This window comes from Musa acuminata, chromosome BXJ1-7, assembly GCF_036884655.1.
Source record: "Musa acuminata AAA Group cultivar baxijiao chromosome BXJ1-7, Cavendish_Baxijiao_AAA, whole genome shotgun sequence".
Taxonomy (NCBI): domain Eukaryota; kingdom Viridiplantae; phylum Streptophyta; class Magnoliopsida; order Zingiberales; family Musaceae; genus Musa; species Musa acuminata.
In genome coordinates this window covers 27616095-27760273 of record NC_088333.1, presented here as the reverse complement: position 1 = coordinate 27760273, position 144179 = coordinate 27616095, and the positions used below count along the sequence as shown (strand labels likewise).

Sequence of the window (144179 nt, the reverse complement as noted above, 5' to 3'; positions counted from 1 at the left end):
TGTTTATCATGCAATATTATCATTTTTGAAATTATCAGCATGATCATAATTTTTGTATTTTTATTTTTAAACATGTAATTTTCAAAAAAATTAATTCTAAACTAAAAAAGAAAATATATCATGAAAGCATCAAGTAATTTTAAAATAAACCAAAGGCATTTTAATTACCTCAATGTCGTAGGCTGGTAAGGCGTAGTTTGCCGCCTCGCTTTTGTTGACTTTCTCGTCTTCAGAAGAGCTCGATTCATCCCAATTTTTGCTCTTCTTCTTGCGTTTAAAGCAAGTATTTCCATTCTTTTTGCTTTTTAATTTTCGTTTCATTTGTAGTTTAAGTTCACCATCACTTGAGCTTATGCTCGAGTGGTCTTCAAATGTTCTATGTCCCAAATCCTTCCTGTTCTTTGGAAGGTTGGTTTGTTCATCATTGTCCTCATCACTTGAGTCATCGCTCAAGTGGCATTCATTTGTCCAGAGTTCCAAATCCTTCCTGTTCTTTGGAAGGTGATTGTGTTTAACATGTTCATCATGTGTATTGTGCACCATTTCATATGTCATCAATGAACCAATTAGTTCTTCAAGTGGTAAGTTGTTTAGGTTTTTCGATTCTTGAATAGCAGTTACTTTTGAATCCCAAGTTTTAGAAAGTGAGCGCAAAACTTTGTTAACGAGTTCAAAATCCGAAAAGCTTTTACCAAGTGATTTTAAACCATTGACGACATCCGTAAAATGGGTGTACATGTCAACAACGGTTTCGCTTGGTTTCATATGAAAAAGCTCGAAATCATGCAGTAAAATATTAACTTTCGAGTCTTTGACTCTACTAGTTCCCTCGTGCGTGATTTCAAGAGTGCGCCAAATATCGAAAGCCGTTTCGCACAAAGAAACCCGATTGAACTCATTTTTGTCCAAAGCGCAAAATAAGGCATTCATAGCCTTTGCGTTTAAAGAAAAATACTTCTTCTCTAAATCCGACCATTCGTTCATCGGTTTAGAGGGAAGTTGAAAACTGTTTTCAACGATATTCCATAAATCCAGATTTAGAGAAATTAAGAAAACTCTCATTCGAGTTTTCCAATAAGTGTAGTCCAATCCGTTAAAGAACGGTGGACGAAAGATCGAAAAGCCCTCTTGAAGAGTCATTTCTCTCGGGTGTAAATCCGAAATGAGAAATACCCCGCTCTGATACCAAGTTGTCCGGCATGTCATTGGTCCCTCGACGCTTCGTCCGATTCTTCGGCGCATCGTCCTCTCCTGCAGCCTATTGCCCAATCGGCCAGTTGACTCTGCAACTCCGATATCCTTGGCACAATACCCGCTCTTCTTGGCCCGATGCCCGAGTTCACGGCCCGAAGCCTTCTGTCGATACGTCGACCGATCCACCGGCCCGACGTCCAATCTTCTGACATGTTCCTTCGGCACAACATGATTTTCCTGCTTTAATTGTCTCATCCTGATCGAAGCATCCTGCGTCACTCAAAACACAGATTAAATCATAAACATATATCAAGTAGTTTCATCATCAAAATACGAGATTCAACAATATGATTAGCTCCTTAGGATGAGCATCTACATACTTCTATTCCTTAGGTAAGGATATTTCAGAAGAAGATATATCCAAGTTGCTAGTTAGAGGAAAGGGTTTATTTAAATTCAAAGCATCAAAATTAAGATCATCATCAAACTCATTTTTCTTAAATTCAAAAATTTCATTGAAGATAACATGAATAGACTCTTCTATAATCAAAGTTCTTTTGTTAAAGATGTGAAAGGCTTTAAAAATGGAAGAGTAGACAAAAAAAATCCCTTCATCAAATTTTGCATCAAACTTTCCTAAGGCATCTTTTTTATTCAAGATAAAATATTTACAACCGAAAACTTTAAAATATGAAACATTGGGTTTTTTGTTATTCCATAATTCATAAGGAGTTTTGGAAAGTAATGATCTTACTAGAACCCTATTCATAATATAGCATGCCATATTAATAGCTTTGGCCCAAAAATATTTGGGTAGGCTATGTTCGTTCAACATGGTTTTTTCATTTCTTGTAAATTTTTATTTTTCTTTCTACTACCCCATTTTGTTTAGTATTTTTTAGAGTAGAGAAATTATGGTTGTATCCATTAGATTCACAAAATTTTTAGAAATCATGGTTTTAAAATATGTCATCGTGATCACTCCAAATTGATGAAATCATAAAGCCTTTTTTATTTTGAACAAGTTTACAAAACTTAGAAAAATGCCAAAAGCAATCACTTTTATGTGCCAAAAAGTAAGTCCAAGTGTATCTACTATAATCATCGATGATGACAAAGGCGTATTTGCTATCTCTAAAGCTTGATGTAACAATTAGTCCGAACAAGTCCATATGGATCAATTGTAATGGTCTAGAAGTGCTTATTTGGTTCTTTGGTTTGAAACTACATTTTATTTGTTTTCCTAGTTGACATGCATCACACATATTATCTTTAATAAACTTAATGTGAGGAATTCCTCTTACAAGTTCTTTAGATAAGATTTGAGAGATTAGTTTGATGCTAGCATGACCTAGTCTCCTATGCCAAAGCCAAGCATCATCATTTAAAATCGAAAAACACATTTAATTACAAAGATCATCAATGTTGATAGTGTATACATTATTTTGTTTTAGGGCAATCATAGATATGTTTTTGTATGGTTTTTCAATAATACAAGCATTGGATTCAAATCTAATGACATATCCTTTATCACACAATTGACTAATACATCTTCAATAAAGAAGTTAGATTTATTACCTATGGTTCCTTTGCCATTGATTTTACCCTTGTTGTTGTCTCCGAATGTGACATAACCTTCATCTAGGCTAGTGAGCTTAGAGAATTAAGATGGATCTCCGGTCATGTGCCTTGAGTATCTACTATCAAGGTACCATCTCTTGCTCCTAGCTTATGATGGTAAATATTTCTACAAAAAAGGATGATTTTTAGGTACCTAATTTCATCTCTTCTATGAACATGATTCTTACTTGCAAGAATCATGTTTAAGGATTTGTTACATATTTCAAATTTTTCTAAGGTTTCATATAGTTGCAAATTCTCCTTTTTAAGCATTTATAATTTATCACATTTTGTGCAAGGAGCTAAACTATCATCATGCTCAATTTTTAATCTATCAAAATCACTAACAAGAGAAGCATGCTCTTTTTTCAATAATTTATATTTTTTACTAACTAATTTATATTTATCAAATAAATCATAAAAAACACTTAGTAATTCATCAAAAGATAAATTTGGATCTAATGAATTGCTTACCTCATCTCCAATAGCCATTAATAGGTAATGAGCAACTTGCTCTATGTTGGTTGGCTCTTCTTCTTCGGATGTACTTGAGTCGTCCCAAATTGCTTTAAGAGTCTTCTTCTTCTTTGGTTATTCTTCTTTGCTTGGGAACATTCGCTTTTGAAATGTCTCGACTTCTTGCATTCGTTGCATATAACTTTTTCTTTCTTGAATTCAATTTTATTTTTAGTATCATTTTTAAATTTATTCTTTTTTATAAATTTTTTAAACTTTTTTGTCAAGGGTGCCAAGTCATCATTATAGTTCTTATCACTTGAATTTTCTTTCAAGTGGTCTTCATGAGTTCTTAGTATCATATCCTTTCTGTTCTTTGAAAGGTTATTCTCAAGCTTTTCATGAGCGTTGCAAGTCATCTCATAGGTCATTAGTGACCCGATAAGTTCTTTGATAGGAAAGTTATTCAAATCCTTGGCCTCTTAAATGGTCGTTACTTTAGGGTCCCAACTCTTTGGAAGGGATCTCAAGATTTTATTAACAAGTTCAAAGTTTGAAAAATATTTGCCAAGAGCTTTTAAACTATTGACGACATTCGTAAAACGGGTGTACATATTAACAATAGTTTCGCTTAGCTTCATCTGAAACAATTCATAAGTATGAACTAAAAGATTTATCTTCGACTCCTGTACCCTACTAGTGCCATCGTGAGTGATTTCGAGTATGTGCTAAATATCAAAAGTCGTTTCACAAATAGGCACTCGATTGAACTCGTTTTTATCTAAAACACAAAACAAGACATTTATAGCCTTGGTATTTAAAGCGAAAGTCTTCTTCTACAACTCATTCCAATCGTTCATTAGAAGATAAGACTATTGAAAGTCATTTTCCACAAGGTTTCATAACTCAAAATCCATTGAAATTAAAAAGATCCTTATTCTAGTCTTCCAATTTGTATAATCCGTCCCATTGAACATGGGTAGACGTGTAATTGAATGATCCTCTTGATTGCCGAAAAAAGTCATATCTCTTGGGTTTTAAACCAAATCGAGAGTAACCGAGCTCTGATACCAATTGTTAGGATCAAGTCGACACTAAGAGAGGGGGGTGAATTAGTGCAGTGGATAAAAGCATCGATTTAAAAAAATTCATATGTTAAAATAAAAACAGATATAGAAAAATAGCTTGAAAGTGTGTTTATTCGTAAGGGTAGTAGCCAAGTAATGAGGAAGTGAAGCAATTGTAGAGTAAGTAAATGATAATAATAGAAATGTAAACCAGAATTTATATTGATTCGATCATTGTGACATACATCCACTTCCGATTCCTCCTCTATTGATGTCATAAGTTATCACACCCCCCGAATTATCGTATTCAGGAGGTGTGACCTTGTCTAAAATTAAAAATATCATAATTTCTCGTCAATTCAATCTAAGATCTAATCTAACAATTTGAGGATACTGTTAGAACCCTTGCAGATTCTAAACTTGGGGTTGATCTCTTTAGGGGATCGGCCTCCTTGGAACTCTATAGGGGTTCCTCCCTCCAAGTTGCTGCTCAAAGGCTGCAGAAAAGATTCATCTATTGCTTGTAAAAAGAGAAGGAATACATGGCTCTTTATAGGGTTTCTAAACCCTAACTCCTAATAGGACTCCTACTTAAGACTCTTACTTCTAACCAACTCCTAATAGGACTCCTACTCAAGACTCCTATTCCCTTACAACTCCTAATTCTTTTCTAAGAAAAAACCTCCTACATGAATGCTCCTCTCAATTAGGACTCTCCTAGCTAGAGTCGTAACAGAATGTCCCTCTCAATTAAGATTCTCCTAGCTAGAGTCCTAACATTTTTACATGAATATCCCTCTCAATTAGGACTCTCCAGGCTAGAGTCCTAACAGACCCGCCCTCTTCAAATCAGCCTTGTCCTCGAGGCTGATGATTCGTGAATTCTGGGAATTTGATCTTCAAGTCGTCATAGTTCTCCCAAGTGGCATCTTCTATTGGTAGGTTCGCCCACTGTATTAGCACTTCATTAGTGGGTCGTCGTCGTCGAGTCACGATCCGTTGATCAATAATGGCACTTGGCTGGGTCTGGAGTTCTCTTTGGGTAGTCATATTTGGTAGGTGGCTTTGGGCTGTCTCCAAGCACCTATTTAAAACTTCCGGTTGGCTGTTGGTTTGTGGGTGATATGTCGTACTCCTTTTCAATTTAGTACCCTGCATATGGAATAACTTTGTCCAAAATCTGCTCTTGAAGATGCAAGTAGAATTTGTCACAAGCACAATACGTCCCTTATAGCATAATTCTTTTGAGTCCCGATTGTAATGAGCAACGGAGCTTGGTGCTTCCTCTAATTTTTTTTGTATCTTACTGGTCTCCGAATCTTCCTACCATTCCATCTTAATATCCTCAAGGAAGTCGCTGGTTGGAAGTAAAACGACCGAAAATTCAGCTTGCTCAAGTAGTTGCGAAAGCGCATCTGCAACAACATTCTCTTTCCACCTGTTGTAAGTTATTTCATAATCAAATCCAAGAAGTTTTGTTACCCATTTTTGCTGCTCGGGGGAAGATATCTTCTGCTCCAAGAGATATTTTAGGCTTTTATGGTCGGTCTTGATTTGAAAGTATTGCCTGATCAAGTATGATCTCCACCTCGTTGCTGCGTGCACAATGGTGAGCATCTCCTTATCATATGTTTGTTGAATCTCGTATTTTGATGATGAAACTACTTGATATATGTTTATGATTTAATCTGCGTTTTGAGTGACGCAGGATGCTTCGATCAGGATGAGATAATTAAAGCAGGAAAATCATGTTGTGCCGAAGGAACATGTCAGAAGATTGGACGTCGGGCCGGTGGATCGGTCGGCGTATCGACAGAAGGCTTCGGGCCGTGGACTCGGGCATTCGGCCAAGAAGAGCAGGTATTGTGCCAAGGATATCGGAGTTGCGGAGTCAACTGGCCGATTGGGCAATAGGCTGCAGGAGAGGACGATGCGCCGAAGAATCGGACGAAGCGTCGAGAGACCAATGACATGTCGGACAACTTGGTTAATTGCTTAGGATTAATTGTCTCGATCGAAGTTTTGTTTTTGTTGTGCAGGATTAACTACGATAAGAGTAAGACAAGCAGCAGGTGTTGCGTCGGAGTCAAGATCAGGATCACGTTGGGAGTTCGAGAGTTCGACGGAAGTTCGGACGGTCGTCGGAGGTTCAGAGAGAACAGATCCGAGAAGTCCAGAAGCTTGCCAAGCGAAGCTCGTTGGAACTCGCCAAGTGGATCGTCGCAAAGTCCAGGAGTATGCCGGATGTCCGCAGAAGGATCACCGAGGGTTATCGGTTGATCGACGGAAGTTGGCCGGAAACTCGCCGGAAGAAGCGATTGACGCATCAGAGCAAAGCTGCAGAAGTTGTCTTAGAGTTAATCGTAGTTAGCATGATGATTAAGCATGAAAATGGGAGGTGATCCCATTAGCTTAATCTTGGGGCAATTGGGCCCCTGAAAAGATTCAAAGTGGGCCGAATGGAGTGAACCATTCGGACCCTGATTGCACCAGGAGGTGCAACCGCCCCAGCCAGGAGGTGCAACCGCCTGGGCTGTGGGGTTGGGAGGTGCAACCGCCCCAGCCAGGAGGTGCAACCGCCTGGGCTGTGGGGTTGGGAGGTGCAACCGCCCCAGCCAAGAGGTTGCACCGCCAGAGCTCAAGTTCCGAGCTCTGCCAGGCGATGCAACCACCGAGCTCAGTCTTCGAGCTCTGGCAGAGAGGTGCATCAGCCTGAGCTAAGTCTCGAGCTCTGCCAGGTGATGGATTCACCAAGCTCAGTCTTCGAGCTCTGGCAGAGAGGTGCATCAGCCTGAGCTCATTTTCGAGCTCTCCAAGGTGATGCAACCACCGAGCTCAGATTTCGAGCTCTGCCAGGTGATGCATCCACCAAGCTCAGTCTTCGAGCTCTGCCAGGTGATGCAACCATCGAGCTCAGTCTTCGAGCTCTGGCAGAGAAGAGCAATCGGCTGAGCTCAGTCTTCGAGCTCTGCCAGGCGGTGCCACCTCTCCAGTTGAGAGGTGCAACCGCCTGATCCCAGAATTCTGGGATTTGATCGATTTGATCGTTTTGAGCTCGAATTTTGAATTGGGTTGGGGCCTATAAATACCCCACCCATTCAGCACTGAAAAGATACAGACCAATACCGAAATCTTGATCTTTTCTGTGATTCTAAGAGCTCAAAAGTGTTGTAAAGCCTTTAAGTCTCCTCCTTCTGTTCTTCAAGTTTTCAATTGTAAAGTGAGGAGAGAAAGGTCTGTAAAGGTTGTCTCCTAAGCCTGTCAAAAGGAGAGAAATTGTAAGAGGGAAGTTTGGCCTTCGCCCATTGAAGGAAGGCACCTAGTTGACGTCGGCAACCTCATCGGTGGAGGAAGCCAAAAGTGGAGTAGGTCAAGGCTGACCGAACCACTCTAAATCTCTGGTTTGCGTTTATTTTCGAGCACTTTATCATTACTGCAAACCTCCCTCATCACTACTGCTCTCTGCGCTTTCACGAACAAATTCTAAGTGCTGTTCTTCCAAATCTGCATTCAGACGTAAACTCGTATTTTCATACAGTACAGTTTACGTTTACGTTTGATTCTGCAGAACTGTTTTTCGTGCTTTTACGAACGAGCCTTTTTTGCAGTTTACGCTTACATTTTAATCCTATTAATAACTGCAATCTGTCCTCTGTGATTTTACGAACGAGTTTCAACATTTAGACGCAAAACTGCATTCAGACGTAAATCGGCTTTCCTCGTTCAATCGTCAGATTTCAGTTCACGTTTACATCTTGATTTCAACTGCATACTGCCTTCTGCGAGTATACAAACGAGTTTCAAAGTTTAGACGTAAATCTGCGTTTAGACGTAAATCTGCGTTTAGACGTAAAACTACGTTTAGACGTAAATCTGCGTTTAGACGTAAAACTGCGTTTAGACGTAAAACTGCGTTTAGACGTAAATCTACGTTTAGACGTAAATCTGCGTTTAGACGTAAATCTGCATTTAGACGTAAATCTGAGTTTAGACGCAAAACTGCGCTTAGACGCAAAACTGCGCTTAAACGCAATCTGCGCTTAGACGCAAACTGCACCTAGATACAAACTGCGAATTTGCTTTTGCATCATAATAGTTTTTGAACGAACGCAGCTTTTGGTTTTTAAATTAATATAAGATTTCCGCTGCACTAATTCACCCCCCCCCTCTTAGTGCTCTCGATCCTAACAATTGGTATCAGAGCAGGGTATTTCTCATTTCGGATTTACACCCGAGAGAAATGGCTCTTCAAGAGGGCTTTTCGGTCTTTCGTCCACCGTTGTTTAACGGATTGGACTACACTTATTGGAAAACTCGAATGAGAGTTTTCTTGATTTCTACGAATTTAGACTTATGGAGTATCATTGAAAACGGTTTTCAACTTCCCTCCAAACCGATGAACGAATGGTCGGTTTTGGAGAAGAAGAATTTTTCTTTAAACGCAAAGGCTATGAATGCCTTATTTTGCGCATTGGACAAAAATGAGTTCAATCGGATTTCTACGTGTGAAACGGCTTTTGACATTTGGCGAATTCTTGAAATCACGCACGAGGGAACTAGTAGAGTCAAACACTCGAAAGTTAACTTTTTATTGCATGATTTTGAGTTTTTTCAAATGCAACCAAGCGAGACTATAGGCGACATGTACACCCGTTTCACGGATGTCGTCAATAGTTTAAGAGCTCTTGGAAAATGTTTTTCGGATTTTGAACTCGTAAACAAGATTTTGCGTTCTCTTTCTAAAAGGTGGGATTCAAAAGTAACTGCAATACAAGAAGCTAAAAATCTAAACAACTTACCACTTGAAGAACTAATTGGTTCATTGATCACATATGAAATGACGTGCAATGCACGTGAAGAACTTGAGAACCACCTTCCAAAGAACAGGAAGGATTTGGAACTCTGGACAAATGAATGCCACTTGAGCGATGACTCAAGTAATGAGGACAATGATGAACAAACCAACCTTCCAAAGAACAGGAAGGATTTGGGACATAGAACATTTGAAGACCACTCGAGCCTAAGCTCAAGTGATGGTGAACTTAAACTACAAATGAAACGAAAATTAAAAAGCAATCGAACTACTTGCTTTAAACGCAAGAAGAAGAACAAAAATTGGGATGAATCGAGCTCCTCCGAAGAAGAGAAAGTCAACATAAGCAAGGCGGCAAACTACGCCTTAACAGCCTACAATGATGAGGTAATCGAAATCCCCCTAATTTACTTCGAAATTACATGATGCTTTTCATGATGCATTTTTCTTTCTCTTTAAATTTTCTTGAAAATTATATTTTTAATAATGAAAATGCAAAAATATGATCATGCTTGTAATCTTGAAAATGATAATGAAAATTGCATGTCTTATGTAAATGCAAGATAGAAATCTAATGATCTTACACCTAGTGAGATTAATCTTATTTATGTGCTTGAGAAGCCAGAATGTATATTTTGATGATTTTCATGTTGCTTTTCAATGACGATACATGGCTTTTGTCTGGAAGGCTTGATATTTTTCATTGTCTTTGTTTATTAAAGATAATGTATGGTTTTGACATAAAAATAAAAATTTGAGCATGCTATTATAAAGTCAATCATAAATTAAAACTAAAGAAGTTTTAGGCATTTATAAGAATCATTCAAAATTATGTTCAATGAAACCTTGCTTAATGTTGCAATGAAAATATTAAAGTTATACTTGATGATTTCAGATTTGACAAATGCTACACTTTAAATATGAATCATTCTTCAATCAGATTAAATGCTTCAATCATTTTCTATCTCTAAGAGTTCTCGATTTTGGTGAAATACAAGTGATAAATTCATTTATGATATCTTGTAAATCACTTGAATTATGAATGAGTTTTTCTTTTTTATGATGTGTTAAAAGAATCACTTAAAAAGAAAATGTTTTTCCCATTTTATCGAGATTAATGATTTCATGATATTATGTGAATCTCGAAACTGATTTTGATGAAATAGTAATAACGTTATTCATGTTATGAATCTTAAAAATGATAATATGCTTCATGTGATAATATGGATACATGAAACACTTATGATATTCTGTGTATTCATAAAATATTTATCTCATCATTCAATAACTCTTCTTGATATTCCTTATGAGATGAAATGAAATAATGCATGAAATACAAATGAGGAGTTAATGATCATGCATAATAGGATGTAATGAATTCTAGATACCATCGTTTGAATATCTATGATCATGCTGCCAAAATGATATATCATGGATGCTTGAATATCATGTTTGATATGCTCATGATGATGATTGATTTTTCGGTATCATGCATAAATTTTTTGAAATGTAATGTTAATGAATTTGTGCATTGAAACTATAATGATGCACAAATAAGAATGATTACTTACCTTTGTCATGATTTAGAAATTGATGTAAAGGGTTTTTCCCTTGTTGACAATGACAAAGGGGGAGATAGCTAGCTTGTACAAAAGATGAAAAAAAAAAAAAAACTTGATTGCTAGCTTGCCTATTTCAAGAGGCAAAATGCTAACTTGCACATCTAGCAAAACTTGACAAATTTGCATATATCAAGAAGCAAGAGTTGCTTTCTTGAACATCTCAAAATTGCTAGCTTGCGGGCCTTAAAATGTACAAATTTTTTTTTGCCAGCTTGTATTTGGTAAACCTGCTATCATACTATCATGATGATGAGTATGTCTTATCTTTATGATTGTATTTGAAAAACTATGGCAAAAACACGTCCTAATGATTGAACGTGTTAAAATTATTTTTCGAACCTTCTTGATTGAATGATCGAATCACTTGATTGGCATAATGATTTTACACAATTACTTGTTGAAAATTATGTGCTTGAATACAAAACTTCCATGATAACAAGCATGCTTTACCTTCATGATTGTAATTGAATATCTATAGCAAAACCTTGTCCGAATGGAAGAAAGAGTCAAATTTCATTTTCGGATTCTCTTGAATCTAACATATCAAGTTCACTCTCTTCCAAACTTAACAAGCATATGTCATATCAAGTTTAGTTCATTGATTTTTGACATATGTAATTAACTAGCAAATACATCTCTCATACACACATCATGTGAAAAATATTTTTTGAGAAATGGATTTGATGAATATGGATGAAAGTGTTTTTACTTGCAAGGATTTATTTCACATACATATCTTGGTCCTTGTAAAAATGAAGCATGATTTAATCTCTCATCGATTCTAACTTCACTCGAAGTAAACTCACAAATAGCATGTATCACAAATAGTCTTCCTCCTTCATGCAAAAAGATAATAATAAAAAAAAGGAAGAAGTTTTCAAAGCTATCTCCATGTCATGTTTTCCTTGAGATGTTTGTATAATTGATATCCTATCACTCACTGTTGGAAAATGACATGAACCTAGTTATGACATGAATAATTACAAGCACTTATGCTTAAAATTTGCTTATATCGTTCTCCGTTTTGTTGATAACAAAGGGTGAGAAATATATGAATTGATGCTATGATTGCCAAACTTGCATTATGCCATGTTTGCATCATGCGTTAAGATATCAAGAGCTTGTATCGTAATTTTACGCGTTGATATCTTACCATGTGATGAAATGCTACAATTGATAAACACTTGAAATGTTTGCGTTATGATATCAAAAGCTTACATCGTAATTTTTCATGTTGATATTAGCAAACTTGCATGATGATAAAACTTGATATTATGTTTTTCATGCAATGAGTTGAACCAATATCACAAACACTTGATTGTGATACTTCTCCTTTTTGTTGATGACAAAGGGGGAGAAGTATGTTGATGAAAGTATGTTGATGACATGACATGTGATGCATAAGTTTATGCATAAGTTCATGTTGACGTGTTGCAAGTATTCATGATGAATATTGCAATGACTTGAATTCAGTTTGAATTCAAGGTTCTATCAATATGGCATATTGATAGGGGGAGTTTGTTTAAACTCCGGGAGTTAAGTTTAACTCCGTCATCAAGTGGTTGTCATCATCAAAAAGGGGGAGATTGTTGAATCTCGTATTTTGATGATGAAACTACTTGATATATGTTTATGATTTAATCTGCGTTTTGAGTGACGCAGGATGCTTCGATCAGGATGAGACAATTAAAGCAGGAAAATCATGTTGTGCCGAAGGAACATGTCAGAAGATTGGACGTCGGGCCGGTGGATCGGTCGGCGTATCGACAGAAGGCTTCGGGCCGTGGACTCGGGCATTCGGCCAAGAAGAGTAGGTATTGTGCCAAGGATATCGGAGTTGCGGAGTCAACTGGCCGATTGGGCAATAGGCTGCAGGAGAGGACGATGCGCCGAAGAATCGGACGAAGCGTCGAGAGACCAATGACATGTCGGACAACTTGGTTAATTGCTTCGGATTAATTGTCTCGATCGAAGTTTTGTTTTTGTTGTGCAGGATTAACTACGATAAGAGTAAGACAAGCAGCAGGTGTTGCGCCGGAGTCAAGATCAGGATCACGTTGGGAGTTCGAGAGTTCGACGGAAGTTCGGACGGTCGTCGGAGGTTCAGAGAGAACAGATCCGAGAAGTCCAGAAGCTTGCCAAGCGAAGCTCGTTGGAACTCGCCAAGTGGATCGTCACAAAGTCCAGGAGTATGCCGGATGTCCGCAGAAGGATCACCGAGGGTTATCGGTTGATCGACGGAAGTTGGCCGAAAACTCGCCGGAAGAAGCGATTGACGCATCAGAGCAAAGCTGCAGAAGTTGTCTTAGAGTTAATCGTAGTTAGCATGATGATTAAGCATGAAAATGGGAGGTGATCCCATTAGCTTAATCTTGGGGCAATTGGGCCCCTGAAAAGATTCAAAGTGGGCCGAATGGAGTGAACCATTCGGACCCTGATTGCACCAGGAGGTGCAACCGCCCCAGCCAGGAGGTGCAACCGCCTGGGCTGTGGGGTTGGGAGGTGCAACCGCCCCAGCCAGGAGGTGCAACCGCCTGGGCTGTGGGGTTGGGAGGTGCAACCGCCCCAGCCAAGAGGTTGCACCGCCAGAGCTCAAGTTCCGAGCTTTGCCAGGCGATGCAACCACCGAGCTCAGTCTTCGAGCTCTGGCAGAGAGGTGCATCAGCCTGAGCTAAGTCTCGAGCTCTGCCAGGTGATGGATTCACCAAGCTCAGTCTTCGAGCTCTGGCAGAGAGGTGCATCAGCCTGAGCTCAGTTTCGAGCTCTCCAAGGTGATGCAACCACCGAGCTCAGATTTCGAGCTCTGCCAGGTGATGCATCCACCAAGCTCAGTCTTCGAGCTCTGCCAGGTGATGCAACCATCGAGCTCAGTCTTCGAGCTCTGGCAGAGAAGAGCAATCGGCTGAGCTCAGTCTTCGAGCTCTGCCAGGCGGTGCCACCTCTCCAGTTGAGAGGTGCAACCGCCTGATCCCAGAATTCTGGGATTTGATCGATTTGATCGTTTTGAGCTCGAATTTTGAATTGGGTTGGGGCCTATAAATACCCCACCCATTCAGCACTGAAAAGATACAGACCAATACCGAAATCTTGATCTTTTTTGTGATTCTAAGAGCTCAAAAGTGTTGTAAAGCCTTTAAGTCTCCTCCTTCTGTTCTTCAAGTTTTCAATTGTAAAGTGAGGAGAGAAAGGTCTGTAAAGGTTGTCTCCTAAGCCTGTCAAAAGGAGAGAAATTGTAAGAGGGAAGTTTGGCCTTCGCCCATTGAAGGAAGGCACCTAGTTGACGTCGGCAACCTCATCGGTGGAGGAAGCCAAAAGTGGAGTAGGTCAAGGCTGACCGAACCACTCTAAATCTCTGGTTTGCGTTTATTTTCGAGCACTTTATCATTACTGCAAACCTCCCTCATCACTACTGCTCTCTGCGCTTTCACGAACAAATTCTAAGTGCTGTTCTTCCAAATCTGCATTCAGACGTAAACTCGTATTTTCATACAGTACAGTTTACGTTTACGTTTGATTCTGCAGAACTGTTTTTCGTGCTTTTACGAACGAGCCTTTTTTGCAGTTTACGCTTACATTTTAATCCTATTAATAACTGCAATCTGTCCTCTGTGATTTTACGAACGAGTTTCAACATTTAGACGCAAAACTGCATTCAGACGTAAATCGGCTTTCCTCGTTCAATCGTCAGATTTCAGTTCACGTTTACATCTTGATTTCAACTGCATACTGCCTTCTGCGAGTATACAAACGAGTTTCAAAGTTTAGACGTAAATCTGCGTTTAGACGTAAATCTGCGTTTAGACGTAAAACTACGTTTAGACGTAAATCTGCGTTTAGACGTAAAATTGCGTTTAGACGTAAAACTGCGTTTAGACGTAAAACTGCGTTTAGACGTAAATCTACGTTTAGACGTAAATCTGCGTTTAGACGTAAATCTGCATTTAGACGTAAATCTGAGTTTAGACGCAAAACTGCGCTTAGACGCAAAACTGCGCTTAAACGCAATCTGCGCTTAGACGCAAACTGCACCTAGATACAAACTGCGAATTTGCTTTTGCATCATAATAGTTTTTGAACGAACGCAGCTTTTGGTTTTTAAATTAATATAAGATTTCCGCTGCACTAATTCACCCCCCCCCCTCTTAGTGCTCTCGATCCTAACAATGTTAACATGTTTTGATAGGGGGGAGACAATGTATTGCTAATGTATGTGAGTGGTCGACCATCTTGCATGAGAACGTCTCCCATTCTGTCTCCAGATGCATCAGCCTTAATGATGAAGGGTCGGTTGAAATCTGGTAGCGCTAGCACCGGCGTCGTCGTTATGGTTGCCTTAAGTTTGTCGAAGGCAGTGGAGGCTCTGTCCGACCATTGGAAGACATCTTTTTCCAATAAGGAAGTAAGTAGTGCACTAAACTTTCCATAATTTTTCACGAACTTACGGTAGTAGCCTGTTAAACCCAAAAAGCCATGTAGCAATTTTATGTTCCTCGGGGTAGGCCAGTTTTGCATTGCTTCAATTTTGAAGGGGTCCACCGTCACACCTTCCTCTGATATGATATGCCCAAGATATTTCACCTTTTGTTGAAGAAAGTAAAAGTTCGTAGTGGCCGTTGTGTTTTCGAAAGGCGATTTTCGGTATAACTTCTTCATACACTCGTATTTGATAATACCCGGATCGAAGGTCCGGCTTTGTGAAGATTTGTGCTCCCTTTCATCTTGCAATTCATCTGCTATTAGAATAAGGTATTTGTTCTTGATGGTTATGCCATTGAGAGCTCGGTAATCAACGCATATTCGCCATGTTCCGTCCTTCTTGTGTACAAGTAGCACCGGTGAAAAGTAGAGGTTGCAACTTGGCCGAATAACTCCTGTTTCAAGCATCTCTTTTAAAATCCTTTCTATTTCATCATTCTGGAGATGTGGATACCAATATGGCTGAGTATTTGCTGGAGATTTGACTGAAAAAATCATTATACAATGATCATGCCGACGACTAAGAGGTAGGTTGTGCGGCTCGTCAAATATATCTGAAAATTCAGCAAGCAAAGGAAATAGGTTTGAAACTTCAAATTCTATTGGCTCTCCTTTAATTTGCTGCTCAAGTTGTACTAAAAAGCCCCTTCATGCTTTATGCAAAACCTTCTCCATTTGTTGTGTGCAAATCATCGTTACGTCGCCCTCACGTTTCCCATGCAGTATCACCTGTTTCTCCTTACTGTAAAATTTTATAAATAGTTGCATAAAATTCCAAGAAATATCACCTAATGTCATCAACCATTTAATTTTGAGTATGGCCTCATGATCATCAAGAGGGAGGAGGAAGAAATATGCAATTATCTCTTGGTCCTACAGCAATAGTTTCACCTGTGGGCACCTATGATCACACATCAAAATCCGTCATGACACGGACTTAGCTGGATTTGCCTAAGTCGTGCAGCACCCTTGCGCGTCCGTCCGCAAAGGTCAGCCTCCCCGAAGCCTCCCATTGTCCCTTAGGACCAACAAAAGAGAGAACGGGTTAAAGAGAACGCCTCAATCGGGATCCACAAGCAAACATGTCCAAAAAACACTTCATAAATAATGCAAATTACAAACATACTTTACAAGCTCTGAACAGTGGCACAACAAAGGGTAAAATGGTCCATTACAGACCGAAAAGCTCTCGCACGTGTCCACATAACACAACCTTTATTTACAAGCCTAAAGAGGCCACCAACCCAACTAAAATGGGACTATTATGCCTTCGGCCGCCCCTCTACATGTTGTACAAGGCATGAACATGCCAAAAGACACGGACATACATAAGCATTACGTCAAACACCCTGTTTCGAAGTTTGTCCGTGACATTCTCCCCCACTTATTCCTTCGAAGTCCTCGTCGAAGCCTTTGTGAACACTGCAACTCTTCGCCTTTGCTGAGTCTTCAATCTTCTGCTCCAGCTGCAATGCGCCTCCTGGCTCCCAGCTGCTCTCCGCTATTGTTTTTGAGTAGTTGAACCTTTGATCCGCCATGCTGCTTCAACTCGCCAATGACTCTGACTCTGGTGTGGGGTTGGCTGAGTTGTGTTGATCCTCGTTGATTCCTGCGGATCCACCAAATGAAGGAAAAGACCATCCTTACTGCACCAGTCTCTCAAAATTTCCACATGCTGCTTGAACTGGGTGGATGCTTGTTGGAGCTTTAACGAGCATCGCCTCACAAACTTATGAAGTTTTGGGTCATTCCTCCACAAAATCTACTCATTGACTCTTCTTTCAGTTAGTTGTCACATCCAAATAGGTTCGCATCACTTCCGCTTTCGATTGGCATTTCGTTGGGAAATGAAGCGGACAATCTACTCTCAGTAGCACTTATCACCGTTGGTGAGGATTTGACAACTATTGTCTTCCATTATCCTCGAAGGGTCTTTGAACTTGTGCAGAGCTCCTCTGCTGGATAAATAAGAGAACTGGGGTACTCGGTTTCGCCCATTCTCTTAAGAGTTGAGAAGGTAAAGGTTACTTGACTTCGCCCGCCTCCTCGAGGTTGTACTTCATGCATCGAGCTGGTTACTGGCCTTCGCTTGCTCTTTGCTCACACTTCTGAAGTACTTGAAGTGTTTGCACTCCTTGCGTTGAGTTAGCTACTGTGATTCACCTTCTCAATGCCATTGAACTTCTGGAATGCAGGAAGTTTTCACCCCAACTTGGAGTAATTCTCTGATAGATGAGGTCGTCTCTGGGATTGTACCGTCTTCTCCATCAACCCTGCCGCCTACTCCACTGAGTAGCAAAGGTACAACACCGCGTACTGCCTGCTTCGTTCCTTGGTCGTGCACTCTTGCATGACCCGAAGTCCTTCACTTATGGCTATCTTGATGAGAAACTTGTTGACACCGGTCTTACGAAGTTTCTTGGCCTCTGCCCTTCAGCCTTGTCTCGGTACTTGGAGATTGCCTCTGCATGCTCCACCTCCTCGGCCCCTTTCACGACCAAGCGCTCTCCCTCCGTGAGAGTAAGGGATCAATGACTTTCACAGAAGTCCCGCCTCTGCGGTACCATGGCGCTGCCATGCCCATGGCACTACTATCCGTCGCCTCGCCTCTGAATCCCTTTTCTTCACAATCAGTAGATATGTCTCCGTGGCACTCCTCTGAGTCCACCTCCATTCTGACTGATGCTTGATTTTGGGTAGCTAAGTCCCTCTGGACTCGTCATCGCTTCCTCGCCCCTTTCGACCTCCTGCTTCAACACTTCTGTGTTCTCCAAGCAGTCTGTTTGGTCGATGGAAAGACAGACTGCAACTCCCATGCATGGCCTCTGCCATCACATTGTAGGGTTTGCACCGATTCTGTTCTCCTTAGCTTCCTTGGTAGCAACGTTCGCTTACTCGGCCTTGTCCTCTGACTTGCCGGGCTTCCTTAAGCGAATATGAACTCTAGAGCAGTCCAACTCTCCAACTGCTTTGATCATACCTCTGCATGATCAAGTTCCTCCCATGGAACTCACTGGTACTTACATTCGAACTTTTCCCTTGGTGGAACCCAGCCCCCATATGCTGATGACCAAGGTTTTCATCCGAAGCAAAATTCGATGCACGCACGGAAGACCCACCTCTGCGGTACCATGGCCTTCACTCCTTGAATCCATAGCCCTTCTCGCCGTCATGTTGTTCACCAAAGTGAAGCTCCCAGTAGCTCCCGATCATACCTCCATATGATCTAGTCCCTCCCGGGACTATGTCGTGTGTGTCGCATTGCCATGAACTGTTCCACCACGATCCGCTGCACCATGTCGCCTCCTGGTGACATCTCCATTGCATTCTGATCCTCATGGAATAAACTTGAATTGTGAACCCTCCATGTGTGGCCTCTACCAATACATCGCAGGGTCTCCTCCACCTTCGATTTTGTTCGCTCCTTTGGCAATCGACCTTCATCCACCCACTCTTGGGTCACACCTAGATGAAGCACCGCTCTAGGACAGTCCGTCGCCTAGTAGCTCCTGAAGTCCACCGACTTCACTGTAATTTGTGCACCATTGTCTGGATCCTGGGCCTCTGCCCCTACCAGCACAATCTCCGCTGCGCACCGCTTCCTTCATAGCAACTCGAATGGCAACACTGTGGCATATTCTTCAAGAGTACCCGCCTCTGTGTCCTCTTGCCCCGTGCTAAGGCCTTCTAAACCCAACTTCGCCTCCGCAAATTGAGTCGCCTTAGTTCCTCCATCAAATGCTTCTCCGAGATAAGGTGTATGTGCCCCGAAGCTCCCTTCGTCTATGGCACCATGCAAGATGAGTCCACTTCGTCAGAATGAAGGACCCATGGAACAACATGATCCTACTGTTGCCTATGCAAGAGTTCATGTCCTTGACCTCTGTCTAAGGAAAGCACTGTGCCTCTGCTCCACGTTCCAACTTCTATGCTGGCTCCCTTCATGCAGCTTGGGTACTTCGCCAAGTTACGCCTAAGTTGCTCCGCTCCTCGTTTTTGCATTGAGTCGATGGTGGCCCTCGTGCCCACCATTCCACGGGTCAGCCCTCCCTTGAGTCCGATCTCCACATCGACTCCAAGTGTGCCTTCATTTAAGTTGCTTTAGGTCGCTCCCCCACTTGATCTCGCAATGCATCCACCAATGCATTCTCTCGAGCGAGATCATGCGACAACTCCTCGCCGCTTGCTCAGTCCATCGAGCTTCGTGGAGTTGTTGTTTGTTGAGGTACTCCTCCTCAACATGTGAGGTCCGTCTCACATGATTCTCCCTCTGGAGAGTCGGGACTTATCCCACCTGGATAACTATCCCGTTGGAGCAACATCTCTCTTCGTTTCGGAGACCACCATCCTCTTGGACTACTCCGATCTGCTGAACAAACTGTGCACTGTTCTGCCTCCTGCAAACGCACTTGCTAGATTGCGACTCCATGTCAATACAGCCCCCGCTGCACCCCTCAAGGCTATGCTGAACTCGTTGCACACTTTAGCCTCCGACGGACGTATCCTTCACATGCCGAAGAGAAAGTTTCAATGCTCCATGGCGCCGAGTTTCGGTCGCCTTGGGATGGCCACGAACATTCCGTCGTCCGCATATAAGCCCATGCATGAGTACCAAATTCTTCGAGTTAGCAATTCCCCTCACCTCTGTGAGCTTTGCATAACTCTTTTGGCTGTTGAGCAACTCATTCCACCTTGCATGGTCTCTTTCTTGCCAAGCACCTCGCTTGCCTAGAGCACCATCAAGTATAGTTGCCAACGTTGAGCCGTAGCTCAAACTCAGCCATCCCAACCTTTGTGCGCTCCAAATTCTTCCAAGCTTGCCTGTTCTCGTGGTGCCTCTTGCGCGAAGGGTTGGCCATTCCACTGAATGCAAATCTCATATGCCCGCTCCTCTGAGCGACTCTTTTCCCTATATCTCCATGCCAGTTTTCCCTCAAACGGTCACGCGTGTGCTGACTGCCCTCAACGTAGCCCCGCTAGGTCCCCCACGTTTGTATGTCAAGTGTTTCTATGAGTGCTTGTCCCGCTCTGATACCATATGACACGGACTTAGCTGGATTTGCCTAAGTCGTGCGGTACCCTCGCGCGTCCGTCCGCAAAGGTCAGCCTCCCCGAAGCCTCCCATTGTCCCTTAGGACCAACAAAAGAGAGAACGGGTTAAAGATAACGTCTCAATCGGGATCCACAAGCAAACATGTCCGAAAAACACTTCATAGACAATGCAAATTACAAACAGACATTACAAGCTCTGAATAGTGGCACAACAAAGGGTAAAATGGTCCATTACAGATCGAAAAGCTCTCGCACGTGTCCACATGACACAACCTTTATTTACAAGCCTAAAGAGGCCACTAACCCAACTAAAATGTAACTATTATGCCTTTGGCCGCCCCTCTACATGTTGTACAAGGCATGAACATACCAAAAGACACGGACATACATAAGCATTACGTCAAACACCCTATTTCGAAGTTTGTCCGTGACAGTCCGTTGGCGACCTTAACGACAAACCTGCTGCAATTTTCAATAGGTAAGTTCATATGGATAGGAACCTTACTGTTTAGGAAGTTATTAGTGCTGCTCGTGTTGATAAGAACAGTGATCGGTTGTTGTTTGAGAAAGCCTCCAACTTTCATCGTTTGTGGGTTTGAGTAGCCAGCTAGTGTATGTACCGTAACTTCAGTCGGTTATGGCTCTTCTTCTGCATCTTTTTCTTCATGTTCAATGCTCTCTTCTAAATGTTCAATGACCTCTTCTTCTATCGGTTCAATCATAAGAAGTCCTCCTTTACTACAGCGATGCTCACGACTCCACGGCTCGTCACAATGCCAACATAACCCCTTCGCATATCGCTCCCGAAGCTCTTCACTTGTTAACATCTTTGGTGTAGGGACTTGGTCAATAGTAGGGGGGGCCGAGGGCTTCAATATTACTGGTTGAGGAGCGACGCTAGTCCTCCGAGCTTCATGGTTCAATTGCTCCTCTTGATGTCGTGCGAAAGAGATGGCTGCCATAAGCGTATATGGTTGTCGCGCTTTAACTTCTCCTCGGATCTCCGGCTTCAAGCCCTCAATGAAGGTCCTCAATAGCTGTTTTTGAGACCAATCATGAGTTTGATTATATAACCTTTCAAACCTGGTTTGGTACTCCTGAATGGTGGAAGTTTGTCGGATCTTTGCTAGTTGTCCATCAATATTCTTATAATCGGTTGGTCTAAAGTGGATCAGCAGTCCTTCTTTGAATTGTTGTCATGAAAGGACTCCATAAGTATGTTCAAACCAGTCAAACCACTGTATAGCATCCCCTTCAAGATGTATAGCTGCAATTTTCACCATAGATGCATCCGCGGTTTTGTGGTATTGAAAATATCGCTCCGCGCGCGAGATCCAACCAATCGGGTCTCCTTCTTCCCATCTAGGGAAGTCCACTCTCATGCATGGATAGTTGGGTTCAGTCATAGAGCCTCCCCTCCCTTGGAACTCATCTCTTCGAGCCTGGTGCGATTGGGCAAAGCTCTCTCCGTGATATGATTTTTTTGGTCTTAGTGGTCGGCCCAATCTGAGTTCGGTAAAGAGCGTCCGAATCTTATCCTCCATTCGCGCCTCCAAGGCTTCGAATTTAGCATTGATTGCCTCCTTAGATGCCATAGTATATGCCTCCAAATCTATGATGTTAAGATCTCTCTTTTGTTGTCAGGTATAGTTGAGAGAAGTGATGGTCGAAAGGATTGGTGGATCGATGGATGTAAGCTACGATTTAGGCTTGTTTTGTGGCTATTTTGGGTGCAGTTTGAGGGTGTGGTTTAGTGGAGTTTTAGGGCTATGGATGAATATTTTGGATCTGTGGTAGATGGTAGCAAAGGTTTGATAGAAATCAGTGGAAGTTGCAGCAAGTATGTGCTGTCTTGTAAGAGTAGAATTGTCGTCGAAGAAACAACGGTTTCTCGATGTAATTTCCACCAAAAACTTGAGAGAATTGAGGAGGGAATTGATAAAAAAATCACAGTTTATATGACAGCAAGGATATCTAATTTAATCAAGAAAATTTTGGCAGTATAACAGCAAGGAAATTGGTGCAAGTTGCGATTGCAGAATTCTCGTCGAAAAATTTCAACGGGTTATGACGAAAATTTACAGTAACATAAAATCATTTTTAGAGATGAATTTCTTAATAGATCAATGTTAAATGGAAGCCAAGATGATCTATGAAGTGTATAAGAAATTTCATTAAAAAAATATTGCAAATAGATGGGTTAAGGCAACAATATGCGGCTGAAATTTTCTACAGCACAGATTTTTAGGTATAGCAGATTGGACGTAAAAGATCAGTGGTTTATATTGAGAATTTTTTCATGAAACCAAAGGGAAATATACTGTTAGGAAGTGTCAAAGCTATCATAAAAATTTCGTAGAGATTTGGATAGAAACAATGTAGTATCAAGATCAAACAAATAGTGCTATGCGGCTGAAATTTTACAGTGCAGATTTTCAAGTATAGCAGATTTGACGTAAAAGATCAATGGTTTATATTGACAATTTTTTGAAAAAACCATAGGAAAATCTGTTGTTAGGAAGTGTCAAAGATGTCATAAAAATTTCATAGAAATTTGGATAGAAAAAGCATAGTAGCAAGATCAAACAGATGGTACTATGCGGCTGGAATTCTGCAATGTATCTTTCGTCGTAGAGATGAAAACTTTGTGACGAAAGGTTTATGCAGCAATATAGGAACAGTTTTTTTTTTTTGGATTTTCGAATAAGGATAACTAAATTGCAGCAGCAGTAAGGTAGGAAACCAGAACCTATTGCAATTCACGGGGAGATCAAAGGATGATCTGCGGTGGTGAAGATTATGGCGGAATTCGGCGATGATTTTTTAAGCAATTGTGGGAATTGCTTTGGACAGTTGTGGAGGGCTGATGGATGGCAGTGGAAGGGTAGCGAGATGCCAAGAACGCTACTCTGATACCAGGTGTTAGAACCCTTGCAGATTCTAAACTTGGGGTTGATCTCTTTAGGGGATCAGCCTCCTTGGAACTCTATAGGGGTTCCTCCCTCCAAGTTGCTGCTCAAATGCTGCAGAAAAGATTCATCTATTGATTATAAAAAGAGAAGGAATACATGGCTCTTTATAGGGCTTCTAAACCCTAACTCCTAATAGGACTCCTACTTAAGACTCTTACTTCTAACCAACTCCTAATAGGACTCCTACTCAAGACTCCTATTCCCTTACAACTCCTAATTCTTTTCTAAGAAAAAACCTTCTACATGAATGCTCCTCTCAATTAGGACTCTCCTAGCTAGAGTCCTAACAGAATGTCCCTCTCAATTAGGACTCTCCTAGCTAGAGTCCTAACATTTTTACATGAATGTCCCTCTCAATTAGGACTCTCCAAGCTAGAGTCCTAACAGATACTAAGAACCATTCAAATCAATATTCACAATTCATAAACCTGTACGTTACATAAATCATACTCCACTTCACTCAGAGATTCATAAAATCCAAAGGCAACTCAACTAAACATTAACCACAACACAAATCCATAATCGTAGAAATATATACAATCACAAAAAGATAATTATTTACTATCGGTTCTTATCCTTATACAACTTAAACTTATCATTCCATAAACATGTGCAGTCCTTTAAACTTTTACAACACATAAGTATCAATATATCCTTAACATTACATTAGAAGTAAAGTATACTATACAACAAAAACCTATCAACCAACAAAGATTAGCCCAAAAGTCTTCAACCCAATTTTAGCTTTTCAGTGCATGACAAGCTACCATGAAAAATTTATATAGCAATGGGATGAGCATATAGAGCTCAGCAAGTGACTAATGTATCCATGGCGATAGGAGAAGTTCAAGCAGGCTTAGTATCAAGATAACAAAAGCAGAAATACCAATGTTCATTTGAAATCATCTCATTTGATATAAAAATCACAAAGGGTTATCTCATTCGAAAATAGGCATTAGACATAACAATAGGAGAAAGGAAATTAGAGCATTTCATTAGCAAAAGAAGCATTTAGGCATGTATCAAATGGCACATGAAGCATTTATATACATATCAAAGGCGTAAGAGTGTTTGGGAGCATAACAATGACATATGAAATACTTCAAAGTATAACAAGTGAATCGAATAATAAACATAAGCTTGTTTGTCATTTTTGATGTAGCATGCATTTTATTTTTATCCAAAGCATAAATATAAACTCATAAGCAAAGCTTTGGATATCATATCAAAAACATAGAGGGCATTATGGGACCGCATACATAATGTGATTCATCCATTTCAAGATGACCACCAAGCATAAGTCTCTCACGTCTAGGAGCTCCATCCACCCACGTCTGAGTGAAGTCAATGGGGGCCGACACAACATCGCGGGCTCTATGCATAACTCCATTTACCATTTCTAGCAAAGGTTCATAATATCCCACAAGATACCATAGTACAAAAGGATAGTATGAACAATAATATTGGCACATATCGGAAGTATATATGAAACAACGGAGATATGCGTGTGCCTTTATCAAACCAGGAAATACAAACAAAGCATTACATAATAAATTTCAGACATACAACAATTTTATGATGAACAATACAAGAATTTCAAAAGACTAATATAAAACTCAATTGAAGAAGAATTTAGTAGAAATCAAATTTCCAATAGAATGAAACTTGAATTGGCAAAACTCAACAAAGTTTTTAATTCTGGCAGAATTCAAATGGTACATTTCCTGATTTGTTTGAGTGACCAAACATACTCCAATTCACTAAAAATAGGTGTCATTAGAAAGCTGTATCAATCTATTTTCAGATGAACTCAGATTTGTAATTTTTTTTTTTTGAGTTCCTAATAAGAAGTTACAGTGAATAGAGTAACGGAAGGTCAGAATTGATCATCTCTATTTTGTAGAATTGATAGAATCAATTTAAACAGATGTTTCAAAAGGCAAAAATACTTTAAAATTTCTAAATTAGGTGTCAAAAGAAAGATATACGAATCTAATTTTCAAAGAACTAAGTTTTGCATAATTTAAAATTTTTACTAGAGAGTTATGAGCAATTTAGTAATAGAAGGTCAGAATTGGTCATCTCTGTTTTGTAGAATTGATAGAATCAATTTAAATAGATGTTTCATAAGGTAAACATACTTCAAAATTTCCAAATTAGGCGTCAAAAGAAAGATATGTAAATCTAGTTTCCAAAAAACTAAGCTTTGCATAATTCAGAATTTTCACTAGAGTGTTATGAGTAATTTAGTAATAAAAGGTCAGAAGCTGTAGTATTTGTTTTACCGAATACATGAGGTCTTTTCATTCATATGTTTGGATAGGTAAATTTACTCCAAATATTTCAATTTTTTTATATCAAATGAAAGCTCTATAAGTCTCTTTTCATATGAAAGAGGTTTTCCTCAATCCGAATTTGGTGCAAAATGTTATGGCCATACGAGTACTGAAATGTCAAAATCTGAAAAATTTCAGATTCAACATTTCATGTATAAACGACATAGATATCTTACATGCAACCACAATCTTTCAATTTTCTCAAAATCAAAGTGAAAACAAGGATCAAAATTTATCTCTAGGATGGGTTAGAACACTTGTGTTAAAAAGTTTTGATTTTCAAATGTGGGGGAATTGATGCAAAGCCTTAAGCCAAGATAAAACTTATTCTTCTTCGATTCTTTCTCTTTCTCTTCTCCTTCAATTCCTTCTCCTTTTCTCCTTTTCTAAAGTTTCCCTTAATTGTGCCTTAAATTACTTAGGTTTGGCTTATGCTAAAATAGTGAGATGGTAAGCATGCATGGAGGTTTAGGTGTCATCTTTAGAATAAATACAAGTGGCTCATTCTTGCTAATGCCACAAGTCCTCCATTTTATTTTATTTTATTTTATTTTATTTTATTTTTTTAGTGTGAATCTTTCATAAATCACCTCCAATTAATGAGATTCACATTTTGGTCCCTCACAATACTTTCAATATATATAAAAAATATATATAGTGCTAAAGAATTATTAAAAAAACCTCATATTTATAAATAAGTCCTTATAAATTTTTAAAAAAATGAGAGATGTTACACTCTCCCCTCCTTAAAAAAATAATTAGTCCTCTAAATTTGTCATACCTCTTTCGGCGAAAAGATGATGATAAGCTTTCTTCATTTCTTCCTCTAGCTCCCAAGTCGTTTTATTTGTTGGATGATGCTTCCAAATTACTTTAACCAGAGTAATTATTCTATTTCTTAAGATCTTCTCCTTTTAATCAATAATCCGAATGGGCTCTTCCTTGTAAAACAAGTCTTTTTTAATCACAATCGGCTCATACTCAATGACATGAGAGGGATCAGGTATATACTTTCTGAGTATTGACACATGAAATATATCATGGATATGACACATCGATGGTGGCAAGGCAATCTTGTAAGCGACAGAGCCAATTCTTTCAAGGATCTCAAAAGGTCCAATGAACTTTGGGTTTAACTTTCCTTTCTTTCTAAATCTTACAACGCCTTTGGAAGGGGAGACCTTTAGGAATACAAAATCCCCTACTTGGAACTCGATATCTCGTCTTTTGTTATCAGCATAGCTCTTTTACCAACTCTGAGCAGCCTTTAGCCTTTTTATGATAACCTGAATCTTTTTAGAGTCTCTTATACTTTATCTGGTGCTAACAATTTTCTATCACCAATTTCTTCCCAACATATAGGCGTTCTGCACTTTCGCCCATACAATGCTTCATAAGGAGCCATTTGAATACTCGAATGGTAACTATTATTATAAGTGAACTCAATAAGAGAAATATCTTTATCCCATTCACCTCTCCAATCCATAACATAGGCTCTAAGCAAATCCTCAAGTACTTGAATTATTCTTTCAGATTAACCATCAATCTGAGGGTGATAGGCAGTGCTAAACTTTACTTTGGTGCCCATAGAATCTTGTAATCTCCTCCACAATCTAGAAAGAAATCTGGAGTCTCTATCCGAGATGATCTCCTTTGAGACACCATGAAGTCTTACTATTTCATCAACATACAAATCTGCAAGCCTATCAAGAGACTAAGTCATATTGATTGGTAAGAAATGTGCAGATTTGGTTAACCTATCAACAATAATCCAAATAGCATAATGCTTTCTAGAGGTTCTGGGTAGTCCTGAAATAAAGTCTATAGTAATGCATTCCCATTTCCATTCAGGAATATCTAAGGGCTGTAAAAAACCTCCAGGTCTCTTGTGTTCTGCTTTGATTTGCTGACATGTCAAACACCTTGAAACATATATTGCAATCTCCTTCTTCATGCCTTTCCACCAATAATGACTTTGGAGATCTCTATACATTTTCATGCTACTAAGATGCATGGTGTACTTTGAATTGTGAGCTTCATTTAAGATTTGGTTCTTGATATTTGTGTCATTTGGAACACACATTCTATCCCAAATCTCAAGAGGCCATCACCTAAATTTGAAAATTCAACTTCAATCCATTTTCAACTTCATTCCTCAAGTATATTAAATGTGGATCTCGTAGTTGTCCTTCTTTAATTTGTTGAATGAGATCAGTTTGCACCTGGATAGAGGTCATCAACATTATTGAGTCTTGCCCTTTCCTCATTACATTCGAATCATAATTTCTTTCTAATCGCTTCCATTGTTTCACAGTCAGACTAGCCATAAAACTTGTAGATTTTCTACCAAGTGCATCAGCTACAACATTTGCTTTACCTAGGTGATAACGGATGGTACAATCATAATCCTTTAGAAGTTCTATCCATCTTCGATGCCTCATATTTAACTCCTTCTGTGTAAAATAATGTACTTTAGACTCTTGTGATCAGTAAAGATATCAAATGTCCGCCCATACAAGTAATGTCTCCAAATCTTTAGAGCAAAGATGATTGCTGCAAATTCTAAATCATGAGTCGGATAATTCAATTCATAATTCTTTAGCTACCTTGAAGCATAAGCAATTACTTTTCCTTCTTGCATCAAAACACATCCAAGGCCCTTTCTTGAAGCATCAGTATAAACTACAAATCCTTTATTACCACTCGGAATAGTGAGAATAGGGGCACTAGTCAATCTTCTTTTTAATTCTTGAAAACTTTGCTCACAATCACCACTCCATTTAAAGTTCATATTCTTTTGAGTTAGTTTGATGAGGGGATGAGCAATTTGAGAAAATCCCTCCACAAATCTCCTGTAATAACCTGTCATGCCCAAGAAACTTCTAACTTATGTTACATTTGTTGGCACTTCCCAATTAACTACTGCTTCCGCCTTCTTTGGATCAAGAGATATGTCCTTTTCTAAAATCACATGGCCTAAGAAAGTAATTTCCTTCAACCAAAATTCACATTTGCTGAACTTTGCATATAGCTTCTTTTCTCTTAGTATAGATAATACATCTCTCAAGTGTTTATCATGCTCTTGATTACTCCTTGAATATACTAATATGTCATTAATGAATACAATTACACAATCATTTAAGAGTGGCTAAAATATTCTATTTATCAGTTCCATAAAAGCTGCAGGAGCATTAGTCAAGCCAAAAGGCATTACTAAAAATTCGTAATGACCATATCGAGTTCTAAAGGTTGTTTTTGAAATATCCTCCTTCTTGACCTTTAACTGATAGTAACTTGATCTTAGGTCAATCTTGGAGAATACTTGTGCACCCTGTAATTGATCAAACAAGTCATCAATCCTGGGTAGAGGATACTTGTTTTTTATAGTCACCTGATTCAACTGTCTATAATCAATACAAAGCCTCAACGTCCCATCCTTCTTCTTAACTAATAGCACTGGAGCACCCCACGGTGAGATGCTGGGTCGAATGAAACCCTTATATAATAACTCTTGTATTTGCTTCTTCAATTCCTCGAGCTCGAGTAGTGCTATTCTTTAGGGAGGCTTAGATATTGGGGCTGTCCCAGGGATTAAATCGATAACAAATTCACCTTCCTTGTCTGGAGGTAGTCTAAGCAAATCCTCTGAGAATACATCAGGGAACTCTTTAGCCACGAAAATTTCATTTAGGTGAGTTTCTTGTTCTGAATGTTCCTTTACACATATAATATAACAAAAACATCCCTTCTGCATAAGGCATTGAGTTTGAAGTACCGATATTAAGCAAAGAGACAAATCATGCCTAATACCCTTAAAGTAGAAGATAGGTTGATTTGGTATGCAGAAAGTAATTATTTTTGTATAGCAATCAACACTAGCATAATAGGAAGATAACCAATCCATGTCCAGTATAATATCAAAACCTTGGATTTCTAAGAGTATCAAATCGGCAAGGAGTTCATGTTCTCCGATAGAAATCAAACAAGGTGGATAAACTATATTTGTAGTCAAGGAATCCCCAACAACAGTAGTTACGTGTAGCAAATAATTCAGTGGTTTAGGTTGAATGCCTAAGTGACAAGCAAAATATTGTGAAACAAAAGATAAGTTGGAACCAGGATCAAACAAAACTTTTGCATTTCTATTAGAAACATGTATAATACCTTCGACCACTGATTTAGAGGCTCTGAAATCTTATTCTGTGATAGCATATACTCTAGCATGGGCTATTGGCTTAGGGGGTAGTGGCTTTTTCTTCTTGTTTAGTGGGCAGTCTTTGACTTTATGATCTAATTTTTCATAGGCAAAACAGGCTCCAATTACTTGTTTCATGATTATGTCCACATTTTGGACACAATAGAGTTCTTTGCGATAGAGTTCCTTTCTCAAATTTAGGTACCTTTACCCTCTTGTTACTTCTTTCTGCTTCATTTCCTCTCTTACTTTTACCAACAAACTTATCCTTGTTATTCTTGTCCCTAATTTCTTGGATCTCCTCCAAGTCATTTTCAAGTATGAAAGCTCTTTCTACTACATCAGTGTATACCTGAAGTTTTAAAGTCGATATCTGGCTTCTTATTATGGGCATTAGTCCTTTTTCAAATCTTCTTGCTTTCCTATATTCATCATCAATCATATGCGTGGCAAATCTAGAGAGCTCAGTAAATTTAGACTCATATTTGGCTACTGTCAAATTTCCCTGGATGAGATTCAGGAACTCCAATTCTTTTTGCTCTCTGATATAATCTGGAAAATATTTATCATTGAACTTTTCTGTAAATATCTTCTAAGTGATTGGCTCCTATCGAGTTTCAGAAATCCTCTTCATGGTTTGCCACCAGTGCTCAGCCTTTCCTTTTAGCATGAAGGTAGCAAGAGAAACCTTCTTATTATCTAGACAATTTAAAACATCAAATATTTTCTCTATCTGCATCATCCATTATTCTGCTATCATTGGATCAGGCTCACCACTAAAATTAGGAGGACTAAGCTTCTTAAACTATTCAATTCCCAACCCAGTCTGGTTTGAATTTCCCGTTTCATCATTTCTTCCTTGTCGGACTTGTTGTTGCATTACTTGTGTCATAGCCTCTAGAGTTTTCATAATTCCACTCAATTGTTCAGAAGTATATGCAATAGGAGAACCAAATGACCTCGTCATCCTTGCTTCCTAAAAATAGCAAAAGAAAAGTTTTGACCAGTCTCTAAATAGAAATCACTAAACCTCAAAATTTATTACACATCTAGCATATCAAAATTCTTAGAAATCCTCAAATCACGCTTTGATACCAACTCTTGTCACGCCCCCCGAATTATCGCATTCAGGAGGTGTGACCCTATCTAAAATCAATAATATCATAATTCATCGTCAATTCAATCCAGATCCAATCTAACAATTTGAGGATACTAAGAACCATTCAAATTAATATTCACAATTCATAAACCTATACGTTACATAAATCATACTCCACTTCACTTAGAGATTCAAAAAATCCAAAGGCAACTCAACTAAACATCAACCACAACACAAATCCATAATCGTAGAAATATATACAATCACAAAAAGATAATTATTTACCATGAGTTCTTATCCTTATACAACTTAAACTTATCATTTCATAAATATGAGCGGTCCTTTAAACTTTTACAACATATAAATATCAACATATCCTTAACATTACATCAGAAGTAAAGTATACTATACAACAAAAACCTATCAACCAACAAAGGTTAGCCCAAAAGTCTTCTAGCCTTTCACTGCTTCAACCCAATTCTAGCTTTTCAGTGCGTGACAAGCTACCCTAAAAAATTTATATAGCAACGGGGTAAGCATAAAGAGCCCCGCAAGCGACTAACATATCCATGGCGATAGGAGAAGTTCAAGCAGGCTTAGTATCAAGATAACAAAAGCAGAAATACTAGTGTTCATTTGAAATCATCTCATTTGATATAAAAATCACAAAGGTTACCTCATTCGAAAATAGGCATTAGACATAACAATAGGAGAAAGGAAATTGAAGTATTTCATTGGTAAAAGAAGCATTTAGGTATGTATCAAATGATACATGAAGCATTTAGGTGCATATCAAAGGTGTAAGAATATTTAGGAGAATATTTAGGAGCATAACAATGACATACGAAACGCTTCAAAATATAACAAGTGAACCGAATAATAAACATAAGCTTGTATGTCATTTTTGATGTAGCATGCATTTCATTTTTATCCAAAGCATAAATATAAACTCATAAGCAAAGCTTTGGATATCATATTAAAAATATAGAGGGCGCCGTGGGACCATATACATAATGTGATTCATCAATTTCAAGATGACCACCAAGTATAAGTCTCCCACATTTGGGAGCTCCATCCACCCACGTCTAAGTGAAGTCAATGGGGGCCGGCAGAGTATTGCGGGCTCTATGCATAACTCCCTTTACCATTTCTAGTAAAGGTTCACAATATCCCATAAAATACTAGATTACAAAAGGATAGTATGAACAATAACATTGACACATATCAGAAGCACATGCGGAACAATGGAGATATGTGTGTGCCTTTATCAAATAAGAAAATACAAACAAAGCATTACATAATAAATTTCAAACATATAACAATTTTAGGATGAACAATACAAGAATTTCAAAGGACTAATATAAAGCTCAATTGAAGAAGAATTTAGCAGAAATCAAATTTCTAATAGAATGAAACTTGAATAGGCAAAACTCAACAAAGTTTTTAATTCTGGTAGAATTCAAATGGTATATTTCCTGATTTGTTTGAGTGACCAAGCATGCTCCAATTGACTAAAAATAGGTGTCATTGGAAAGCTGTATTAATCTATTTTCAAATGAACTTGGATTTGTAATTTTTTTTTTAGTTCCTAACAGAAAGTTACAGTGAATAGAGTAACGGAAGGTCAGAATTGATCATCTCTGTTTTATAGAATTGATAGAATCAATTTAAATAGATGTTTCAGAAGGCAAACATTCTTCAAAATTTTTAAATTAGATGTCAAAAGAAAGATATGCGAATCTAGTTTCTAAAGAACTAAGTTTTGCATAATTCAAAATTTTCACTAGAGAGTTATGAGCAATTTAGTAATAGAAGATTAGAATTGATCATCTCTGTTTTGCAGAATTGATAGAATCAATTTAAATAGATGTTTCAGAAGGCAAACATATTTGAAAATTTTCAAATTAGGTGTCAAAAGAAAGATATGCAAATCTAGTTTCCAAAAGAACTAAGTTTTGTATAATTTAGAATTTTTACTAGAGAGTTATGAGCAATTTAGTAATAGAAGGTTAGAAGCTATAGTATTTGTTTTACCGAATACATGAGTCTTTTCATTCATATCTTTGGATAGGTAAATTTACTCCAAATCTTTCAATTTTTTATATCAAATGAAAGCTCTATAAGTTTATACGAAGAGGTTTTTCCTCAATCCGAATTTGGTGCAAAAAGTTATGATGACACGAGTACTAAAAGGTCAAAATCTGAAAAATTTCAAATTCAACATTTGATGTATAAACGACATAGATATCTTACATGTAGCCACAATCTTCTAATTTTCTCAAAATCAAGGTGAAAACAAGGATCAAAATTTATCTCTAGAATGGGTTAGAATACTTGCCTTAAAAAGTTTTGATTTCCAAATGTGGGGGAATTGATGCAAAGCCTTAAGCCAAGATAAAACTTCTTCTTCAATTCTTTCTCTTTCTCTTCTCCTTCAATTCCTTCTCCTCTTCTCAAAGTTACGTTGGCCGCAAAGTTTCCCTTAATTATGCTTTAAATTACTTAGGTTTGGCTCATGCTAAAATAGTGAGGTGACTAGCATGCATGGAGATTTAGATGTAGAATAAATACAAGTGGCTCATCCTTGCTAATGCTACAAGTCCTCCGTTTTATTTTATTTTATTTTATTTTTTTAGTGTGAATCTTTCATAAATCACCTCCAATTAATGAGATTCACATTTTGGTCCCTCACAATACTTTCAATATATATATATATATATATATATATATATATATATATAATATTTAGTACTAAAAAAATATTTAAAAAATCCTTATATTTACAAATAAGTCCTTATAAATTTCAAAAAATGAGGGATGTTACACCAGCGTCCACTAATGGTCTTCCTTCAATAGGCGAAGACCAACCACCTCTTTATAATACTTTCTCATTTTCATAGGTTTAGGAGATAACCTTTACAAGTCTCACACCTCTCTTAAATGATTACAAATATAAGGATAGGGAGGAGGAGAACTCTTCTCACTTTTATAATACTTTTAACACCCCAACACTTAGAATTTTTCAACACTTTGATTGCACTTTTGTTGCCCTTTCATGTAGAAAAGGGTGAGATATTTATAGGCTCCAATGACTTCATAATTTGAGCCAAAAAATGTCACATCCTCATATTTCGGGGTATTGGTGGTACTACCACTATTATTGGGTGGTACCATCGCCTGACACTCTAACACTATGTAACGGACAAACTTGTAAACAAGATGTTGGATGTAATGCTTATGTCTGTCCATTGTCTTTTGGCATGTTCATGCCTTGTACAGTAGGTAGAGGGGTGGCCGAAGGCTAAATAGTCCCATGTTAGTTGGGTTGGTGGCCTCTTTAGGCTTGTAAATAAAGGTTGTGTCATGTGGACACGTGCGAGAGCTTTTCGGTCTGTAATGGACCATTTTACCCTTTGTTGTGCAACTATTCAGAGCTTGTAAAGTCTGTTTGTAATTTGCATTGTCTATGAAGTGTTTTTCGGACATGTTTGCTTGTGGATCCCGATTGATGCGTTCTCTTTAACCCGTTCTCTCTTTTGTTGGTCCTAAGGGACAATGGGAGGCTTCGGGGAGGCTGACCTTTGCGGATGGACGCGCGAGGGTGCCGCACGCCTTAGGCAAAACCAGCTAAGGTCGTGACATTATGGTATCAGAGCGGGACAAGCACTCATAGAAACACTTGACATGCAAACGTGGGGGACCTAGTGGGGCTGCGTTGAGGGCAATCAGCACGCACGACCGTTTGAGGGAAAACGGGCATGGAGATGTAGGGAAAAGAGTCGCTCAGAGGAGAGGGCATCTAACATTGGCATTCGGAGGAATGGCCAACCCTTCGTGCAAAAGGCACCACGAGAACAGGCAAGCTTGGAAGAATACGGAGCGCACAAAGGTTGGGATGGCTGAGTTTGAGCTACGGCTCAACGTTGGCAACTTGATTTGATGGTGCTCAAGGCAAGCAAGGCGCTTGGCAAAGGATGAGACCATGCAAAGTGGAATGAGTTGCTCAGCGACCGAAAGAGTTGTGCAAAGCTCACAGAGGTGAGGGGAATTGCTAACTCGAAGAATTTGGTACTCATGCATGGGCTTGTATGCGGACGATGGAATGTTCGTGGCCATCCTAAGGCGGCTGAGACTCGGCGCCATGGAGCATTGAAACTTTCTCTTCGGCATGCAAAGGATACGTCCGGAAGAGGCTAAAGTGTGCAACGAGTTCAGCATGTTGCTAGGCCTTGAGGGGTACAGCGGTGGCTGTATTGACATGGAGGCGCAATCTAGCAAGTGCGTTTGCAGGAGGCAAGACATTGCACAGTTTGTTCAGCAGATCGGAGTAGTCCAAGGGGACGGTGGTCTCCGAAACGAAGAGAGATGTTGCTCCAACGGGACAGTTATCCAGGAGGGATAAGTCTCGGCACTCCAGAGGGAGAATCATGTAAAACGGACTTCACATGTTGAGGAGGAGTACCTCACAAACAACAACTCCACGAAGCTCAATGGAACGAGCAAGCGGCGAGGAGTTGTCGCATGATCTCGCTCGAGAGAATGCATTGGTGGATGCATTGCGAGATCAAGTGGGGGAGCGACCTGAAGCAACTTAAATGAAGGCACACTTAGAGTCGATATGGAGATCGGACTCAAGGGAGGGCTGGCCCGTGGAATGGTGGGCGCGAGGGCCACCATCGACTCAATGCAAGAACGAGGAGCGGAGCAACTTGGGTGTAACTTGGCGAAGTACCCAAGCCGCATGAAGGGAGCCAGCAGTGAAGTTGGAACATGGAGCAGAAGCACAGTGCTTTCCTTAGACAGAGGTCAAAGACATGAACTCTTGCAGAGGCAAGGGTAGGATCCTGTTGTTCCATGGGTCCTTCATTCTGACGGAGCGGACTCATCTTGCATGGTGCCAAAGACGAAGGGAGCTTCTGGGCACATGCACCTTAACTCGGAGAAGCATTTGATGGAGGAACTAAGGCGACTCAATTTGCGGAGGCGAAGTTGGGTTCAGAAGGGCCTTAGTACGGGGCAAGAGGACGCAGAGGCGGGTACTCTTGAAGAATATGCCACAGTGTTGCCATTTGAGTTGCTATGAAGGAAGTAGTGTGCAGCGGAGATTGTGCTGGTAGGGGCAGAGGCCCAGGATCCAGACAATGGTGCACAGATTACAGTGAAGTCGGTGGACTTCGAGAGCTACTAGGCGACGGACTGTCCTAGAGCGGTGCTTCATCTAGGTGTGACCCAGGAGTGGGTGGATGAAGGTCGATTGCCAGAGGAGCGAACAAAATCGAAGGTGGAAGGGACCCTGCGATGTATTGGCAGAGGCCACACTTGAAGGGTTCACAATTCGAGTTTATTCCACAAGGATCAGAATGCAATGGAGATGTCACCAGGAGGCGACATGGTGCAGCGGATCGTGGTGGAATAGTTCGTGGCAATGCGATACACACAATCGGTCCCGTGAGGGATGAGATCATATGGAGGTATGATCGGGAGCTACTGGGAGCTCCGCTTTGGTGAACAACACGACGACAAGAAGGGCTATGGATTCAAGGAGTGAAGGCCATGGTATCGCAGAGGCGGGTCTTTCGGGCATGCACCGAATTTTGCATCGGATGAAAACCTTGGTCATCAGCATATGGGGGCTGGGTTCCACCAAGGGAAAAGTTCGAATGCAAGTACCAATGAGTTCCATGGGAGGGACTTGATCATGCAGAGGTATGATCGAAGTAGCTGGAGAGTTGGACTTCTCCAGAGCTCATATTCGCTTAAGGGAGCCCGACAAGTCAGGGGACAAGGTCGAGTAAGCGAACGTTGCTACCAAGGAAGCTAAGGAGAACATAATCGATGCAAACTCTACAACATGATGGCAGAGGCCATGCATGGGAGTTGCAGTCTGTCTTTCCATCGACAAAACGAACTGCTTGGAGAACACAGAGGTGTTGAAGCAGGGGGTCGAAAGGGGCGAGGAAGCGACGACGAGTCCAGAGGGACTTAGCTACCCAAAATCAAGCATCAGTTAGAATGGAGGTGGACTCAGAGGAGTGCCACGGAGACATCTCTACTGATTGTGAAGAAAAGGGATACAGAGGCGATGCGACGGATAGTAGGGCCATGGGCATGGCAGCGCCATGGTACCGCAGAGGCGGGACTTCCATGCAAGTCATTGATCCCTTGCTCTCACGGAGGGAGAGCACTTGGTCGTGAAAGGGGCCGAGGAGGTGGAGCATGCAGAGGCAATCTCCAAGTACCGAGACAAGGCTGAAGGGCAGAGGCCAAGAAACTTCGTAAGATCGGTGTCAACAAGTTTCTCATCAAGATAGCCGTAAGTGAAGGACTTCGGGTCATGCAAGAGTGCACGACCAAGGAACGAAGCAGGTAGTACGCGGTGCTGTACCTTTGCTACTCAGTGGAGTAGGCGGCAGGGTTGATGGAGAAGACGGTACAATCCCAGAGGCGACCTCATCTATCAGAGAATTACTCCAAGTTGGGGTGAAAACTTCCCGCATTCTAGAAGTTCGATGGCATTGAGAAGGTGAATCACAGTAGCTAACTCAACGCAAGGAGTGCAAACACTTCAAGTGCTTCAGAAGTGTGAGCAAAGAGCAGGCGAAGACCAGTAACCAGCTCGATGCATGAAGTACAACCTCGAGGAGGCGGGCGAAGTCAAAGTAACCTTTGCCTTCTCAACTCTTAAGAGAATGGGCGAAACCGAGTACCCCAGTTCTCTTATCTATCCAGTAGAGGAGCTCTGCACAAGTTCAAAGACCCTTCGAAGATAATAGAAGACAATAGTTGTCAAATCCTCACCAACGGTGATCAGTGCTACTGAGAGTAGATCGTCCGCTTCATTTCCCAATGAAATGCCAATCGAAAGCGGAAGTGATGCGAACCTACTTGGATATGACAACTAACTGAAAGAAGAGTCAATGAGCAGATTTTGTGGAGGAAGGACCCAAAACTTCAGAAGTTTGCGAGGCGATGCTCGTTAAAGCTCCAACAAGCATCCACCCAATTCAAGCAGCATGTGGAAATTTTGAGAGACTGGCGCAGTAAAGATGGTCTCTTCCTTCATTTGGTGGATCCGCAAGAATCGACAAGGATCAACACAACTCAGCTAACCCCACACCAAAGTCAGAGTCATTGGCGAGTTGAAGCAGCATGGCGGATCAAAGGTTCGACTACTCAGAAACAGCAGCGGAGAGCAGCTGGGAGCCAGGAGGCGCATTGCAGCTAGAGCAGAAGATTGAAGACTCAGCAAAGGCGAAGAGTTGCAGTGTTCACAAAGGCTTCGACGAGGACGTCGAAGGGATATGTGGGGGAGAATGTAACGGACAAACTTGTAAACAAGATGTTGGATGTAATGCTTATGTCTGTCCGTTGTCTTTTGGCATGTTCATGCCTTGTACAACAGGTAGAGGGGCGGCCGAAGGCTAAATAGTTCCATGTTAGTTGGGTTGGTGGCCTCTTTAGGCTTGTAAATAAAGGTTGTGTCATGTGGACACGTGCGAGAGCTTTTCGGTCTGTAATGGACCATTTTACCCTTTGTTGTGCAACTATTCAGAGCTTGTAAAGTCTGTTTGTAATTTGCATTGTCTATGAAGTGTTTTTCGGACATGTTTGCTTGTGGATCCCGATTGAGGCGTTCTCTTTAACCCGTTCTCTCTTTTGTTGGTCCTAAGGGACAATGGGAGGCTTCGGGGAGGCTGACCTTTGCGGATGGACGCGCGAGGGTGCCGCACGCCTTAGGCAAAACCAGCTAAGGTCGTGACAACTAGGCGGTACCATTGCCTAGTCTAGGCGATACGATCGCATGACAGAGCTCGGAGATCGAGCTCTGGCGGTACCACCGCCTGATAGCATTAACTGTCGACGGTACCACCGCCCAGACCACTTGGGAGACTGAGTCACTAGGCCATGCCACCACCAATCGTGACTTCAGGTGCTAAATGGGCTGTTCAACTAACTCAATTCAGCCCTGTTAAGGGCCTAGTTGGCCCCTAACTGAGTTAGTGGGATTGCCTCTCAATCCTATCTCAACTTAAAGTCTAACTACAATAATTTAAGACATTAACTAAGTAATCTTAGTCTGGTATGTCAATTGTTCTTTCGACGAGCTTCCAGCGATCTTCCGGCGAACTTCCGACAATCTCTCGACATGTTACAATGATCTCCTAGCAAGCTCCTGGACTTTATGACGATATTCTCAGTGAGTTCCGATGAGCTTATTTGGAAAGCTTTTGGACTTCTTGGTCAATTCCGGCAAAACTTCCGATGAACGTCCGGACTTCCGACGAACTCTCGATCTTGACTCAAGCCCAATATCTGCTTTATGCCTTACTGCTATTGTAGTTAACCCTATACACTTTTCTCGGCATATGGATTAGATCAAACAATTTACCAATTGATTTCATCATTAAAATTTGAGATTCAAAAATATAAACTAGTTAATAAATGATTATAGATATTTTTTTTTTTTTTCCTAAATTCATTGCTCGTAATAGTCGGATAGAAAGAAAGGAGAAGATGAGTTTAATTCTTCGTGTACATCGGTTTTACTATAGCCTTTTAAGTCTGATAATGGTGTGCCCATAGATCAGATAAAAGCTTTATGAATGATATCAAAAGATATGTATCGTAAATGTGATATATTATTATTTGATTCTAAATTTTAGTATTATTATTTTCTATAATAAAAATATAAGGATGATTTTTATGCTGATTACTAATAAAGTTTGATAAAAACAAATTTAAATATTTCGAGTTCACCTAACGTCACTTTTCTTAATTGGTTATTATATATATACATAACTATTATTGATAATGTGACAACATAATATCTTTTAAATCAATTTCCTATTGTCCACTGGCAAGTGGTCAATGAGGATACTACTTAACTACTAACTAGTAATTAAATGGAACTCTTTGCCTCCACAGTTGAGGATACTACTTAACTAACTAGTAATTAAATAGAACTCTTTCCCTCCATAGTTACTTGTCTTGTCCCCATATACGTGACTAAAGAAATAAATTTTAAAAAATAGGTTGAAATGAGAGTTATTTATAGATTATCTTTGGTAGTTAGTTATCTTTGATATTTTGATTTCTATACTTTCAATCCTTATATATTTATGAAAATAAAATATTTAATCTGATTACTCTAATAAATTTTTTTTCTCTCTTGATTTTTAACCATATAAAATTATTTTTTTAATCCGATATAAAAATCTAATGTTTCACTTTCAACAACAGTTGTAAGAGTGCATCACAATTCTTGCTTCACTATGTTTTTTATGTTATTATGAAAACATGCGTGCATTAACCCCTCTTTGCTAGTCAAATATGCACAGAAAAGGGAAAATATTGGCTCATTGTTCTTGTTATTGATTACAGGTTTAACCATAATTATTAGGTATTTTAAGTTCTTGATCATATATTTACTCTATATTTTTAAGCACGGTAAAAACATTTGTGGCTAAAATTGTCTTTAAATAATACAAAGTTTCAGGTGTGCTGCATTTTAGTCGTTCTCCTAATAGGTGTCAGCTGTAGGAAAATAATATTGTAAGTTAGTATATTTTTTTTTTTTAGGTTAAGGAATGACATTTTGAGCATTGGACTTACTAGTTGATACTCAAGCACCGACATATGGAGAGGAAGAAGAATAAGGAGAAGAGAAAGAGGTGATGGAGTAATTGGAGAAAGAAAAAGGAAGAAGGAAAGAAGAAAAGAGGAGGTGGCAGAGGAAGAGGAGAAGGAAGAGAAAGAAGAGAGGAGGCAGTGAGGAAAGAAAGGAGGAGGAGGAGGAGGAAAGCAAAACGGGTGACGAGAACCCAAGGATGATGTTAGCACCTCGTGTTTCTCATGATAATTATATTGCCAAAATGGTTTTACATATCATCCGTTTTTCTTCCCTTTTCTTTCAAAGGGAAAATAGAATATTTGTTTTTTGTATTTTCAGTTGATTTTAGCAGCGACCTACTTTGTCTTTGAATTCTATAATATCTTTCCACTTGTTGAATGGAGTTGATTGTGTTGAATGTGAGCATTTATTTTTAAACTTAAGCATTTATTGGATTGAAAAGACTACAACCTAACAAATGCATCTCCTTGTTTATCTTAATTTCTGAAATTTCTGATGAAAATAAATTGTTCCTCGTTCTGGATTTGTAACTAATTTGATAGATACTGAAACACTAGAATCCACAAGATGTATCTCATTTAGTACACATAAAATGGGTTCACTACCACACAAATAGTGGCAGATGATTAAAATTTTATGTTATGACCAATTATTCAGACATTTTATATATTCTTTACTACAGTTAATTTCATTCTTAATCATATCACGCTAGTCCCATTTGTATATATATATGTATATGTATATATATATATACATATACATATATATGTATACATATATGTGTATATATGTATATGTATACATATATACATATATATGTATACATATATATATAAATATATATGTGTATAAATATATATATATATATATATATATATATATATATATATATATGTATATGTATATTTGTATATATACATATATATTAGTTGGTTTGTTATATGTTAGTTAAAAAAATGAATTATCAAATTCTTTATCGATTAAGCTAATTAACACCTTTAGTATTCAACATATTTAAAACTATCAATCCTTTAATTGATAATAATTATAATGAACAAGCAAAAAATGGTTATTTATATTGAATCTTTGGTAAACTACTTTGGATATTGTTCTCCTGTAGTGTTAGTATTAACAATTCATATTAAGGAATAAAATGAACTTTTTTTATTTCACGTAGGCTATTTTATGAATACCGAATCATTGCTGATTATTAAAGATGATTCTATGGGAATAAGTCATTTATGTCCCAAGCATTATATGCAAAACTAGTATTCGAGATATGCATGATGAAACTACTTAGAATGCTAAGTTCATGAAAAGCTCAACACGAGAATAAAAAAATATTTTCAAATTGAGATTATCTTATTCATGAGGTTGTAAGGGAATATCCTTGGAATGAAAAATATTTCCAAAAATGTTATCATCTTTTATAGCATAAAGTGTGTATCAGTTATAAACTCTTCATGCAGTGTAGATGACTTTCAATTTTAACAATATCTACCTTCAATATTAGCCATATCAACTAGTTATAACTCATTGCCTCCGCAACTACTTGTCTTGCCCACATATACGTAAAGTAAAAATAAATGCAAAATGGATGCTGAAATGATGAAAAACTGAGATTATAATGCTTCAACGTTACTGAGACATAGTTTTAGATGCAATGAATATGATCATTTACTTATATATATATCGACAATCTGTATCTTACCAGAACTAACTTTTTCTTATAATTTAATTTTATATATATATATATATATATATATATATGTGCATATATATGTGTATATATATATGCATATATGTATATATATATGTGTATATATATATATAAATTAATATATATTTACATATAAATTAGAAGAAGGTATGAAAAAGAGTTCAAATTTTTACCCAATTTAAATGACTTAGTTAATATTTTAACTGTAATTGACATTTAATTGCGTAGACGACTTTTAACAAGTATCATATCACCACCATATATACACGTTGGGAAAATAAGATTGCTCCTCCCTAGAATTAGAAATAAACTTTATAATATTTTAATAATGTTATTTGGTTTTAAAATGAAAAATAAAATTAGATATAAACCTTCTCTATTTGTGTCCTTTATTCTGGTTCAGTAATTGCTTGATTTTGTCCCAACTCGATGGGAATTACTAAATTAGTCGATTCCGCGCTGTCTCCGTCCCGATTCCTCGCCGTGCGGCCATGCTGCGACCGCTGCCCCTGCTCCTGCTGCTGCTTCTCGCGGTCTTATTTCTCTCCTCGACGATCCGGCTTGGCGGCGCCCACGAGCACGACGAGGAGGAGGACGAGTCGAGCTGCGAACAGAGCTCCGACGTCCGAGTCGACGCCGAATTCCGGCCCGGAATCGTTACCGTCGACGGACGCGCCGAAGACTGGGCCGATGTTGCTGGGCCACAGCTCGCCCTCCTCCCCGCCCTCGATTTCGATGAGGATAAGGCCTATGGTGGCGGCCCGATGACCGTCAAGGTGAGGCTTTCGTTTTTCTCACTATAAGGTTACAATTGTTTTCCTAATTTTTCGCTCTTTTTCGTGGATCAACGTGTGTAACTCTTAACTGACTTCGGTAAGCTGCAGATTGAAGTTGTAGATGCATTTTGGCTGCTGTAATCTTTTAGCCAACGAGATCTTGGACCAATGCCTGCTTGATCTACGACCATGATGAATTCATTACAGGAAATGGGAATTATGAAAGTATTATAAGCAAAATCTAAATTAGAAGTTATACGAAGCATGTGTAGCATGTCATGGATATGTGTGTCAGAGCCATACGAAGGATACCGAAAATAAATGTCGATAAACCACTGTTGCCTGATGTCTTCAACGTGTGAGAAGTTATTGTATACTAGGATTTGCTACTGTTTGTGATTGACTTGGTAACCTTTTTGAGCCTTCGCATTGGTATGCTAAAGGATGTCCATGTGGGGATATGGGAGTTCAGTTATCTTTATAAATGTATCTTGAATTCAAAGAAGTGGTAGACCTGCTAGTTAGAAATATGAACCTAGAAGGATCTGTTAATGCATATTATTTGAGCTAACTTAAAGAAGAGGAGAATGAGGACTGGATTCTATCATCTTAGAGATGAACCAGGAGCTTTGCATGAATCCCTGAAGTTTCTATTGTCGTGTATCTTTTCATCAATTTGTGAAAAATATCACCATGCCTAGCCCATCCAGTTTGTTATCCTTCTATCTGCTCAAGTTTAGTCTGAAACTCAAGCAAGAAAAATGCCCTTTTAGTCTAAAAGGTGACAAGTTTTCCATTGCAATGAAAGTTTGACTCCCTCTCCTGTATGTCAGGATGTGTATGCGAGGTTGTCCACGACATTAGTTATAATACGGATAGAGTTAGCAGTAATTATCTGTAGCAACTGGTTGAGGGACTGTACCTCTGAAAATGTTGTTTAGTTTTGCAAAATTTATTTGCATCAACACTTCCTTTCGGATGAACTTGATTTTGATTGTCAAGTTATCAAAAAGCAAAAAAAAAAAAAATGCAAATAAGCTGATTTTTTCCTTTTTGGCACAGCTTGGATTCATTAACTGTGAAAAGACGAGACTTGTTGAATGCTCCTCTCTGCAGTTTTTTAAAACAAAGGATCTTTTGTAGAATTGTTTCCACCAGAAAGTTCTCTTTGAGAAAATAGTCTCTTATTTTAGCCTATTATGGAAGAAACCTGAAAAACCTAGTGAACAGCTATACACTTGAGACTATTCTGTATTCTATACAAGACTATAATTTTTTCAGCATTCTATAAAAATCTTAGTATGTCTTCTCCTATATCGATATTGGCGCAAGTCTTGTACATTAGTCCATCCCTTTTTGTACAGGCATTAATAAGTTTGGTGAAAAAGTAATGTTGTACTAATCTTTTTCTTGATGTGTTCATAGTTTTGTTTTCTCGTGTTTAGATCTACCGAGTTGAACATGTTAGATTTCCTTTTTTTTCTTAGAGAAGAAAATTTTACAAGTACCAAAGCTCATGAAAGATTGATGCCCAAAATGTAGGTGAAATCCCAAGGAAAGATCAGGATGCGTATAAGTAAAACCATGAGCCATTGTTGATTCGCTAATCGGACATTGTCAGCTTCCTCAAAATATGCACATTTTAAATTTCAAATTTTGCTTTAGAAATATTCATAATAAACAATAGTAGTTTCAATGCGTCGAGGAGGATATCATTGATGATTGAGGATGTTGTTTGATGAGTCATCCTTGACTCACAATGTAGTATGTTAGGACTCTAGCTAGGAGAGCCCTAATTGAATTTTAATGAAAGGGGCATTCATGTAAAACCTACCTAGCTGACCCCTATTAAAGAGGTGAAGAGGCCGGCTAGGGTTAGGGTTAGTTGGGAGGTTGCTTCTTAAAGAAGGAGTCTTATTAGGAATCTTGAGTAGGAGTCCTATGAGGAGTTAGGGTTTAGAAGTCCTATAAATAGTCATGTATTCATCCTCTTTTGACAAGCAACATATGAATCTTTTTAGCAGCCTTTGAGCAGCAACTTGAAGGAAGGAACCCCTATAGAGTTCCAAGGAGGCCGATCCCCTAAAGAGATCAACCCCAAGCATAGAATCCGCTAGGGTTCTAACACTTAGTATTAGAGCAGTGTTCTTGGCGTCTCGCTGCCCTTCCACAGCCATCCATCAGCCCTCCACAGTCGCCCAAAGCAATTCCCACAATTGCTTAAAAGGTCGTCGCCGTCATCTCCACCACCGCGGATCATCCTTTGATCTCCTCGTGAATTACAACAGGTTCTGGTTTCCTACCTTACTGCTGTTGTAATTTAGTTATCCTTATTCAAAAATCCAGCCATCCATTAGCCTTCCACAGTCGCCCAAAGCAATTCCCACAATTGCTTAAAAGATCGTCGCCGAATTCCACCATGATCTCTATTACCGTGGATCATTCTTTGATCTCCTCGTGAATTGCAATAGGTTCTGGTTTCCTACCTTATTATTGCTGCAACTTGGTTATCCTTATTCAAAAATCCAGCCATCCATCAGCCCTCTACAGTCGCCCAAAGCAATTCCCATAATTACTTAAAAGATCGTTGTCGAATTCCGTCATCATCTCCACCATCGCGGATCATCCTTTGATCTCCCCGTGAATTGCAATAGGTTCTGGTTTTCTACTTTACTGCTACTGCAATTTAGTTATCCTTGTTCAAAAATCCAAAAAAATCGTTCCTATATTGCTGCATAAACTTTTCATCGTAAAGTTTTTATCTCTATGACGAAAGATGCACTGCAGAATTCCAATCGCATAGCACATTTTGTTTGATCTTGCTACTGTGTTTTTTCTGTCCAAATCTCTACGAAATTTTTATGACAGCTTTGACACTTCCTAACAGTGGATTTCCCTTTGGTTTCGTTAACAAATTTTCAATATAAACCACTGATCTTTTACGTCCAAACTGCTAGATGCATTGCAGAATTCCAGTCGCATAACACAGTTTGTTTGATCTTGCTACTGCGTTTTTTCTATCCAAATCTTTACGAAATTTTTATGACAGCTTTGACACTTCCTAACAATGGATTTCCCTTTGGTTTCGTCAAAAAATTCCTAATATAAACCACTGATCTTTTGTGTCCAAACTGCTAGATGAACTGCAGAATTCCAACCGTATAGTATAGTTTGTTTGATCTTGCTACTGCGTTTTTTCTGTCTAAATCTCTATGAAATTTTTACAACAGCTTTGACACTTCATAACAGCGGATTTCCCTTTGGTTTCGTCAAAAAATTCTCAATATAAACCACTGACCTTTTACGTCCAAACTGCTATACTTTAGACGTAAAAATCTGTTACAGTACCTTTCCGTTATCCTCAATTTTTCCGAACCTTCTACCACCCCATGCCATTAACCCGTCAACAGAAAAAAAGATAGGGACATCTCTGATCTACAAGCATATGCTATGGCTTCTCAAGATCCAATTGATGCCAAATTTGAAGCATTGGAATCTCGGATTGAATCGTGGTTTGAATCGCGCTTGGAGGATAAATTGCGCGCTTTGTTTGCAGAATTCAGAATTGGACAACCGCCGAGTCCAACCAAATTTCAGCAAGAAGAGAGTTCAGAGAGGCCTCCAGAGAAGGAGGGATAGCCCTTGGACATGCTTCAGCCACGCATGAGGGTGGACTTCCTACGATGGGAAGAGGGAGACCCGCGCGGGGTGGATTTCGCGTGCCGAACGTTACTTTCGCTACTACCGAACGTCGGATGATGCTATGGTGGAAATTACTATCATCCACCTTGAAGGAGATGCTATTCAATGGTACAATTGGCTGGAATACAATCATGGGGCTCCGATGTGGAATCAATTTAAGAACGCACTACTGAATCGTTTCGGACCTACGGAATATGAAAATATCGATGGCCAACTCGTAAAGATTTGACAAACCTCTACGATTCAAAAGTACCACACCAGGTTTGAGAAGCTATCCTACCTTGCTCGTGATTGGATTGATCGTCAATTATTAGGAATATTCATCGAAGGACTCAAGCTAGAGATAAAAGGGGAGATTAAGGCGTGATAGCCTCGTACCATGACAACTGCGATTTCTTTCGCCTGAATACAAGAAGAACGGCTCAACCAAGATGCTCGGAGGATGAGAACCTCTCCTAGGCCCACAGCATATAAACCTCCTTCTGCTCCCAACCATCCTTCGCTGCCAAAAAAATTGACAAGAGAAGAACTATGTGACCGATTAGTAAAGGGTCTTTGTTGGCATTGTGACGAGCCGTGGAACCGCGATCATCGTTGCAAAAGGGGCCGCCTCCTACTAATTGAACCTCTTGAAGACATGGAGGAGGAGGTCTAGGAGCATGAGGAAGAGGTCGCGGATGAAGAACAACAGCCGGTCAATATTACGATGCATGCCCTTGCCGGTTACGCGAACCCACAAACGATGAAAGTGGGAGGACTTCTGAAGCAACAATCTATCACCGTTCTTATTGACACCGTGTCACGGCCTTAGCTGGAATTGTGTAAGGCGTGAGGCACCCTTGCGGCCAAGACGCGAACTTAGCTTGCGTTGCCTAAGTCGCGCTTCGCCCTTGCGATATTGCTCCGCAAAGATCAGCCCACTTGCAACCTCTCGCAGGTCCCGAAGGACCTGTAAAAGAGAAAGTTGATTATTTCGAAAGAACGAGTGACGGACAAGTCCCGAAGTCTCGCGAAAAGGGGAAGCTTTATAAGCAATTCAGCGAGCACCTTGCGTGCACAAGAGAAAAGAGAGAGAGGAGGAAAACAAGGGCTTTAGAAGGTTGAACGAACAGCTGCAAGCCCACAAACAGCTGCTTACTGAGTCTCGGGCGCGACAATAAGTTCCCGTCAAGGCAACGTGCGAACTTGCGAAGGAGTGTTCAACGCCCGGTACTATACCGAAGCCCCATCCAGCCCTGTGCCACCCGGGGGGTTCCAAGGGGCTGAGATGGCTGACGTTTTGGTGAGCGGAGGCGGATTCCAGAAATCAGCCCGCGACACACGAAAACGGAGCTGTTTTGGGGTTGTTTTGCTCGGTTCGGTGAGCGGTCGCTTTGTAACGCTGCAGCTTGTTCGAACTTACATTTTTACAAGGAAAATGACCAAAAACCAAGACAAAACATGCTGTCAAGCAGTTGTACATGTAGGTGTGAGCGACGAACGGTTTGTTGAACAGAGTTGTTGCGAGTGCACGACGACCATTCGTGACATTCTCCCCCACTTAAACTGTCGACGCCCTCGTTGACGCTTGTTGGTAGTTGTTGATGATTCCTTCTTCATGTCGTAGGGCGTCTTCAGGCTCCCAACTGGCTTCAGTTCGGGGAAGCTTTCGCCACTTCACCAAGTACTCTATCTGCTCAACTCCATTGGGTAGCTTTACCTTATGGTCCGCCAGAATGGTTTCAACTCGCTTCTCGTAGGAGGCAGTGGTGGGAGGTAGTCGAGTTGGAACACTTCGGGAAGCATCTTGCGGATCCGAGTGGTAGGCTTTTAGGTTGCTGGCGTGAAGAATGTTGTGAATTTTGAACCACGTCGGCAGCTGCAACTTGTAGGAGACGTTGCCTACCCTACTGATAATTGGGAAGGGCCCTTCATACTTGTGCACCAATCCTTTGTGGATTTTGTTCCTGAAGAATTGGAGTGATGCTGGTTGGAGCTTTACCAACACCAAATCGCCGACCTTGAACTCTTGCGGTCGCCTTCCCAAGTCTGCCCACTTCTTCATTCTCCTTGCGGCCTTCTCCAAGTAAGCCCGCGCAATATTTGCATTTTGGTGCCACTCCTTTGCGAAGTGGTAAGCTGACGGACTACTCCCAGTATACCCAGTTGCCATGGTGTGAGGAGTTGACGGTTGTTGTCCTATAATAATCTCGAAGGGGCTCTTGTTGGACATAGAGCTCCGCTGTAAGTTGTAGGAGAATTGGGCAACGTCCAACAACTTCACCCAATCTCGTTGGTTGGCACTCACGTAGTGCCGAAGATATTGCTCCAAGAGTGAGTTTATCCTTTCAGTCTGGCCATCCGTCTGGGGGTGGAGGCTTGTGGAGAAGTATAACTTTGACCCCAACAATTTGAATAGCTCGGTCCATAATCGTCCCAGGAACCGAGCGTCTCGATCACTGATGATATTGTACGGGACTCCCCAATACTTCACCACATCCTTCATCATCAGCTTGGCCGCCTCTTCTGCTGAACAGTGTAGGGGAGCAGCAATGAAAGTTGCATACTTTGAAAACCGATCGACCACCACGAGTATCGATCCGAGTCTCCCTACAAGTGGCAAGCTTGATATGAAGTCCAAGGAAATACTCTCCCACGGTCTTTCTGGTACGAGCAACGACTCCAAAAGTCCCACTGGCTTCCGTTGTTCCGCCTTGTCTTGTTGGCAAGTGAGGCACGTTCAAACATATTCCTCCACATCAATTCCCATCTTCGGCCAGTAGAAGGCCCTCTCCACGAGAGCCAACGTTCGGTGAATACCTGGGTGTCCAGCTCAAAGGGAATCGTGACACTCTTTTAGGAGTTCACGCCTCAAATTGTCCACCCGAGGAACATGAACCCTATTCCCTTTTGTGTACACGCTCTGATACCACAATGTCACGGCCTTAGCTGGAATTGCCTAAGGCGTGAGGCACCCTTGCGGCCAAGACGCGAACTTAGCTTGTGTTGCCTAAGTCGCGCTTCGCCCTTGCGATATTGCTCCGCAAAGATCAACCCACTTGCAACCTCTCACAGGTCCTGAAGGACTTGTAAAAAGGGGAAGCTTTATAAGCAATTCAGCGAGCACCTTGCGTGCACAAGAGAAGAGAGAGAGAGGGGGAAACAAGGGCTTTAGAAGGTTGAACGAACAGCTGCAAGCCCACAAACAGCTGCTCACCGAGTCCCGGGCGCGACAACAAGTTCCCGTCAAGGCAACGTGCGAACTTGCGAAGGAGCGTTCAACGCCCGGTACTATACGGAAGCCCCATCCAGCCCTGTGCCATCCGGGTGGTTCCAAGGGGCTGAGATGGCTGACGTTTTGGTGAGCGGAGGCGGATTCCAGAAATCAGCCCGCGGCACACGAAAACAGAGCTGTTTTGGGTTGTTTTGGGGCTATTTTGCTCGGTTCGGTGAGCGGTCGCTTTGTAACGCTGCAGCTTGTTCGAACTTATATCTTTACAAGCAAAATGACCCAAAACCAAGACAAAACATGCTGTCAAGCAACTGTACATGTAGGTGTGAGCGACGAACGGTTTGTTGAACGGAGTTGTTGCGAGTGCGCGACGACCGTTCGTGACAACCGGGAGCATTAATAATTTTATGAACAGCAAGGTTGCTGTCCGGATGGCCTTACCTATCGAGAATTACAGCAAGTTTGACGTTAAGGTCGTCGATAGACGAATTTTAAAGTGTGATCATAGGTGCTCGCGGGTGAAACTGTTGCTGTAGGCTTAAGAGATAATTGCAGATTTCTTCCTCCTCGCTCTTGATGATTATGAGGCCATGCTCGACATCGAATGGCTGACAACATTAGGTGATGTTTCCTGAAATTTTATGAAACTAATTATGAAATTTTACAGTAAGGGGAAACAGGTGATACTGCACGGGAAACGTGGGGGCGACGTAACGACGATTTGCACACAACGAGTGGAGAAGGTTTTGCACAAAGTATGCAGCGGATTTTTGGTACAACTTGAGCAGCAAACTAAGAGAGAGCCAACATAATTTGAAGATCCAAACCTACTTCCTTTGCTTGATGAATTTTTAGATATATTTGACGAACCGCGCAACCTACCTCCTACCTATCGGCATGATCATTGTATACCGATTCTTCTGGGTAAACCTCTAGCAAATACTCGGCCATATCGGTATCCACATCTCCAGAAGGATGAAATAGAAAGGATTGTAAAAGAGATGCTCGAAACAGGAGTTATTCGACCAAGTTACAGCCTCTACTCTTCACCTGTGCTCCTCGTACGAAAGAAGGACGGAACATGACAAATGTGCGTTGATTACCGAGCTCTCAACGGCATAACCGTCAAGGACAAATATCCTATTCCAGTAGTAGATGAATTGCTTGATGAATTAAAGGGAGCACGAGTCTTCACAAAGCTGGACCTTCGATTTAGGTATCATCAAATATGAGTGTGCGAAGAAGGCATACCGAAAATCGCCTTTCGAACACACAACGACCACTACGAATTTTTGGTAATGCCCTTTGGTCTCACCAATGTTCCCTCCACCTTCCAGAGCCTTATGAATGATATTTTCAGAAATTATCTTCGTAAGTTTGTGCTGGTTTTTTTCGACGATATCCTTATTTATAGCCCTTCTCTTAAAAGTCATTTTCAGCACTTACGATTTGTTTTGGCGATTTTACGAGGACATGTTCTTTTTGTTAAAAAATCGAAGTGCAACTTTCTTCAACAGAAGGTGGAATATCTTGGGCATATCATATCAAAAGAAGGTGTGGCGGTGGACCCCTCCAAAATTGAAGCAATGTAGAACTGGCCGACCCCTAGGAACATAAAATCGCTACGTGGCTTTCTCGGTTTAATAGGCTACTACCGCAAGTTCATGAAAAACTATGAAAAGATCAGTGCACCCCTTACTTCCTTGCTAAAAAAAGATGCTTTCCAATAGTCGGACAAAACCACCACCGCCTTCGATGAACTTAAAGCCGCAATGACAACAACGCCCGTACTAGCACTACCCGACTTCGACGAGACTTTTGTTATTGAAGTCGATGCCTCCGGAGTTGGAATTGGTGCTGTACTAATGCAAGATGGTCGCCCCCTCGCTTATACCAGTAAGATCATAAAAAAATTGGAGGAAGCACAAAGCTCCGTGGCTCATTACAGTTAGGACTCAAAAGAATTACGCTATAAGGGACGCATTGTGCTTGTGCTAAATTCTACTTGCATAAAGACCATCCTTCAAGAGATGCATTCCACACCTGCGGCCGGGCACTCTGGGTTCCTTAGAACCTATAAGAGAATTAAGCAAAATTTTTATTGGGTAGGGATGAAAAATATTATTGCTAAATTTGTGGCACAATGTGATGTATATCAACGACATAAAGGCGAGACAATGGCAAGCCCCAAAAAACTGCAACCTCTACCCGTCACAGACTCAATATGGACTGATATATCAATGGACTTCATCGAAGGGCTTCCCTTATCATAAGGAAAAAGTATAATTCTTGTCGTGGTTGATCGCCTTACAAAGTATGCTCACTTTTGCGTTGTTCGTAATCCCTACACTGCTTTTAGTATTACTCGAATCTTTATGGAGAATATTGTAAAATTGCATAGGATGCCGAGATCTACTGTAAGTGATCGTGATAGGGTCTTCACAAGCAGATTTTGGACAGAGTTATTTCAGATGCAGGGCACTAAATTGAAAATGAGTACGACATATCACCCACAAACCGATAGCCAGACTGAAGTGGTGAACAGGTGCTTGGAGACATACCTCAGATGCTTCACCAGTGATCGACCGAAAGAGTGGACAAAGTGGCTTCCCTGGGCCGAGTGGTGGTATAATACAACTTATCATTCATCCACATAATGTACTCCCTATGAGGCTATGTATGGTCGACCTCCCCCTATGATCCTAAAATATATATTGAGTACCTCTAAAGTAGAACAAGTAGATAGAGAACTATAGGACAAAGACAAAATGTTAAAGTTACTAAAAGATAATCTCACTACAGCCCATGCAAGGATAAAACAACAATATGATCAACACAAAGGCGAAAGAGAATTTTCAGTAGGAGATTGAGTCTTCCTACGGCTCCAGCCATATAAGCAAACATCAATCCAGACCAGAGCATCTATGAAGCTTTCACCTCGGTTCTATGGACCCTACCAAATTTTAGAGCGCATCGGAGCGGTAGTATACAGATTGGACTTACCCGCTAGCTCCCGAATCTATCCAGTCTTCCATGTGTCATGTTTAAAGCTCAAGCTGGGACAAAACGAGACAACCCAAAGCCATCTACCAAATATGACTACCCAAGGAGAACTCAGACCTAGTCGATTACCAATATTGATCGACGGATCGTGACTCGACGACGATGACCCACTACTGAAGTGCTAATACAGTGGGCGAACCTACCAGCAGAAGATGCCACTTGGGAGAGTTATGACGACTTGAAGATTAAATTCCCAGAATTCATGGATCGTCAGCCTCGAGGACAAGGCTGATTTGAAGAGAGCGGGTTTGTTAGGACTCTAGCTAGGAGAGTCCTAATTGAATTTTATTGAAAGGGGCATTCATGTAAAACCTACCTAGCCGACCCCTATTAAAGAGGTGAAGAGGCCGGCTAGGGTTAGGGTTAGTTGGGAGGTTGCTTCATAGAGTACGAGTCTTATTAGGAATTGGTTAGAAGTAGGAATCTTGAGTAGGAGTCCTATTAGGAGTTAGGGTTTAGAAGCCCTATAAATAGTCATGTATTCATCCTCTTTTGATAAGCAATAGATGAATCTTTTTAGCAGCCTTTGAGCAGCAATTTGGAGGAAGGAACCCCTATAGAGTTCCAAGGAGGCCGATCCTCTAAAGAGATCAACCCCAAGCTTAGAATCCGCTAGGGTTCTAACATAGTATTTGCTTGTTAGTAGCTGGTACAATCTAGTTTTTAACACCATGCCTTTTACCTTTAGAATAATGTCACAACTACAAAAGAATAAAATCTTGAGAAGAGAGAGGTCCTATTAGAATAGTAAACAATAATTTCAATTCCCAATAGCCTAATTTCTAGGCCTGAACCATTAGAACTTAATATCAGTTGTAAAGGAAAATATCCATCATGCTTGTCAGGTCATTGGTTCTTTATATGCTGTTAGATTAGATGGGGAAAATAGTTAGCCAAGGTTGTTACTCATGTGATAATTCATGACTACTAAATTTTTTTTCTTTAATGTGAATTTTTTTCATTATAAAGATGATATGTGATTAAATAAATTGTTTTTAGGGTATTTGGTGAAAATAAAAGGATGAACTTCACTTATTATATTCTTGTTTTTTTTTCTGTAATCTTGTATCTAAATTAGTAAAAATCATTATGGTGGATTTCATTTTATGTCTTGAATAGGGATTCTTGTATCTATAATTTATTTTGTGCTAATTTACAAGATTTTTTATGTTGTGCCAGTAATATACGATGTAATATTGTATCTATAATTTATTTTTATAAATTATTTAATAAACATTCCATGTAGGACTTAGCTTTAATGATAAATAATCGTGGTAGATTTAAATTTAATATCCATAGATTTGTTTGTAATACTAGAACTAGTGAAGTAAAAGATGTATTAAAAAAGATGAAAATAACTAAGAGTATGAGACTTGATGGTTATTCTTTTGAAGCCTGGAATAGTTTATGGGACAAGAAAATAATTTAGTTAACTTGTTTATTTAACAAAATTATGATATTCATAAAGATGCCTGATAAATGGAGAAAAAAATTTTTAGTGTCAATTTACAAGAATAAGGGCAACACTCAAAACTGTTCTAATTATAGAAGAATTAAAATCATAAGTCATACTATAAAACTTAGGAAAAAAGTCATCAAAAGAAGGATAGGACTTAAACCAAATATATCCAAAAATCAATTTGGTTTTATGCTTAGAAGATCAACTATAGAAACTATTTATTTATTAAGACAATTAATAAAAAAATATAGAGAGAAAAAGAAAGATTTGTATATGGTTTTTATTGATATAGAGAATACTTATGATATAGTTCCTAGAGATTTATTATGGTGGATTTTAGAAAAGAAAAGTGTATCTTCTAATTATATTGATGTTATTAAAGATATGTATGATAATGTAGGTACTGGTGTTAGAACCAAGGTTTGCCGTACCGGACTGTACCGCCCGGTATGGGCGGTACGTACCGGTCCGACAGGCCAGCGGTACGTGGACCACTCCGTACCGTACCGACACTGTAGCAGTGTACAGTAACACTGTAGCAGTGTACAGTAACACTGTAGCAGTGCACAGTGCTCGGTACACGTGAGTGTACCGCTCGGTACACCTGGGTGTACCGAGCGGTATACCGTACCGTACCGGTACCGAGCCTGGGTCGAAACGCCGGTACGGTACGGTACGGAGAACCTTGGTTAGAACTATAAGGAGTGTGTAAAGTTACTTCCCTATTAGTATAAGATCACATTAAGGATCTGCATTAAGTACCTTCCCTTTCACATTGATAACGAATCAACTTACTAATCATTTACAAGATAAACCTTTCTGATGTATGTTATTTGTTGATGATATTATTTTAATTCGTGGGAGTCTAAGTGAAATTAATTATAAACTTGAATTATGGAGGAAATTTTTAGAAACTAAAAGTTTTAAATTAAGTAAGACCAAAACTAAATATATGAGATGCAATTTTTGTAATACGAGGAATAAATAGGAGAATATAGTTTTAGTTAGATGGACAATAAGTTCCTTTAAGTGAAAATTTTAGGTATTTAGGATTGATTAATCAACGAGATGAAGAGATTGATGCAGATATTTTTCATATTGTAAAAATATGATGGTTAAAATGACGAGGGATATTGGAATTTTTATGTAATCATCGGATACTTTTAAGATTTAAAAAAAATTATAAGACAACCGTGAGATCGGCAATGCTTTATGGTTTTTAATGTTAGATAGTTAAAAAACAATATACACAAAAATTTTATGTTATTGAGATGAGAATATTAAGATGAATGTGTAGAATTAGTTGGAAAGATAAGAAAAAAATATTTTTATTCATGAACAATTAGGCGTGATTTCGTTAGAGGATAAAATGAGAAAATAATATTTAAGATGATTTTGGCATGTGCTTAGGAGACTTATGAATGCGATAGTTAGAAGAAGTGAAATGATTGATGTTAGTGATAAGAGGAGAGATAAAGGAAGACTTAAAAAGACCTTAGTAGAAACTATAAATAAATATTTAAATATATTAAGTTTAACTAAACATATGATTTTTTACGTATCTTAATCGTGATACCATGTAGCTGACGTCAAATAGTTGAGATTTGCGGTTTTGTTATTGTTGATGTCATTTTATGTCTTGAAGAAGTGGCTATGTCTTGGTTGTTTTCTTTAAATAGGAATTCTGGATTTCAGGTTTATGGTTTAGTTATTGAAATTTTATAACATGTAATTGTTGTGACATAGACCTAGATGAATCATTATGGGGCTTCTATAAAAGGAACTTGGTATATGTTAGAAAATGAGTAATTAATTTTAAGCACTTAAAACATATTGCTATTGAAGATAAGAGAACCTTTTCTTAATTTTGTTTATAGCGGTTGATTCTTCATGTCTATGCTGTAATCTAACAATATCATATCAGCATTGCTTTTATACTTTTGTTTTTTTATTTTATTTGATGTACCTGTGAATCAATCTATAGGCTTTGCATGATGGGCGAAACATTTTCTTCATGCTACAAGTTGAAGGAGAGTATGCATATTCTACAGGGTAAGTGAATTTTGGTGCACATAACTTACCAATAGCTCTCAATGTACTTAATACTTATTGTAGCTTGGTTGATATATATGGTCTGCTTATTATTTATTTTTCTTCTGTTTATTACCTTTTTCTTGTGATTCATTATTTCACTAAAAATAATATTTTTTTCTTACAGTATTTTATTTTGCATATAATTCTTGCTATCTAAAGCCATGACCACCAAACATACGCATGTCTTCTCTTCTGATAGGGAATGGAAGTGTAATGGGAGATTAAGGAAAAATGTACAAGAATAAACAACCATATCCAAGTAGCCTTAATAAAACTCTTTAACTTTATTCATCACCTCCACAACATATATCCAAAACTCAAATAATGATTCTTATTTATAATAATAGGTCCGTTAACACTTAAGCTAACAATTGAAAAAAAAGAAATACCTATCTAATGAAATCCTAATACAACCGAAAACAAGTGAGAGAAAGTTTGGCATCTTAGTCTAAAAAAAATAAACTTATGACCTCTAGAGAAAGGAATCTTCAACAACAATAATGCAAGCCATAATATTCTAATTATTTGGGCTTAACTACACAACTTACCAATAGCTCTCAATGTACTTAATAGTTACTAGTTACTGTGTCTTGGTTGATATATATGGTCTGTTTATTGTTTGATTTTCTTCTTTTATTACTTTTTTTCTTGTGATTTGTCATTTCACTAAGTAACAAAAAAGTTTTTTTCTTACAAAATTTTATTTTGTTTATAATTCTTACTATCTAAAGTAAGGTTCGTCATTTCGTACTGTATCGACGTTTCGAGGTTTGCTCAATACGGTACGATATGGGTGAATCGAACGGTATGCTAGGGTGTACTGGTCGGTACATATATATATATATACATATATATATATATATATATATATATATATATATATATTATATAAAAAATGTAAAAATCAACATATAAAGATATAAAAATAATATAAAAAATAAAAAGGAGGCATATGTTGCCTCAACAATGTCGCCTCCTTTTCTTCTCCTCAACTCGTCAAACAAGGAGAAGATTGCTCATTTGCGGTGTTCGGTGAAGGCGTCGAAGGTTGTAGACGTCTCAGGCCTTCGACGAATAACGTGATGAGGGCCGTAGGCATCTCCGGCCTTCGACGAAGAACGCAGCCAATAAGAAGCCGAGCCGTCACCTCTCCGTTATCTCCTGGATTGAGATCGTCGAGGGAGGGTGGCGCTGGATTGGGAAGCATCGAGGTTCTCCCAATTCTCCCTCTTCTTCGAGCGCCTTCTCCCTCTTCTCCCTCGACGCTTCTTTTCCCTTACCACAGCCAGGCTGATACTACCCAGTAGCGAGTGGCAACGGTCGAAATCGACTATTGCCGACCTGCTTCGGGCGGTAACGTTCAAAATATCGACTGTTACCGCTCGATATAACCCCGTATCGTCCGATACGGGGCTAGATCAACGGTACCGCCTGCTACCGGGCGGTATCATTCGGTGTTGGAATCCTTGATCTAAAGCCATGACAACCAAACATACTTATGTATTCTCTCCGGATAGGGAATGGAAGTGTAATGGGAGATTAAGGAAAAAAGTACAAGAATAAACAACCATATCCAAATAGTCTTAATAAAACTCCTAGCTTATTTATCACCTCCATAACATATATCCAAAACTCAATAATGATTCTTATTTATAATAATAGGCCTGTTAACTCAGGAAAAAAAAGAAAAGAAATACCTATCTAATAAAATCATAGTCCAAACGAAAACAAGTGAGAGAAAGATAAGCATCTTAGTCTAACTAAAATAGACTTACAACCTCTGCAGGAAGGAATCCTCAACAACAATAATACAAGCCATAATATTGTAGTTTTTTGGGTTTGACTATGTGGATTTTTTTCCCTTCCGTTGAACTCTAGTTAGGGCAATATGACTGGTCAAAACGTACTTGTGCCTGCTTACTGTTAGCTTTTTTTTTATAATTTACTATTGGTCCTAAGCATGGAACAAGAAGGGTTGCATGAGGAAGTTAACAGTCAACTTAGAACTTTCTCAGATCATATAAGCATAAATCTATAGATTGAGAAGTCTTAGAAAATAATAACTTTGAGAAGTCTTAAAAAATAATAACTTCCCCAAATGGAAATCTATTCTTATGTAAAAAAGAATAGGTTATAGATACAATCATACAATGAATCTAGACATTTATTACAATTACAAAATAGGACGAAAATCCACCAGAAGATACTGGAATAATAGAAATCTTAATCTTGTCTTGGTATCACACAGGACTTAAAGAAGACTCAATCTGGTCTAGTGAGATCCAAATACCATTTACCCAAGACTGGTGTCCCATGTGCACTAAAGTGACATGGCTCCTGTGTAAAAGTATCAGTGTCATGTAGTGTTTATCTTCTTATATTCTCTGTTCTTTCTTGTACTCATAGTTTTCTATATTAAATTATGTGCTGATGTCACAACCAATCAATCATATTGTTTTGGTTCTTTTCTACAAAATTGGATTAATTTGGTGTGTTATTTCCTGAGGAGAGTCCTTACATGTTTTTTGTGGTCATAAATAATGTCAGAAATAGCAGACTTGACCGCATTACAAGCCTTCTATTTGGTCCTGCATAAAAAAATCTTCACAGTAGGACTTTTTCTTTAACAAAAATATTTCCAAATACATTGAATCTGGATATAGTTCGTGGATCTTGACTCAACGTGACGCAATCCTAGGCTTATGCAGATATCAACTCGACCTAACAAAGCTAAACAATAAACTTATATTTGACTATTAATTTTGTGTCACCTGCTCTGATTTTGAACATAGTTTTGGTAGTTCTACTGCTGCTGCAACTAATGTTTGGTATTGTGCTTTGGAACTAATAATCATTGGTTTACCTTGCTTTGTCAACTACATAACTGCTTGAACTCGTTAGCCATTTCTTAAGTTAACTTCCTGCTGAGCTGTAGTATATGATTGCTATTCTTCATGGAATATGTGATAGTTCAATTTTATAGTTGAATAACTCTTTTTTTGTTTCTTCTTTTCTTTTGAAAACCAGTGATGATTATAAGTGTCCTTCTGTTGCTCTTATGTTTCAAGTTGGGGAAAATGCTACATATCAAAATGTAAGGTCTTCTAGTGCTCCTCACTCCGATTACTTGTATTTCATATGAGACAAGAAACATTCATTGATATCTATCCATTTTGGGCTTATATTAGTGCATAACTTGTATTCTGACCTTTCGTTAATATTGCACATTTGTCAGATATTTACATTGCTAGGTACCTCTAGCTATCCTTGTTTGATCTTGTTTTTGTCCGTTTCTTGTAAAATGGAGAAATCACTTTGTTTCTTTAGATGGGAGGATGTTCGAACTTACCTGGTACATGCACTGAAAAAAGCTGCCGTGGTCATGAAGTAGACATTATGCATTTTTCAATTGGAAATGCTATTCCTGGACGATTATATGGTGGCAATGTTGTAGACAACAGGAAAGGAAATGGAAATGATAGGTAAATTGAGATCCTTGTCTTTCTGCTGCAAGGTAGTTTGTCAAAGTAGTATATACTAAAAACTTGCATCCTATTGCTAATTTTATGACAGTTTTGGGCACCTGGTTGATGTGTATGCTTGGAATCCACACTGCCGTTACCTTGACGGGATAGGACCTTCCGGTAATCTTACATTGCTTATCTTAAATTAAAGCATGATCTTTTTTATTTGTAAATGTTTCTTCTGTCTGGACCTCTCTTAAAGCAACGGCCTCAATTGCCATTTGATATATGCTGAGGCATGCTTTGAGCACAAAATTTGCTAGCAGTCACCATTTTACAGTATTTATTCTTTTTACTCCCTTCTTTGTGCTTGTTCACTGCACAAACTATGTCCCTCTGCTCCATATAGTCATTTATCTGTTAAGAGAGCCCTATGGTTTTCCAAAATTTGAATTGTTCAGATTTCAAGTATGAAATTCTCCAAATCTCACATATTGGTCAAATTTTTTTGTCGTTAGGAGAGTTATATGTTGGGATTGGCAAATTGTACCTCTGAAATTCAGTTCTAGGATGTAGAGGATGGAACTTAGATGGTGTGATTTAGGAAGTGATTTCTTTAAAATCTTGTGTACTTCTCTTGCCAAATGACTTTCAGAGTATGGAATTTGAAGGGTGGGATTTGGATACTGACTAATTATAGGATTTGCAGGGTGGAGATTCTTGGGTGGGGTTCTAAATTTGTTTGACTAAATTCATGGTATATCATAGGAAATTTCATGAAGTTTCCATACCAAATGGTGCCTTAAAGGTTGCTTGAAAAAGTTGATATTTCTTGTTTATACCTTTTGTGTTATCTCTATGTTGGTCAAGCCTTGGCATCATGGTTTGTTTGCAACTTGGATGACCAAGAGTTGGGTCATGAAATAGCATTTCTACTTGTAGTTAAGGTACCTGCATAAATTGATTCTTCCCAGAGTCAATATTGGTTGGAGCCAGCACAATGAGCATGTCTCAGTACATTGTTGTTAAATTAAATATATGTCCTTTTTCTCTTGCTTCCATTTCAGTTTTAACATTTTGCAAATTTATGTTGGAATTTTGGAACAAGCTTTACTAACTTGTCATTGTGTCCTCAGGACATATTTCAAATGCTCAAAATGATTGGAAAGGAGCTTGGTGGCACAGTTCTCTAATATCTGGTTCAAGTATGATACACTGATTACCTATTTTCTTATAGATTTGACAAACTGATTTAATTTCTAGTCTAAACTTATAATCAATCTTTTGATGCGCATTTGCTGTTATGAGAATCTTATGTAACTAAGAACATGATTTTGGTATTAAACTAATGAGGCCTACCGATAGAGGTCCCTGATGAGGAAATCCATTGGCCATTCATCTGTTGCTGATGATATACTAAGACCTAAGTTCTCCTTTTTGGACTTCCTAAAGGTACAATCTTTTGTTACATGTGGACAGTGACATTCATAGTTCTTGACTGCTGAAAAACATAATGATAATAAACAGGTGCAAAAAGTCCTAAAAATTTAAGTTATCGATCAAGTCAAAATTCTTTATATTTTTTTTCCCTAAAAGTACTTGCTCAGAATGGATCTTGAATTCAAACAATACCTACTTGAAATTCTGGCAACAGTGGTTTATTTGATGATTATTCTTGCTTCTCTGAGTAGAAAAGAATAGTCCCTGGTGTAATTTTATATTTCTTCTGGTGCATATTCAGTTTCAATCAACTTATCTTTAGGTTGATAATCCCTGACAAAGACCCATAATGGCATAATTTATGAATTTTGCTGCTCATGTTCTAAGATTTCTATCCTGTGAAACCACCCATTACCATCAACCTTTTGCCAATAATTAGGCTAATTGAGTCACATTGTAATGATGATTACCTTTATTTGAGTTTTGTGGAATTTTATGATTACCTTATGTATCTCAAATAACGTCTTTTTCGGATATTGAAGAACAGAGATTCTTGAAGAGAACTCGACTAATTAGAGAGAGCCCAAGATGGTGTGATTTTCAAAATATTACTGAAATGAGAACAAAACAAAACTTAATGTGAATTCATGGTAATGGAGCAACCTGACAGTTCATGCACACATATCATAAAAACCAGTGTCCTGTTTAGAGTTTAATATGCTCGGGTCTCTACTTCATGTTTAGTAATGTGAAAGTTGAGTATGCTTAAAGTAATACCAATAGAACTGCATATTTTTCTGACCGCTGTATATGGATCAGAAGAGCCTGTGAAGCATGAAGTAACTTAAGAATTATCTAGGATTATAAACATGAAAATCCTTGTAAGGAAAGCGATTCCAGTGTAAAAAATTCTTAACAAAAGAATGACTTGCCATAGATGCCCATTGATAAAAGAATGCACTAATTTAGTGTTGCATCAAATAATCATTGAAGTTCTCACATTGTTGATGGGTTAGTTCATTTGTAGGATTTATATCTTTACAAACAGCCTATAGCAGCAATATGACATTACCTTTTTTAGAGCAAAGGACACGATATCTTGAGATTGGAGCTAATGAATGTTGATGTCAATAGGTGCAAGGTAGTGGTTAATGGTTATTTAGCATATCCACCTTATAAGATGATTGGGTTATTATGATACAGTAACATATCACCTTTTGAGGTCGCCTGGTATTATGTTACAATTCCTTAACTTATGGCTATTCTCAATTCTTGATTGATCGGTCATCTCCTAAATTTTGGATCTCAGAAGCAAGGATTGTAATTTCGTATCATAGTGGAGTATTGAGCTTAGCTCGGTACGGTATGATACAGTATACCGAGTAGTACATTTTGGTATACCATTCGGTATATATATATATATATATATATATATATATAGTAAAAAAAAAACCGACGTCGCCTTGGTACTTCTCATGCTCAGTTTCTGCCCACGTGGGGTCCCCACGCAAAAAAAAGAAGAAAAGGTGACGTCGCCTCGACGGTGTCGCTCGGTTTCTGCCCGCTGGGGAGAAGAAATTGACATTTCCTTCTTCCCCAGCAAAAAAAAAAAAAAGACGACGTCGCTCGATTTCTGCCTGTGTAGGGAGAATAAACCTCCCCGCACCAAAAAAAAAAAAAATGCATGCTCGGTTTCTGCCCGCGTGGGGAGAGGAAATCAAGGTTCCTTCTCCCCGCATAAAAAAGGGCGATGAGGCGACAACACCGCCTCGTCACCTCGTTTCTTCTGCCTGCGTGGGCAGAAGAAACGCTGCCTCGATGACGCTCGGTTTCTTCTCTTTGCGACGTTGCCGAGGCTTCTTCCCTCCTCGCATGGATGAGAAGTCGACGATGACACCAAAGCCTCATCGCCTTAGACGAGGAGGAGGCGACATCTTTTGTGGCGTCCGACGAGGGTGGGCGGCGACGAATCGGGATCGTCTAGGGAGAGCGGTGCCGAATCTCCAGGTTTTTCTTTTCTTCTCCCTCGGCTAATACCACCCGGTAGCGGGTGGCGACTGTCGAAATCGATCGTCACTGACAGATTTAAGATGGTAACAGAGCGGAGACAACTCTAATCGACAGTACTGTCCGGTAGTGAGCGGTCCGCATACCGATTTGCTGGCGGACTGATACATACCGCCTGGTACAGGCGGTATTATTTGAAATTAAAAACCTTGCTCAGAAGTAGAAGTTGTAAGAATATGATGATTGCTCTTACCTATTATCTTATATCAACTATGATTTAGTGCTTTATGGTCTATGCATTGGTTGTTTGTATTTTTGTTGTTTACAGTTGTTTACAATTTTTTCGATTAGCTTTTTCATAAGACAGATCATTCCAAGTTCAAACATTGATTACAGGTATTTTTTCTAAGGATGGCATGATTTGTTTGTTGTAATTTATTCATTATAAGGTCCTGTTTTGCAAAATGCTCCCATAGTATAGTTTATCCTTGATACTACTCTTATCTTATTTAGTCTCTTTATTGGAAAACATTTTGGCTCCTCAAGAAACTCCCCAAACAGTGTGTTGCTCTCGAATGACAAATGAGTCGATTACCTACATCTGAAAAGAGAAATGATTTATTTGCCCTCTTTCACGAGGCCCACACATCAACATGCTTTTTGGATGCTTCATGGGGAATTTGTTTCAGCCTTCCTCCTTATTTGGTATCTCTCCTCAGGCTTCATCGAAGAGGATAGTCCGTTTGGAAAACGTGGTCTGAAAGGCACCTACTCTTTCGAGTTCTCCAGACCATTGAGGACAATGGATCGTCTTCAACAGGTAAATTGAAAGTTCTATCTCTTTGAGGCTCAAATTCTGATGGTGATATGTTATCACAAATGAACAGAAAGTTCACGAATTTGGTTGCAGGATGTTCAATTCACTATCGGCCAGTCCAGCAAGGTGGCTGTTGCTTTCTGGTACCCAACCGATGGAAATCCATGGAGCAAGTCTCAGCACTACTCTGCAAGCTGCAATTGGTTGACATTGGAAGCTGCATCAGTGTCAGGACCATCCGTCTCTCGGGTATCTTCCTCTGGCTCATGGGATGCTGTAACTGCCTTCGCTTTGCTCCTATCTGTAGTCTCCTTCTGCCTTACCGTTTTCATTGGATATTGGGTTTCCAAAACCAAAGCTGTGCCGTTCACACCTATCGATCATCTATGATGAGGTACTGTAGGCGTACGTATCTTTCACCTTCTTTAGCTGCATTTTCTATGATATCAGCTTTTAAAAGCTCAACTCCTGGGTTGTAATTTTTTCTAGTGTATTCAATATGCTCACTTTCATCATAGAGATTATTGTCACTTGTTACAATATTTACGGTGTTCCTGTTAAGAGCAAAGCAGTAAGATTTTTCCTATGATTATGTGATTCAACTTGATGTTCTAAAAATACTGCTTGAAGTTAAATGGGTAGGAGAAACATTAAAAGTAAGGTGTGCATGCGGGATTCAATACCAAAATCTTACCAACGATGATATACTAGTCAAATTCGATTCCAAAAAAACTATTAATTTCACAAATTATTATGTTGGAAAACACTTGTCACATTGCAAAATTACCATGTAAATTTGTATTTTTCTTTTTTTTACAAAGACCAAATGACGAAATTGAGATTAGATTTCAAGATCTTATTATCATCAAGAGCCTTACTTAGTCAATTGACGTCTCATATTTACATAATTAATCATCGAATGAGATCAAATTGGATCAGAGTTTGTCCGAATCCGAAACTTTTGTGATTATGATGAAAAAGAGTCCTATTCTATTATTCCCCTACTCATTCGCTCTTTCCAATTTTACGCATAGACGAGGCAATACAAGTGGGAATACGAACCTGGGGGGGTTTAAATGTGGGTGCTTTCTATTCAGCGTCCACTCGAGGCAGCTGAGGTATTTCAAATGGATCAGTACGGTGACATTCTTGATGTGGGATAATACCGTATGTCGTAAGTTAAGTCGTAACTCTCTTCCCGTCGGTCCTATAAAATAAATAAATAATAAAAAATAATTATCTATGTTGGCGTAGCCAGTAGCAGCCATCGTGCCACATCTCTCGGCCCACGAGAACACGAGCTCGCAATCCCGACCCAACCCTAACGCCGGAGGAGATCGATCGATCGACCAAGTTAGGGTTCGGGTCCTTCGGTATCTGCGGCGAGGGAGCTTGCCAGATATATCAACCCCGTCTCTTCCTGTCTATTCGAAGCCAAACGTCCCTCGATCTTTTGGATTGACGTACGGGTATTCCAGTTTTCGTAATTCAATCGGTCCGATAGAGTGCGATGGATTCGGAGGAGGATGATTTCGGGGACCTTTATGTCGGCCTCGATGACCAGGTGAACGCCGGGATCACTGCCATCGGTGAATCGCACTCGGCAAAGGAGTTCGATTCTACGAGCGAGGAGTGCTGCGCGGATGAACGAGCTGGTGAGGCGGGTGAGAGGCAGATGGGTTGTCATGCGGGCCGGGATTTGGATTTGGAGGCGGATGATAGTGAGAGCGAAGACGAACTCCACATAGTTTTGAACGAAGAGGACGGTTCTAACTTACCGACCTCAGAGAGATGTAACGGTGGGATGAGAGTAGCATGGTGTGAAGAAGAAGAGGATGAGGACGAGGATTTGGTGATTGTTACTGGCTCCGAACATCATCAGAATAATAGCCGGAAACACGGTGAACGGTTGTCCAATGTGGATGAGCTGAAGCAAAGAAGTGCAGAAAGAGTTGGTGTGCCAAAGGTTGTCTGTAATGGCTGGGTATGTCGATCTTAAATTGCTAGCATGATAATTTTGAGGTTTATTGTTTACGTTCAGGTGGTGTTCAGTATAGCTGCTGTTTTCCTGTTTTAGTCCAAGATGTTTTTCTGTTCCCTCATTTGTGATTCACTTCTGTTAAAAATTGAGAGAAAAAATTGACAATGAAAGTCTTTATGAGATTAAATCTTGTCCTAGTCTTCCAATAGATAAATTTTTTATCATCATTTGGATTATGACTTTGAGTCTCTGGCAACCCCCCAGACGAACAAGAAAGCCTGAAGGCGTTGGTCCCTTTATGATCTAATAACAGAAGGTCAAATTTCAAAGCAACCCTTATTCCTGATTTGCTCTCTTTAGGTGGCATATGGATTTCTAGGTCATTTAACTAACCATGAAATCTTCATATTTGTCTTAGCTTTCAAGTATCCCCCTTCTCTACTTCTATCCCTCCCTCCTCATAAGAGCTTATTATATATGTGATGATTGGTTCAGGTGGACTGTGGCCTAAGTTTTGCTTGAGATGACTCATGATGATTATTTGTTGTGTACATATGAGTCATATGTACTAAGGGAAAGATTGTGCCTTGCCTCTTCTTGGCAAAATACACATGCTAAACTATAGGTTTCACTTTCTTTTCTCTTATCTAATAATCTTTTTGTCGATTATCATTCTTTTGTTTAACTCTACATTAATAGTTTGGTATGTTCGTTTGCTAGTTTCCGAATCATCTTCACAAGTTTTATCCTCTACATATTTATGTTTGATTTATTTTTTTCATTTCCTAGTGTGTTGGATCACATATGGGAGGATTTCATAATAAATTATTAACTCCATTGTCTGAGAGAGGTGAATGGGATCAGCTTATGCCATCATCCTCAGGGGTTTCTACGTCCTGCAATTCATGCATCTCTCCTGCAGCCCAAACTGGGTGTCATTTTTCTTTGCCTAGAAAAAGGTTTGTTTTGCATTTTGACTGCTGAGAGATATTTTAGGTACAACAATTATAATTATTCTACTTATGTGAGGTTGACTACATGGATTTTTTTTGACACTGAGCTGTGTAGGATAGTATCCGAAGCAAAGTAAAGGCAATCAAAGTTCTTTTTGTAATTTTTATTAAGTTTATATTTAGCTTCTTTTTATCTATCTTCACACCATTAGTCCTAATTGACTAATGTTGTTTAGCCAAGTGAACATGTCTCTCTTAAATTATTTTATCTTATTTTAATCTCTGCCTAAGATGGATCTTATGTTTGCATTTTGCAAATGTAAATAGTCTTTGTGAACAATTACTCCATTTATCCGTATCTGAGTACCTAATTGTTCATGATCAAAATATTTTTGTTTTATGATTATAACACACCATACGTTCACCTCAATATTTTCAACTCAGATGCATTGCTTAGTTTACCACAATATTTTCCTAACTGTACAGTTTCTTAATCCATAAACTTAAAGTATGGTTGGCTGTAAAACTATTTTATATAACTTTTCCTTAAAATTTAAGAGGCACGTGATGATGACAGAAAAAATTCAAATTTCAATACCCTTCTACTCTTTAATTGCCTTGTTATCACTCCTATGAGCAATGTTTTTATCAAATTTCTCCTTAAAAGTTTTACTTGGAAGAGTTTTATTTATCTATCTTAACTATACCCTCAATTCTATTTAATGTTCTCTCTCATTACTAATATCGTATATTTTTAGACTTACTCCTACTTAATCTGAAACTCCTAATATTCTTATTTGTTTCCATAATTCAAGTTCAGAATTAATTCCAGCTAACTCCAGTTGGTCAGCAATATCATCAGCCAAGCAGGTCCATCTTTAGTGTGAATAGGAAGTTTATCAATTACTAATGTGAAAATATAAGACTTAAAATCAATACTTGGTGTAACACTTTAGTTATGGAAAGCTTTCTGCATGCTTCTTATAATCCAATTCTTTATATCATCAGTAACTACTAGATACTCTTTTCTTGTCTAAAATCAACTGTAACAAATATGTTGAAACTTTATCATAGTTTTGGAATCAATACAAGCTATATGCACATCTTCCTTCTTAATTGGTATGAAAAACATAGCACTTGAATTTTTGTTGTCTTACCAAGAAATGGGCAAGTGCTTTTTATTTAACCATATGATGATCACCGCCTGTTCTTTTTTAGATGCATCAGGCCCACTATGTGCAATTTTATCTACCATTTATATTCTATTGCATCTATAACTTTGTATTTGTTGGCATCCATGTTGGGCACAACGTGGCTCTTGTTTTTGTTTTCCTTGGTACATTTTATCATTTCTGACATGAAGATCTTGGTTGGCTTTCTTTAGGTCCATTTTTGACATTAATATTGAAGCATTTGAACAGAAACCCTGGAGGCAACAGGGTGTGGATATAACAGATTATTTTAATTTTGACCTTAATGAGGAGAGTTGGAAAACCTACTGTCAGAACTTGGTACTTCTTGTCATTGTTGTGTTTTTTTTTGTTTTTACACTGCCTATCTATGTCAGTATAATCGAAACCATATTTTCAGGACCAGATCAGGCAGCAAGCTAAAATGTCTACCCAATTTTCTGTTGATGAATCATCAAGGTTGAGTCAGGTACTTAAACTTGAGCAAAGGCCATCTACAGTTAATGATGCAAGTGACTCTGTTCAATTTGTAAATGGAGAAAGAGTTCCTTACGCCATGGACAATCTTGACAAGGGATTAACAAAGCTTGAGATGGTCTGTTGAAACTGAACTTCTGTTTCCATTTTGGTTCATTTTCATTTGATAGTTTACTCAATCATGCACTTATTGCATCTTTGTACTGTTTTGCATGTTCTAATTACATTTATATGCTTGCAGAGTAAAGGTAGAGCAATTCAGGTTGAACATGGTATTGGTGAACGCATTCCATCAATGGATACAAGGCGACCAAGACATAGGGACTCTGTGGTTATTCAAGTATGTTCTTGATTCTGTTGTTTAACATGTTAAATCAAAATCTAACTTTGTTACTTTTTGTGGCTTAGGTGACCATGGAGGAATCTATAGAGGATGGGTTAGCAGAAGAATCAAGAAATTCAGAAAAGCAAGATAGAGTTTACTTGGAACCAAAACCAATATATGATAATGGGAATACTAATGGGTAATTTTTCTAAACTTTTATATTTTGAGTTTCGTCAATTGTACATAGGAAATTAATGGTTTTTTTGTAAGTTCTCTCATAATGTTGGTCTTTTGATTCTTATGAATTACTAAACATAAAAGGATGGGAGAAGAATCATTCCCTACAATATGAAAAAGGACTATGAAGTATTCAGATGGAAATTATCATGATAAATATAGTTAACTAAATTAGATTCTAGAAAGTTGATGCCTTTCTGATTCATCTCCTTGGTGCCTCATTTTTTATGGGCATCATATCTTCTTGTTCTATAGTGTTTGGAACAGTGATTTCAATAGGCACTCGAGCGCTCGCCTATGTGCTTGGGCGAGGCAAGGCGAGGCCTGAGCGCCTTGCTTCATTTTCAGGCGGTGCGCTTCAAAGAGGTGTCGCCTGAGTGCTCGCCCGAGCCCAAGCGTAACTAAAGCACCGATATTAGCCTTCCTCTTGCGACTTCCCAACCCTAACCCTGCTCGCCGTTGTCGCTAGCTCGCTGCTACCGTTGTCTTTGCTGCTGTCACTGTCTCCGCTCGCCGCTCCCGCTCCCGCTCCCGTTGCTCGCCGCTCTTGCTCCCGTTGCTCGTTGCTACCGCTGCTGCTATCGCCGCTCCCGCTTCTGCGGCTCGCTGCTACCGTTGCTGCTGCTCGCTGCTACTACTGCCGCTGTCGTCGCTCTCGCTCCTGCTGTTCGCTGCTACCGCTGCCGTTGCTCGTTGCTACCGCTGCCGCTGCTCGTTGCTACTGTTGCCACTATCACCGCTCGCCGCTCTCGCTGTTGCTGCCGCTGCTTGCCGCTATCGCTGTTGCTGCCGCTGCCACTATCGCCGCTCGTCGCTCCCGCTGTCGCTGCTCGCTGCCACCGTTGTCGCTCGCTGCTCCCGCTTCCGCTGTCGCTTCTCGCTGTTACCGCTGCCGCTACCACTGTTGTCGCTTGCCTCTCCCGCTCCCGCACCCGCTGCCGTTGCTCGCTGCTACCTCTTCTCACATCGACTCGATAGTATACTGTTAACAGTATATTAACAGTATACTGTTAACTGTATATTAGTAACAATATTTTTTTATTTATTAGATTAATAATATATTATTTTGATTTTAATACTCCTGATTTTTATTTATTTAAAATTATTGTTATTGTTTTGAATTTTGAGATTTTTTGTTAATGTGATATTGTGATTTTGTAAGATTTTTTTAATTTAATATCATATTTTTATTTAAATAATTATATTTATTAATTATATTATATATTTTTATATTTTAGCATCTCGTTTCACTCGGGTGAGCGCCTAGCGCCTCGAGCATTTTTGGACCTTGACGTCTTTTGGCGCCTAATGCTTTTTAAATCACTAGTTTGGAATGAGTACATGTATTAGTGTTTCAAAATGCTATGACTGGGGTATGTGTTGAAATGAAAAGTGATAGGCGTAATTGTAATTTACCAGACGATGTGATAAAACCAACTCGAATAAATGTTAGCAAACCAATCAAATAAGAGTAACCAACCAAGATCTTCCAATCTTTGTTAAGTCTCAGATTGAGTTTTAGAAGGGTGGCTATATTCTCAAATTTGGCTCATTGGAGCATGCATCTTTGCTTTTGTTCCTCCTCTTTCTTTTAAGCAATTTCAGTAAAAACTTCAACGACTACAGAATGCATGCTTTAAAAATATTATGTTTGGGACATATGAAATTGTTGCTCAGATGTTAAGTAATTATCTTTTAGTTCTAATATTTGATGTCAAGATTTGGAAATATCCTTTAAGGAGCTCTTACCAATCATGTGTTTCTTGTATTATCATAATTTTCTTTAACCATGCTTTTCTATCACGTGTCACTATTCAAATAATGAAATTTAAACTTTTCTTGTATTCTCATTTTGGTACCATTTGTTTCATATTCCAGAATATCTCCTTATGTTATTATTTATGCTCCTCTAAATATATATTTTTATATTAAGATGTCTTTGGGTGCATAATATATGTTACATATTTTTAATGAATTTATGTTGGCCTCTGGATTTGTAAAGTGATGAAAGAATGACGGAAAGAGTTTATTGGTTCTACTTTATTAGGTTTGGTTGTAGAATTCATATTTTTTCTCGAAGGAAAATGATAGGTTGAAGACCTATATTTTTTATAATATAATGAAATATGGATGCAATTGAAACATCGCTAAAATTCATCAGAAATGCTATGAAAATAGAGTAGTCTTTCTTAAAACTTAATATGATTCAGTAATTAAGGTACTCAAACTAGATCCAATTCAACTTTGATGGAACTAATTTTCGATCTCTCATATGGTTTTGAGCCTTCTTTCCATTGCTTTAGTTTCCAATAGTTGTTTCTCAATCAACTTGTCATCAGTTATTGTGCCTCATTAGCTTTACTCATTGTAAATTGAATTTAGAATAAAGGCATTACCACCATGAACTTATGTATGCTAATTTCTATAAGATAGTTTTGTAGGGAAATCAATGGGCGACATCACATATGCAGCGGAAAAACATAAAAACAAAAATCCCAAATTTCCCAAAAGGTGTTTATCGTTGTGTGAAGATTGGTATGCAAAAACCCGTGAAACTGAAAACCACGTGTGAGATAGTTGTGTTACCTAGGGAGATCGTATATCCGTGAATTCCTGCAGATCTATGAGAGGATAAAAGGAGGTCAAGCATCCTCATTTTTAGTGGTGATCCACATGGTAAGGGCTACGAAGACGCTCCTCATATTGCTGCCAAAATCTTTACACTTGTTGGCTGAGAAAAAGAAATTAGAGAGGAGAATAAGAGGTGGCAATCAAGAAGCCTAGCCTATGACCCTTTGGTTCTCTCTTATTTATAGAAGCCCCCTGTCAATTTAACCCCAATGGATCCTGTCCTATTAGGTATTAGATCTCTATCCAATTACCCAAGCCTCTTAAATTAGTGAGTCTCTACCCAATAATATCTTATTAGCTCTTATTGGATCTCATCTATACAATCCAATAATTCATGGGCTTAATGAATATCTAATAAGATAGAGGCTTCGACGTATATCTCATATTCGAATCAGTGATTGCAAAAGGCACTCGGGCGCTCGCCTAGGCGCTCGGGCGAGGCGAGGCGAGGCCCGAGCGCCTCGCTAATGTCCCAGGCGGCGCGCTTCAAACAGGCGCCGCCTGGGCGCTCGCTCGAGCCCAGGCGCTGTGCGCTTCGGGCGAGCGCCTGGGTAAACCAAGGCGACCGAACCAGAATTTTAGGTCTAGTTCGGTCCTGGTTCGGTTGTTAGTTGGTTCAATCGAACCAACTAAACCGATATAACCCCAACCCTAACCCTAACCCAACACTAACCTACTGTCGCTGTCGCTCTCGATCGCGATCTCATCGCTCGGTGCCGCTGCTCCCGCTGACGCTGCTCGCCGCTGTCGCTGCTTGCGCCTCCCGCGAGCCTTCCCGCTGCTCGCGCCTCCCGCAAGCCCTCTTGCTGCTCGCGCCTCCTGCGAGCCCTCCCGCGAGCCCTCTCGCTGCTCGCGTCTCCTACGAGCCCTCCCGCGAGCCTTCCCGTTGCTCGCGCCTCCCTCGAGCCCTCCCGCGAGCCTTCCCTCTGCTCGCGACTCCCGTTGCTCGCGCCTCCCGCGAGCCCTCCCAGCTGTCGCGAGCCCTCCCTCTGCTCGCGACTCCCGCGAGCCCTCCCGCTACTCGCGCCTCCCGCTCCCTTTCCTTTTCCCCCCGTCGCTCGCCGCTACCGACGCTGCTTCCTTTCTCCATCAAGCTCAGACTGCTCAGTATACTCTTAAATCTTAATATTAAGTTTATTTAAATTTTGAAATGATTAATTTTCATTAATAGATTAATAATATATTATTTTGATTTTAATGTTATTAATTTTGTGATTTTGTATCTTAGATTTTTTTAATTTAATAGCATATTTTTATTTAAAATTTTAAATAATTATATTTATTAATTATATTATATATTTTTATATTTTAGCACCTTGCTTCGCTCGGGCGAGCGCCTAGGCGAGCGCCTAGTGCCTCGGGCGTTTTTGGACCTTGGCGCCTTTTGGCGCCTAGCGCTTTTTAAATCACTGATTCGAATCTTTACTCGTCGCAACACTTACCATATGTACGTGATTCTCTAGGCCCAATATCGAGTTAGCCGTAAGTTATAAATGTCAGAACTCATTTTGGCTTAGTGAATTATTATCTCCATAATAATTCACTCGACTTATTGATTTCGGACGTACTAGGCCACTACGTCGTAATCCCCAAACGATACAGGGGATTCCAATCTTTTGGACCTATCTGTCCTCAGTTATCGTGCCATCCATCTAATATCCTAGAGACCGTATGCCGGACATGGTGTTGTCAAGGCTATATGGTTTCTTATCGAGTCTCGTTCTAATCGGATTCTCCCGGAGATTTTTTTTTCTCTCAATCCGAATGACTTTGGCCAAGGATTTATCTGAGCAAGAACACATGAGATATTCCTCTCATGATACCGAGAGCGGATGATCCTCTATTGACACTCAATAGCCTTTGTAAGATTGATTGTTACTCCCGATAATCGGCTATGCTAGATTTGAAACTCCCAAACCTATAAGTTTGGTATCAAAGAGTGGAGTACTCATACAAGACATCCTTGGTGTTTCAAGTCTAAGGACCAGGTACACCATTGGGACGATGGAATCATTGTCTGACAATAAGGTATCATCAACCATCTAGTATTCCGTGATTGAACTCATTCTCCAATGAACACTTGCATTATAAACCTAGTGTCGCCACACGAGCAACTATGAGACAAGCCACCTCCATCATATGGACGAGTATACAGTACATTAGTCTGTTTGGTTATCTCAATGTCTTTCTCGAGTAACCTATAACTAGGATTATTTAGGGTTTGTGTTTAAAGGTGAATCAGTTTCATTATCGTGATCTAATCATGATCCGATTTTCATTGCACAAATCTATGAACATCATAATATATTTATGCATCAAGCAATATAAAGTGAGAAAATGCCATAATAAGCAAAAAGACTGCGTGTCACGTCACACGTGCCATCACTCACGTGATTGGCTTGTAAGACACCTATGACTAGCAATCTCTCACTTGACCTAAATCCAATCACCTATGTATCTGATCCATATCAGACCCTTGTGACCCTCAAACACAATCTGAGACAACGACTTTGTTAGTGGATCTGCAATGTTATCTTCGGATAGAACTCTTTCCACTGCCACATCTCCTCGGGCAACTATCTCTTTGATAAGGTGGAACCTCCTCAGAACGTGCTTTAACTTCTGATGAGACTTGGGTTCCTTTGCTTGAGCAATCACTCTGTTGTTGTCGCAATATAAGGGAATCAGCTCCTTGCTGCCCGGCACGACTCCCAGATCTGTGATGAACTTCTTCATCAAGACTCCCTCCTTCGTCGCCTTTGCCACAGCAATGTACTCTACCTCTGTGGTCGAGTTAGCAGTAGTATCTTGCTGGGAACTCTTCCAGCATATTGTTCCATTCAGGGTGAACACATAATCTGAATTAGACTTGCTATCATCGATATCGGACTGGAAGCTTGAGTTCGTATAGCCCTAACCCTAAGGCTACTACATCCATATTCCAGTAAAAGATCCTTAGTCCTTATCAAGTACTTAAGGATACACCTTACTACTTTCCAGTGCTCCAAGCCTGGATTCGCCTGATACCTGCTAGTGACACTCAGAGCATCCGTTATATCAGGCCTAGTACATAGCATAACATACATAATAGACCCATCGCTGAGGCATAGGGTATCCTATCTATGTCTGTCCTTTCTTCAGGAGTCTTTGGGAACATACTCCTAGAAAGCGATATCCCTTGTCTCATCGGTATGAGACCTCTCTTGGAATTTTCCATGTCAAACCTTTTGACAATGGTGTCTATGTACCTAGACTGGGACAAGCCAAGCATCCTCTTGGATTTATATCTATAGATCCGAATCCCCAATATGTAGGATGCTTCCCCTAAGTCCTTCATGGAGAAGTGTCTAGATAGTCAAACCTTTACTGTGGAGAGCATTCCTATATCATTCACAATGATTAGGATGTCATCCACATATAACACCAAGAAGGTGATAGTGCTCCCACTTACTTTCTTGTAGATACAAGGCTAATTTTCGTTCTTAACGAAGTCATAAGATCTGATCGTCTCATCAAATCTTATGTTCCAACTTCGGGAAACTTGCTTCAGTTTATAGATGGACCTAAGTAACGTACACACCTTATCTAGACTATGCTTGGACACGAATCCCTTAGGCTGTATCATATACATCTCATCAAGGTTGCCGTTGAGGAATGCAATTTTCACGTCCATCTGTCAGATCTTATAATTATAGTGCACTGTAATAGCCAATAGAATTTGGATAGATTTTAGCATGACTACGGGTAAGAAGGTTTCGTCATAGTCAACACATTGCCTTTAACGATACCCCTTAGCCACAGTGATTTAAAAAGCGCTAGGCGCCAAAAGGCGCCAAGGTCCAAAAACGCCCGAGGCGCTTGGCGCTCGCTCGAGCGAAGCGAGGCGCTAAAATATAAAAATATATAATATAATTAATAAATATAATTATTTAAAATTTTAAATAAAAATATGTTATTAAATTAAGAAAATCTAAGATACAAAATCACAATGTCATATTAACAAAAAGTTTCAAAATTCAAAACATTAAAATTTTACATCAAAGTCATTCATCATAATTAATATTATCGTCATTTTCACACAAATCATCTTTATTGAATTCGTCTTCTTCCTCTTGTTCTTCGATTCCTTCCTCTTCATCAAGATATGTTTCATTCTCTATGTCTTCAATAATAGCAGGAGCCGAGCTTGATGCTTTTGCACTCATTTTTCTCTTTGACATTTGTCTTGTATATGTTTGTAATTCTCCAGCACCTGAAGCTCTTGCCACATCTCCCCACGTCAATCTATCATCTTCAAATACAAGCTCGTCTTCAGCATCTTGCAAGTTAGCACCCATTTCTCCTACTAACCACTCATTTGAATCATCAATATCTTGCAATGAGATTGAATCAAATCTATTTTTCAAATCATGACGAGTCTTCAAAGCTTGATTATACTTTATGTAAACAAGATCGTGCAATCGTTGATGTTCTAACCGATTTCTTCTCTTCGAGTGAATCTGTCATGTCATATAATTTAAAAATATATTAATACATATATCTAAATAAATAAATTAATTAAAATAAAAATATTTAGTAATACTTACATGCTCAAAGACACTCCAGTTTCGCTCACAACCCGAAGCACTACATGTCAAACTAAGTACTTTGACAGCAAATTTCTGTAAGTTCGGGGTGGAATTTCCAAATAGACTCCACCATTCAGCTGCAAAATTTATGTTATTATTAGCAATAACATAGTAACATAATATATATGAAATTAATTATATCAAATTATTAATACCTAGAGAGGTAGTTATCCTGGATCGAACGACAATTGTAATTCCAAAAACACCTTCAGCATTTTTATATAAAGATAATTCATGAATAATCTTATCTTGAACCTCAATGCTGAGAACTAATCTTGCAACACACTGATATAACCCACCCAAAACTTTTGCATCAAATCCAACAGATTTAATATTATAAAAGAATTCAGGGTTCAAATAATATCCTGCTGCATGTAAGGGACGATGAAGTTGACAATTCCATCTTTCGTCAATGATTGTAAAAATTTTCTCATATTTTTCTTCATTTTCATTAAAAGATCTTTTAATCGTCTCCTTTGCTCTATCCATAGTCTCATAAATATATCCCATTACAGGCTTATTTTCATTATCCACCAACCGAAGGACTCGAACAAGAGGGCCCATTACCTTTAATATATAAACTACATGATTCCAAAAGGATGGCATTAAGATGATATCAGCAGCCCTCTTGCCTTTTGCTTCTTTTGCCCATTTGCTTGTCATCCATTTCTCAGAGGTAAACATATTTCTCAGAGTATGTTTTTGACGATGCACGCTCTGTAATGTCAAGAATGAAGTAGCAAATCGGGTAACACCATGTCTCACTAATTCTTTATTCCCTGTAACTTCTCTCATCATATTCAAAGCCCCAATGTGATTATAAAGAAATCCAACAACAAAAATTGCCTTTTCTAAGGTTTTCTTGATTTCTAAGATCTTTCCAATATCTTCCAACATTAAATCTATACAATGTGCTGCACATGGAGTCCAATACAAGTGTTGTCTTTTTTATTCAAGCAATTTACCTGAGACAAAGGATAACAAAAATGATAAGACTTCAGAGTTTAACACACTTAATTGAAGATAAAATAATTAACAAAATCAAAAGATGAATATTACCAGCTAAAACATAGTTGCTTCCATTGTCGGTTATGATTTGAACGATATTTTGTTCTCTAATTTCTTCCACGAAGTTGTCAAGTAAATCATATATCTTGTCTCCAGATTTTACAAAAGATGAAGCATCTATTGACTTCACAAATATAGTCCCTAAAGAACAATTAACCATAAAATTAATTATACTCCTGCGCCTCCTGTCAGTCCAAACATCTGACATAATAGAGTAACCATATGTTGCCCATGATTTTTTATGACCCTTTAGTAAGTCATTTGTATAATTCAACTCTTTTTGTAGCAATGAAACTCGCATCTCATAATAACTTGGAGGTTTTAATCCTGCACCATATCTTTCAATAGCTTCAATCATATGATTAAAACTGTCTAAACGAGTTGTACTAAGGGGAAGACCAGCCTGATAGAAGAAGCGAGCAATGTGCTGAATTGTTCTTCCTCTTATTTCTTTATCACAAGCATCACTTATATTTGTTTGTCTCAATTTTGAGCCTCCTGCTTGCCCTTGTTGTTTTTGGGATCCTTGAAGCATATATGGATCCATCGGTCCTTTTCTACCTATCTTAGTACTCATAACTTCTTTTCCCTTTTTGTCGTATACTCTTTTTTCACTTGGGTTAATACTCGTAGAATAATCTTCTTCTTCATCTTTGATATGTTCAACATTGTCTTCTAGTAAATTCCCATAAGATTCATTCTTTTGTGTCTTCTTTTCATTCATATAATTCATCAACTCTTCTTTTACCTCAGGTGGACATTTTTTGCAAGCTGCTGCATTCTTGAAATTTCCTACTAGATGTTGTTTTGCACGAAAAATACCACCTCTAGTAGTCTTATCGCAGAATATGCAAGTCACTGCATTAGGATCTTTCGGATTCTTCAAATAATTATACTTCCATGTAGGATCTTTTTTTGATACCATTGGAGACTCTATTGAGTTGCTTTCTGCACTTGTCATTTATGTTGAAACCTAACAATAATTTCAAATAAATAAAAATTAATAACATTAAAATCAAAATAATATATTATTAATCTATTAACAGAAAATTAATTATTTCAAAATTCAAATAAACTTAATATTAAGAGTATACTGAGCCTGATGGAGAAACGAGGAAGCAGCGGCGAGCGGCGGCGGCAGCGGCAGCGGCGGTAGGAGCGGCGAGCGGCGGTAGCAGCGGCGAGCGGCGGCGGCAGCAGCGGCGGCGAGCGACGGCAGCAGCGGCGAGCGGCGGCAGCAGCGGCGAGCGGCGGCAGCGGCAACGGGAAAGGGAAAGGGAGCGGAAGGCGCGAGCAGCGGGAGGCCTCGAGGGAGGCGCGAGCAGCGGGAAGGCTCGCGGGAGGCGAGAGGGCTCGCGGGAGGCGCGAGCAGCGGGAGGGCTCGCGGGAGGCACGAGCAGCGAGAGGGCTCGTGGGAGGCGCGAGCAGCGGGAAGGCTCGCGGGAGGGCTCGCGGGAGGCGCGAGCAGCGAGCGATGAGATCGCGATCGGGATCGGGATCGAGAGCGGCAGCAGGTTAGTGTTGGGTTAGGGTTAGGGTTAGGGTTGGGGTTATATCGGTTTAGTTGGTTCGATTGAACCAAATAACAACCGAACCAGGACCGAACCAGACCTAAAATTCTGGTTCGGTCGCCTTGGTTTACCCAAGCGCTCGCCCGAAGCGCCCAGCGCCTGGGCTCGGGCGAGCGCCCAAGCGGCGCCTGTTTGAAGCGCGCCGCCTGGGACTTTAGCGAGGCGCTCGGGCCTCGCCTCGCCTCGCCTCGCCCGAGCGCCTAGGTGAGCGCCCGAGCGCCTTTTGCAATCACTGCTTAGCCATTAGTCTTGCTTTATAGGTCTCTACCTTTCCATGAACTTCGATCTTCTTCTTGAAGATCCACTTACAACCAATGGGTACAATACCCTCGGGTGTATCAACTAGGTTCCAAATCTTCCAATGGGTACAATACCCTCGGGTGTATTAACTAGGTTCCAAATCTTGTTGGAGTACATGGAATCCATCTTAGAATTCATGGCTTCTTGCCACTTCTTAGAGTCTATACTCGTAATAACCTTCTCGTAGGTCTGAGGATCAATATCCTCAACATCCTCTCTTATGATATATTCCACATATCTCTCAGGAGGATAGGGTACTATACCGAATCTACGTAAAGTTGGAACTTGTGTGCTAGGTAACTGAACAAACTCTGGTTGTGGAATGATGTTTGAGCTAGGTTCTCCAACCTTACTCAACTCTATCACACTCTCATTATCTCCACTAAGAATGTGTTCTTTCTCAAGGAACATTGCTCTCTTGACTGTAAAGACCTTTTGGTCCTCGAGGTGATAGAAATAATACCCACAAGTTTCTTTGGGGTATCCCACGAACTTGCACCGCTCCATCTTGGATTCCAACTTGTCGGGGTTGTGTCTTTTAACGTGAGCAAGGCAGCCCCAAATCTTAATAACCTTAAGATCGAGTTTTTTCCTTTTTCATATCTCATATAAAGTAAAAACTATCGACTTAATTGGAATTCTGTTCAAAAGGTAAGCTGCGGTCCGTAGGGTGTATCTCCTGAATGAGATGGGTAGGTCGGCGAAACACATCATGGATTGCACCATGTCTAACAATATGTGATTCCTCTTCTCGGATACACCATTGAGCTAATGTGTATAAGGAGGTGTCCATTGGGACAAAATCTCATGGTCCTTGAGAAACTGGGTGAACTCTGTACTTAAGTACTCACCTTCTCGATCTAATCACAGAGTCTTGATACTTTTTCTAGTCTAGTTCTCCACTTCATTCTTATACTCCCTAAATTTTTCGAAGGCCTCGGACTTGTACTTCATCAAGTACACATGTCCACACCTTTAGAAATCGTCAGTAAAAGTAATGAAGTAGGAGTAACCACCTATGACATGAGTTGACATGGGACCATATACATCATTCTGTATAAGTTCCAACAACTCAGTGACTCTCTCTCTAGTTCCACTAAATGGAGAGTTAGTTAGTTTTTTGTGAAGGCAAGGCTTATAAGTTGTATATGACTCATAGTCGAATGGATATATGTATCAATCCTTAAGTAACTTTTGAATTCTTCCCTCATTGATATGACCGAGCCTACAATGCTACAAGTATGCATTGTTCACGTTATCTCGTTTCCTCATAGACTCACATTTATGATATGTGGAGCAATGTCTAGCATTAACAAACCATTATGCAATGTTCCTTTCATGATGATCTTATCATCTAATAATATTGAACAACTATTGTTCTTAAAAACTAATTTATATCCATCGACTGTCGAACATGAAATGAAAATAATGTTTTTGATAATAGAAGGAACAAAATAGCATGCATCCAATGCAATAATAGTTCCACCAAGCAGATGTAGGGTGACCTTGCCAACGGCTACTGTAGTAACTTTTGTTCCATTGCCCATCTTGAGATCCATCTCGTCTCTCACCAATCTCCTAGGTCTTGCCAGAACCTACAATGAATTGCTGATGTGACAAGCACTACCGGTATCCAATACCCATGTGTTATCATAAGAGTTTGACAAATGGAGACTTGATCATAAATGTACCTGAAGTTTTTACAAGCTTTTGTTTCATCTTTTCTGCAAAGTACTCTTTGCAGTTCCTCTTCTAGTGCTCGTATTTGCCGTAGTGGAAGCACTGGCCTTTGTCCTTTACGGGGTCCTTCTTAGTAACCTTTGCTTTACCCGGTCTGCCCTTGCCTTTGCTCTTCTTAAGCTTAAGGGACTTTTTTGCCTACCTTTTCTTTCTGGTCTTACCAGCATAGAGAACTGGCTTCTCCTTCTTGATATTGTTCTCTACCTCCCTCAACATATTGAGGAGTTCAGGGAGAGTCACCTCAAGCTTGTTCATATTAAAATTCATTATGAATCGAGAAAAGGAATTTGGTAGGGACTGAAGCACAAGGTTCACACATAGGTCATCCTATAGGATCATTCCTAGACCTGTGAGTTTCTTTATCCATTGAATCATCTTTAGGACATGGTTCTGAACCGGTGTCCTCTCAATCACCCTAGCACGGAAGAGACTCTTGAATATCTCATATAGCTGAGTCCTTCCCTGTTCCTCAAACAATTTGCGGAGATGCAAGAGAGTGGATCTGACATCCATTTTTTCATGTTGTCTTTGTAACTCAAGAGTCATGGAGCCCAACATGTAACACTGAGCAAGAGTGGAGTCATCTATATACTTCACGTAACGAGCGATCTCATCCTCGCTTACCCCTTCCTCGGGCGTAGGAATCATTGTATCAAGGACGTACACGATTTTCTACGTCGGGAGAACAATTCTTAAGTTGTAGAGTCAATCCATATAATTTGGACCAGTGAGGCGGTTGACATCAAGTATGCCACGTAAGAGATTTGAAAGTGACATATTTATAAAAATAAAGATGCAGTAGAGATAACATATAGATTTTATAAAAATAAACAATTAAGATAAGGACTTTTATCTTAATCTACTCTCATTATTTTCTCGTGAAACACACAACTCCCTTCGGTTTGTGAATCGGAGACTCCCGTCATATCCCTAGTGGGGATTAAGATCCAATCAGCGTCTTAACGTAACCTCGAGGGACTCAAATAATCATGCTAAGCCCGTAAAGGTAGGCAAGTCTTGCTCATCACAACGCCTTGTGATTTTTGTCCTGTTCGACCTCCGAACCACCATGGCCTCGAGGGACTCAACCAACCATGATGTTTGATTAAGTCATCTCCATCGTTATAAGATGAGTCTGATTCGATGATATGCCCTCGAGGGACTCGACTAAGCATACCATGTCCTCAGGTCATCGGTGACATCTCTATATCGTAGGCAAGATATCGAATCACAATATAGGTGAGCCTCGAGGGACTCGGCCAACTCAACCTACGTCGGGAATCGATTTTTACCTATAACGATGGAAGGCCACGTGAGTCAATCTAATTCTCTCATGTTTATCGACTTAATATTATCGAGAGAGGAGATTTTGATTCGGTCTCTTATAACGTGTCACACATATTTAATATATATTTACATCGCTTGCAAATATATATACATATCTACTAGGTGTATAAGTAATTACACATCACATGAGCAATCACACCAGATGATCATGGACCACAGCCTAATGTGATCAGGCCCGAGCCAGTAGGCCCAATCACTCACATCACGATCTATGTATGCATCGGTGCATCTCCATGCCTTGTGATCGTCTATCTCGTCCTCGTCGGTTCCGTCGGTATCTCGACGCATCTTTATGCGTCGCGATTGTCCGTCTTAGTGTCGTGGGTCTCGCTATCGCTTCCATGCTCTCGTTGCACCTGATCATCCGTCCGCGTACCGGTTTACTATCAAACCGGTACGTACCGCCCGTACTGGGCGGTATCATTTGAAACTGTATACCTTGATTCACAAGCACGCAGGACCGATAATAAACAAGAAAAATAGACTTGTAGGCCTCAATAATACTAATAATAATAATAATAATAATAATCACATCACACACATACATCACACAGTCCATGATCATCTGTCCACATCATACATCACATGTACATATCAAAATATAGGACTATTAGATAAATAATAATAGTTAATTAAACCTTTTAATAACTAATATTTTTTCTGAAATTTAAGATATATAGGGAATTTTTTGAATTGTGAAGGGTCTTTAGGTAATTTGGACCAAAAGGATTTGTTATTTTCTCCCAAAAAGCCCTAATCCCCTTACCTGCTTTGTTGCATTGCGGTCGTCGCCACTCTACCAGCGGCCGCCCTTGCCCCGCGGGTGGTGTTGCCCCCTCGGGCGTTTCTACCCGCGAGCGACGGGCGTAGGTGGCTCACCCGCTTGCGGCGCGCGCCCCCTTTGCGGGCGAGCCCTGCTGCGGGCAGGTCGCCCGTAGGCGTCGCTTGTCCGACTGCTTGCCTGCGGCCCGTAAGTTGTCGGACAAGGCTACAAGCAGCCATTAGCCAACCTATGAGGGCAACAATAGTTGTTGCCCTCTCTTGCCTTTTGCGTCAACAATTTTGACATCAAAAGCCTTTTTAAAACATAACACACGTAGTTCAAAAGCAATTTTTCACATGAACAACTTGGTTCTGATATTATTGTCGGGAAATCTAGGGGCGGCATCACATGCACAACAAAAGAACATAAAAATAAAAATCCTAAATTTCCCAAAAGGTGTTCATCGTTGTGCGAAGATTGGTATGCAAAAACTCATGAAACTGAAAACTACGTGTGAGATAGTTGTTTTACCTAGGGAGATCGTATATCCTTGAATTCCTGCAGATTCGTGGGAGAGAATGAAAGAGGTTAAGCATCATCCTCTCTAGCGGTGATCTACACGGTAGGGGCTGCAAAGATTCTCCTCAAATTGCTGCCCAAATCTCCACACTCGTTGGTTGAGAAGAAGGGGAGAGGAGAATAGGAGGTGGCAACCAAGAAGCCTAGCCTATTGCCCTTTGGTTCTCTCCTATTTATAGAGGCTCCTTGTTAACTTAACCTTGATGGATCCTGTCCTATTAGGTATTGAATCTCTATCTAATTGCCGAAGCCTCATAGATTAGTGGGTCTCTACCCAATAATCTTTTATTGGATCTCATCTATAAGATCCAATAATTCAAGAGCTTCATGGATATCCAATAAGATAGAGGCTCCGACGGATATCTTATATCCGAACCTCTACTCGTCGCAACACTTATCATATGTGTGTGACCCTCTAGGCTCAATATCTAGTTGGCTGTGAGTCATATCTGTTAGAATTCATTCTAACTCAGTGAATTATTATCTCCATAATAATTCACTCGACTCTTTGACTACGGACGTACTAGACCACTACGCCGCAGTCCCCAGGCGATACGGGGAAATCTAATCCTTTGGACTTATCTATACTCAATTACCGTATATCTATAGTCCCTCATCCATCTAATATCCTAGAGACTATATGCCAAGCATGGTGCTGTTAGGCCCATACGGTTTCTCCTCGAGTCTCGCTCTAATCGGATTTTTCCTGAGAACTCTTTCTCCCTTAATTCGAATGAGCCAAGGATTTATCTAAGCAAGAACACATGAGATATTCCTCTCATGATATCGAGAGCGGATGATCCTCTATTGACATTCAATAGCCTTTGTAAGATTGACTATTACTCCCGATAATCGGTTATGCTAGATCTGGAACTTCCAAACCTATAAGTTCGGTATCAAAGAGGGGAGTACTCATATAGGACATCCTTGGTGTCTCAAGTCTAAGTATCAAGAACACCATTGGGACGACGGAATCACTATTTGACAATGAGGTATCAACTATCCAGCATTCCGTGAGTGGATCAATCAGTGAACTCATTCTTCAATGAGCACCTGCACTATAGCCTTAGTGTCCCCACACGAGCAGCTGTGAAACCAGCCACCTCCATCATATGGACGGGTATACAACACACCAGTAACATATGACTGTGATTATTTAGGGTCTGTGTTTAAAGGTGAATTGGTCTCATTATCGTGATTTAATCACGATCTGATTTTCATTGCACAGATCTATGGACATCACAATATGTTGATGCATCAAGCAATATAAAGTGAGAAAATGTCATAATAAGCAAAAAGACTGCATGTCATGTCACACGTGCTATCACTCATGTGATTGGCTTGCAGGGCACCTATGACTAGCAAGTTTAACTAAGAATCCTTTTCGCCTAGGCTTACAGCTTTTGCTCTAAGCCATGGGTTTAAGTCCACCATCTACCTCTTTTCTTCCCTTGATATGAAAATGCCTTTTAATCCTTTCAAGTTCTAATATTACTTGCTTTGGTTGCTTGGAACATCTCATTTAGAGGGTAGGGAATTTACAATCACTCTTTTTTATCATAAGAAGGGAACCTCTCCAAGAATCTAATTTCTTGTTTCTAGACCATTCTTCTTAGGTTGATTTGAGGAGGGTGGAGTATTCTTGTATTCAAAGGGTAGCAAGCTTAAGATACAATTAAGTAGCTAACCAAGAGTTGCATCTTGTTTTATCCCTTGAATGTCAGAAATAATTGACTTTTTGGATTTTATTAATAGACTCGAAATGTATTCAAAACCAATGTTTGACGTATCGCTCGAAACAGTACAAAATAGGTAGTATGTATTGGTCCGCCAACTGACCAGTATATTAATCGGTACACAGACCAGCCTGTTTTGGGCAGTACACAGAAAAGGGTTAGGTATTGACCAGTATGGGTGATATATCAGTTGATACAGTTGAAACTCATGCTGTATTGGCCAATATGGGTTGATACTGGTTGAAATTTGATCAATACCAACACAAATTTGGTCAAGTTTGACCCTGGTGGTCAATTTGACCATTGGTGCTTTAAATCCCTTCCTTCCCCCGCTTTCACTCACTCTCATTCACTCTCTTATTCTTACTCTCTTTCTCACTCTTTCTCACACTTTTGCTTGTGATTAAGGTTCCTAATCAGCGACTAGTGCTAATTGAACTATTGATTTAGGATCTAGTGAAATTTCTCTCCAATTTGAAGGTAGCTAGCTTCTTTCTATGTTTTATTCATTATTTCATATAATTAGAGGCGTATTAATGTATATTTACAAAGATTAAACATGGTTAAGATTATTCTCTTGTGTTACTCCCAATATGGCCTATTGTCTTACATTTAGGCCCAAATTTGGGTGTTTAGGGTTAATCACAGAGTTATGCATTCATTTATACCTCATATACACTATATTCTTAATTAAATATAATAAAATTACCATTAACTTTGTATAAGAAACATAAAAGTATTTTTGTGAATTTCCAATAATTTTGCAGTCTTGTTTTGAAAACCGGTACGTACCATGATATTGACATATGGTATGCCGATATTGACTGGTATGTACCTGTCTGCCCATGTACTGATACCACCGATCAGCATGGTATAACAGTCTTTGCTCAAAACAATAAATTTTTGCATATTTTTGGTTCTATCTGCCATGGGCATAAAATGTGTCTGTGAACTCTAGGTTATTATGTGAACTTATAGATATGTTATCTCTATTCCTTTAAAGAGATTTCTGGCTGCATGTAAAATTTTGTGCAAGGAATATGTGACCAATATAAGGAGGAATGCGATGAGGCATCCTCCTTGTTGTACAACCCTCTTCCATGCTTTTCGAGAACCATTTATAACGTGTGTGGTTTTTGAAGTGTACAACAAATCATAATCCACCTAGCATCCTCTGCCCGAAGCTTCTTGTCCTTAGAAGGGATCCCAAGAATTTCCAAATACCCTATCTTTACTTTTTTAAGATCTATCTTTAATTGTAGGTTTTTAAGTTGAAAAAATTCATACTTATCTTATTTGAATGCCATGGTGTATGTGACAGAAAAATGGTGCACAACTTCACACGAGGCTTATTACTTAAAATTGTCATTTCATGCATTCAGAGTCTTATCCATGGCAGATTATCTTTTAGTAACAGTTTATTTTCCTGGTTCTACTAGTTCCTGATTTGTTTACTGTCAGAGTTGTTTAAAACTTAAAAAGTGAAGGTAATCAAAACTGTTAACTTGCATTTTTCAATGTCATAAAAGGTTACTATATTCTCTTTTCCTTGCATGCAGTATGTTGTGCCTAAACCTAGATGGCCTAGTAGGTCCTGCTACTTTGTCCTCTCCCAAGACACCGGAAACAAATTCCAAGGCAACTACTGAGGCAGTTGTGACCAAACTACGCCACAAGATTGATGACACAGAGGATCCTTCGAGTGCAAATGACTCTAAACATAAAGCTGCATCTCATTCTGCTATTCAAGCTAATAACAATTCAGGTTCTTCAGACTCTGACAGCCATTATAAAGCATCCACGGACTTGGATTGTTCAAAGAAGATGCATAGTTTCGTGAAAAAATTTCCTATGAATGCAGTCACCAGATCACGAGAATCAAGCAAATCTTCTTGTTATTATTCAAATGGTTCCAGAAGCAACATTATAAAGTCAAAGGAAAAAGATTGGAAGTGTAACAGTGATTGTCTTAACCTCTCTCCAAATTATTGCAGAGATCATATTGGAAGTAGACTTGACTGCATGGTTGCTTCTGCGTCTTGTGAAGAAGCTTCTGTCCTGTCTTATAGGACAAGCCAGAATGGCATTGATACTTTTGGAGTGGGCAGTAGGACAGGGGAAGGGAAACATGATTCTGATCTAGTTGTTGGGGGATATTCGTCTTTTGATTATGAAAGAAGAAAATCAAGAAATTATAAGAGCAGAATATATGCTGAAAAGCATTTGAGTGTAAAATCTTCTACCAGAGCATCTCAGAGGAAGGGAAATCATGATACCAATCACAAGAGACACTTGGTGGTGGGAGATTGTTCTCGTCCAAAAAGTGTTGCATCAGAGGAGAATGGAACAGCTTTTGAAGACCACTTTCATAGATGGTATCATGATGAGAGAGAGATAGTAAGTGATGCTTGTGAGGATTCTAATGAATCCATTTTAAAATATAATACAATTTTCTTGGAAAAGGACGCATTTTTATGGCATCAGAAGAGAAAAGTGGTTCAGGATCATTTTAGGATCAAAGATGGACGTGATGTAAACACAATTCAGCACAGATATAGAGAACAGAATTTGCATGTAGTGCAAAGAAGACCTGTAGCTAACTTTATTAGGGAAGGGGGAAGCCTCTATCACAAATCTGATGGACATGTACCACTCCCTGCCACAGAAATAAGAAACTCAAAAAGAAGATACAATGACACAAGCTCCTGTAGCGAGATGGACATATCAAATTGGTATATTGAACATGATGCAATACCGCATCAAAGAGATCTGCATGGTGCCATTTCACCAAGAGAATATGTTGACCAGAAACAATCTCTTGTTGTCAGAGATAGACATAGTAGAAATAAGGGATATGGAAATCATTTTCCAAATGGCAACTATCATGGGCATTCATCATATAAAAATGATATCAAACTTTTCTCTAATGAATATAGAATGGATGAAAGGGGTTTATATTCTGATGAGAATGTGGAGTTCGAGTTCAGTCCATTGACTACGCGACAACTTTGTTCTAATGATGAAATCTGGCTTGAGCATCGAGAACAAGTTGGCTTGTCTACTAATGAAGGATCCTTTAAATGTGCAAAGAATTCAAGAAATGAGAAAAGTCATGTTAACCAGTATGCAATTAGTTACAGTGATGATGATGTATTGGTTAATGATAGAAAGAAAATATTTGCCGAAGAATCTGCTGCACCTCTGTCAAAGGAATATAATAGATTTGTTTTGGACAATTTTGATAAGAGAAGACATGAGCTGGGAACCTTAGAGCACCAGGAGGCTGTTAATTTGCATTTGAATGGTTTGAAAAGAAAGGTAAAACTTGGGGAAGCCAAGCCTTATTCTTTGTATCAGTGTACTTGTATCATTTTGAATATATCTGCCATTATACCATTGGGCAGCTTCTCTTTTACATGTCTTTTATTTACCTGGAGAAGAATGCAATAACTTGTAATTAGATGAGCCAGTATTTTTCTCCACATGTTTCGTTTACAAACCATGAATATGTTCTTAAAGCTCTCCACATTTCAAGCCTGAAAATTTTCAGGATGCAAGTCTGAACCAGCTTTTGAGCTATGACAACTGTGATTGCAGCCTTAACCTTGAAGCTATTAATCTTTTAATATGATGGGTGATGACCAATGAAATTTCTTTTTGCTTTTTTTAGAAGTTATTTTAGTCATCTAGGCATTCACTTGATGCATATGAGGTGTTATTTGATTAGGGAGTTATGTCTTTCTTTTGGAAAAAAAAATTTAGCAAGTTCAGAGGGAATTAGAGATCACTTGGTCCGTCAAGTAGAATTATTATTCTTTCTTTAAAATGTCATAATCAAGGTTTAAAAATACCAGTGTTGGTGCCTGAATTCGAAATCTATCAGATTGGTACCTATGGTGCATCTTGGTACACCAATACAACAAACTAAAAAGAAATGTTAGCACTATATGTTTGATATTGCTAGTACATCATCCGTTGATATGGACCAGAGGCATAAACCATGAAATTTAAAACCAACATTAGAATTTTGCATTAGATGTTGCCACTTGTTACGGCTTTTCCATTCTGATAACAAGTTTCTTGATTTCCTGTCGTGAGTTTGTATTAATAATTGAAAATTACTTCTTAGCTGATTTATGGCCAACTTTAATTCTAGTTTTGTTTTCTGAAATTGACTCATCTTGCTTGTATAAAATTTGATGTTATGGCAATGGTTAGAACTATAATCTATCGTCATATGTCTTTATGATATACCTGATCATTCGTTTTGCTACATGTTTATTTTATTGTCATCGCTTCAGATTGTTTTAGCATACATTTAAGCATTTGCAATAAATCCTTGATGCTGGTTGTCTATTGTTTTTTTCTGTCAGCCTGACATGCTTAGTTGATACTGATTGCTTCTTGATGATTTCTGGTATTGGTAACTGAAGGCTATTAGTTATTCTGGTTCAGACTTGATTTTATGTGCTTGTTTATAGCTTAATTAGATGTTTTTGTTGAACATTGTGTCAGACCAGTCATCTGGTATGAGACATCACTCTGCTTATAACGATCAATAGGAACTGAAAGGGAGAGCTCAAAATTGGTTCCGTTTCCTTGTCTGTGAATATGTGTATGTTGTGGGAGTTGCTTTTGTTCGCACTAATTCATAGATCATCTATCTCTGAAGTTCATTTGGCTTTTTGAGCCATAAGTGTCTAGTTTCAGAAAATACACTTTATGCACTTTTGAGAAGGTAAAGAATAATTGCAGGTTTAAAGTGCTATAGTAAGATCATCAAACCATAAAAACTTATGAATATGCTTTTTTTAAGCTGATTTCCTTGAGATATAAAATATCATGTTCTTGCTCAAGTTTTTTTATTTCTCGAAAAAGAATGTGTAAAAATCATCTGCACTCAGTGAATTTTGGTGTGTCAATTTATTATTGAGCTAGCTGTTAAAACACAAAGTATAAAGTTTTACTTTTTTTACTGCACGAGAATGATTCTATTTATATTACATTTATTTTTTAGATCTCTAAATGTGGCATTGTGGATGAGGACTTCATGCAATAGGTTTATGCTATATTTGTTAATTTGATTAGACATTTACAATTTGATCTTTTTATCTTTTGTTTTGAGGATTGTCTTCCTACTATAAAATGATCACCATGTTTATAGTCCTGATTATAAATACAGTTAGGAATTTGGAGTTGATGAGTTTCTTAACTTTTATTATAAAATTTTTTTCCTTAGTAGCTTTTATCCTTTAAATTATGTTGACTTGAGAGAAGCAGAAATGTACTTAGTTATGTCGAAAGTTGAGACAGTCACATAATTATTCATGGTCTGATATTAAAGTTTTGTTGTACAGTAGTAGAATCTTGCTACTGATGTTGACTTTATACAAAGCACAGGAAATCATTAGGGATATGCAGATCTTTACTACTTCTCAGGCAGCTCAACTATGATTTGATTTATTGCTGGTTTTTGTATGTCCATGAGTCCATCTTTATAGAAGTAACTCTTTATATGTGTTTGATATTTAAAAGAAAATGATAGATGTGAATAAATCTCAGGCTCAATAGGGTTGTCATAAGAAAAAGTGTTAGGACAGTGGATGGTAGATGTTTCATGCCTTATTATTTTGAAGAAAATAAGTGATGTTTGCAGTGGTCATCGAGAGACCCGTATTATGTGTGTATACACTTCTGCATCTGTGGGTGTGTTTATATGTATTATATATGTGTATCTTTTATTCATGAGTGTTTATCGACTGGTTTAAAGGTAAGGCTGACCCTCCCTAGACCCCGCATTGGCGGGAGTCTCGTGCACTGGGTATGCTGTTTTTCAGTGTTTATTGACTGGTAAATAAAAGCAAGAAAGCTGTCTGATAGATAACTCATCTTGTGATGTTCCCTAACTAACTAGTTGCCTTTCTGAGCAACTCTTTCTAATCACCATAAATAGCTAGGCTGTGTTGAATTTTTTTCATTAGTGAAAAAGTTGGTCTGGAATATTATGACCACTAGTATGTCAAGTCATGTCTTTGATCAACATTGGTCAGTTTTATTTTCAGTGGCAGTATCTAATGTAATAATTGTACTGTATTATTATTGATTGCTGCAAACATATTACACTTAGATATGTTTTCTGCTTGTATATCTTTTTTCAGATTCTGATTATCCTGTTAGCAAATATTACATGGATGGTTTTTGCAAGGTATCTGACTATGCTGTGGAACAGTCACATGCCTGCTGAGACAGAAAACCTGGGTCCTGTTTTTCATTATTGTGTTGCAGTGGTCGTGTATCTAGTAATGAACTCCCCACACACTGTAGATTAACAAAATCTTCATATGTCATCCCCCATCTTGTTTTCATCATTATGCTGTTTTATTAATTAAGGTATTTCAAATTGTGAACTCATTGATTCACAAGAAACTGTCCACTTACCACTTGTTTAAGTGTAGAAGTCCTAGTTGACTTCTGCAACCTCATGGTCCTCTGTGATTTGATCCTTCTGATCTCCTTGCTGCTCTTACATTTTGTGCCCTTCCAGTTAAGAAAACTGAAACAATACTGCAGTACCATTGTGTTCCTATTGTTTTATAAGATTGCAATAAACTCCATATGCAACTCAAAACCTTTTTTCTTTTTTTCATGATAATTTCTTTTTAAATTTTGCATGCCAAACACTGGAGTGGAGCAATATATCATTTAAGCTGCTGTTAAGATCATTCTGGATATTTTTTGAATTGTGTTTTTCATTTTCATGTTAATTTGCTGACATTGTTTACCACCTCTCATTTTATTTCTGGTTTTCCTGTCTGAGTGTTCATACAAAAGGGGAAATAGGATTCCTTAATTCTGCTCTTGTGGAGTTGCATTCCTGCTAATTAATGTGGGTAATTGTCTTTCTAACTTTTGTCGATTTGCAATCCTGCTATTTTTTGTGGGCAAATTATTCTTTTCTTCTTATGATTTTCACCATTTAGATTTTATACTAATACTGTCCCTTTGGTTATATTCTAGACATGGCATACCGATTTTTCTTTGCGTTGTGCTGATATTACTTGGGGGAAAAAGAAGTGAGAGGAAAGAAATAAAGAGCAGAACAACTAAGGACAACATTTACCTAGTTGATCACTATTGAACTAATCCATACACTAAGTCTTTAGTGAATTGGATGTGATGGATGATCTTTGGCAAGGTGAAGGTCTCAGGCACTTTAGGACTTGGAGGGTGATCAAGGATTAGCATTTCATGTGCCGTGGCAGATGGGCATTACCAATATCCTTAGGGCATGACTTGTTATAACGTTGTGCCAGTTGAGATACTCTTATGTTGGCCATCAAAGGTCAAAGTTGGACTACCTATGTGTTGACACCTCTCACATTGGTCAGGCTGATATTTCGTTGGTGCAATATAATTTGACTCGGGTCCATAGTACAGGAATCCTTGATTGTAACACAAGTCAAGGAAGGTTTTTAAGCAAGGAATTTGGTATGGATGACAAAATTGACTCATGTCAATGGTGGAAGCATCTTGGACTGGACCTTCCATAAAAAACTGATACTATTGTTTGAGATGGCCTGATTCGAATATTGTTCTTTGTTATAGGATGATTCTAGTATGACCTATTAGATCATGGGGAAATTAAATTGTACATCCTCAGTCTCGATTATGATCCACAATTATTCGAGCTAAGAATTGGAGTCAGTGATTTTTATTATGACCTTTTTTTTTTGGTAAGTAAAATTAAAAGATAATAAACCGAGGAGATTGAGAGTACCCACTTTATTATTATGACCTTTATTATGGTAAGTGGTTGAAACCAAGGAGATTGAGAGTACCCACTTTATTATTATGACCTTTATTATGGTAAGTGGTTGAAACTACATGTTTTTGTCAATGTGAGTTGCATTGCACTAACTTGTATTCACTGGTCCGACCATGGTCCAGTTACAGACCATAATGGTTTGGTAGTTGTTGCTATTATTCTTTTATCTTTCTTTTGGGTTATACTGCTTGGTATGTATATTAGGAATCATATTGATTCAATTTAGATTACCACACTAGTACCAAACCAAGATTTAAATCCTTAGTTGAGACTATATAGTTTCTAACCAAACCTTTATTCCACTATTATGATGGAAATGACAATCTTTGTCATACATGGAATAATCCGTTCCAACCAATGTTAGACTGTAAGTGTACGTCGCATAGAGGATGATACAAATAGTGGGTTAGATCCAAATAATGGATGGTGATATAGACCAATGTTTATATGTGATCTTAATTCTAGTTGAAGGTTCAAAAAGTGGCCGCAAACAATTTATTGACTAAGCTCCAAGTTCATGATAAATGATCAGTGATTTCAATAGGCACTCGGGCGCTCGTCTAGGCGCTCGGCCGAGGCAAGGCGAGGCCCGAGCGCCTTGCTTCATTTCTAGGCAGCGCACTTCAAAGAGGTGCCTGGGCGCTCGCCCGAGCCCAAGCGCCGGGCGTGCGCCCAGGTTAAACCAGGCGACCGAACTAGCGTTTTAGGTCTGGTTCGGTCTCCAGTGCTTTAGTTGGTTCAATCGAACCAACTAAAGCACCAATATCAGCCTTCCTCTCGCGACTTCCCAACCCTAGCCCTGCTCGCTGCTATCGCTCCCGTTGTCGCTGCTCGCTGCTACCGCTGCCACTGTCGCCGCTTGCCGCTCCCTCTCCCGCTGATCCCGCTGATCACTGCTACTGCTATCACTATCGCTGCTACTGCTGTCGTTGCTACTACTACCACTATCACTGCTCCCGCTGTCGCTACCGCTGCTCGCTCCTATCGCTGCCGCTGCCACTATCGTCACTCGTTGCTCTCGCTCCCGTTACCGTTGCCACTATCGTCGCTCGTCGCTTCTCGCTGCTACCGTTGCCGCTGCCACTATTACCGCTCGCCTCTCTCGCTCCCGCTCCTGCTGCCGTTGCTCGCTGCTACCTCTTCTCACATCGACTCGATAGTATATTGTTAACAGCATATTAATAGTATACTATTAACTGTATACTAGTAACAATATTTTTTTATTTATTAGATTAATAATATATTATTTTGATTTTAATACTATTAATTTTTATTTATTTAAAATTATTGTTATTGTTTTGAATTTTGAGATTTTTTTTAATGTGATATTGTGATTTTATAAGATTTTTTTAATTTAATATCATATTTTTATTTAAATAATTATATTTATTAATTATATTATATATTTTTATATTTTAGCGTCTCGCTTCGCTCGTGCGAGTGCCTAGGCGAGCGCCTAGCGCTTCGGGCGTCTTTGGACCTTGACGCCTTTTGGCACCTAGCGCTTTTTAAATTACTGTAGATGATGACTTACACCATAAACATTAGAGCGCCTCTTTATAATTGTAGAATTTGTTATGAGCATGGTTTAAAAATGGTATGAGCTTATATTTACCGGTCGAGACATATATCAAGTGGTCTTCCCCAATTTGGTTCGGTATAGGTATACCATCCGGTAAGTTCACCATACTGGGCTTAATGCTATCAGATTGAATGGCAGTCTTACTACTTGGTATTGGAATTTTTTCAATTTTTGGCAATAACAACTCAAATATTTTCCTTTTTTTCTTCTCACTTTCTCTCTGGTCCTGTCTCTTTCTCTCTCTCTCTTATTCCTCCTCTCTGCATTGTCATCATTGTCTCCTCCCAGTTGAGTCGCCATCGTCTCCTTCGTCTCATATTGGTGTATGCATCATCCGCTCCTCCTCCGCCGCATCCTTGTTTGCCTCCTCCCCATTTCTTTCTCTTTTTCTCTGCCATACAATTCTCCCCTAGCCAAGCCTGTACCTGTTGGCATGGGGGCATATTGGCACACATTGTGATATCACTGCCATCTGGTCCCATCCAAGGACTAGTATCAATACCAAACCGAGTTTTGAAACGTTGTTTATTGGATAATGCAGACCGCTAGACTTTGTAAGAAAAACTGGTAGGATATCTAAGGTGAAGGTAGGATTTGTTCTTGGGATCTTGCTTTCAAGGTCTTTATCATCTAAGTCAAGCCAGTACATTCAAGAATTATGTCAGTAACTAAATGTAATGGTGTGATTTACTCCGAAGATCTTGTTACCAATAATCAAGATCTTCACAAACTAAATTATTTAGCACCTTGAAATTAATTTAACTTTTTGAAAAATTTGATTGAGTGAAGTAATTTAAGATGAAGGCATAATTCGATTCCAAGAGCTTGCTACCAAAAGTTTGGATCTTTGTCAGCTATAAGTCTATAACTATCTTGAATGTCATTGGGATCATGTATCCAAATCTCGGCATACTGGTTAGTATGGTCCGGTTTTTATTGTTCTGATAGTTGAAACAGTATGTGAACTGAGCAATTTCACTCGGACCAGTTTGAAACAGGGTTTTTTCCCCTGTAAGTTTATCACACTTGGTTTATCGGGCAGTAAGCTTGCTAATTTTTAGCTATACCGGGTGGAAGCTTACAGTCTCACATTGACTCTCCTTTGCTGCATGGTACCTCTCTGGCTCCTTTTTCTCCTCTGGTAGTCTTTGTCAGTATAGACTAGTACCAACCGACACTGACACTTCATACTGGTGTTGGTACTATACCGGTCTGGTTGTCGAATGGTATTGGTACAGGATTCAAATTTTAATCCTATGGTTGATATTAGCACTGTTAAAAGATTACTATCATGGCATAGTTATTGAAATTGCTGTAAGAGCAATAATTTTTTCTTCTAGTTATTTATTGCTCATAGCAAACTACTGTACTTGTAAGCCACCTTTCCTGCATGTTATGTCATCATCCTGAGAATAATATAAAGCTTATAGTTATGATCAACATGAAGGACAATTAGAGAAGTAGACGGGAATGAAAATATTGACCGCAATAAACTAATCTTTAACTTAGTGGAGGTTTTATCATCAAAATGTAGTCATCCATGACCTATAATCTAATATATTCCCTACGTGGTTATCCAAATTGAATGATGACACTATATTTGCACTAAATATAAAAAATAATAAATATCCCTTAAGACAACCATCAAAGTGTACCTCCAGTTATTTTCTGACTATGCTTTGACCATTATTATATCCTCTTGCGACCTCAGATAGTGATGTTACTGTGTATCTCACACTAGCAATCTTCCTTCTCATCTAGTGTTTTTTTATTTCAGACTCGCCAGACAAGTAATTATAAGTACATGTATATTATGCATCCTTTGACATTTTTTTTTCTGATTACTTTCAATTGTTATTTGTTCCTTGTTGTGATAGTAATTTGTGCGTTTGATAATTCTGATTAGTTCTGGACCTTAAAACTGAATGATGAAGTTTTTGCCTATATATGTTTTTTTGTAGAAAGTAATAATCTATTATCTTTTTATACCCTTCCCTTCATTGGTTGTAGCTTTTTTGGTATGCCTAGGAACAGATATTGTTCCACAGCTTGCTTTAAATATGTAAGATGTTGTCAATTGTCATCTTTAATCTCAGTCTTTTTAATTCGTTGCTCTTGTTGAAAAATTTTTAGAGAACCCACTCTATGATTCTTTGGTGCCAGTAAATTAGCAGATCTTGTTTTCAAAATATTTGTTCCTTAAAGAGACAGTTTATACTTGTGATATAGCTGTTGGATGAATAAGCAAGTTGTTCTCAGCTTGAGGCATAACTCAATAGAATTTGTTTGTTGTGGATGAGTTTGAAATGAATAAATCACTTTTAAAAATTTTATTTGGATTGGCAAAGCTTGAAAATCAAATAGGTAGGTAGTATATGCATGATAGTTATATAGTTCATACTAGTTGATGGAATTAGTTTCCTGTAGAGAAAGTTACTTATACATTGAATAAAAGAAAGATGAGATTTTGACTCTTTTTGTTGAGTTATTGACAAGATTAGCCTCATGCATATGTTTATATCAGGTTTAAGTCGTCAGCAGTCTTTTAAATCAGTAAATCATAAGCAGGTTTAGTTTAGCTCAAATTTTTTGGAGTTAAGATTGAGTTTGGCTCAGTGGTTTAAATAGTCGCTCAGGTGAGGCGAGGCGAGATTCGAGCACCTCATAGTGAAGCGTTAGTTGGGCGCTCGCCCAAACCCAAGCGTCGGGTGCCTCAGGCAAGCGCCTGATTGAAACCTAGCTCCTATGATTTGGTTCAACAATAGCTAGTTGGTTCGATTGAATTAAGCTACATAAAGTTACCTTAGTTGCAAAACCCACCCATCGCATCCCCTCGCACGGCCTTGAGCAACCCTAGCGCAACCTCTGCGTTCATCGCGTCTCTATCGCTCCCTCCATTGCCGATGCACAGGACCAACGCTTCCTTTGCTGCCAACATACGAGTCCGGAGGTGTAGCTTTCGTGTGTAATTTCCCCATCTGAAGCTTCCATATACAGCTCCTTCCACCATCGGGGGAGAGGACCTTAGCTTCTTCTGCTACTAACGGACACATCTGAAGCTTCCTTTGCCCACGATGTCATCGTTTGCATCTTTCGTCGCCGTTGCCACTATTAGGATCGTAAAACCACTATTAGGATCGTAAAGGCACTAAGAGAAAAAATGCCCACAATGTCCTCTCCCCTCGAGGCCATCGGCTTTCACTATTGATATTCTTTTCAACGGGCAAAGATCAACTATCCTTGTTATAACCCTTTTTCCTTTTCACAGGCTTAGGAGAGAACCTTCACACTCTTCTTTTACAAAAGACCTCACACCTCCTTAGTATATCCTCTAAACTCAAGAAGGAAGAAACTCAACATTTGTTCAAGAGAGTTTACAACACTTTTATCCTTAAGAATTCTTACTCCTTTCTTGCTTCATTAAGCAAGCATGAGTGAGGCATTTATAGACCTCAAATGACTTCAAAAATAAAGCAAAAAATTCAAATCCTTGGGTTTTCGGGGTACTGGCGGTACTACCGCCTACGTCGGGCGGTAGGTACTACCGCTTGACAAAGCTTGGGAACTAGGGCTCTAGCGGTACCACCGCTTTCCTAGGCAGTACTACCGCCTAACAGTCTAGCAATACCACCGCTTGCCTAAGCGGTACGATCGCTTGATAGCTTGGGAACCTAGGCTCTAGCGGTACCACCACCCAGCCCAACTCTAGTTATTGAATTGACCTTTCAACAGGCCTAATTTAGTCTTGGTTCAGGCGTAATATACTCCTAATCAAGTTGGCATGGTTAGGCCCCAAAACCAATTCAATTAGACTCTAAACGACTTCGATCAAGACTCATCAACTCTAATTACAATCATGAAGCCTTCAGCACGTTGTCCGGTATATCATATGTTCATCAGGCACTTCGTCCGAAACTCCAACATATCGTCTTTTCCTTCGGCGTATTGCCTGATCCATCGACATGTTGACCTCTTATAACATCCGATCTTCTTGGCGCAATACCCAATCCTTCCTCCCCGATGCCCGAACTCATTGCACGAAGTCCATCCTCCGGCATGTCGACCAATCCTCCGTCCCGATGTCCAATCTTGGATATGATGCTCTCCGGCCCAATGTCTGATTTTCGTGCTTCAACAATTTGCCTTTCGATGGTTCATGATCGAAGTTTCTCCTGTGTCACTTATCTCAAACGTATATTAGTCCATAAATTCATCAATTGATTTTATCATCAAAATTCGGGATTCAACAATCTCCCCTTTTTTAATGATGACATCCAATTGATGATGGAGTTTTAACTAAACTCCTATTGTCTATATGTCATTTTGAAATGAACTCGAATTCAAAAAATGATAACCTTTCAATGCCACTCTTTGAATTCAAGTCGAAACAATTTTAATCATAAATTATAGTGATTTACATCGTTTTAGTCAACATGTCAAAATAATCATTACACAAAACATCATCATCATAAGTTAAAATATCATAAGTTAAAACATCATAATTTTTTCATGTCATCAAAGAGTATAGTCGACTTCTCTCCCTTTGTCATTAACAAAAAAGAGAAATGTGCAAATTTTTACTTCTCTTTGAAATGTGCAAGCTACTACTTCTCTCTCCCCTTTTGTCATCATCAAAAAGAAGAGAAGGATATCAAGGATATCATGGATTCATGGTGCTATTTCTCTTCATTTACATCAATGTGTCAATTGTACAACTATTTTGATATCACATAAGGATATTAATATAAAAAATAAGTTCAAGTCGTGAGAGATCAATTTGATGATGGGGTATACAAGTCATGAATACATAAACAACAAGAAATTAAGATAATGATCCATTTGAATGAATCCCTAAAAAAAATCATATGAGAAGAATTCATGTATTTGAAGGATTCAACATGCCTAATTCTCTTTTAATAAAATCGAATTGTTCCTCATTCAATGGTTTAGCAAAAATATCTACTAGTTGATGTTTTGTGTCAATGAAATATGAAGATATATCATGATGATTAATATGATCCCTAATTAAATGATGTCTAATATCAATATGTTTAGTTCTAGAGTATTGAATAGGGTTCTTTGTTAAACAAATTGCACTAGTATTATCATATTTTATAGGGATGTTTTTCAAGTAAAGTCCATAATCTTCCAAGGTATTCTTCATCCAAATTACTTGTTGCTACATATTCAGCCTCGGTCGTAGATAATGCAACAAAATTTTGTTTCTTGGAAGATCAAGAAACAAGTGCATGACCTAATCTCATATGCTAAGGCCATACATCATCGTTTAAAATCGAAAAGTAAATTTCATCAAGATAAACGTTATTGCTTCTTAAAGCATTCATAGAATTATTCTTATTTGGTATGCAAGCATTAGATTTAAATTTAATATTTTATCCTTCTATTGTTGTCTCCAAAAGTGACATATCCTCCATCTCAGCTAGTGAGCTTTGAAAAATGTGTTGGATATCTGGTCATGTGCTTTGAAAAAGGATAGGTTTGTTCTAGGTACCCATTTAACTTTGGGTTCTTCATGGTTAGATCTACCTTTCTTGACTTTTGGCATCAAATCATTTATGGTTCGTCTAGGAACCCAAACTAATTTATGAAAGTCATATTTTTTAAAAGAACATGTATAAGCATAGTGACCAAATCTTCCACAAAAATTACATTTATCTTTAGCGAGAACATTAAGTGTGGGCCCTTTTATGAATTTTGTTAGCTTTTGTTGAGTGTTACTATTCATAAAGTCGATTCCCTCCTTTTTATGTGCATAACCTTTGTTAGTAAGAATCATGTTTTCAATTTTAAATTTTTCTAATGTTTGTTGTAATAATATATTTTTCTTTTTGAATGACTCTAACTCTTCACATTTAGTGCAAGATGTTAACAAACAATTGTTATACTCATTTTTCAATTTATCAAATTTACAAAGAGAGATACATGATCCTTTTTTAGCAATTTATATGTCTTACCAATTATTTTAAGTTCATCATATAAATTATGAAATGTATCAAGTAATTCATCATAAGATAAGTAGATTTCAAGTGAGTCACATACCTCGTAGTTGAAGGCCATCAATGCGTAATTCGTCATTTCATCTTTCATTGGTTTTCTCTTCGTCTTCTGATGCACTTGATTCATCTCATGTTGCCTTGAATGTTTTCTTCTGTTTTGGCAGCTTCTTTAGTTGTGGACACTTATTTTTAAAGTGCCTTAACTTTTTGCATTCATAACAAATTATTGTATCCCTTTTAAGTTCATTTTTTATTCTTAGATTCTCGTTTTGTAGAATTAATCTTATTCTTTTTTATAAACTTTTTAAATCTTTTTGTAAAGAGTGCTATGTCATCATCATTACTTCAGCTTTCGCTCGAGTGATCTTCTTTGGTTCTAAGTGTAATATCCTTCATGTTATTTGGAAAGTTTTTTTCTTGTTCGTTATATGTCTTGCAAGTTATTTCATAGGTCATTAATAATCCTATAAGTTCTTCAAGAGGAAAATTGTTCAAGTCCTTTGTTTCTTGAACTATAGTTACCTTTGGATCCCAACGTTTTAGAAGAGATCTTAAAATTTTATTAACCAATTCAAGATTAGTATAACATTTACTAAGGGCTTTCAAATCATTGACAACATCCATAAAACAAGTGTACATGTCACCAATGGTTTCGTTTGGCTTCATTTTAAATAATTCGTAATTATGTACCAAAAGATTAATCTTAGATTATTTTACTCTATTTATGCCTTTATGAGTAACTTTAAATGTGTGCCAAATATCATGTACAGTTTCATATGTAAAAACATGATTAAACTCATTTTTGTCTAAAGCACAAAATAAAATGTTCATAGCTTTAGCATTTAAAGAAAATGTTTTCTTCTCAAGATCATTTCATTCATTCATTGGTTTAGAGGATTTTTGAAAATTAAACTCAACAATTTTTCATAAATCAAAATTCATAGAAAGCAAGAAAATTTGCATTTGTGTTTTCCAATACGTATAGTCCGTTCCATTAAACATAGGAGGATGAGTGATAGAGTGACCCTCTTGATTGTCAGAAAAAGCCATTTAATCTCTCTTGGGTGTTAAACCAATTGAGAGAATCAAGCTCTGATACTAATTGTTAGGATCGTAAATGCACTAAGGAGGAGGAGGGGGAGGGGGAGGGGGGGGGGGTGTGTGGTTGAATTAGTGCTTTTGAAATAAAATTTTGATTTGAAAGTTCTATTGATAAATCCATATTGGAAATGTGATTAACAAAAAGTGCGAGTAAGGATTGCTTAGTAAGTAAAACAGTATGTAATAGTAAATCAAGACAAGAGAAGAAATATAAACCGATTATAGTGGTTCGGTCGTCCAGACCTACGTCCACTCCTGATTCCTCTTTTTTCAAGGCCACTGGCTTTCACTATTGATCTTATTTTCAACGGGCAAAGATCAACTACCCTTGTTACAACCCTTTCTCATTTTCACAGGCTTAGGAGAGAACCTTCACACCCCTCTTTTACAAAAGATCTCATACCTCAATATATCTTCTAAACTCAAGGAGGAAGAGACTCAATACTTTTTTAAGAGAGTTTGCAACACTTTTATCCTCAAGAATTATTGCTCATTTCTTGCTTTATCAAGCAAGCATGAGTAGGGTATTTATAGACCCAAAATGACTTCAAAAATACAGCCAAAAATTCAAATCCCCGAGTTTTCGAGGTACTGGTGGTACTATCGCTTGTGTCGGGCGGTACTACCGCTTGACAGAGCTTGGGAACCAGGGCTCTGGCAGTACCACCACCTGCTTGGGCGGTACCACTGCTTGATAGCTTGGCGGTGCCATCACCCAGCCCAACTATAGGTTACTGAACTGACCTTTCAATAGGTCTAATTCAGCCCTGGTTCAGGCCCAATAGACTCCTAATCAAGTTGGCATGGTTACGCCCCAAAACCAACTCAATTAGACTCTAAACGACTTCGATCAAGACTCAACAACTCTAATTACAATTATGAAGCCTTCAGCATGTTGTCCGACATTTTATTTGTTCATCCGACACTTCGTCCGAACCTCCGGCGCATTGTCTTTTCCTTCGGCGTATTGCCCGATCCATCGACATGTTAACCTCCCACAACATCCGATCTTCTTGGTGTAATACCCAATCCTTTCGACTCGATGGTTGAACACATGGCACAAAGTCCATCCTCCGGCACGTCGACTAATCCTTCGGCCCGACATCCAATCTCTGACATGATGCTCTTCGGTCCAACGTCTGATTCTTCTGCTTCAACGATTTGCCTTTCGATGGTTCATGATCGAAGTTTCTCCTACGTCACTTATCTCAAATGCATAATTAGTTCATAAATTCATCAATTGATTTCATCATCAAAATTCAGGATTCAACAGTCACTACTGCCACCGTCCGAATCTTTCTCTGTCGCTAGTTCTGTCGTCTACAGCTTCCTCCACCATTGCTGTTGTTCGAAGCTTCCTCCGTTGCTGTTGCTGCCGTTTGCAGCTTCCTCCACCACCGCCATCCTCTAAAAGTTTCTCCATCACCCCGCCCTCTCCTTCCTCACTTTCCACTGTTGACTCTTTTCTCCCCTCTTAACTATTGTTAACAGTAGATTAAATATTGTTAACAGTAGATTGTTAACTACTGCTATCATATAATAGATCATATTTAGATTTTAGCACTGTTAATCTCTTTTTATCAATTGTATTATATAATTTTTATATTTTAATATTTCAGAGTGCTTGCTCGAGCCTCGGGCGCTTTGGGACCTTGGCGCCTAACGCTTTTTAAATCACTAGTTTAGCTCGATCATAAAGGAGTGCATGCTCTTGAAATAGGTAACTGGATCTGACTTCTTTCTGTTGTCTGGATGCCATTAATCTACTTTAAAAATCCAGATTGTTATCATCCTGGATTCTAGTTTTGGTATTAAGAACATGCTTTGAATGAAACTTGCATCATGGATGAAACATGCTGGAACTCAGCATGGACATGCCAAAATCATTAATCAAGAAATCGACATTTTAATGGGTAGTAATGTGGTTTGATTTACCCATTTTAGATGGGATTACAGGGAAAACAAAATTGATAATGACTTTAGCTAATGGAACTAAGCAGATAATTTCTTACTGACATCCAATATACAGTGTGTTGTCAGAATAGTGGCATCCATGTTGCAGTGGTCACATTATGTTGAGGCAGGAGCCACTATTAACCATTGTTAGAGGTTGGTTTGTGTTCCTTTCCTAAGCCCAAGCTGGTTTGACTATCATTTGTTTAATTTGGCTGATATAGGAATTTTACATTCATACACATTGTGTAACTTATACATTTGACATTTCATTCTCCTTAGGAGGAAGTCTTTGTTACTGCTTGATCTTTGGAGAATCATACAAGAGAAAGCTGTAACTATGAACTATCTAGGTTGGCTACATTGATTCTTTTCTCTCTGTTAACCTCTGTTGAGGGCTATATGACTACTCAAACAAAGGCCCATCATCCCTTTTTCATCTTTTCTGATAAGTCTTTTTAGGTTTTCCTAAAACTCTCCTGGAACCACCCATTTAAATTGATTTCTTTCAGCTAAATAGTGCTTATATTGATATTCTTTGGCTGTCTGAATAATGCTAAACAGTTTTCTTATTTGTTATCATGTTTCTTTTGATGAAAGTGGCCTTCCAGAAGTAGACTTACACCTGAAGTAGAAGTTACAATGCTTGGTAGACAAAACTGGCTAAAAGGAAGTGCATTTTCAAGAAAAGCCTTTCTTTCAATGAATGGCTTCAACTGGTGAAGTTCTGAAATCATTTAAAGTTAAACAAACCTAAAGCCCAGTCTTTGATCTTTTTCTCTTTCTATTATCTATACAAACTCTAATAGTAGTCTTTATTACACGTAGTTTAAAGCCAGGTTTGTCATTCCGTATGGACTGGCACACTGCAGCCGGTATTTGCCAATTTGGTCATAAACTGGGATGCAAACCACCTCTTTTCAGACAACTCAGGTCTAATACTTGCTTGGCTTATCGCTTGGAGCGAGTAGGAAGTCCAATTTGTTTATTTTTGTTTTTCTTATTAGGGTTACTCCTTGCCACCTCTCTGTCATGATTTCTCTTGCCTTTCGTGCTTGCCTCCCTCGTGTCGCCTGCCACTGCATGCTGCTGGCCCGTCCACTTGCCATCATCAGCCCGTCAGCTCACAGCCATTAGTTTGTCAGCCTGTTCGGCACTTGTCTACCCGTCGGCTACCATCTTGGTACTACGGTATGTCCTAGTGTAAGGTGTGTTGATATGTCAACACCGACCGGGTCCGATTCCGTTTGACTATGGACTGGCACAGATATGACAAACCCTGGTTCGAAGTTTATGGCTTAATGTGGTGTGACATCATCTTGTAATCTCTGGCTGGTATTCAGATAAAAAGTTCATGCCTGCTTTATCTTTATAGTTCTTTCATTTCTTTTTCTATATGAACTCTGAAGGTACAATCAAGTTCAATACTGTCATTCTATTTAAAGGATTTCAATAAAATCATCCTGGATTATGTGGATTGTCCAATATATTAATGTATTTCTGATTTTCATAGTTATCATGTTCAAGTGCAAAATTTGGAGGAATTATTGCATACTAAGTGAAAAAAGATGTAGCTGTTTCTATGATACACTTATGCATTATGGCAGTTCATCTCATAATATGTACTTTGTGGTCATTACCCTCTTAAGCTTGTCACCCATAAAACATATTTGATATTGAGAAGGTAGCAAGATGATGTCTTTTTTGCCTGTAGCAATCAAGTATGGACCAGTTTTCTTTATCAAAATTAAGAGCTAAATCTAATCCCACGTGGAGGAGGCCAATTCCCATGCAGCACTGGATCTAAAGTAGTCAACAAACTCTAATTATTTCCTGGAGCTAGATTAAAAAAATTGTTATTTCAAATGCTCAATCCAACATTGTCATCTTATACACCATTAAACTTGACATTGATGCTAGTGATACTGTATACATGTTTCATGAGATCAACAAACTGGGAGAAAGATTTATTTATCTCTGGGATCAGAACTCCTACACAAAGAAATTCTGTCAGATTATGTTGTGTCATTTTTCTAGCCTGTCCAACAGTGGCAAGTGCCCCAAATTCTTCCTAAGTTTTAGATTTTCTAGAATATAAACCCAATTCTGTGGACATGCTACTCTCCTTAAAATGCAATAATTCTTCCAAAAAATCTGATGGCAAACTGAGATTGAAAGCCTTAGTCAGTCTTCTCTAATGCAACTTCAAGTTCTTAGACTATCGATACTTTATCTCGTATGCTCTTTTTTTCGTTTTCCAGACATATCTATGTCAGCTCATGTGTGATATCATGTGATTGACAAAGTATGTTTTCTTTGTTTTTGCCCATAATCTATTATGAACAAGAAATAGCTCTATTGCTTCCAAGTGTCTCTATCTACTCATTCTCTATAAGAATAATTCCACTAGACATTGATCACTTCAATCTTAGTTCTCCTTACACATTAGTTAGTTTTGTTTAGATTTTTATTTAATGTCACTTATTGAGAAAACTAGTGAACTAGCAGAATTTTATAGTTTTCTTGTTTGTGTTGAAGAAAAATATTGTTAGTAAAAGATGAATGGAAGATCTTGCAGAAGCATGCATGATGGAACAAACTTGAGTAGCTTGGGTTAGATTGACCATTTACAAAATATAGTTGCTCATGCCACACAACAAAATCTGCAGTTTTTCTTAGGAAATTTAAAAACTGTTTTAATGGAAATTTGTAACCATGAGTGAAAGAATCTGTTTGGCAATCAGATTGGTGTGGTACCAGCTCATAGTATATTTAGTATAGGTTGGATTGGCAGAAAGGAAAAGAGAGGTGCTAAAAGAGGACGTAGAAGAGCAACTGTGATAGGTAGGAGGCAGCGATGCGATAGGTAGGAGGAACATAGCAGCAGAATAATAGGAAGAAAAAGAGAATAAGAAATGAAAATTAGAAGGAAAAGACAGGGTGGAGTACAAGTACTAGGCAGCACGCTTGCTGGTGGTTTTCGTATAGGTCAGCCGTTGGACCTGTAAAAACTGGACTGAACCCATCTCTATGGTCAAGATTTGAATCCAGTATTGTAAGCCTTCTAGATTGTCATGTTGTCTCAAACTTATTGTGCTTAAGTGGACATTCCTGGTATTGCAATTAGAAACTTACTGATGATTCTAGGTTAAAGGATGCTACTGAATATATGGTCATGTATTATGGAGTAGATTAGCTAGCTTGTATTAAGATACTTTGATATTGATTGTGTTGCACAAAGTCTATGTCAGTCATGGTGTTTTAGATGAAATTGTTTGTCTTGCATCTGCTTTCTATTCTAAGATTTAGAGATGATTAGGTGTATTTAAAAAAATTCTTTTCCATAGGACTTTTTATAGAATTTCTTATGAACAGACTTTTGAGTTTTGATCATTAAGAATGTTCAATATTAAAAAAATAAATGTCATTTGGTTAGTTAATCTATCCAAAGCTAGTACCTTAGCTTGGTTAAATCATCTCATAATAAAGATGTGGTGGCTCCTAAAAGCATCTGTGCAATTTTCTGATGCCTGAGCTCATTTCTTTCTGGATGTTCTCTTTTTGACTCTATTAGACAAATTTTAGTTCATCCTTAGTATATGTGCATATGCTTTTTTTTTTTTTTTCAATGGTGGGGAACATTATGGGAAGTGACACAATTTTTTGACTTTTATTTATGCTCCTAAGAAGATGATATTTTTGTCATAACATATAAGATATTTTCTTTTTTTCAGGTGCGTCATCAGTTCATTTTATTTTCTGCATGCGATTGATCGAGCTTATTTTGCTGGATCTTTGTAACCTGTTTTATTTTATTTTTTGATATTACAAGCTTAGCCATATCTCTGTAGATTTAGCTTCATGGATACATGGGAAATGAATGATCAATGGAGGCTACTGATACCTCATAGTCAGACATTAGTGGCATTGATCTTGAACTAGAATAGTGCTTCTATCTCTTACCTCCTTGGACTTGCTTTTCATTGGATATTTATCATCAAATTGTCTGTCTAGATTAAGACTGGAGATAATTAAGAGAATGCTCATGTTTCTTGTACATTCTTTAGCTATTAGATTCCAGTAATGTCACTTTTTGGCATTTTCTGATGGAAGTGTTGATCTTTACTGGCTGTAGCACCTTAGACAAGGCAATCTAGATACAAGTAAAACTGGGAGGCAGAGTAACACACAACATCAAGGAGATAAAAAGGCCAGGAGTTCCAGGCCTAGAAAAAGGGCTTGTCGGCAAGGGGTTGCTTCATGTATCTCAAAACTCAAAAGAAGTCATCAACATGCAGTTAGTTTGGATGCAGTTAGAGACTTTGATAGAGACAACCCAGATGACCACACCATGAAGAAATGCCAGGACAAGAAATCAATCCCACAAAATCATGAAGATGATGAAATTGAGGAGGGCCAGCTCATTGAAGAACCTGATGACCAAGTGGTTGGCTCATCAACAAAGGATCAAATTCCCATGGCAGTTAAACCTATCTTGTCGGTTCATTTAGAGGAGAAAAACAAACAATCCAAAGAAACCACCACAGATAGTGACACCAGTGGGGGATACTACAACAAGCACATACTGGAGACACTGGCAAACATGAAAAAACGTCTAGAGAGATTCAAAGAACCAATTGCTCCAAAACGAGTAGAGAGGAGTCTGAAGTTGCAGCATGATGTCGCAGCTGTAACAGATGAAGTTAAGCAGCAAAGACCTGCCAGAAAACGGCGATGGGGTCAGAGTGGACCACTATAAAGGCCCGTAAACCCTTTTTTTTTAAAAGTTCTTATAATTCACTGCTCAAATTATCTGCTGATGACATTACAGGGTGATCAGAGATTGTGAGAACCAAGTGAAAGTGAAAGTTCCCCACCAAACATCATTGGAAATACCTTGTTCCAACGTTCTTAAGGTTCACTATCTTTGAATAACTGTCTGAACGACTCTTTTTTTAGTTTAATTTTGCTCATATCGAATGGAAATTTAGTGTGATGTGCTTATTATGTTTCTGTATAAAGATTTGAAATCGAGTGACTATGAAAGTTGCATCTGTTTATTTTTCTCCTTTTATGTAAACAAATCTTTGACGAAAGGGCTTTAGCTTGGTCCATTCTAATGGCCAGAATTGTGAGTTAGTGACTACTTTGGGCTTATTTGTGGCTCCTTTTGTCCCCTCTTCTTCCCCGGTTTCTAATGACGGGTTAATTAACTTGCTTCAGCCTACAGGATTTCTGCCAGTGACTTGTTAATCCTACTTATAATGCAGACTCAGTTTTATCAATGCTTTTGCCACTCGGAGAATAATCTGAAGAAGGATGGTGTGCGCTTACATGATTAGGATCGTGCCATGGATTTCGGGAGATAATTATGTTGGATACTATTTTCTTCATTTGCTGGAAAACAAATCAGTTGACACCAATTTTCTTTTTTGACTCTCTTATTCGGCTGTCTTGAGCTTTCATGAATTTGATTCATGGAATCAATGGAGAAAGACAAAGCACCATGTAGAAAGATGATTTGTCATGAAATGTCACCAGATATCATGGAATCAATGGAGAAAGACAAAGCACTATGTAGAAAGACGATTTGTCATGAAATGTCACCAGATATCATGGAATCAATGGAGAAATACAAAGCACCATGTAGAAAGACGATTTGTCATGAAATGTCACCAGATATCATGGAATCAATGGAGAAAGACAGCACCATGTAGAAAGACGATTTGTCATGAAATGTCACCGGATATCATGGAATCAATGGAGAAAGACAAAGCACCATGTAGAAAGACGATTTGTCATGAAATGTCACCAGATATCATGGAATCAATGGAGAAATACAAAGCACCATGTAGAAAGACGATTTGTCATGAAATGTCACCAGATATCATGGAATCAATGGAGAAAGACAAAGCACCATGTAGAAAGACGATTTGTCATGAAATGTCACCAGATATCATGGAATCAATGGAGAAAGACAAAGCACCATGTAGAAAGACGATTTGTCATCAAATGTCACCAGATATCATGGAATCAATGGAGAAAGACAAAGCACCATGTAGAAAGACGTTTTGTCATGAAATGTCACCAGATATCCATATAGTCTGTCAAGAGATGAACAATTTGTCTATAATGTGTGTATTCCACCAATCTTTTCGGTGAATTGAGACTCGACACTTGTGTGATGAGGAACACTGAGAAAGACCTTGAAGAATTGGCTGAGATCTGAAAAGGCTATGTCTTGCAGGAAAGGGGTCAAACGTAGTTGCATTCAGAGAATTAGTATCAAATCACGAAGGAAGTCCCTCCGGTTGTTCAAGCACAAAGCATTCTGACGCAACGAAAGCAATGGCTGGATATCCATGCCCGCTATCATGATTGGTATCATCAGCATCATACGACGGCTTGTGGCTTCAGGGTTATACGAAGAAGACCAGCCCTGTAGCATAAGTTGAACGGTGTTAGAATCAAAGCCATTCTATAATTTCATTGGTTGTACATACAATTGAAGATCTTTCTTTATATACCACATCCTGTAGCTAATAAAAAAATGTAATGAATATCTCAAATCAATCTAGTGGTGTTAGTAGACCGGGTTGAAGAAAGATGATGATTTTGACTGATGGGGCCTAATGCTCATGCTAACACTGACTCCAGCAGCTGTCCAATTCTGCACCTCCATCAGATCCGCTTAGGTATGTATGATCACGATTGGCAGTTTCGTTTGAACCGGAATCCAATCTGTTCATCGGTTTCAAATCGAACTAGAATCGGTGTCTCGGACAGTTTAGTTGTGATTTCTAAGTTTGACAAATTGGAGTCAGCAGTCCCTAAGTTTTGGAAATCGAATTAATCGGTTTCACAGTTTAAAAAAAGAAAAAAAGGGTCAATCAATGTTGGGCTTGACCAACCATTAGGGCTCAAATGGTCGGCCTAACACTCCAATGGCTCAAATGGGGTTGGCCTACAAATTCGAGAGATAAATGATCAATTTGTCCTTCCCAACATATAAAAAACTATTTCATAATTTTAAGTGTATCCAAATCATTTCGCAATTAAAAATATAAAAAATAAAAATAAAATAAAATTGCCCCTTCCAATAGCTAAATAACACCTAGTTTTAAGGGCATTTAAAAAAAAAAAAAACCTTTGAGAAACTTATAAATACCTCTCAAACTTATAGAATTGGTCACCAACTTTATAGTAGACAAAAACCATCTTTGAAACTTTGCAAGGATGATAAATTATTAATATAAAATAGAAAAAACCAAGAGGATTATCAAGCTCAAACCCTGAGCTTGATATTTATTTAACAACTTTTCGTAAGTTTGGTGACAGCATTATTATAAGTATAGAGTTTTCTATTTTTGAATGGTGAACATGATATATAAGTATATTTTTAATTTTGACGATGATTATAAGAGAAATTTTAATAACTTTTATGTCGGAGTAAGCATTCCACACGAGAGGATACAACACCGATAAAACTCAGTTCCCAAAGCAATTGGAGATCAAATATGCATCAACACTGATATAATCAAGATGTTTAAACAAAATTAAGAGATCATTCGTGAAGATTATGACTTTTGATTCAATATATCAACTAAAGAGATAATCAAAATATCCAATATCGAAAGTGATTAAATTTTTTTATTATTTTATATCAACTTTTTTTTAATGTTATTACACTCATTATAGTTATAAATATATTTTTAAAATTTTAAAAATAAAATTATAAATTTTTCATATTTTAAATTATTTGTAATTAAAAAAAATTAGCAGTTCAAATCTGATTTGAAAAATCAAAACGTCGATTCTGAAGCCAAAACAATCGGTTCAGTGAGGGCTGGTTCCAGTTCCAACACATCTTCTTGTCGTAGTACTAGAAATCACTAGAGTTGTATCGACGAAAGAGGAGGACTTGTATTAACTCAGATCCGTCTTCTTGTCGTAGTACAAGACATCGCATGAGGAGCACAGCGAAGTCATCGAGCGCGTCCTCCCTTTCCTACTCGGGTAAACTTTTCAGAGAAAAGAACAGGAGAAAGACACAAGCAGCAGTCAACGCTCTCAAACGATAAATAATGTAACGAAAGTACACCCACGGGATATAATATGTGAACATAAAAGGAGTGTTTCCGGCTGCATGTCTCGGTGCAAATAACGGGTGCCGCTAGCTGAAGCTGGAATGATTAATGCCCGTCAAGAGCAAGTCATCTGATTACGTAGAAGACCAATGAAGGATGAGAAAGTGGGCTCCGCTGGAGGATCCTATGGTACGGTGGTATGGCGTTGGGAGCTTTGCCGGTGGTGGTGTCACCATCCAACCAAATGCAATAAATAATTGAACAAATAATTGATGGGAGGGAGAGGATATTCCAAAAAAAAAAAAAAATTGAAGAGATTTAACATGATTCAATAATTCCAAACTGTCAATCCCAACAATAATAATTTATAAGTATAAAATATTAATTTGAAATGTTTAATCCAAATTAATAAAAGATAATACAGTATAACACTTTATCATATGAGGATAGTATTCACGCATACTTTTTATAGTCGTAGTCAGACCTCTCACGATACTCAATGATGATGTTGTCCTAATTGTATTACTATTTATTTGGTTTTCAGTCATTGATGTTTATGGTTTTAAACAATGATGATGTGACGGTCAATCTCTAGCATGGTAATGACTCCATACTATTATATACCCTTCCTTTCATCATATTCACACAGCTCTTTTCTACTAAGCCTTTCGCTACACTATTTTATAACAATAGTGAATCATACCATTAATCACGAATCACTTATCTGAAATACTTACGTACATTAACTTTTATCAACGGTATTAGAGATACGTACAGCTTGTCATAAGAGTCACAATGTATAGACAAACTTAGTTTGCTGTGGTGAGAGTGGGACATGGCAAGTACCAATGGGAAACAAAGCCATCGACCACATTAAAGGAGGTAAGTTTTTGAGTTTCTATCAAATAATTTTTTATTAATATTTATTAAATTTTATTTATAGGTTTCAATAATTCAGAAGCTTATTGAATATCTAATAAGATAGAGGCTCCGACGGATATCTCATATCCGAACCTCTACTCATCGTAATATTTATCATATGTATGTGACCCTTTAGGCGTAATACCGAGTTGGTCATGAGCTATACATATCAGAACTCCTTTTGGCTCAGTGAATTATTATCTCAATAATAATTCACTCGACTTATCAATTACGGACGTACCAGGTTACTACGTATAGTTCCCAAACGATATGGGAGAATTCAATCCATTGGACCTATTTGTCCTCAATTACAATGTATCTATAGTCCCTCATCTATCTAATTTCTCAAAAATTATATTCCGGGTATAGTATTGTCATGACTATATGATTTCTACTCGAGTCTCGCTCTAATCAGATTCTCTTGTATAACTCTTTCTCTCTCAATCTAAATGACCATAGCTAGGGATTTGCTTGAGCAAGAACACATGAGATATTCCTCTCATGACATTAAGAGCGGATGATTCTCTATCGACACTCAATAGCCCTCGTAAGGTTGGCTATCACTCCTGATGACTAGCTATGCTAAATATGAAACTTTCAGGTCTATTATAAGTTTGGTATCAAAGAGTGAAATACTCATACAAGACATTTTTGGTGTCTCAAGTCTAATAATCAAATACACTACTAGGACGACGGAATTATTATTTAACAATGAGGTATCATCAATCATCCAATATTCTACGAGCGGATCAATTAATGAATTCATTCTCTAATGAGCACCTGTGCGATATCCCTAGTATCCCCACATGAACAACTATGAGACTAGCCACCCCGGACCAGTATATAGTACACCAGTCTATCCGGTTATCTCGATGTCCCTCTCGAATGACCTATAATTGGGATTATTTAGGGTCTATGTTTAAAGACGAATCGGTCTCATTATCATGATCTTATAATGATATGATTTTTATTGGATAAATCCATTGACATTATAATACATGTAATAGGTAATATAAAGTGAAAAAAATATTAAATAAATAATAAATAAAAAGAGTACGTATCATGTCATATGTGTCATCACTCACGTGGTTGGCTTGTAGGATACTTATGACTAGTAATCTCCCATTTGACCTAAAGCTAATCACTACATGTTTAATCCCCATCAAACGCTTGTGACACTCAAAGATAATTTAAGACAATAGGTTTATTAGTGATTCTACAATGCTATCTTTGGATATAACTCTTTCTACTACTACATATCCTCGGGCCACAATCTCTTTAATAAGCTGAAACTTCCTCAAAACACTTCTGATGAGAACCAAGTTCTCTCGCTTAAGCAATCGCCCCGTAGTTATCGCGATATAAGTGAATCAACTTATCGCTACCTAGCACGACTCCTAGATCTATGATAAACTTCTTCATCCAGACTCCCTCCTTTGTTGTTTTTGCCATAGTAATGTACTCTGCCTCTATGGTTGAGTCAACAATAATATCTTGCTTAGAACTCTTCCAACATACTGCTCCTCCATTTAGGGTGAACATATACCCTGAATTAGACTTGCTATCATCGGCATTGGAGTGAAAACTCGAGTCCGTGTAACCCTCCCTAAGGCCACTTTCTCCATATACCAATAAAAGATCCTTAGTCCTTCTCAATACTTAAGGATATACTTTATTGCTTTCTAGTGCTCCAAGCCTAGATATGCTTGATACTTGCTCGTGACACTCAGAACATGTGTTATATTAGGCCTAGTACATAGCATAACATACATGATAGACCCTATTACTGAGACATAAGGTATCCTATCTATGTTTGCCCTTTCTTCAGGAGTCTTTGGGGACATACTCCTAGAAAGAGATATCTCATGTCTCATCGATATAAGACATCTATTGGAATTTTTTATAACAAACCTTTTGACAATGGTGTCTATATACCTGGATTGGGATAAGCCAAGTATCCTCTTGGATTTATCTCTATAGATCTAAATCCCCAAGATATAGGATGCTTCCCCTAAGTCCTTCATGGTGAAATATCTAGATAGCCAAGTCTTTATTGCAGAGAACATTCCTATATCATTTCTAATGATCAGGATATCATCCACATACAATACTTAAAAGGTGATAGCGCTCCAACTTATCTTTCTGTATACACAAGACACATCTTCATTCTTAACAAAGTCATAAGATCTGATCACCTCATCAAATCTTATGTTCGAACTTTAGGAAGCTTGCTTCAGTTTATAGATGGACCTAAGCAATTTGTACATCTTATCTAGACTTTATTTGGACACGAATTTCTCATGATGTATCATATACACCTCCTCCTCGAGGTTGCCTTTGAGTAATACAGTTTTTACATCCATCTACTAGATCTTATAATCATAGTGTATTGCAATAGCCAATAAAATTCAGATATACTTTAGCATAGTTATGAGTGAGAAAGTTTCGTCATAATCAACACCTTACCTTTAACGATGCCCCTTTCACTCTACTTGTACCTTCGTGAGTCATTTCGAGTGTATACCAAATATCAAACGCGATTTCACAAACCGAAACACGATTGAATTCATTTTATCAAGCGTACAAAATAAGATATTCATAGCCTTTGCGTTAAGAGTGAAAGTCTTCTTCTCCAATTCATTCCAATCGATCAATGGAAGAGAAGACTTCGAAAATCCATTTTTGACAAGATTCCAAAGTTCAAAATCCATTGAAATAAGGAAGATCCTCATTCGGGTCTTCTAATAGGTGTAGTCCGTCCCATTGCACATGGGTGGACATGTAATAGAGTGGCCCTCTTGGTTTCCGGCGTATGCCATCTCTCTTGGGTTTTAATCCATTTGAGAGTTAACCCCGCTCTGATACCAATTGTTAGGATCAAGAGCACTAAGAGGGGGGGGGGGATGGGGGGTGAATTAGTGCAATAGAAAACTTTCAACGATTTAAAACGACGTTCGTACGATAAAAATTATTTCGATAAGAAAGTCGATTCAGAAATCACTTTAACTTGTGATCAAGCGAAATGCAATTAAAGTAAAGATATAGAGGCAGTTTACAGTTGAGATAGAGAACAGAATGTAATTGCAAACCGAAATACGACGTTCGTATGATAAAAGCGATTTCGGTATGAAAGCCGATTCAGAAATTGCTTTAACTTAGATTAGGCGAAGTACAGTTAAAGTAAAGCTATGGAGGCAGTTTGCACTTAAGATAGAGAACAGAAAGTAAATGCAAACAGAGATTTAGAGTGGTTCGGTCAATCTTGACCTACATCCACTTTTGGCTTCCTCCTCCGATGAGGTCACCGACATCCACTAGAGGCCTTCCTTTAATAAACGAAGGCCAACCACCCTTTTACATTTTCACTCCTTTTGACGGACTTAGGAGACAACCCTTACAGAATTTTCTCTCCTCTCTTGAAAGATCAAAACTTGGAAGAAAAGAGGGAGGAGAACTTCTAGCCTTTACAACACTTTTGAGCTCAAAAATCATACAGTAAGATTAGATTTTCGGTGCCCTTTCATGTAGGAAAGGGTCGGGTATATATAGGCCCCAAACTGGTTTGAATTTGGAGCTCAAAAATGTCATCTCCCGGATTTCCGGGGTCCTAGCGGTACTACCACTTGACTAGGGAGGTACAACCACCTGGTAGCTCGGAGATTGAGCCTTTGGGTGGTGCCACCGCCTGACAGGGGCGGTACCACCACCTAGTCTTGCTCGAAGACTGAGCCCAGGCGGTGCCACCGCCTGACTAGGGCGGTTGCACCGCCCAGTCTCGCTCGGAGACTGAGCCCAAGCGGTGCCACCGCCTGACTTGGGCGGTTTATTAGAACCCTTGCAGATTCTAAACTTGGGGTTGATCTTTTTAGGGGATCGGCCTCCTTAGAACTCTATAGGGGTTCCTCCCTCCAAGTTACTACTCAAAGGCTGCATAAAAGATTCATCTATTGCTTATCAAAAGAGGAGGAATATATGGCTATTTATAGGGTTTCTAAACCCTAACTCCTAATAGGACTCCTACTCAAGACTCCTACTTCTAACCAACTCCTAATAGGACTTCTACTCAAGACTCCTATTCCTTTACAACTCCTAATTCATCTCTAAGAAACAACCTCCTAACCCTAGCCAATCTCTTCACCTCTTTAATAGGGGTCGACTTAGGTAGGTTTTACATGAATGTCCCTCTCAATTAGGACTCTCCTAGCTAGAGTCCTAATAGACCCGCCCTCTTCAAATTAGCCTTGTCCTCGAGGCTGACGATTTATGAATTTTGAGAGTTTGATCTTCAAGTCGTTATAGTTCTCCCAAGTGGCATCTTCTGTTGGTAGGTTCACCCACTGTATTAGCACTTTAGTAGTGGGTCGTCGTCGTCGAGTCACGATCCGTCGATCGATAATGTCACTTGGCTGGGTCTGGAGTTCTCCTTGGATAGTCATATGTGGTGGGTGGCTTTGGGCTGTCTCCAAGTACCTATTTATAACTTTTGTCTCGCCGTTGATTTGTGGGTGATATGTCATACTCCTTTTCAATTTAGTACCCTGCATATGGAATAACTTTGTCCAAAATCTGCTCGTGAAGATGCAAGTATAATTTATCATAAGCACAATGCATCCCTTATAGTGTAATTCTTTTGAGTCCCAATTGTAATGAGCCACGAAGCTTGGTGCTTCCTCCAATTTTTTTTATAATCTTACTAGTCTCTAAACCTTCCTGTCATTCCATCTTAATATCCTCAAGGAAGTCGCTGGTCGGAAGTGAAATGGCCGAAACTTCTACTTGCTCGGGTAGTTGTGAAAGCGCATCTGCAAGAACATTCTCTTTCCCCTTTTTATAAGTTATTTCATAATCAAATCCAAGAAGTTTTGTTACCCATTTTTGCTGCTCAGGGGATGATATCTTTCGTTCAAAAAGTACTTGAGGCTTTTATGGTCAGTTTTAGTTTGAAATCGTCGACCAATCAAGTAGGGTCTCCACCTCGTTGCTGCGTGCACAATGGCGAGCATCTCCTTATCATATGTTGACTTATTTTGATGGGAGGGAGATAATGCCTTCCTAGTGTATGCGAATGGTCGACCATCTTGCATGAGAATGGCTCCAATTCCGACTCCAGAATTGCTTCAATTTTGAAGGGGTCCACTGTCACACCTTCCTCTGATATGATATGCCCAAGATATTCGACCTTCTGTTGAAGAAAGCAAAAATTCATAGTGGTTGTTGTGTGTTCAAAAGGTGGTTTTCGGTATGTCTTTTTCGCATACTCATATTTGATGATACCCGGATCAAAGGTTCAGCTTTGTGAAGATTTGTGCGCCCTTTCATCTAGCAATTCATCTGCTATTGGAATAAGGTATTTGTCCTTGATGGTTATGCTATTGAGAGCTCGGTAATCAACGCATATTCGCCATGTTCCGTCCTTCTTGCATACAAGTAGCACCGGTGAAGAGTAGAGGTTGCAACTTGGCCGAATAACTCCTGTTTCGAGCATCTCTTTTACAATCCTTTTTATTTCATCCTTCTGGAGATGTAGATATTGATTTGGCCGAGTATTTGCTAGAGGTTTGCTTGAAAGAATCGTTATACAATGATCATGTTGACGGGTAAGAGGTGGGTTGCACGGTTCGTCAAATATATTTAAAAATTCAGTAAGCAAAGGAAGTAGATTTGGATCTTCAAATTCTGTTGGCTCTCCCTTAGTTTATTGCTCAAGTTGTACCAAAAAGCCGCTGCATGCTTTATGCAAAACCTTCTCCATTTGTTGTGTGCAAATCGTTGTTATGTCGCCCCCACATTTCCCGTGCAATGTCACCTGTTTCTCCTTACTGTAAAATTTCATAATTAGTTTCATAAAATTTCAGGAAATATCACCTAATGTTGTCAACCATTTAATTTTGAGCATGGCCTCATGATTGTTAAGAGGGAGAAGAAAGAAATCTGTAATTATCTCTTGGTCCTACAGCAATAGTTTCTCTTGCGAGCGCCTACGATCACAATTCAAAATTCGTCCGTTGGTGACCTTAACATCAAACCTGTAGCGATTCTCGATAGGTAATGCTATCCGAATAACAAGCTTACTATTTAGGAAGTCAGTAGTACTGCCCGTGTTGATGAGAACAGTGATCGGTTGTTGTTTGAGAAGGCCTCCAACTTTCATCGTTTGAGGGGTTTGAGTAGCCGGCTAGTGCGTGTACTGTAACGTCAGTCGATTGTGGCTCTTCTTCCGCATCTTCTTTATGTTCAAGGTTCTCTTCTGAATGTTTAATGGCCTCTTCTTCTATTGGTTCAATCATAAGAAGTCTCCCTTTCATCATTTGCGAGTTTGAGTAGCCAGCTAGTGTGTGTATTGTAACGTCGGTCGATTGTGGCTCTTCGTCCGCATCTTCTTCGTTATGTTTAAGGATCTCTTTTGAATGCTCAATGACCTCTTCTTCTACTGGTTCAATCAAAAGAAGTCTCCCTGTTTTACAACAATGCTTGTAACTCCACGGCTCATCGTAATGCCAACATAACCGCTTCGCAGATTGCTCCCGAAGCTCTTCTCTTGTCAACTTCTTTGGTGCAGGGACTCGATCGATAGTAGGGGGGGCTGAGGGCTTTAGTATTTCTGGTTGAGGAGCAACTCTAGTCCTCCAAGCTTCATGATTCAATCGCTCCTCTTGATGTCGTGCGAAAGAGATGGCTGTCATAAGCGTGTACGGTTGTCGCGCTCTAACTTCTCCCTGGATCCCTGGCTTCAAGCCCTCAATGAAGGTCCTCAATAGCTATTTTTGAGACCAATCATGAGTTTGATTAGATAACCTTTTAAACCTAGTTTGGTACTCCTGAATGGTGGAGGTTTGTCGGATCTTTGCTAATTGTCCGTCAATATTCTCGTAATCGATTGGTCTGAAGCGGATCAGCAATCCTTCTTTGAATTGTCACCATGAAAGGACTCCATAAGTGTGTTCAAACTAGTCAAACTAATGTATGGCATCCCCTTCAAGATGTATAGCTGCAATTTTCACCATAGATGCGTCCGCGGTTTTGTGGTACCCAAAATATCGCTCCGCACGCGAAATCCAACCAACCGGGTCTCCTTCTTCCCATCTAGGGAAGTCCACCCTCATGCGTGGATAGTTGGGATTGATCATAGAACCTCCTCTCTTTCGGAAGTCATCTATTCGGGCTTGGTGCGATTGGGTAGAGCTCTCTCATTGATGTGATTTCTTCGGGCTTAGTGGTCGGCCCAATCTGAGTTCAATAAAGAGTGTCCGAATCGTATCCTCCATTCGTGCCTTAAAGGCTTCGAATTTAGCATTGATTGCCTCCTCAGATGCCATAGTATATGCCTCCAAATCTGTGATGTTATGATCTCTCTTTTGTTGTTGGGTTAAAGGCATGTATAGGTTGAGAGAGGTGATGGTCGAAAGGGTTGGTGGATTGGTAGATGTAGGCTGCGGTTTAGGCTTATTTTGTGGCTGTTTTGGGTGCTTTGAGGGTGTGGTTTAGTGGAGTTTTAGGGCTGTGGATGAAAGTTTTGGATCTGTGGTAGATGGTAGCAAATGTTTGATAGAAATAAGTGGAAGTTGCAGCAAGTATGTGTTGTCTTGTAAGAGTAGAATTGTCATCGAAGAAACAACGATTTCTCGACGTAATTTCCACCAAAAACTTGAGAGAATTGAGGAGGGAATTGATAGCAAAATCACAGTTTATATGATAGCAAGGATGTCTAATTTAATCAAGAAAATTTTGGCAGTATAACAGTAAGGAAATTGGTGCAAGTTGCGATTGCAGAATTCTTGTCGAAAAATTTCTGCGGTTTATGACAAAAATTTGCAGCAACACAAAATCGTTTTTAGGGATGAATTCCTTAATAGATCAATCTTAGATGAAAGCCAAGATGATCTATAAAGTGTATAAGAAATTTCATTCAAAAAAATTACAAATAGATAGGTTAAGGCAACAATATACGGCTGAAATTTACTATAGCATAGATTGTTGAATCTCGTATTTTGATGATGAAACTACTTGATATATGTTTATGATTTAATCTGCGTTTTGAGTGACGCAGGATGCTTCGATCAGGATGAGACAATTAAAGCAGGAACATCATGTTGTGCCGGAAAAACATGTCAGAAGATTGGACGTCGGGCCGGTGGATCGGTCGACGTATCGACAGAAGGCTTCGGGTCGTGGACTCGGGCATCGGGCCAAGAAGAGCGGGTATTGTGCCAAGGATATCGGAGTTACGGAGTCGACTGGCCGATTGGGCAATAGGCTGCAGAAGAGCACGATGCGCCGAAGAATCGGACGAAGCGTCGAGGGACCAATGACATGCCGGACAACTTGGTTAATTGCTTAGAACTAATTGTCTCGATCGAAGTTTTTGTTTTGTTGTGCAGGATTAACTACGATGAAAGTTAGACAAGCAGCAGGTGTTGCGCCGGAGTCAAGATCATGATCACGTTGGGAGTTCTAGAGTTCGACGGAAGTTCGGACGGTCGTCGGAGGTTCAGCGAGAACAGATCCGAGAAGTCCAGAAGCTTGCCAAGCGAAGCTCGTCGGAACTCGCCAAGTGGATCGTCGCAAAGTCCAGGAGTTTGCCGGAAGTCCGCAGAAGCATCACCGAGGGTTCATCGGATGATCGACGGAAGTTCGCCGGAAACTCGCCGGAAGAAGCGATTGACGTACCGAAGCAGAGCTGCAGAATTTGTCTTAGATTTAATCGTAGTTAGCACGGTGATTAAGTTAGAAATGGGAGGTGATCCCATTAGCTTAATCCTGGGGCAATTGGGCCCCTGAAGAACTCAAGTTGGGTCGAATGGTTCAACCCATTCGAACCCAAGTAGCTGTGGGAGGTGCAACCGCCCAGGCAGGGAGGTGCAACCGCCCAGGCTAAGTCTCCCAGCGAGACTGGGCGGTGCAACCGCTCCAGCCAGGAGGTGCAACCGCCCACGGCTCAGTCTCCAAGTGAGACTGGGCGGTGCAACCTCCTCTGTCAAGAGGTAGCACCGCCAGAGCTCAAGTTCCGAGCTCTGCCGAGAGGTGCAACCACCGAGCTCGGTCTTCGAGCTCTGGCAGAGTGATGCAACCTCCTTGGACAGGTGATGCATCGCCTGAGCTCGGTCTTCGAGCTCTGGCAGGAAGGTGCAACCACCCCTGACAGAGAGGTGCATCCGCCTGAGCTCAGTCTTCGAGCTCTGCCAGGCGGTGCAACCTCTCCAGTCAAGAGGTGCAACCGCCTGATCCCGGAATTCCGGGATTTGATGGTTTTGAGCTCGAATTTTGAACTGGGTTGGGGCCTATAAATACCCCACCCATTCAGCACTGAAAAGATACAGACCTACACCGAAATCTTGATCTTTTCTGTGATTCTAAGAGCTCAAAAGTGTTGTAAAGCCTTTAAGTCTCCTCCTTCTGTTCTTCAAGTTTTCAGTTGTAAAGTGAGGAGAGAAAGGTCTGTAAAGGTTGTCTCCTGAGCCTGTCAAAAGGAGAGAAATTGTAAAAGGGCAGTTTGGCCTTCGCCTATTGAAGGAAGGCCCCTAGTTGACGTCGGCAACCTCGTCGGTGGAGGAAGCCAAAAGTGGAGTAGGTCAAGGCTGACCGAACCACTCTAAATCTCTGGTTTGCGTTTATTTTCGAGCACTTTATCATTACTGCAAACCTCCTTCATTACTACTGCTCTCTGCGCTTTCACGAACAAGTTCTAAGTGCTGTTCTTCCGAATCTGCATTCAGACGTAAATTCGTATTTTCGTACATTACAGTTTACGTTTACGTTTGATTCTGTAGAACTGTCTTCCGTGCTTTTACGAACGAGCTTCTTTGCAGTTTACACTTACATTTTGATCCTATTGATAACTGCAAACTATCTTCTACAATTTTACGAACGAGTTTTAACATTTAGACGTAAAACTGCATTCAGACGTAAATCGGCTTTCCTCGCTCAATCATCAGTTCTCAGTTCACGTTTACGTCTTGATTTCAACTGCATACTGCCTTCTGCGAGTATACAAACGAGTTTCAAAGTTTAGACGTAAATCTGCGTCTAGACGTAAAACTGCGTTTAGACGTAAATCTGCGTTTAGACGTAAATCTGAGTTTAAGACGTAAATCTGAGTTTAGACGTAAATCTGCGTTTAAACGTAAAACTGCGTTTAGACGTAAATCTGCGTTTAGACGTAAATCTGAGTTTAAGACGTAAATCTGAGTTTAGACGTAAATCTGTGTTTAGACGTAAAACTGCGTTTAGACGTAAATCTGAGTTTAAGACGTAAATCTGAGTTTAGACGTAAATCTGAGTTTAGACGTAAATCTGCGTTTAGACGTAAATCTGCGTTTAGACGTAAATCTGCGTTTAGACGTAAAACTACGTTTAGACGTAAATCTGAGTTTAGACGTAAACTGCGCTTAGACGCAAAACTGTGCTTAGACGCAATCTGCGCTTAGACGCAAACTGCACTAAGATACAAACTGAGAATTTGCTTTTGCATCATAATAGTTTTTGAACGAACGCAGCTTTTGGTTTTTAATCGCTGTAAGATTTCCGCTGCACTAATTCACCCCCCCCCCTCTTAGTGCTCTCGATCCTAACAATTGGTATCAGAGCAAGGTTAACTCTCTAAAGGATTAAAACCCAAGAGAGATGGCATACGCCGGAAACCAAGAGGGGCATTCGATTACACGTCCACCCATGTTCAATGGAACGGACTACACTTACTGGAAGACCCGAATGAGGATCTTTCTTATTTCTATGGATTTTGAACTGTGGAACCTTGTTGAAAACGGATTTTCAAAGTCTTCTCTTCCAATGATCGATTGGAATGAGTTGGAAAAGAAGGCTTTCGCTCTTAATGCAAAGGCTATGAATGCCTTATTTTGCGCACTTGATAAAAACGAGTTTAATCGTGTTTCAACTTGCGAAACTGCTTTTGATATTTGGCACACACTTGAAGTGACCCACGAGGGCACAAGTAGAGTGAAAGAGTCAAAAATCAATCTGTTGCTGCATTCTTTTGAACTTTCCGAATGAAACCGAGTGAAACCATTGGCGACATGTTTACCCGTTTCACGGATGTCGTCAACGGTCTAAAAGGACTCAGAAAAAGTTTTTCGGATTTTGAACTCGTAAATAAAATACTAAGATCCCTTCCTAAAAGTTGGGATCCTAAAGTCACTGCCATTCAAGAGGCAAAGGATCTGCGCAACTTCCCTCTTGAAGAACTAATCGGGTCATTAATGACCTACGAAATGACTTGCAAAGCTCATGAAGAGCAAGAAGACATCCTTCCAAAGAACAGGAAGGATATGGCACTTAAAACTTCTGAATGCCACTTGAGAGAAAACTCAAGTGATGAGGACTGTGATGATGACTTGGCACTTTTGACAAGAAAGTTTAAGAAATTCTTCAAAAGAAACAAGTTTAAAAACGATGTGAAAAATAAACTTGAACCCAAGAAGGACCAAGTGATCTGCTACAAATGTAAAAAGCTGGGACACTACAAGAATGATTGTCCCCAAGTCAAGAAAAGAACAACAAAGAAGAAGGCGCTCCAAGCAACATGGGATGATTCGAGCGCATCTGAGGAAGAGGAGTCCAACACCGAGCAAGTTGCTCATTACGCCTTTATGGCCATCGAAGAGGAGGTAACGGATTTATTAAATGCTGATTTTTCTTTCGATGAATTATTAAATGCCTTCAATGACTTATTTGACGAATGCAAGAGTATAAGTAGAAAATATAAATTGCTGAAAAAGATGCATGATAATCTTACTTGTGAGTTTGATAAATTAAAAGTCGAACATCATGATAGTATAAATTCATGTATCAAATGTCATGATTTAGAAACTATGCAAAAAGAAAATCTGCTACTCAAGGACACCTTGAAGAAATTCGAGGTTGGTAGCAAGTCATTAAACATGATCCTTACAAACAAGGGTCATGCTCCCAAAAGAAGTGGGATTGCATTTGTGAGGAGTCCTCACCGAAATCCAACTACCTTTGTAAAAGGCCCAATCTTACATGTTCAACACCAAACCAAGTGCAACTTTTGTTGCAAATCTGGACACAAGACACATTGTTGTCCATTCAAGAAAATAAGTCCAAACAAATTAATTTGGGTTCCTAAAGGAACCATGATAAACTCTATGCAACATGATAGAAAATGTAGATCTATTTATGAGGCACCCAAAAGGAAATAGGTACCTAAACATCATCCTTTCTTGTAGAGAACTAAACAATCGCAAGCTAGGAGCAAGAAATGGTACCTTGATAGTGGATGCTCAAGGCATATGACCGGAGATCCATCTCAATTCTCTAAGCTCACTAACATAGACGAAGGATATGTCACCTTCGGAGACAACAACAAGGGTAAAATCATTGGCAAAGGAACCATAGGTAACAAATCCAACCTCTCTATTGAAGATGTTTTACTAGTTGATGGTTTAAAACATAACTTCTTGAGCATTAGTCAATTATGTGATAAAGGATATATTATAAGATTTGAATCTAATGCTTGCATCATTGAAAAACCATACAAAAATATATCTATGATTGCATTAAAACAAAACAACGTATACACTATTGACATCAATGACTTATGTGATGAAATGTGCTTTGCCGTTATGAATGAGGATGCTTGGCTATGGCATAGAAGATTAGGTCATGCTAGCATGAAACTAATCACTCAAGTATCATCTAGAAAACTTGTAAGAGGAATTCCTCATATCAAGTTCATCAAAGATAGTGTATGTGATGCTTGCCAATTAGGTAAGCAAATTAGGGGTAGCTTCAAAGCTAAGAATCAAATAAGCACCTCTAGACCCTTACAATTGATCCATATGGACTTGTTCGGACCAATCTCTACATCGAGTCTAGGAGGTAGTAAATACGCCTTTGTCATTATTGATGACTACAGCAGATATACATGGACCTACTTCTTAAAACAAAAAAATGAATGCTTTAGATATTTCACCAAGTTTTGTAAACTTGTTCAAAATGAGAAGGAATCTATGATTTCGTCAATTAGAAGTGATCATGGTGGAGAATTTCAAAACCATGACTTCCAAGAATTCTGTGAACTCAACGGATACAACCATAATTTCTCTACTCCAAGAAATCCTCAACAAAATGGGGTAGTAGAAAGAAAAAATCGAAATTTACAAGAAATGGCAAGAACCATGTTGAATGAACATAGCCTACCCAAATATTTTTGGGCCGAAGCTGTAAACACTGCATGCTATATTTTAAATAGAGTCCTAGTAAGACCCTTACTCACCAAAACTCCTTATGAATTGTGGAATAACAAAAAACCCAATGTCTCATATTTTAAAGTCTTTGGGTGTAAGTGTTTTATCTTGAATGAAAAGGATAACTTAGGAAAATTCGATGCTAAATCTGATGAAGGAATCTTTCTTGGTTATTCTTCGGTTTCAAAAGCTTTTCGCATCTTCAATAAAAGAACCTTAATTATTGAAGAATCCATCCATGTTGTTTTCAATGAAATTTTAGAAATTAAGAAAAATGATCTTGATGATGATGTTAATTTTGATTCCTTGAATTTAAACGAAACCCCGTCTCCAACTAGCAACTTGGATGCATCCACTTCCGAAACATCCTTACCCAAGGATTGGAAGTATATAGATGCTCATCCTAAGGAGCTAATCCTAGGAGACACATCAAAGGGGGTTCAAACACGATCTTCTTTTAAAAACTTTTGTGCCAACGCCGCTTTTCTCTCCCAAATTGAACCCAAATGTGTTGATGAAGCCATGAAAGATGATTCATGGATTATCGCAATGCAAGATGAATTAAATCAATTTGAGAGAAATGAGGTATGGACGCTTGTTCCTAGGCCAAATGACTATTTAGTAATTGGTACTAAATGGGTCTTTAGAAACAAGCAAGATGAAAATGGTATCGTGGTTAGAAACAAGGCTAGATTAGTGGCCAAAGGTTTCAACCAAGAAGAAGGTATCGATTACGAAGAAACCTTCGCACCTGTGGCTCGATTGGAAGCCATAAGGATGCTCCTTGCCTACGCTAGTTGCAATAATTTTAAGTTATTTCAAATGGATGTTAAAAGCGCTTTTCTAAATGGTTTCATTTCCGAAGAAGTTTATGTTGAACAACCTCCTGGATTTGAAAATAATGGCTACCCTAATCATGTGTTTAGATTAACTAAAGCTCTCTATGGTTTAAAACAAGCCCCAAGGGCTTGGTATGAGAGACTTAGCTCTTTTCTCATTGAAAATAATTTCATAAAAGGCAAGGTTGATACTACATTGTTTATCAAGAATTTTGAAAATAATTTTCTCATTGTTCAGATTTATGTTGATGATATTATCTTTGGTTCTACAAATGAATCTCTTTGTGAATCCTTTGCGAAAACTATGAGTCATGAATTCGAAATGAGTCTAATGGGAGAGTTAACATTCTTCTTAGGCCTACAAATCAAACAACTAAGCAATGGCATCTTTATTAGTCAAACCAAATATGCTGTGAGTTTGCTAAAGAAGTTCAAAATGAATAATTCAAAAGCCATTGACACTCCTATGAGCACCTCCACTAAGTTAGAAATTGATGAGAATGGAGAAAGCTTCGATCAAAAAACCTATAGGGGTATGATAGGAAGTTTACTTTATCTCACTGCCACCAGACCAGACATCATGTTCAGTGTAGGACTTTGTACTAGATTTCAATCAGACCCTAAGATATCTCATCTCAAAGCAATCTATGTAAAATTCCTCTATAAAGCTTGCTATTATTATTTTCTGGTATCATAGTTACTATGCTTTTTGTTGATAACAAAGGGGGAGAAACATATGAATTGATAAACACTGCCATGATGAGAAATATATGAATTAATGCTATGATTGCCAAACTTGTATTATACCATGTGATGAAATGCTATAATTGATAAACACTTGAAATGTTTGCATTATGATATCAAATGCTTACATCGCAATTTTTCATGTTGGTATTTGATATTAGCAAACTTGCATGATGATAAAACTTAACATTATGATTTTCATGCAATGAGTTGAACCAATATCACACACACTTGATTATAGTACTTCTCCTTTTTGTTGATGACAAAGGGGGAGAAGTATGTTGATGACATGACATGTGATGCATAAGTTTATGCATAAGTTCATGTTGACGTGTTGCAAGTATTCATGATGAATATTGCAATGACTTGAATTCAGTTTGAATTCAAGGTTCTATCAATATGGCATATTGATAGGGGGAGTTTGTTTAAACTCCGGGAGTAAAGCTTAACTCCGTCATAAGGTGGTTGTCATCATCAAAAAGGGGGAGATTGTTGAATCTCGTATTTTGATGATGAAACTACTTGATATATGTTTATGATTTAATCTACGTTTTGAGTGACGCAGGATGCTTCGATCAGGATGAGACAATTAAAGCAGGAACATCATGTTGTGCCGGAAAAACATGTCAGAAGATTGGACGTCGGGCCGGTGGATCGGTCGACGTATCGACAGAAGGCTTCGGGTCGTGGACTCGGGCATCGGGCCAAGAAGAGCGGGTATTGTGCCAAGGATATCGGAGTTGCGGAGTTGACTGGCCGATTGGGCAATAGGCTGCAGAAGAGCACGATGCGCCGAAGAATCGGACGAAGCGTCGAGGGACCAATGATATGCCGGACAACTTGGTTAATTGCTTAGAACTAATTGTCTCGATCGAAGTTTTTGTTTTGTTGTGCAGGATTAACTACGATGAAAGTTAGACAAGCAGCAGGTGTTGCGCCGGAGTCAAGATCATGATCACGTTGGGAGTTCTAGAGTTCGACGGAAGTTCGGACGGTCGTCGGAGGTTCAGCGAGAACAGATCCGAGAAGTCCAGAAGCTTGCCAAGCGAAGCTCGTCGGAACTCGCCAAGTGGATCGTCGCAAAGTCCAGGAGTTTGCCGGAAGTCCGCAGAAGCATCACCGAGGGTTCATCGGATGATCGACGGAAGTTCGCCGGAAACTCGCCGGAAGAAGCGATTGACGTACCGAAGCAGAGCTGCAGAATTTGTCTTAGATTTAATCGTAGTTAGCACGGTGATTAAGTTAGAAATGGGAGGTGATCCCATTAGCTTAATCCTGGGGCAATTGGGCCCCTGAAGAACTCAAGTTGGGTCGAATGGTTCAACCCATTCGAACCCAAGTAGCTGTGGGAGGTGCAACCGCCCAGGCAGGGAGGTGCAACCGCCCAGGCTAAGTCTCCCAGCGAGACTGGGCGGTGCAACCGCTCTAGCCAGGAGGTGCAACCGCCCACGGCTCAGTCTCCAAGTGAGACTGGGCGGTGCAACCTCCTCTGTCAAGAGGTAGCACCGCCAGAGCTCAAGTTCCGAGCTCTGCCGAGAGGTGCAACCACCGAGCTCGGTCTTCGAGCTCTGGCAGAGTGATGCAACCTCCTTGGACAGGTGATGCATCGCCTGAGCTCAGTCTTCGAGCTCTGGCAGGAAGGTGCAACCACCCCTGACAGAGAGGTGCATCCGCCTGAGCTCAGTCTTCGAGCTCTGCCAGGCGGTGCAACCTCTCCAGTCAAGAGGTGCAACCGCCTGATCCCGGAATTCCGGGATTTGATGGTTTTGAGCTCGAATTTTGAACTGGGTTGGGGCCTATAAATACCCCACCCATTCAGCACTGAAAAGATACAGACCTACACCGAAATCTTGATCTTTTCTGTGATTCTAAGAGCTCAAAAGTGTTGTAAAGCCTTTAAGTCTCCTCCTTCTGTTCTTCAAGTTTTCAGTTGTAAAGTGAGGAGAGAAAGGTCTGTAAAGGTTGTCTCCTGAGCCTGTCAAAAGGAGAGAAATTGTAAAAGGGCAGTTTGGCCTTCGCCTATTGAAGGAAGGCCCCTAGTTGACGTCGGCAACCTCGTCGGTGGAGGAAGCCAAAAGTGGAGTAGGTCAAGGCTGACCGAACCACTCTAAATCTCTGGTTTGCGTTTATTTTCGAGCACTTTATCATTACTGCAAACCTCCTTCATTACTACTGCTCTCTGCGCTTTCACGAACAAGTTCTAAGTGATGTTCTTCCGAATCTGCATTCAGACGTAAATTCGTATTTTCGTACATTACAGTTTACGTTTACGTTTGATTCTGCAGAACTGTCTTCCGTGCTTTTACGAACGAGCTTCTTTGCAGTTTACACTTACATTTTGATCCTATTGATAACTGCAAACTGTCTTCTACAATTTTACGAACGAGTTTTAACATTTAGACGTAAAACTGCATTCAGACGTAAATCGGCTTTCCTCGCTCAATCATCAGTTCTCAGTTCACGTTTACGTCTTGATTTCAACTGCATACTGCCTTCTGCGAGTATACAAACGAGTTTCAAAGTTTAGACGTAAATCTGCGTCTAGACGTAAAACTGCGTTTAGACGTAAATCTGCGTTTAGACGTAAATCTGAGTTTAAGACGTAAATCTGAGTTTAGACGTAAATCTGCGTTTAAACGTAAAACTGCGTTTAGACGTAAATCTACGTTTAGACGTAAATCTGCGTTTAGACGTAAATCTGCGTTTAGACGTAAATCTGAGTTTAAGACGTAAATCTGAGTTTAGACGTAAATCTGTGTTTAGACGTAAAACTGCGTTTAGACGTAAATCTGAGTTTAAGACGTAAATTTGAGTTTAGACGTAAATCTGAGTTTAGACGTAAATCTGAGTTTAGACGTAAATCTGCGTTTAGACGTAAATCTGCGTTTAGACGTAAATCTGCGTTTAGACGTAAAACTGCGTTTAGACGTAAATCTGAGTTTAGACGTAAACTGCGCTTAGACGCAAAACTCTGCTTAGACGCAATCTGCGCTTAGACGCAAACTGCACTAAGATACAAACTGAGAATTTGCTTTTGCATCATAATAGTTTTTGAACGAACGCAGCTTTTGGTTTTTAATCGCTGTAAGATTTCCGCTGCACTAATTCACCCCCCCCCCCCCCTCTTAGTGCTCTCGATCCTAACATAGATTTTTAAGTATAGCAGATTGGACGTAAAAGATCAGTGGTTTATATTGAGAATTTTTTTGATGAAACCAAAGGGAATTCCATTGTTAGGAAGTGTCAAAGCTATCATAAAAAATTTGTAGAGATTTGGATAGAACAACGTAGTATCAAGATCAAACAAACAGTGCTATGCGGCTGTTGCAATTCACGGGGAGATCAAAGGATGATCCGTGGTGGTGGAGATGACAGTGGAATTTGGCAACGATCTCTTAAGAAATTTTGGGAATTGCTTTGGGTGGTTGTGGAGGGTTGATTGATGGCTATGGAAGGGCAGCGAGATGCCAAGAACGCTGCTCTGATACCAGGTGTTAGAACCCTTGTAGATTCTAAACTTGGGGTTGATCTCTTTAGGGGATCGGCCTCCTTGGAACTCTATAGGGGTTCTGTTAGGATCAGAGCGGCACTAAGAGGGGGGGGGGGGGGGGGTGAATTAGTGCAACGGATTAAAACGTCGATTTTAGAAATTCTTTCGTACGATAAAAATCGAACTCGGAAGTGCTTAACTTGAAAGTGTATTCGTAAAGGTATGCAGCAAAGGTAATGAGGAAATAAAGCACGTAAGAAGGTTTGCAGTAATGTAAATAGCAATAAGAAAATGCAAAATAGATATCACGCCAATTTTAAAGTGGTTCGGTCAAATGACCTGCATCCACTTGCGAGGCCCTCTTCGATGAGGGTCCCACCTTCCACTAGCAAATATCTTGAAGGGGAAGGACAAATACCCCTCTTCAACCTTTTAAAAGTGGTTCACACTCTTACAAATTTTCAGCAAAAAAGAAGGAGGTGAACACTCTAGCAAATTGAAAACAAGACTTGCTAAGATTTTTCTAAGACATTTTTCTCAATCTATTGCTCCTCAAAAAGTTGTATTCTTAGCTGAGAATTGAGGGGTATCTATAGGCCTCAAGAGGATTCAAATTTGGGCTCCAAAATTTGAATTCTCTTTGGTTCTGGCGGTGCAACCGCCTGGCTCTCGGGTGCTGGGCGGTGCCACCGCCAGACCCTTCGGTTCACTGGTTGGGCTTTAAGTTCAGCCCAAACCAAGTCTAATTTTGGGCCAAATTGGCCCCTAACCTGGGTTTTAGGATTAACACCTAATCCTAATCCTAATTAACATGCTAACTATGAATTTAAAGACATTTCCTAAGCTATTACAAAGTCCGTAAGTCAAGACTTTTTTCCGGCGAGCTTCTAGCGAACTTCCGGTCGTCTTCCGACGAACTCTCGGAAACCATTCTGCGGACTCCCAGCAAGCTCCTATACTTCACGATTTGATCTTGGCGAGTTCCAATGAGCTTCTTCGGCAAGCTCCGATCTTTCTCGGCGAGCTCCGTGAACTTCCAATGAACCTTCCGGCGAGCTTCGGAAAAACCCTTCGGCAAGCTCCCTACTCATTCTCGGCTAGTTCCGGCAGCATTCCCGATGAACCTTCGGACTTCCGTCGAACTCTCGAACTCGCAACAAATCCTTCGCGCTTGACTCCGACACTTTGTTTCGCTTTATGTCTTCATCGTTATCGTAGTTAATCCTGCACACACAAGCCAAAACTATACTCTGATCTAGACAATTATTACAACGCTAATTGACATTCTGTTGCCCGGCACGTCATTGATTGGCCCGATGCCTGACGTCCAAAGCCTTCTGCCATCCAATATCCTAACGTGATCTCCTCCAGCGCAACGTCAATTCCTCCTGCGTTAACTATCTAATCCTGATCGAGTAGACCTGCATCAATCAAAATGTAGATTAAATCATAAACACATATCAAGTGGTTTCATCATCAAAATATGAGATTCAACAATCTCCCCCTTTTTGATGATGACAACCACTTGATGACGGAGTTAACCTTAACTCCCGGAGTTTAAACAAACTCCCCCTATTTATATGGCTTATTGATAGAAACTCTTGGATTCAAGAATCCAAGCAATATGTCATCATAAACTTATGCATAACATGTCATGTAATCATACTTCTCCCCCTTCGTCATCAACAAAAAGGAGAAGTTCCTACTCTTATGTGTTTAGAGATAAAAAGTTTCATACATTGCATGAAAAACATAGTATCAAATTTTATCGTCATGCAATCTAGCAATTAAAGATGTGTAAGTTTTGCTAGGATCAAGAGCACTAAGAGGGGGGGGGGGGGGGTGGGGTGAATTAGTGCAGCGGTAAAGTACGATAAACTTTTAACGATTTAAACACATTCGAAAACTTCGTACGATAAAAGCAACGTTTCGTTTGAAACCGTTTCGATTGCGTTTTAACTTGAAGAGATACATAAGGAGACAAATAAGTAGAGCATTAAAGTGCAAATGGTTTGCAGTAATATAAATGACAATAAGTAAATGCAAACCAGAGATCACGCCGATTTTAAAGTGGTTCGGTCAAATGACCTACATCCACTTGCGAGGTCCCTCTTCGATGAGGCTCCCACCTTCCACTAGCAAATCTCTTGAAGGGGAAGGGTAAATACCCCTCTTACAACTTTTTACAAGCGGTTCACTCTCTTACATATTTTCAGCAAGAAAGAAGGAGGTGAACACTAGCAAATTGAAAACAAGACTAGCTAAGACTTTTCTAAGATCTTTCTCTCAATCAATTCCTTCTCAAAAAGTTGTAATCTCAGCTGAGATTTGAGGGGTATTTATAGGCCTCAAGAGGATTCAAATTTGGGCTACAAATTTGAATTCTCTTTGCGTTCCCGATGCTGGCGGTGCCACTGCCTGTTAGTGGCGGTGCCATCGCCTGTTAGTGGCGGTGCCATCGCTTGTCAGTTTCTGACACTAACAGTGGACTGGCGGTGCCACCGCCCAGCCAAGCGGTGCCACCGCTTGGTTCTCGGGTTCTAGGTGGTGCCATCGCCGAATCTGGTGGTGCCACCGCCTACACTATTTCAGCTCACTGGTTGGGCTCCAAATTTGGCCTAAACCAGTCCGAACTCGATCCCAATTGGCCCCTACTTGAGTTATAGGATTAACACCTAATCCTAACCCTAATTAATATGCTAACTACGAATTTAAAGACAATTTCTAAGCTATTACAAAGTCCGTAAGTCAAGACTTTTTCTGGCGAGCTTCCGGCGAACTTCCGACGGTCTTCCGACGAACTCTCGGAAACCATTCTACGGACTCCCGGCAAGCTCCTAAACTTCATGATTTATCTTGGCAAGTTCTAATGAGCTTCTTCGGCAAGCTTCGATCTTTCTCGGCGAGCTCCGCGAACTTCCAATGAACCTTCCGGTGAGCTTTCGAAAAACCCTTTGGCAAGCTCCTTACTCATTCTCGGCTAGTTCCGGCAGCATTCCCGATGAACCTTCGGACTTTTGTCGAACTCTCGAACTCACAACAATTCCTTCGTGCTTTGACTCCGACACTTTGTTTCGCTTTATCTCTTCGTCATTATCGTAGTTAATCCTGCACACACAAGCCAAAACTCTACTCCGATCTAGACAATTATTACAAAGCGAATTGACATTCTGTTGCCCGGCACGTCATTGGTTGGCGCTTCGTCCGATTCTTTGGCACATCGTCCTCTCTTGTGGCTTGTTGCCCAATCGGCGGTTGACCTCCGCAACCCCTATATCCTTGGCACAATTCCGCTCTTGGCCCGATGCCCGACGTCCGAAGCCTTCTGCCATCCAATATCCTAACGTGATCTCCTCCGGCACAACGTCAATTCCTCCTACGTTAACTGTCTAAGTTCGTGTAGACCTGCATCACTCAAAATGTAGTTAAACATCTAAACACAATCAATTAGTTTCATCATCAAAATCCGAGATTCAACAATCTCCCCCTTTTTGATGATGACAACTAATTGATGACTAACAGAGTTAACCTTAACTCCCCGGAGTTTAACCAAAACTCCCCCTATCAATATGCCATTGATAGAACACTTGGATTATCCCAAATCCAAGTAACATTCATCAGATGTTATGAAAAACATTTAAACCATCATGCAATTATATATAAAATATTTAATTCAATGCATGAAGTCATCAATATACTTCTCCCCCTATGTCATCAACAAAAAGAAGAAGTAGCTCTACTCTTATGTGTTTAGAGATAAAAAGTTCCATACATTGCACAAAGAACATTGTATCAAATTTTATTGTCATGCAATCTAGCAATTAAAGATGTGTAAGTTTAGCATGTTTGCTTTTCTTGAGATAACAATTAATTGTTTCTCTTTAGACTACAAGCTAGCAATTTTCATGATATGCAAGTTGCAAGCTAGCAAATTTTTGCTTCCTTTGCAATGTTTGAGCTAACAATTTTGCTTCCGTAGCATGTTTTGTATTTTGAGATAGGCAAGATAGCACATTTGCCTTTTTTTTTAGATAGTGATCATAGCAAATTTTACATCATGCAAGGTAGCAAATTTTTGTGATGTTCAAGATAATACGTTCTTTCTTCTCTTTTGAGAAGTGCTATTTTCGCTTCCTTTACAAAGTACAAGCTAGCAAAGTGTTTGAAAAAGTGAGCAAGTTTTGCAACATACAAGCTAGCAAAAATTTTGAAAGCAAATACAAGATAGCTTTCTTGTGTAAGCTCATGATTCTTGCTTCCTATTGCAATGTACAAGTTGCAAGTTTTGCTTCTTGTGATAGGCAAGATAGCACTTTTGCAAATTTTTTGTTTCTTAAGATAGGCAAGCTTGTGATGTTTAAGATAGCAAGCTCTTTCTTCTCTTTTGAGAAGTGTCATTTTTGCTTTCTTAGCAAAAATGTTTTACATGAGGCAAACAAACAATTTAGCAAGTGTTACATTTGCATCTTCTCTTTAGATGTGCAGGAAAGTAAATAATTTTGTTTACATTTTCTTGACATTTCAAGCTAGCAATTTTCGGTGATGTTCAAGATATCAATTTCTTCTCTTTCGAGAAGTGTAATTTTTTGCCTTTTTCTCTAATTGTGCTAGCAATCTATCTCCCCCTTTGTCATTGTCAAAAAGAAGGGATAACTCAATGGCTAAAAATTTCAACCATTCAATAAGCCAAATATGCAAAGAATTCATGAAAGATATCAATAAGGATCAATTCGTGAATACCAAAGATATGATTCATGGTTCATTAAAATTCTTCTTAACAAGTTCACGATCAAGATTCATATAATTCATAATAAAGCAAATTGATGTACAATCATCACACAAGGCATACAAGGCAAAGAAATCTTGTTATTTCTATATTATGAAATATATGATATCAAGGCTCATGATTAATTTGAAAAGATATAGCACAAAGAGAAACTTGAAACATTCTTATCAAGATCACATTTTAAAATAATTCCAAGTATCAAGATATCAATATGACACTTCATTGAATTGTTAGAAATCAAAAGACAAGTTACACTTTATTTGAAGAATTCCTTTTTGATAAATGGAGGGAGTATAATGAATGATCTTGATTTATAAAGAACTTCATGTTATAATTATCAAGATCATGATTTTAATAATTATTTTCTTTAGCAAAGAATCACAAAAACACTTTATTTTTGCATAAGAAATCTCATTGTATTATGATTTATAGATTCTTTCTCTACACATGAATCATAGGAGATATAATAACAATGATATCATGATTCATTTGGTAATAAATAGCAAGGAGAACAATTTGTTTCATGCATAAGAAATCTCAATAAGATCACATTTCACAAGAAATTTCAAGTATCAAATATCAAGTAATCATCATGTTTCTTCTTAAGTCAAGAAGTCAAGGGAAAGTTCATGATTCGGTTAAAACAAAATTTCATTCAAGTTAATTTAAAAAAAATCATAATCAAATTATCATTTTTGAGATTCATAAATGAATTTATCATTTGTATTTCATCAAAACCGAGAACTCTATTGATAGAAAATGATTGAAGCATTTAACATGATTGAAGCATGATTCATATTTAAAATGTATCTTATGTCGTAAATACGAATCAAGCATTTGTCAAATCTGAAATCATACTCAAAATTACATTCAATAAATTCATATATGACAAGCATAGATTTATTGAAAAGTCAATAAGATAAAAGATTACTTTTCATTTTTATAAATTTCTATTCATGTGATTTACTTCTTATGAGCATGCCTTTACCTTTTCTTTTAAAAAACAAAAATGTCAACATTCAAGCTAGAAGGGTAAATTTCGTAAAATAAATTATCAAGCACGATTCCATGATAACATCCTTTTAATATCTTGATATTCATTATCAAGTATGATTTCAAAAAGTATGTTCAAGAGAAATCATTAAGACCAAATGCATGATACACTCATTTATTTTCAAAATATTCATAAAGTTTATTTTCATGAGATTCACAAGATTGATAAAATAAATTCATTAATCTCAATAGGACATAAAATTCATTTCTATATCATACAATTGAATTCATGTGAGGGTATTCAAGTCTTTTTGTGAAAACATGTATCATCATTTAAAATTAAAACATAAGTTTCGTCATTAAGCCGTCAAGACCAAACACATCAAAAATGATATCACATCTATCATCAAAAGACTATCAAGAAATTCATACAAAGATGTACATGCACTATGTCATCTTAATATGTCATGAGAATGTCATCTTAATTCGTAATAAAAATGATTAAACCAAAAACATGTTAATCCAATTATTAATTTAAAATGAGAGTTTCAAATCAATATTTACTTCAAAAACTCATGCATGACATAAAATCATTAAGATACACATGCATAGATTAATCCTAAGCATTCTCACATATCATATAGTTATCATCCCTAATGTTGCATACATCATTCAACATTTCAAAACATAACATATATGAAACCTTAGCAATATACTTTTCATGATTAAATTTTTAATTTTTCAAAGATGCTAAAAATAAAAACAATTTTTTATTTCCTATTCCTACTATTTAAATTAAGCACTCATGAAAAACTTCAAGTAATTTCAAAATAATTAAAGAGAGTTAAGTTACTTACCTTGTAGTCGAAGCTTGTCAAAGCCCAATTCGTCGTTTCACCTTTGAAAGTTTTGGATTCATCCTTGGTTGCCTTCCTCTTCTTTGGCCTCTTCCTCCGTTCAAGTTCATTATTTATTTTAGATTTTTGTTTAATAAACTTATTAAGATTTAGTGTTCGAAGTTTAAGTTCATCATTGTCCTCATCACTTGAGTCATCGCTTAAGTGACATTCATTTGTCCAGAGTTCCAAATCCTTCCTGTTCTTTGGAAGGTGATTTTGTTCATCATGTGCATTATGCACCATTTCATATGTCATCAACGAACCAATTAGTTCTTCAAGTGAAAAAATATTTAAATATTTTGTTTCTTGTACTGCGGATATTTTAGGATCCCACCTTTTTGGAAGGAATCTTAATATCTTACTTACGAGATCAAAATTCGAAAAAGATTTACCAAGAACTCATAGATTATTGACGACATCCATGAAACGGGTGTACATGTTGCCTATAGCCTCGCTTGGTTGCATTTGAAAAAGCTCAAAATCATGCAATAAAATGTTAACTTTCGAGTCTTTGACTCTACTAGTTCCCTCGTGCATGATTTCAAGTGTTCGCCAAATATCAAAAGCCGTTTCGCATGTAGAAATCCGATTGAACTCATTTTTGTCCAAATATTTCTTCTCCAAATCCGACCATTCGTTCATCGGTTTAAAGGGAAGTTGAAAACCGTTTTCAACGATATTCCATAAATCCAAATTCATAGAAATCAAGAAAACTCTCATTCGAGTTTTCCAATAAGTGTAGTCCAATCCGTTAAACAACGGTGGACGAAAAATCGATAAGCCCTCTTGAAAGCCATGAAGAGCCATTTCTCTCGGGTGTAAATCCGAAATGAGAAATACCGGGCTCTGATACCAATTGTTAGGATCTGAGCAGCACTAAGAGGGGGGGGGGGGTGAATTAGTGCAGTGGTAAAGTACGATAAACTTTTAACGATTTAAACACTTTCGGAAACTTCGTACGATAAAAGCAACGTTTCGTTTGAAACCGTTTCGATTGTGTTTTAACTTGAAGAGATACGTAAGGAGACAAATAAGTAGAGCATTAAAGTGCAAATGGTTTACAGTAATATAAATGACAATAAGTAAATGCAAACCAGAGATCACGCCGATTTTAAAGTGGTTCGGTCAAATGACCTACATCCACTTGCGAGGCCCCTCTTCGATGAGGCTCCCACCTTCCACTAGCATATCTCTTGAAGGGGAAGGGTAAATACCCCTCTTATAACTTTTTATAAGTGGTTCAATCTCTTACAGATTTTCAGCAAGAAAGAAGGAGGTGAACACTAGCAAATTGAAAACAAGACTAGCTAAGACTTTTCTAAGACCTTTCTCTCAATCAATTGCTTCTCAAAAAGTTGTAATCTCAGATGAGATTTGAGGGGTATTTATAGGCCTCAAGAGGATTCAAATTTGGGCTCCAAAATTTGAATTCTCTTTGGGTTCCCGGTGCTGGCGGTGCCACCGCCTATCAGTTTCTGACACTGACAGTGGACTGGCGGTGCCACCGCCCAGCCAAGCGATGCCACCGCCCAACTCTCGGGTGCTAGGCGGTGCCACCGCTTGGTTCTCGGGTTCTAGGCGGTGCCACCGCCTAATCTGGTGGTGCCACCGCCTACACTATTTCAGCTCACTGGTTGGGCTCTAAATTTGGCCCAAACTAGTCCGAACTCGGGCCTAATTGGCCCCTACTTGAGTTATAGGATTAACACCAAATCCTAACCCTAATTAACATACTAACTACGAATTTAAAGACATTTTCTAAGCTATTACAAAGTCCGCAAGTCAAGACTTTTTCCGGCGAGCTTCCGGCGAGCTTCCGGCGAACTTCCGACGATCTTCCGATGAACTCTCGGAAACCATTCTACGGACTCCCGACAAGCTCCTAGACTTCATGATTTGATCTTGGCAAGTTCCAATGAGCTTCTTCGGCAAGCTCCGATCTTTCTCGGCGAGCTCCGCGAACTTCCAACGAACCTTCCGGCGAGCTTCCGAAAAACCCTTCGGCAAGCTCCCTACTCATTCTCGGCTAGTTCCGACAGCATTCCCGATGAACCTTTGGACTTTCGTCGAACTCTCGAACTCACAACAATTCCTTCGCGCTTGACTCCGACACTTTGTTTCGCTTTATGTCTTCGTCATTATCGTAGTTAATCCTGCACACACAAGCCAAAAGTCTACTCCGATCTAGACAATTATTACAAAGTGAATTGACATTCTGTTGCCCGGCACGTCATTGGTTGGCGCTTCATCCGATTCTACGGTGCTTCTTCCGATTCTTTGGCGCATCGTCCTCTCTTGCGGCTTGTTGCCTAATCGGCGGTTGACCTCCGCAACCCCTATATCCTTGGCACAATTCCGCTCTTGGCCCGATGCCCGATGTCCGAAGCCTTTTGCCATCCAATATCCTAACGTGATCTCCTCCGGCGCAACGTCAATTCCTCCTGCGTTAACTGTCTAATCTTGATCGAGTAGACCTGCATCACTCAAAATGCAGTTAAACATCTAAACACAATCAATTAGTTTCATCATCAAAATCCGAGATTCAACAACCCCACCCTTTTTTGCATGAAAGGGTATGAAAGTATTGGCTTAATCTTGAGATCTTGAGTCTTAAAGTGTTGTAAAAGTTAGAGTTCTCCTCCTTCATCTCTTAGTCTTGTAAACATCTAAGAAAGAGGAGTGACACTTGTAAGGGTTTATCTCCTAAACCCAGGAAAAAGAGAAAGTGTTGTAAAGAGATGTTCGGTCTTCACCTATTGAAGGAAGGCCTTTAGTGGACACCGATGACCTCGTCGGAGGAGGAATCCGAAAGTGGATGTAGGTCATATTGACCGAACCACTCTAAAACTTGGTTTGCATTTACTTTGAGCAATTTACTTTTATAGCAAACTGCCTCTCCTCCATACTGTGCTTTTACTATGCCTACATACGCTTTCAAGTAAACACCTTCCGAGATCGACAATAATTTTATAAAAGCTTTCAAGTTCAAATTCTCTCCGAAACGGATTGAATCGAAACCATTTTCATCGGAATCAGTTTTAAACAAAATAAGTCTTTTGAAATCGTAAAATTTTTCCACTGCACTAATTCACCACACCCCCTTGCCCCCCCCCACCCCCCCGCTCTTATTGTCGCTCTTGATCCTAACAGGTATAATACCCTCGGGTGTATCAATTAGGTTCCAAACCTTGTTGGAGTACATGGAATCCATCTCAGAATTCATGGCTTCTTGCCACTTCCTAGAGTCTATACTCGTAATAGCCTTCTCGTAGGTCTGAATATCAATATCCTCAACATCCTCTCCTATAATATGTCCCACATATCTCTCAAGAGGATGGGATACTTTGTTAGACCTATGTAAAGTCAAAACTTATGTGCTAGGTACTTGAATAAACTCGGGCTGTGGAGTGGTGCCTGAGCTAGGTTCTCCAACCTCGCTCAACTCTATCACGCTCCTACTATCTTCACCAAGAATATGTTCCATCTTAACGAACACCTCTCTCTTGCCTACAAAGACCTTTTGGTCCTCGGGATAATAGAAATAATACCCATAAGTTTCCTTGGGGTATCCCACGAACTTGCATTGCTCCGTCCTCGATTCCAACTTATCATGGTTGTGTCTTTTAACGTGGGCAGGGAAGCCTCAAATCTTAACAACTTTAATATCAGGCTTCTTTCTTTTCCATATCTCATATAGTGTGAATACTACTAACTTAGTTGGAACTCTGTTCAAAAGGCAAGCTGTAGTCTCTAGAACATATCCCTAGAATGAGATGGGTAGGTCGACAAAACTCATTATGGACCACACCATATCTAACAATGTACGATTCCTCCTTTCGGATACACCATTGAGCTAAGGTGTATAAGGAGGTGTCCATTGGGATAGAATCCCATGGTCCTTGAGGAACTAAGTAAACTATGTACTCAAGTACTCACTTCCTCGATTTGATCGAAGAGTCTTAATTCTTTTTCTAATTTGGTTCTACACTTCATTCTTATACTCTCTAAATTTCTCAAAGGTCTTGGACTTATACTTCATTAAGTACACATGGCTACACCTTGAGAAATCATTAGTAAAAGTAATAAAGTAGGAGTAACCACCTATGGCATGAGTTGGCATGGTCTAGAAACATCACTATATATGAGTTCCAGTAGCTTAGTGGCTCTCTCTCTAGTTCCACTAAAGGAGAGTTGGTCAGTTTTCCACGAAGACAAGGCTCGCAAGTTACATATGACTCATAATCGAATGGATCTAGATATCCATCCTTTGGTAACTTTTGAATCCTTCCCTCATAGATGCGACTTAGCCTATAATGCCACAGGTATGTACTGTTCACCTCATCTCATTTTCTCTTGGACACACTTACATTCATGATATGTGGAGCAGTGTCTAGCATATGCAAACCATTATGCAATGTTCCTCTCGTGATGATCTCATCATCTAATAGTATTGAATAACTATTGTTCTCAAAAACTAATTTATATCCACTAACTATCAAATATGAAATGAAAATAATATTTTTAATAATAGAAGGAATAAAATAGAATGCATCCAATGCAATAATAGCTTCACAAAGCAAATGTAGGGTGACCTCGCTAACAGCTACAATAGTAACTTTTGCTCCATTGACTATCTTGAGGTCTATCTTGCCTCTCGCCAATCTCCTATGTTTTACCAAAACTTACAACAAATTATAAATATGATAAGCACTACCGGTATCCAATACTTATGTGTTATCACAAGAGTCTAACAAATATAGACTGATCATGAATGTACTTGAAGCTTCTCCAAGCTTCTATTTTGCCCTCTCTGCAAAGTACTCTTTGCAGTTCTTCTTCCAATACCCATCTTTGTCATAGTGGAAGCACTGGCTGTTAAGATTGGGGTCGGCACTAAGAGGGGAGGGTGGGGGGGGGTGAATTAGTGCAGCGGTAAAATCACGACTTCAAAAACTACTTTCGTATGATAAAATCTGTTTACGTTAAAAACTGATTTCGGAAACATAACTTGAAACACGTGTTTGTGAATGTATAGAAGGTAGTAAGCTACTAAAGTGGTTTGCAGTAAAGATAAATTGCTCAAAGTAAAATGCAAACCATATTTTAGAGTGGTTCGGTCGTCGTGACCTACATCCACTTCGCTGATTCCTCTTCCGTCGAGGCCACCGGCATCCACTATTGGTCTTCCTTCAATAGGCGAAGACCAACCACTTTTTACACCCCTCTTCTCCTTTTACCTGGTTTAGGAGATAACCCTTACAAGCACTCACACTCCTCTCTAAACAGAATTCTAAGTTTAAGCTAGAGGAGGGGATCACTTATAATTGCAATAGCGTTTTCTCACTTTTAATCTCTCTGTGATTGTGTTTTTTAACCAGGGATGAGAGGGGTATTTATAGGCTTCAAGTTGATTCAAACTTGGAGCCTAAAACTTCCCCATCCCGGGTTCCCCGGGCACGGGCGGTACTACCGCCTACGCTGGGCGGTACCACCGCCTAGTGTTAGTCGACACTGACACTGTCCTAGGCAGTACTGCCCAGGTCTAGCGGTACCATCGCCTAGGGGGCAATGTTGGGCATTACCACTGCCTAGACTGGCGGTACAACCGCCTGGCACCCTGTCAAGGGCGGTACAACCACTCAGACACCGCCTGACATAGTCCCGAAGATTGTGTCACGATGGTAAGGCTTCTTTGGGGCACTGTTTGGGCCTCTTATTGGGCCCAACACAGTTCTTACATGGGCCTAACTAGCCCCTAATTGGGTTACCCCAAATGCAAGTCCAATTACGTGCTAACTATGAAATCCTAAGACATTTGTTAAGCTAAACAAGTCCCTATGTCTATTCTTCCGGTGAGCTTCCGGCGAACTTCCGACAATCTCTCAACAATGTTCCGGCGGACTCCTG

At 39.0% G+C, this 144179-nt stretch overlaps 2 protein-coding genes across 5 annotated transcripts; both read left to right on the top strand.

Moving 5' to 3' along the window:
* Window positions 1-42674: 42674 nt before the first annotated feature.
* LOC135678998 (uncharacterized) lies at window positions 42675-64872 on the top strand. Its single transcript, XM_065192319.1, has 8 exons — window positions 42675-43029; window positions 56449-56516; window positions 59586-59652; window positions 59886-60040; window positions 60132-60202; window positions 61159-61227; window positions 64189-64289; window positions 64380-64872. The coding sequence occupies exons 1-8, from the start codon at window positions 42745-42747 to the stop codon at window positions 64674-64676; spliced, it is 1113 nt and encodes a 370-aa protein (XP_065048391.1). The 5' UTR covers window positions 42675-42744; the 3' UTR covers window positions 64677-64872.
* Window positions 64873-65542: 670 nt separating this feature from the next.
* Window positions 65543-109726, top strand: LOC103992030 (FIP1[V]-like protein). Of its 4 annotated transcripts, XR_010515134.1 has the most exons (9): window positions 65543-66270; window positions 67057-67226; window positions 68605-68731; window positions 68811-69005; window positions 69129-69227; window positions 69296-69411; window positions 87372-89130; window positions 108426-109206; window positions 109561-109726. XR_010515134.1 is itself a non-coding variant. In XM_065192317.1 (8 exons), exons 1-8 carry the CDS (start codon window positions 65797-65799, stop codon window positions 109047-109049), a joined length of 3558 nt encoding a protein of 1185 aa, XP_065048389.1. In that variant the 5' UTR covers window positions 65543-65796; the 3' UTR covers window positions 109050-109436. The 4 variants fall into 4 exon arrangements, 3 of the variants coding, with proteins under 3 accessions (XP_065048389.1, XP_065048388.1, XP_065048390.1); XM_065192317.1 differs by lacking the exon at window positions 109561-109726 and having other exon boundaries at window positions 68817-69005; window positions 108426-109436; XM_065192316.1 differs by lacking the exon at window positions 109561-109726 and having other exon boundaries at window positions 108426-109436.
* The last annotated feature ends 34453 nt before the right edge of the window (window positions 109727-144179 follow it).

Bases quoted from the DNA above. Each gene is read 5' to 3' on its own strand.
- LOC135678998 (XM_065192319.1), top strand. From the start codon at position 42,745: ATGCTGCGACCGCTGCCCCTGCTCCTGCTGCTGCTTCTCGCGGTCTTA. The intron at 60,203-61,158 runs GTAATCTTACAT...TTGTGTCCTCAG, and splicing joins TGACGGGATAGGACCTTCCG to GACATATTTCAAATGCTCAA. The intron at 61,228-64,188 runs GTATGATACACT...ATCTCTCCTCAG, and splicing joins TTCTCTAATATCTGGTTCAA to GCTTCATCGAAGAGGATAGT.
- LOC103992030 (XM_065192316.1), top strand. From the start codon at position 65,797: ATGGATTCGGAGGAGGATGATTTCGGGGACCTTTATGTCGGCCTCGAT. The intron at 69,412-87,371 runs GTAATTTTTCTA...CCTTGCATGCAG, and splicing joins GATAATGGGAATACTAATGG to TATGTTGTGCCTAAACCTAG. The intron at 89,131-108,425 runs GTAAAACTTGGG...TACTGGCTGTAG, and splicing joins TGAATGGTTTGAAAAGAAAG to CACCTTAGACAAGGCAATCT.